Raw genomic sequence first — 144179 nt, 5'->3', positions numbered from 1 at the left:
CAGTGTCAGGTTTAGCATTATAAAGCCAGAGGTAGTAGGGAAGGTAGTACAAAAGGAAAGCTCAATTTTGGCTCCTGTGTGTCTCCAGATTAAAAACATGTTTGAGGCCCACGCACACCACTCAGAGATGTGGTTTATACATATGATTACTAGGTCCTCTGCACTATGTATGATCACTCTCAGAGGCTCTGCTTATGTGATGCCCAACACTGATCCCTGAGAGCAGGTAGATAGTTAAGAGTGAAGATAAGAAGAGAAAGTATCCATGTTCAGAGAGGGGAAGCAGAATATGATGAAAAAAATAATGAAAGCTTAGAAAGGAAAACAGGAGACTAAAAAAACCTGAAGGACAGAATGAAACCATATGTGGAAAAAGAAGGAAACAAACAAAAAGAGAATGAAATGAGGATGAAGAAAGAAAATAAACAAATATTACACTTTTTTTAAGAATATGACTGAGGGAAAATGAAGACTAAAAAGCTAAAGAAAAAGACTTGGTAAGATAAATCATAGAGAGAGCTTGGAGCTTTCTCTTACAGAAATCTGAACCAGGTTATCCCTCATGAAAGCACACCAGGTAGAGAAGCATAGAGACAGCAGACTCTGGAGCTGTATGGAAGAAAAAAAGTAAAAAGGTGCAGTTACCTACAACACTTGCAAGTTAGTGGCCATGAGAGGAAGCTCTGGACTGCGACAGAGTGACAAATGGAAGTAGCTAAAAGGAGCCTGCAGGACTGCATAGGATGGATCAAATGGGAACACGCTGAAGGATGCCAGCAGTGGGTCAGCCCTTTCCTCTGAAGACCAGCGAGTACTGGGAAAAGCTCACGGCAGGGTGCTCGAGGTGTTGGAAGGGGCTGGGCTGGGCTCGTCCACAGCACAAAGCAGTTTTGTGGAGCTATAGACTCATCTGGTGACAGAAGAGCAATGACCAACAGGGTGTGAATTTTACTTGGACAAAGAGCAAGAAAAATGAAGCAAATTAATATGAAAGAGGAGAGAGCAATTTGTTGCTGTTGTTGGCGTACATTACATGAAAAAGGCTTCATAGGGGGGTTTTTATATAAATGGCAGTCACAAACAGTGGATGTTTAATGATTTCTGCTGTTTGAGTCACATCAGAACAAGTCCAAAATCTGTAGCTGAGACAGCCTATAAGGTTTTAACTTTAATCAATCTTTCACTGAAGGTGAGATGTGTGCCAATTAGTCATGACATCGCCTTTTAAGGTAATGAAACCATAACAAAAAACAAGAGCCAAGTTTTAAAACAATCCAGTATTCAGATTTTTTAAAAAACAAAATAATGCCTTCCTTCTCAATAAACCCCAAAATTCCTCCAGCCTCTGACGTTGTAAGCCTGGTGGGCTGTCTCATGCTGTCTGGAATATCTTTAGGATAAAGTACAAATAAGCCTAGTGATGAAGGTCTTATCTTCAAAGAAAAAAAGGAAAAAAATAGGTATAGATTCAAAGTCAACTGCATAATACCTTGCAGAAGATGCTATTTTTGTACTTCTATAGCCAAGTTGGATAAAATCTTGTATTTACACGGCATGTTGTATCAGTATATCTTAAAGCATTGTGCAGAGGATGCCAGTATTAGTTCAATTAACTAGAGGAAGTGAATCATTTGTTGAAGCAATTAATTGATATTCCCCAGCAAGCAGTTTACAAGTGAGGAGCAAGACCCATCTCTTCAGAGTCCAGACCCATCTATGCCTTAACCATTGGGGTACTCTGCCCTGTATCGAAATGGACATTGGTACAGAGCAGTCACATCCTTGTTGTGGTGTTTGTTTTTTGTTGTTGGTCTTTTTGACACAGAAAATTTCTGCTACAAATCCTTCAACTATCAAAGCTTCAAATTTCCGAACACACAGGAAAACTCGCTTCATTATACACGGCCATCTTGTTGGAGCAGACCTCCCCTGGATAACAAATATATGCAGGGTATGGAATGAGTATTGTCATTTTACTTGTGTTTGAAAGTGCAAATATCCACATCCCCCTAATAACTGGCTTAACATTCCTACATAAATTTACACCTCTGTTCTCTTGTTAATTCAGGGAATATATGGGGGGAGAAAAACCTCAGAATGAAGATCAGTTCCACATGACCACCCTTTTGTACCTAGCTATGAGTATAGACACTTCAGCTTTCTGATAAATGCCCTTTTGCTGCATTCACCTCCACAGGGAAAGTTATAATTAATTGATTATTCAATTCCTTGCCAATAATGAAGGGGGGGAAAACAGTAATGTTTCTCACCTCAGCAAAAGGTCAAAATAAATATTTCAGTTTAAGTGAGGCATTTGATCTAATAAAACCAAAATGCTTTGCTCAGCAGATCGTTTTCATTTTATTTAGGGACATTTCAAAAATGAAATTGTTTCAGAACTAAAAATCAGAATGTTCCGTTGCCAGAAGTGTATAAATAGAATATTTTGGTTAAAATATATGAACTGTGGGCCTGAACAATTTAAGCACATTAAAACAAGTTTGTGAATCCTTTTAGATAATCCAAGCATATAAATTTTGAAGAATAAAGCTTGGACAATGAAAAAGAAGTCATACTGTCCTTTTTTTTTCTAACCGTGGTACTGTCATTAAGGGAAGTTCATACGCTAAAGCTAACCAAGGCACCTGGAATAGAAACCAGAACTGAAGCAAGCATCTGTGTGTCTTTACACAGTGTTCGAATCACTGCCTCCACTCTGCCTCCTTGTGTTGATTCTTCAGTATTAGTAGGAATTAATATATTAAAGATGTGTCTTTACCAGTCACATGGACAAAGTGAGTCCCCAGCTATAGCAGAATAACATATCGTTTGTATACACTCTGCTACAATTGTAATTAATACTCATTTCCTTCTGTTCTCCTGTTTTCATGTTTTCCACCAGTTCATGTTTCACACTGAAGATGTGAACTGCATTTTGACGGACTGGAGAGGTGGTTCTAATGGTTTGTACACTGAAGCTGTTAACAATGTCCGCATTGTGGGGGCTGAGCTGGTATATCTGGTGAACCTTCTTGAGGTAAAAGTATCCGTGGAACGTGAACGCCAGCACATAGTCTGTATGGTAAAGGCTGTGTTTAGGGTGGCACCTTTAGGTTTGATGCAATAGAGTCAGGAAGTACAAAGGTACTCAATAACGCAGCTGAAAATGTCATAAAAAATCTCTAATCCTGTACAAGTGGAAATACTTTAGTGTCAGATCACAGATAAGCATGTCCCAAAAGGCTTACAGGCCATAGTTTCTGAAAGTTTTGCTCATGATGGACTTTTTACTGGATAAGACATCAGATTGGAGACTGTCTCGCAAAATCGGCAGGGTGAAGAGCCGTAGTAAGAGATGGCCAATACGGCTAAACCATCCCTCTCTGGGCCACACACGCTGCCTCCTGCGAGAACTGGATCGCAGCAGAGAAGCGACTCTCCTGCAGCCACCGATGTCAGGCTCCCCATGCAGAAGCTCAGCTGGGCCCGGCGCACCGGCAGTGCTCCTGGCATGGTCCTCCCCGTCCCGCAGGACCTGCATGGTGGAACACCTCCATAGCAGGACGGCTGCTTGGTTCACACAGAGGGCATGCCACAGACAAAGGCAAACTCCTCTGCCACAGACTGCTGTCCTGACCAGACAGGCAGGTTCAGAGGTGAGGCAGCGAGGTCATTTGCCTCTTGGATGAGCAATCAGTGGAAATGTAGGGGACCCATGTGCAGAAAGTCCCTTTTCCTTCTTTTCTATCATAAGGGCCAATTCCTGACACAGATTACTCCCTTCCAGAGGCGTCATATAAGAATGGATGGGATGAGTTGGGAACTGCTTCTCTTTCGGAACAAATCCCAACACCTGCAGCGACCCAAGACAGTCCCCTCCATTGCCCACTGGTCTGGCCATGGCCTAGCACAGCATGGGGCCATGATGCAGTGACACAGGCTTGTATCCCCCGCTTGACACGCTTGTTTTTTCCTTTCCATACATCTTCACAGAAAGACTATGGCTACTCTCCTGCCAACATCCATTTCATCGGCCATAGTCTTGGAGCACATGCCGCAGGGGAGGCAGGGAGAAGGAAACCTGGCATTGGCAGAATAACAGGTACTGAAGCTATTTCAATGGATGAAGCTTTATATTTTCATGCAACTTAAGAGAACTGAAGAATCACTGCTGCCTCATGAACGCATAAGGCAGACCGCGATACGTTGGTTTGTTGTAACAGTATACAGCCAGCATGACAGCACACAAAGCCATGTCCTATCCCACGCCATGCATTTCACATGTCAATGTTCCCAGCTTTGAGAAAGGCTTGACTGCAGCAGATCAGAAAGGTTTAACTGTCGTGCCTGTGGCTAAATAGAGGTCATTTTTCGTGGGTCACGAGTCCCAGGGAACACTTGGGTATGATTTTTAATAATATAAAAGAACAAGAACAAAATACTGTATTACATGTGGAATAACCCATTTGTAAAAAAGTAGCAACTCATTGTCATATTTGATTTTAAAAGCCCACTCTAACATGACTTTTCAGCAGTTCAAAAGATTGAACATCTGAAACGAATAATTAAAGCCCCTATATCCAGTATGTCAGGATGAGAGAGTAAATAGCTATGGACACCCTGAAGAGGAAGCAAGCTGTTAGTCGCATAGCTACAGAGAGACACGGCGACATGACACACACATCACTTTTTTAAAAGGCTCGCTATTTTCTGCTTTCCTTTCTCCTCCAGTCAGTTTTTTTCTCTGCATAGACTTTGCTTTGACTAAGCTGTGTGGAGAGTGAGCAGTCACATAAGTAACTCGGGGAAACTGGGATCAGGACTGTGTTGCTGTAGCCCTGAAGAGAGCTCACTGACACTGAAGTGAAGGGGTAACATTTTAAAGCAAGCTCTTTTGGAAATAAAAATAGTTTTTTGACAAAATTAAAATTCTCAAACAAATCCACATGCTCAGAGTAACATACCAAAATTTCCTATTTTTCACTAACATTAAAAAAAAAAGCCAAACCCAAACCTCTTCTTATAACATTGTTCCCCAAAAGTAAGCCAAGAACCCCTCAGCATTTTACTGTGCTGCTCTGCCTCCAGCCACGTATTAAGACAGCTTGTTTTACTGGCTGTAGACCACAAAATGCATTTTTATATATGGAGTAAAGTCAGAAATGTAATGACATATACACACTGTATGTGATGACATACATATAGCAGTATTTACTCAGTCAGACGTATCTCATTTATTCAGGTTTGGATCCAGCTGGGCCCCTTTTCCAGTATACTCCCACAATGGTTAGGCTGGATCCTTCAGATGCAAAATTTGTTGATATAATTCATACTCACGCTGGTCATCTTTTCTTTGACTTTGGTAAGTTTTCACACAAAGGCTGACACCAACACAGAGGCTGGCCACAGCATCGTACCCGAGAGTGATCAACCTTGATTCATTATATATTTCAGCTCCAGGGATTCTTCAGACTTGTGGCCACCTGGATTTTTACCCAAATGGTGGGAAGAAGATGCCAGGATGCAAGCAGCTTCGTGTACCCCCTGCAACTCAGAATATCAATGACCTTATGAGAGGTAAATATATTTTAAAGAAGTAATACCTCATTATAAGCTACAGTTAGAAATAAAGGCTGGGCTAAGGTAAAGCCTTTTGAATATTTATGTTATTTATATAGCTCAGATTTGGAGTAGGGAGGGAATGCTCAAAAATGGAAGATTTAAAGCTGCCTGTGAAATAGGCTCTAATTTTCTTATATACTAACCAAGGCAAATTCCAGATGGAAACTTCAGTTAAAGCATACAGACTTGTTCATCGCAACCTGTTACAAGAGCCTACCACTGTTCTGCCAGACTGACCTCAGTGGGAATTCCACAAATGAGGGACTGGTAAAATTTCATTCAAGGATAACACAAAAATGAGTATGTTAAAATCTGAGCTTCCCTTCTCCCTAGAAAGATATCAGTCCCAATATTACTGGGGTTAGACATACTCATCCACGCCATTAACAGCTTTAGTGTCTTCAAAGGGAACAGCACAAGGTTAAAAATATAGCAGATGATAAAATGACTGCTCCATTGATAGTTCATGTTCTTCAAAGAAAGCTGGGCAGTTAATCAGAATTACCCTGGGATCAGTACAATAGATCCCCAAAATCCTGTCTTCTGATCCTAACCTAGGGAAATAAGAACATCTGTTATTCACAGCTAAATGTTTTGAAATCCCTATGACTAGTTAAGTAATTGGATTTCAAAAATGCTGTCTTAGAATCGGTTGGAGAACTTAGTAACAGAGGACTGAAAGCTGGCTGTGCACAAAGTCACTTGGAACCAAAACACTTTCCAATCAGACTGCAGAAGAATGTCTGCATGTTCAGAAAAAAAACCCTAAATATTTTCCACAGACATTTCACAAGGCTGTTTGCAACGTTTTGTGGTCACGGAGAAGCTCAGCTCTATTGAACATGAGCAGATGGAGTTGGTTGTTCATGCAGCTCCTAGAAGTAGAGACAGCCTTAACTCCTGCCTCTTGTTTACACCTTACCTTGGGCATATCTCTTCTGTTTGATAATATTTACATTTATGTAGTGCTTTTATGTATGAAGTGCTTTAGAAATGCTATTTAGCAACTTCTTTCTACAGCTTTTGATGCAGTAGGGAGAGGAGTATTATGTTCCCATTGTATAGATGTTAAGTGAATTTGGCACTACCACAAAGCCAACTGTAAGAGCTGAGATTTGTAAAGTTAAAAGCACAGACCCTTCTGAATTAGATTTGAAGAAGGAACTATAGAGAAAACATACTCAGAAAGCCTTGATGATGCAGATGATTATTGCCAAGAAAAACAGAGAAAAATACTTTCCAGAGGGTTTTTGGTGTGGGGTTGTTGGGTTTTTTTCTTTCCTTATGTAAAGAACAATGTGTATCAACTGGTCAATGCCAACTGGTCTGTCTGTAAGATGCATTACAAGCTGTGCCAGTTCGCAACTACTACTACTTCAGTGCCTCCAAGACTTCACCCTGTCATTGGGTGAGCTGAGGCAGAGTAGAGCCCATTTCTATACAACCTAACTTTGGTTTATTGTGCTTTGATAAAGGAGGGACTTCAGAGCCAGTGGAGACAATGCGTGTTACAAGGGACCTGCAAATATAATCCAAATAGCACTTTCTTCTTTCCTGTACTAACTGCTTATAAATTTCACTGTGATGGGAAAATGTACTTGTTTCAAATAATTCTGACAAAATCAAGGACACACTGCCAAACATCTTGCTTTTCAGAGCATTTCACAGAATCACCACTGTCAAATGACCGCAGATTTTCTAGCGCTTAAAAACATTGAAAGCCACTGAAGTTAAAATAATTACTACAATTACCTTTAATTTTAGAAATGAGTGGAAACTGTGGTTTTACAAAATACCGTGTTGTGATAATGGTAAGCAAATGAAAACTGCTTCGTAGTAACTACTGTATGCTTTACAAATGCTGTAGCTATGAATTATTCCAGTCTTTCAAATATCAAAGGGAAATTCTCCTAAGGCCTCCTCGGTTCTCATGCTAAAGTAAAAGCAGTTAAGTACACAGAGCAGGACAGGAGGCTGCACGAGGTCCACCTTGGTGCACCTCCACCTCTGTTAACTTCAGCATGAGCACAGGGACACATTGATTAGAGCCTAGCTCTTGCCCATCAAAAAAATATACGTAGTATATTTTACTATAAACGCAAATAATTCACACTTCAAACATCTTTTAATTATTACCTTTTTTTAATCTGAGACTTCAAATTTGTACGTATCTGTATGTACAAATGCTTATGAGGAAAGAAGACCCACAAGTGTTGTTTCGGCACGGACTTTATGTTGATGTATAGCTTTAATCTTTTTTTACCTGGGCTTTTCCCCAGCATATAGATCTATTGGATGTGGACATAAAAGAAGTCTCCGGTATTATGCTGAGAGTATTATCACTCCCAATGGATTTGTTGGGTATCAGTGTGAATCATATCGAGCTTTTGTACTGGTAAGTACCAGGGACATATTTATCTGAGGGGTTATAGCCCTGCCCTTCTCCTCTTGATAATTTCTGGGACAACTTCTACACTCTGGATCATGGGATACAGGGGGGCTATGCAGACACACTGACTGTCCTCATCCAGACCGTACCCAAAAAACAGGCAAGATGCAGAAGCAGGAAACTCAAAAAAAACCCAAACCAAACAAAAAAACCCAAACCAAACAAAAAAAAAACCCCAAACAAACAAACAAACCAAGCAAACAAACAAAAAACCCCCCACAACAACCAGCAGAAGAAAATAAGGCAGTAAAAGACCAAAAACAATTACAAAGGGAGATAGGAAGAGGGCAATGAGAGGCAGTGGCTGGGTTCACTTTTCACGCAGGTCAGCAGTAAGGGACACTCACTCTGGTTGAAGGAAATCCATCTAAACCTGGTAGAACCCATCATCAAGAGGACAGCCACTGGATTTCAGAAATGTTCAAAGATCTGTGTAAGCAATAAACATCCACAGTATATAGGGCAGGGGAGACACTTCTACAGCACAGCACTGCTCACACAGCCCTCCAGTGGCAAGAAAAAGAAGGCAGCATAATGACCTTGAAAGTTTGATGTAATTCAGAACTTTAAAACCTGAACCCTGTGCAATTTAGTGATGCGAGGGAAATGGTTTTTTTCAATCTCATAATAAACAAGTGATGATGGTCATTTAGCTTTTATTTCATCTAATGCCCAAATAGCCAAAGATCCACAAATGTCAGTTCCTACAGAACCTCCCAAATATGAAAATTGAACTAAATATAATAATGCTATTTTGTCCAACTGCAATTAAATCACTTTCACTGCAAATATACACACTTGTCTTTTTATTATTATTATTATTATTATTATTTTTATTTTAATGGACCTCAAGGTCTTGATCTGAATGTTTGATCTGTGTAGGCAGATTAATTTCATTAAGGTTCTGCATGGGAATAAAGGCTGAAAAGCAGACAGAACACATTCCAAAGTGAGATCCCAAGCTTCAGTATTCCTAAACTTAAATATCTTTACCGTATGAGTGAGATATCCAGTCAGACCTGCTTGCAAATATGGTTAGCCACCCTATAATAATTAGCATACAGGTTTTCTATGGACCCTATGAAAGATGAATATATTACCTATATTTCACAGATCAGGTATTTACTTATGGTTTCTGCAAGAGCATGAGGAATTAGGCCAGATTTTTAACCTGTTTCTCTCTGATTTTCAACCAGATGAAATAAGCTGACTGACCATCTCAGCTCCTTTTTTCACTGCACTGATAAATACTGATGATATGATCTGAATTCAGAAGCAAGCACCTTTTCAAAAAAAGCTGGGAAAAAGCTGAAAAATCCTAATTTCTTAAACTCTAAGAAGCAGAATGAAAACAGATAACATGTTGTAACACTCATTGTTATTTTCCCCCAGGGAGACTGCTTCCCCTGTCCGAAGGAAGGATGCCCACTGATGGGTCATTATGCTGACAAGTTTTTACATAAAACTGAAAAAGAACAGCAAAAGGTTTATTTAAACACAGGGCCCTCCTCTCCTTACGCTCGTAAGTGCTCATTTTGGGTGGTGAATTCTAAAGTGGCAATGAATTATGTGTGGACAAATATCTTACACTTCTACAGACAGCTGCTGGAATTAATGAGTGGCACTCAGTACAAAATCTAGAGTTTCAGGTGTGTTAGAAATGTGCAGTACCAGCATTACCTGGGAAAGCCTGAGATAATTATAGAAACAGATCAACTGATGCTGATCTCTGAGTTAGAAACTCTGCTAAAATTTTGTTAATTAGATTACTGCTTCAAAAATTCCATAAAGCTGAAGGTGGGAGGAACATTATGCTGAAAATGCAAAACTTCAAATAACAAAAAAATCACATTGTTTTTATTGACAAAATTCTATAAAACTGGATCATTTCAGAATATTTTTGCAAAGCTCATCAACTGAAAATGGCAGGGAGTAATAAGAATTATAGTTTTAATTGTGATTAATGTTGAAGCAGCCACAGAACTGGGAAATAAGAAAGTTCATAAATAAATTGTAATCCATCACAGGTGATGAACCGCAAGGGCAATAAATGAGAGAGGGTCTTTGAGGTCCTTATTCACCAGGAACTAAAATATGAAAGCAAACTTAAGAACAAAAAAATTATATCACGTCTCCATAAAAGCAAAAAGTAAAAAAATCAATTTGAGTATGGAGAATCTAGCCATTTCTCAAATCTGAATGAATACATTAATTTCAATATTTACAAACCATTGAGTTTATAGAAATTATAGCCTGAAACCAAATATGACCTTATGAATTGGGTGAAGAGATTCTCCTTTTAATAGCCCGAATTAAAGCCAGTACAAAAACTTCCCAAACCTGGTTGCTTAAAATCAGTATGTGCTATTGCGTCTGAGGCCCTGCTTCTGCCACGCAAGGTGACAGGATCTCCTGACAGCTGTGGGGCTGCGTACAGGTATGAGAAAAACCCTAAACGCTCTGTGTATCAGGATCACCCCGGGAAAGCTGCCGGGTTTGTTTAATATATCTTTAACAACACAGCAGTCCAGTGGACCTCGCTTCGTCGTTGAGAGCTAACAGGCTACCCGTGAGACCCCACAAACTGCTTACAAGTGTAAGAAATTACAAAATTAAAAGCGAGGCCCAGTGGAAGAGCAAGGGACATTATTGGCAGATTAAATACTCAGCACAGCCAGTAGGTCAGCAAAGATTGCATCTGTGATTTAGACCATTGTCAAGGAAATTAATACTACCAGAATCACAAAGAACTAACATTTCCCTTAATAAAGAGTGACATTTTGTTTGTTTACAAGCACATTTGTGCAATACTTTTCTCTCCCTAAAAGACATCGAAACATATGAAAAGTTTTACCATTAGGAAAGAAATTGCCTTACAACCGTAATCTATTTCATTTTGCTTTCAAAGGCTGGCGGAAAGAGATACGTGTCAGAGTATCTGCGACAGAAACCATGAAAGGAAATATAGATGTAGCCTTGACTGGAACTAATGGGATCAGGAAAAAATATACAATTGACAGGTAAGTTTAACGTGATTGTTGAAAAAATGGCTCTATCGTTGTTATCATATTGAATTTATACACAGCTATTTTTACATGTCTCATCTTGCTCTATGTGATCTGTGATTTACACTGGTAATAAAAATAGCTGATAAGGGGTTGAAGTTCCCCATGCCACAGACTGTCGTCAAAATCTGCTTGCTGGTCTCTCTTTCTCTGTATTTTCTTTTCTTTTCTGCGGATGACGGTTAGCATAGCAAAGTGGGCAAGAGCAAAGAGCTCTGTGGCTACTGCTGGACTCAAACATCATTTGGTGATCTTTGAGGAGACAGAGCGCTGCATGATGTACAGTCATTTAATCATCCCCTCCTCTAGGCAATATGTGAGTAAGAAAGTTGCTTATGAACTGTGCTGGAGTCTGTGTCTTGACTCAGCCTGGCCTTTTCCCGTAAACATGAATTTAAATCTCACAAACTGATCCTTGTCGAGAGCACAGTTTAAATTCTGTAAACCCAACCTCCTCTGTGTTCAAACATAGCCCTGTTACTGGTCTGTACCAGGAGTGCCTTTGGTTGCAAATACACTACTGCAGCGATACACCTACAGGTAATTTCTATGTTAATGCCACACTGTAATGTGCGCTCTGTTATAATGAACACTGATACCACAGAAAGCACAAATGTAAACTATAATTTTCAATTTTCTTCATGGTTGAGAGCAAGCAAAAACACTGAGAGAATTTTTTGACTTGGACTTATTTGAAGATAGATCTCATTTTCCAAAAAAAAAAACCCATCTAGAATAAATCCATGGCAATACTGACAAAGGCCGGGCTTACTAATCTGATGTTTTCATCCTGAAAAGAACAGGAATGTAAGCAACTAACTCATTCGCATCCTTCTGTAGATCCCTCTGAGTAGCTATCTCCTCCTTAGGTACCAACAAGCCTGTACGTAGGGCTGATAGGCTGAAAGCCTGTAGCAGAACCCACAATAACGTCCCTGTGTAAGCAGGAATGGTGTGTTTCCTCTGCTTTCTCAAATAAGGTTAATACAGAGACTTTGTGGCCTTCACAAATCTGCCTGACTGGGATCTGCACCACAGACTTCAGCCAAAGGGGGAAAAAAGTGACATTTAGTCCACAGAACTTCCTCCAAGTATTCAGGATAAATGGTGTTGGGAGAGATAAGGTAGCCTCAGCACCACCACAATAACTTCAGGGAAGGCAAAAAAATTGCAGTACTGATCTGGTGGAAGAAATCAACCAAAATGTCAACAAGACATTCCTTCCTAATCCTTACCAAAAAAAAAGTTAAATGTAAAGTGCATTATATATTTTTAATTTTTTTTATCTTCCCTTAAGTTTAGCCTTGTTATAATGTTTGTCAAGAAGAAGTATTTGATATATTCTATGTACAAAATAATCTAATGTCCAAGGACTTTATCAAAGACTTTGCTGTATGGCGTGAATGACTAGTCAGCAGAGAGAACAGAACTTGGTGGTTCTGGACCTGAGACATGATCTCCTACTGGCTAAGCTGAAAGCCTCAGATCTGCATGAGGCTCTGCATCAAGAGCCCCGTGTGTTCCCCAAGGAACGTACTCTCCACGAACATGTTCTAAGCTAAAGTTTTGCCTAATGTCCCTGAGTGGTAATTCTTGAAAAAAAAATGTAATAAAATTATAATGATAATATTCAACACTTCCACTCTCATAGCGTCCCACACCTCCTTTCGCTTTCTAAACTGTAGCTTTTTTTTTTTTCCTCATTTGTAAAGAACACTGAGCATCACTTCTGTGCTTTTCTTTCTACAGGGGCACTTTCAAACCAGGCAATACATACTTGAACTACGTTGATACAGAAATTTCTGGGAACATTTCAAAAGTTGAGTTTCTCTGGAAAAAGCACCTGGGTCATGTACACAGAGGCTGCATGGGAGCTGAAGAAGTAACAATAATATCTGGGGAAAATGGAAACGTGTGAGTACATAATCTAATGGTCTTCCATTCTGTGGGCCTGGGGGTAAAAACAAGGAAAAAAAAGGGGGGGGGGAACAAAACACCTTTGCTTGGTATCATGTTCCTTAAAGAAAGTGGGTTTAATTATTGCAAATAAGAGCCTAATCCAAACGTCGCGGCAGTACCTGGGTGCTTGGGTGATTACAGTTACTCCCACCAGCTCAGCACTGCAGCCAGACTTCCCCAAAGAACAGAGATATCAAATCTGAAATTCTGGCAGGGGGGGTGTAGCCCTGTACTTTTAAGAAAGGTACAAGTTTTTCTCCTAAATTGCAGCACATCAGAAACAGCTCTGCACAGTACAACAGTATACCTGCCTTGGCAGGGTACTTTAGGCTGATTCTAACCTGATCCCACGTCCAGGAGCCCACTGGCATCTGCAGTACGTTAGGTATGCTTCTGGAGCACACCTCTCGGTTTAGTTTTAACCAAAATGAATCCGGCTGATGGGTTCAGACCCCTCTGTTGTGTAAAGCAAATTGTGGTAATTGGGGAAAACAGAGTGAGGGAGTCACTTCAGAAGCATGGTCCAAATTAAGATGCTAATGGGATCTGAGCATAAAGCCAAAAGTGTCTTAGAATTTACTAATTATATACTAACTAGTAATTCTTTAAAAAAAATCATTTGATAACACACATACTTCATGTTCTCAGTCAACTAGAACCCATGCTTTGACCTAACATAAAATAAAATTTGAGTTTATATTGATTATCTTTGGCCACTGAAAAACATTTCCTTAAACCCTTCCTCCCTCGCCAGGTCTGTGTTCTGCGGCTGTGGAACCGTGCGGCCGAGCACGTGGCAAGCCCTGGCACTTTGCTGAGGCTCGGAGAGGAATGCTGTGGTTGTCCACTGTGGCAACCCTCACCATCTGGAAGAACACACTTCTTCAGTCAGCAGCAAACTATTAACAAGGCTCCTTCAACAGACAGCAAAAATTTGCCCAGCCCTCTGCAAAAGCTGTTTCCAAATTAGTGTTATCGGCTTTTATCCGTACAGGGGAGTTACACTTCTGTGAATTCCAGTTACAATGACAGCTTAACAGGTATTCTACTAGTAGCACACTCACGCAATGTGACTATATTTCAGAGTCAAGGGGAAAATAATAAAATAGAAAAAAAAGTTCCAGCTAATTCTCCTTTGAAATACATTTAATTACCGTAGGAGGAACATCCAAAGTGAAACAACAGCAACAACAACAACAAAAGAACAATGAAGAATGAAAAAAGATAAAAAGAAAGGAGATGGGGAGAAAATAAAAAAGGACCATAGACAGCCAAATTCTTTAATAGTGCTTGCTTACTTGTTCAGGAGAAGGACACTTTCATGTTTTCAGGAGCATCTGATTCTATGTCAGGAGTCTGAGGAATAATTTCAAATATAAAAATAATCTGAGTTTGAATGGCATTGCCTGACGTGTTCTTCCTTTCTGATGATCACATTTAAACAACGTTTTAGAAGCACATCCAAAAGATTGCTTAGGAGCTGGGACTGCGTACTGAGTTGTACAGAATACCTTGAGAATCTCTTCCATGCAAGCTCACAATTTGTCAAGCTGGATGGACAGCTTAATGCACAGCAAAATATTTGATTGTTGCCTTTTTCCTGGGGAAGAACTCATTGATGCACTGTCTCCAGCTCTGCTGAACGCTGGTGAGCTGGGACTCTTTATACCCGAAACAGGCATCTTCTTTATCAAAACGCTGCTGCACTATTGAGGATGTTCATTTTTCTAGCAGCCTTCAAAGTAACTATTTTCTCCTGCCAATGAAGCTGAATTTTCCACCTCTACCTTGCCTTTCTAAAGCCACTGATGTCAGGCCTGAGCCACATTATTTGCATTACTGTATAGCATTGCCCCCCCCCCCCAAATTTGGAAGCATTTTGATTATACTGGTTAACAGACTACTAAGAGTTATAGCGTCAGCCAAAATAAGCTAAGATTGTTTCAATACAAGCTAACCACAAAAATCCTTTCTGTGTTTATTTGCCCACTGTAGTCTAAGAGATACAGCTAATTTTTAAATCTGATCTCAGGTTTATAATTTGGGGGCAGAAATCCTGTGCGTGAATCCCATTGGGCAACTCTGTTCTGTCCCATCCCAACAACTAGCTATTCCAGAATACTTCCAGTGAGGTTTACCAGAAGGTGTTAATGAGATGCATTACACAAGGCTAGATGTGAGTGATGAACAGGTGTGTTTCCAATTATGCAGCAATAATTTTGAGATGTCAGAATCCAGTCACTTCCTATGAAGTTTGCCAGAGGAGCTTGCTTAGGAGGTTTGCAGGAAAGTTGACAAATCAGCTGTCTACCTTCCCGGGCTCTCTGCAGGGAACTTGTCCTCCTCTACCTCTTAGGGAAACTCCTTAGGCAAGACCCCCCCCTTCTTCCGTAAGTAGGGACTCCCCACTCCGCGCTCCCCTGGAGAAGCGCAAAACAACCCCCCAGGTACTTCTGTGCAGTTGGGAAATATCTGCAGCTGGTAATTACATCATCTTTAACATCCTTCATAGATCAGGCATGGCTCTCGGCCCCAGAGTTGCACAAATAAAGGAGACTCAGGGAGGAAAAAAGACAGACCTATTTTCCTTTTTTTACAGTCAGGAACTGAAGCAAAAGAAATGTAAATATTTTCCTCAGGGTCATGAAAAACTGTGCAGCAGGGCCAGGCACTGGATTGGATCATCGGATTTGATGCGATGAGACGGCAGTGTGAGCAGCGCAACGTAGGCTATCGCCTCTCACACGAAGGAAGCAAGGTCCTGTTGGACTCGAGATTTCTAAAAAGCCCATCCCCTCCTGCCTCCATGCTTGGCTGTGCCACTTTTGCAATTCTAAAAATTAATTTGGTGGTTTTGTGAATAATAAATCATATTCTTACTTTCAAAGTAAGAATACAATACAATACAATCTTTCATTTTGTTTAATTTTAAGCTATTGATTTCAACAGCGTTCTGACAAAACAGAACAGCTCATAGGGGCTGATTACTTCTGCTACAAATGCGGTCCAGCTGATTAGGCCACTTAAAAATATGTATTTTCTCACCCAATCAGTTCAGATAAAAATAAAATATTACATTAATTTCTTCCTCTTGTGTTGTCCTGTTTTGCATTTTTGTCATATAATGTTTCTTGAATTAATTTTCATTCTTTGGTATAGTAAACATCAACACTGCACTTCTTTGCTAATACACGTATAGACAGAGCATGAGAGATTTATTTTTATGAGCTAAAGCAGCTCTGTGTTGGTAGCATATAGTCTTCCTCCTGTTTTCTTCTGTATTTAAAAATGAAAATTGTTACTTGTATGAAACCTTTGAATACTATCACTTTGTATTAATGGAGCCAGTCCGAAAAAATGTAAGGGTTTGGTATTTCACAAGACAACCTGCCTTTGTCAAAGACTGGAACAGGTAATTCTTTCATATCTTCACAACAAGGTAAGCCAGCTTTTTAGAAAATTTAGATTGCATCTTTAAACGTCAAGTGAGATGCATCATTTGATATGTTTGGCTGTCAGGTAGAGAGCTAACTTTTTTTTTTAAATCAAATGTGCTTCATTTGTCTAGGGTTTTTAAGGACATACTATGATTTGCATTCAGTCTTTTACATTATTTATATATTCTGCAACACTATGGGTGCTTCAGAATCACAATACAAATTTCATTTTATACTTCTTAAGCATTTGTTCACTACAAAAATTATGCCAAAAGGTGAATTACAAACAAAGCCATTACAAAGCATTCAGCCTCAGCCCCTTTCCTCTCTCATGACACTCTTTTGGCAATGGGTTAAGGTAAAGCAAACACACATCCAAACAAATTTCTCAAATCTTTTCTAGAAGAAGAGAACAGCAATAATAAGTAATCCAAAATACTGTCTGCTCCACTTACATCATCTGTATTTACTTTATATGTAACATCAGAAAAATAATTTTAGGAGTAACAGTATGCTTGTCATAAAGCGATATATGCAGGTACGCTAATGAGAAAACAAGGACCATTTTTATCAGAGTTCTCCATTAATGGGAATAAAATACTCTACTGCATAGCACAGCAGACTGTCTTCTTTCCAAAAAGCACAGTCTATCAAAAAGTCCTTCATAAATATTTCGAGCTCTGAACCAAAGCACAAGAATAATTAAAATTAATTGAGACCTCAATGTTCAGTTTAGGCAGCCACCTCTACCCACTTTTGATCTTATCTATTTTATTTATGTGACTATTCAGGTTTTTTCATGCTATCCTAGAATACATTGATAAAATCCTGAATGAACCACAAATTTGCGGGAAACAAACCTCCTACATCAGTTCATTCAAGAAGTCCTTTTGGTCCTTCAACTTTGTTAGGGATGAAGCTTGACAAGGATCTTGGACAGAAAGCCTCCCCAGTGTCTTCATGAAGCCCTCAAGACTATCTCGTGTCCGATTATATCATTTTATAGCCCGGTCACTTGGCAGCATCTTTCCTTATAGAAACTCCACAGGAATCTCCATAATTTTCTCCAGGAAAAAAATACATCAGGCTTTTTTTTGCTTCTCTAGATAATCTGCAGGATCTCTATTTCACATGTTCCCACATGATTTTATATAAGTTTTTGTTTCTCTCTTCAGATTTCTGTTGCTCCAAGAAAAGCTTATTCTTCTCTACATAGACGCATTTTGATAAGTTTTTGAGACTTCTCCCTTTACATTTAATTTAGGTTAGAGTCTTTATCTTTGGCATGCCAGAAGTGAGTGAATGATTACCATGGCTCAGTGCCTGAGAACACGCATCCTGAAGGTACTTCTGGTAGATCTGAGATCTGTTTTTAATTTTTTTCAGCCCACAGTTGTGTCGTATCAGTTACCAACCCACCTGTAAGATCAAATCGCCTGGAAGCAAGTCTGTTTTCCCAGTTAGTCTTGCCGGGGCATCGCCTCACTGCCTTCTCTTGCATTTCCTCCTGGATATTTTTATAGCGAAATTATTTACCTACAATTCCCTCACTCTCTTCCCTCAATGAAAATTACTGATTTTTCCTACAGCAGGCTCCAATTCTCAAATGTGTGTCTGTTATATAAAAGGTAAAGTAAAATCTTTGGAAATTGATTTTGCTGAGATTTGAATGCAGCCAGGGTATTCTGTGTAACCCCTGGATCTAACAGTTATGTTTGGCAGGCTCCTGGGACAGAAGCAAAAATTAAAATTTTTGTGCATTCCCAACATTTATTTGAGTTATTCTTCCAAAAGCAAAGTTGACTGGGGTTGGCGTTGCCACAGGGAGGGTAAACAATTGCTCATTGACCTATCAGCAAATCTACCTACATGGGTTATCTACAAAACTTGTGGCTCTTATTCTTGTTTTGTAGTAGCAAGGTGTCAGGGACTTCAAATAGTTTCCAAGCTGCTTTCTCTTTCCAATAATTAGGAAGCAGAAGTTGATAGCATGTCCAAATCTATTTTTATGGCATATTTCCAAGATAAAACAGAGCCAAGAATCTGTTCTTTAACTATCAAGGATCTAAAAACTTCCGGAAAGAACATGCATCATCACCAACCTTCGCACAAACAGAGCACGCCTACATCGCTGTGCTGCAGAAAAACATACCTCTCCTCCCAGCTACCGCAAGGTTGGATGGGGCAAGTGTCTTGCAACACTGGAAGCGTAAGCAGTATGTGAAAATACAGGCTGGCATTGGTGTCAGTCCTCTTTACATCCCATATTTTACTTCATTTTATTATACTAGGAAAGCTAGATGTTCAGAGTCCTGGATGGCTAACTTTGTTCTAAGCCACTGGTCTGCCTCCAAGCTGTTCAGAGACATTCTTTTATCATTCTAAACAGTCAAGATTTGCATTTGCCTTTCAATCTGCAAGGCAAACTCTACAGTTATTCCCTTTTATTTCAGCCACTTCTTTCAATAAAGTTTAATTTTCTAGTATGAATAGGAGATCAAGCATTCAGAATAATGGACTTCACCCTCTTCCCTTTAATTCTGCCCATTACTTATAAATAAAGCCTGGCTGTTCCTACTGACTCCTCTCTGTCTTTGGTTACTGTCATCATCTGCTCTAAAATTCTGCCCTAGTGTTATTTCCTTAAAATGATACTATGCTCCCTAAGTCTCCAGGTCACAAAACTAGAAGTTGGCGTTATCTTTGCTTGCTTTGACTGACTTAATTAGCAAACAGCATGTATTATGGAAGGTCATACATATTTATCACTTCCAAAATATTCCTTTTATTTCTGTTATGCAACACTGGAAATGATACACTAAGGCAAATTGGTTTTGCCTCTATTCAATATAAGATTTGTTCACTTTACCAGGATGAACACGTTGGAGTTAGACAATATAAATATCAAGAAAGTATTTTATTCATGACTTTGCCACTCAGAGACTAAAGGTAAGATTCTCCAAGAAGGTGAGTGGTCTTTGTAGGTATTAGCAAATCCATGGGGATGGAATACACAAAGATACTTCTAGATGACCTCCATCCAGGCTAAGAAATTAATTAACCATCTTCAATCTATAATTGAAATGAGAGAGAAAAATGTTGCTTTTACAATTTTATTCACTTACCTTTCTATGAAAGCCTTGGTAATTTATATATCGCTGCACTTGAAACACAGTTGCTGAGATTCCTTTGGAGAACATGATTCTCAGGGCATGTTTTGATTCTCTTTTTCTTACCTATGTGAAGGCCACTACTATCAGAATGAATTTATGTCCTTGACAATTCTCAGGCTGACATTTACAAAAACACCTGGATGTGTTCACTTGCGTATTGTCAGAGGCAACTGCAAAAGCCAGCCTTTTCTTATTGTCCATAAAAACCTACTGTTCCTCTCAGGACATAAAATCAGACCCAGAATATCTGACCATTCCTAAAAGAAGCTGAACCTCAAAAACCCTACAACATGGGCTAGAAATTCTTCTGCTATTCATTCCGCCTTGTCATATTGGCCTACATGAATTTAACCTGCACCACTGTGTATTCCCTCTGAAACACACCGACAGTGAAACTCTGTGTTGAAAATGTGTATGGTCCCCCTGTATCAGCCAGGTTATCAACATACAGAGCAGATCAAAATATGAAATAAAGAAGTTAGTAAACTTATATTCTTGTCAAATGCAGTTTTCAGCTATTGGTGTACATTTGTCCCAAGAGGTATTCTTGCAAGTGTGTGCTTCTGTTTCAATCTGTAACGGGAGGGGGCTCGCTGGCATTGTTTTAACACTTGCACACAAAGAACTAACTCTGTGGAAAGTACAGCAAAATATTTGAGCATATCCAGCAATCCTAGTCCCCTAAAAAAAAAAAAAAAAAAGAAAAAACAAACATTTCAAAGGGATCTGATTTTTCACACAACGATGTTCAGCAATTTCTGAAGATGTTTCATCATTAATAGAAGCACCAGTTTCACTGGCTACTTTCCATCTAACTTACATGCTGACATTTTGACAAATGGGACACATGACATTCCTTATCTCTTTTCCATGACTCCCCAATCTCATCCCTCCCCAGATTTACCTAATGAGCTACATTGTTCTGAGGAGATACAGGTCCCATAACTCCTGCCAAATTTCCGTAATTTCTTATTAGCTAGATCTGTTCTGCCTTATCTGAAATTCCATGTGTGTCTTCAGTGTAAGCAGCAATTAAATATGAGATCCAGTCACTGACTATCCACTGCTTCCTCCAGATTCCTCTGAGACTTTTTCTAATGATTACCATCACATACGGCTCTGGCTTACACCACTTTACCAACAAGAACTAGACACAGATCCAAACTTTCATCTAGGTGCTATGAACTACAAGGAGTGACAGACACACATGACTTGGTTTTTACAATGGCTAGCAGACTCAGTGCATTGTGTACAGCTCAGCATATGGAAAAACATATTTTTGGTGTTATTTCTGAAATTATATCTTCTTCCAGGCAATGTACGTATCTCAAGACCACAAACTGGCTTCTTATATGAACCATAGATTCAACCCAGGTTACTTCCTGCCCTTAGGCACTTGAATCATTCCTTGTATAAGGATGACAGTCGCTCTTATACAGTTGCCTGAACAGGTGATTATGGCAGCACCCATCCTGTAGATAGCCATGTAGTGACTTGAGGTCTTGCCCAGGAACTGAAAGACCTGGGTTGTGACATAGTTGTGACCCACAGCCTCCAGAGCACAGAAGAAAACCTGGGATTTACACCATGGGCAAGTCACAAAGCCATTACAGAGAAAAGGATGAATGACACGATTATCATCATTCTATCCTCCTCCTGACACAACTTTGAATGAAAGTGTCTGGGGTTTCTCTGCTCTAAGCTGATCACAATATTGTCAGTAGATGCCAGTTATATTCAGAGCATGCCAACTGATGAGAGCGCTTGGTACAGAGACACCTAAGCTGTGAATCCCATATGGCCTAAGAGGACATGAGTAGTCAAAATGGTGGTAGGTAGACGGAGCTTGAGTAACTTCACTAGAAAGAGCTAATAAATGCTCAGGCACCTATATTCTCCCTAAGTTGTAACAATTTTTTCTCACTCCCCCCTTTTCAAAAGAAGCTAGCCCGCTCTCTACAAAAAATATAAACAGGCTTGATTATATGAAAATGTACAAGGGTTTGCTTCACAGGGCATGTACTTCAGATAAAAAGCAGATAGCTGGTGACTTCCAGAGGATGACACAGAGCAGCAAAATTAAGCTCCTGTTCTGAACTTCCCCACAGAGGAGGCTCGGCCCATTGCCTGTAGCAGGAGAGTACAATAACCAGCCAACTCAGGTAAGCATTTCATGTTGACTGTTATGAACGTTACATACAATAAATCCTCTGAGGGCTAAAATGGTCTCATCTGGCTTTTCTTCAAACCCATAACAAAACTTTAAGAGGTGAAAATTTTGATGAATTAGATATGACAAAAGACAAGAAAAGGCAACATCTGTTATATCCAGCAATAAGGGTATCACTCTTACAAAGGTTCTCACTCACCCACACAAACCCTATAATTAGACACCGTGTGGGCAGGTCCGCACCCACCGTCGTGGGACTGATTCCAAGTGAAAAGAGCTGGTAGCAACCAGGATTTGACAGGGAGCTGGCTGAACGGAGCTTGCAAAGCAGCAACCCTTTCTGCACTCGGAGTGGTAAGTGGTTGGAAACTTGGTAGGGTTTTTGGGCAAGCGTCCTTACTAACTGCTGGTTGGGGTTGGAGGACCGTAAGGACTCCTGCTTAAAGAGAGACAGGCTGAACGGTATGGTCTGAGTCAACAGGCGACCCTGAGGAGACCCTGGCAGCAGCTACAAGGCTTGAAACTTTTCAATTCCAGGAAATTCCAGTAGGAGATGAGAATTTCTTGGCTGTGATAATGTAATGCAGCTAGGAAAACAGGGTGGATTCGGTGGGGTTAAGGTAATTTAAGACAGACTACATCCCTATGTTTTTAAAGGAAAAACAAAATGATGGTATTTGCACATGGAATCTGGATTACTTTTTTTAAAGGGAAAATGCATGAGAACACAAAAAACAGCTGAAATAAAAAGGAGAATAAATTAGGCTACATAATTAAGCATTATTAGGAGCACTGCAAATTTAAAGGGAGAATGAAAGTGGGGAAGAATTACAGAGCTGTTATGTGGAAGAATGCGGCAAATGAGACTTTCTTGGTAAACTACGCTTTACAGAGAAACTTGAACTAGTCATCAGCAAGGGTTATTCTGCACTTCAGAAATGGCAAAAGGCAAATAGTGTTCGTCTTAGACTTGACTAAATTTAACAGTAGCCTAATCACAAAGATGAACAGTGAAGATCCTCCTGGAAAGAGAGACAATGGCCGGATGGTGGCTACGAGTCAGCTGAAGGCTCCCTAGTTGGCACAGAATTGGCTCAGCCACCTCCCAAAACTGAATCATGTTTGTTGGGGTTTTTTTATGATGCTTGTAGTCAGATCAAATTATCATAATTGTCTCTGTAAATATAAACATATGAATACCAGTGCAGGGTCAAGGTGAGAACCCTATTATTTAGGAAATCGGAGCAGATACTGCACAAAGTCCTGAAATGGGAAGCCAAGGACTTGATATTTAATAAGTTTTCTTCACTATTATCCTGCAATTTATTTAAATTGTTCACTGTTTCTAAACAACTGACCTTAAAAGCCCAAATCTTACTGCATCTTCCAATGATGAAGAAATATATGTAGAACTTTGCACACTTACTAACCTTTTATTGGAACGCTTCCCACATCAAATGCCTCAAGAAAAGAATTTACATCACTGAGTCATTATTGCAGGTTAATGCCCTAGTCCTCTGTCTCACATTCAGTTTAAGATGTCAGCAGATACTCAGAAAACTGTATTACCCAGACCAGACAACAGCTCTGCCTTGGTTATTGTTTCATATTGGGTGGTTTGGAAGGAGGAAATCTACAAATTTACACTTCATACTCCTAGGCTAAAAAGTCCTCTCTTCACTTCTCACTCTGCATTCCCTCTTTTCCATTCTCATCTAAGAACCACCTTCTCCATTTTCTCAATATCCCATTTGAACTGTGCATGCAGCACCCATGAAATCTCTGTACTCTTTAAACAATACCCCCACCTATATAATGAATGCAATATATGTAGTGAAAATACTATTCTCCCATCTGTATACGTGGATACAAAGACTAACAAGTTCTTTGGCACTTCAAAAGTCACTAGTAATACAATAGCAAGACTTCAAAGGCCTTTTCAATTACTGCTTCCTCAGATGTTCCCCTCCATTCTGTATGATATGCAGTGTGATAGTATTTACTTTTCCAAAAAAATAAAATATAATTCAACATTCATGACCTGTATTTTTTATTTTCTAATCCTTAGTCTAGATGTGAGTATTTTTTCAGTAATGAGTTCATGTCCAGCAATACCAGTGTTGAAAGTTGGCATGCAGTGTAATGCCAGGAATTGATTTCTCTAAAGCCCTAATCAGTGATGATCCACCACGATCAGTGAGGATCCATCACGATCAGTGAGTAACTACAGGCTCAAAAACCACAGCTAAAAACATGATCACAGCTTGATCATGATGTGATGTGATGGTGCACAGCAGCAAGAACTGTATTTGCAAATCCAGAAGTTATCTTCTAGTTCTTTGCCATTATAGTCTGAGATGCCGTAATTATTCAATTTTTAATCTACTTAATCCATGCATTTAATTTTAATCTACTTAACTGTTGTAATAGTGCATGTATATAATTTTAATTTCTCAACCAAAATATCAAGTAGCAGAGCAGATCTTATTGAAATCCAAGTATCATGAGACTTATAATGCTGATAAGAGTGCCATGTTAGTTTGTCATGTCATGTAACTGAATTACACAATCTTTTAACATTTTTTCACAATTTTTCTTTCATGACTGAGTATCCTGTGGAAAGTTACATTATTCTGCCTCAGGCTGATATTGGACCAAGACTCCACAGGTCTGAAATTCCTTAGGTCATTCATCCTATCTTTTTTACCTGTTAGCGTATCAGATTTCTTCAAACCACGTGTCTTTGGGATTTTCTTAATAACCAATAACTTAATGAAAAATTGTCAATAGATTTTTTTTTTGTAGCTTTTTTCTTTAAGACTCTCAGCTATGAGTTACTAAAATCCATTTTAAAATATGTAGTTCCAGCAGCTGTTCTACAGGAGATCTATTGTCTGAACAGAATATCATCATGAATACTTTTTTTCTGGTGCGAACATCATCAGCTGGTTTTGGTAAACAGAGAAGAAAAATGTAAACATTTCACTTCAGCTGCATCATTGCCTTTTGCTCCATTTTATCTAGTAATGGACCAAAAACCATTGCAGCTTTTTAATTCTTCCATACATTAAATATTGCTTCTTAATTCTATTGGCCATAAACGTACATGTTGGCATTGCTGTTTTCCTCATGAAATCTGTCTGATTTCTAGCTATTTATTCCCAGTTACCAATATTCCCCTTTTTTGTCCTCTTGTATTCTTCCAGTTTCTTTCACTTTACCAAGGTGGCCTGTAGGATTTTAATAGCTTTTCTATTACTTTTTCCTCAGTGTAAAGCTACCCAATCTTCATTAAAGAAAACAGTGGCCATTTTGTATCCTGTTACTGCTCACCAGGGAAAGCGATAAGAAGGTTGATAAGAGAATGGTGAGTAAAATTCTTAGCAATGAGATAAATAACGTATCTTGGTTTAAATTTAAAAACAAAACAAAAAATCTATATACTGCAGTAAGATTATGAGGTTCAAAATGCTGATAACTAAAATGCCTGAGATTTGGGCTTGCTTCTCTTGAATAGACTGTGTGTGCGTGTTTGTGCGCATGTCCTGAGGAAGGTGTGTGGGTACATGTATGGGACTGAAAAATACACTGTTGACAGTCATTATGCAGACTTTCTCATATCTCACAAACCATCCACTAGTGGCCCATGAATTACAGGTTGGGCAACAGTGTCCAGAAGGTGACTTGGTGTCCTATTGTGAAGGACAACTACCACTCCAGTGTAGGTTTAATACATTATGATGTCAGTCTGTGAATATTTGCTATTTATTATTTTTTTTCCCCAAGCTGCTGAACAGCAATTTGGAGATATTTAGTGCTGGATTTGCTTCAGAAGTGCATGCCCTCTGTCCACTGAGTATAACAATTGAGCTCGGTGTTCAGCAGCCTTCCTGCCAGCAATACTGGCTGGGCTGAGATCACATTCACAAACAAGTCATTCCAGTTCCTCTTGTTCAGCTCTAAGCCTCTTAAATGCCCAGTGAAAGAATTTTCCCCCATTAAGTTGCACGCTGCCTCAACTCTTTTTACAAAGACATCATTTCTTGACCTCTTTGCAATCTTTTGGTGATCAGGTTAACACAGACCAATGTAGAAAACCTACCCACAAAAAAATTATCTCCTGTCCAAACTATCCCCCTCACAGTAACAGAATGAATCAACCTTTTCTCACACACACACACACACACACAGAGGTTTTCTGCATCTTCTATTACTTACATGTTCATTTTCATTTTCTGCCTTCAAAGGAAGAACTTCTGAAAAGAAACTTTTGATCACTCTTATTTGGCAACAACCTCCCACATTTTCTAAAATCATTATTCATAAGCCGCCTTTCTGATTTTGGATCTGCAAAGAAATTATACTGTCTCTCCTGCCGTAGTGTTCCCAAGAGAGACCATCCGTGCCCTGAGTCTGAGAGCTCTCCATTAAATTTAAGCAAATCCCACTGAGCTCTCCAATTCATTTGATGAGCCACATCTTCTGTGATTTTCCTGCATTGCCATCAGATTCTCATCACGATGATGGGTACTTCTTGAGAGATATTCCTGCTGAACAGAGGTGCTCCTTCTGGCTAACAGCTAGGACCTCTCTGTTCTTGACTGCCACCAACTGCTTAGAACAACTCCTGACTCCTTTCCCTTCTAATCTTACTGACTGCCAGACTTCCTCTCCACTTTCCACTCTCCCTGAGCAGCTAGTTTTCTTCTCTATTGACTTCATCAGTGGATTTATTAGAACTGGAAATAGAATTGTATTTCCAAGGAAATTTTGTGATTCCTCTCAGCTCTGCACTTCGCAGCTCCAGCTCACTGCTTAGATATTCAGCCTTGCTTCTCTGCCCTACCACATAAACAATGAGCTATTACCACACAGGGACATTGGAGCTGATTAGAGTGCTCAGAGACACACTCTCTGCACTCTGACCCATCCCATTTGGCTTCATTAGGAAATCACGTCATTACAGCCAAGTAAACTGACTTCCACCAAAAAAATCACTTAGGTCCATCACCTACACCTCTCCTGTCTGACATTTCACACACGCACTTCAAGGACAAATTCTGTGAAATTCCCAGTTGTTTCTTCTTTGTTTCTGAGAGCACTAGGTAGCATCAATGACCTTTGGAGCCTTGTTTTTCTAGCTTTTTCACGTTGCCAAATCTCTAAAAATATCCCTTGGAGACAGTTTCCCACATAGCAAGGTTTATACTAACTGAATTTACCATTTTTTCTTAATTACCTCTAACAATCTATATCAGTGGCCAAGGGTGACAGCTCACATTTTTTACTTTACAAGAAAAGCAATATGTGGAAAATGGGAGGTGGGTGCCATAGCAAACACTAGAAGAAGAAGAAATTGAGAACAGCGAATGAGGCAAATGGGAGGGGAGGAGAATGGTGAAACACATGGAACCTCGCCATGGGAAAGCCAAGCAAGGAAAGCGCAGAGGAAAGGAATCTGAATAAAGTCAGGGATACAAAGGTGCAGAACTGCAAAGAGCCCTGGGTAAAAGCAGCACAAACAGCCTGAAGATGCTGTCAAGCATACAGACTTTCCCGAGTTACAGGTGTCACTGACTGTTCTACCACACCTCCCACCTATGTCCTCACAGCTGGCAAAAATCAGGACCTTGTGATCCAGTTCACTCCCTCAGCAACCTGCACGCAGTATTGGCTGTGCAAGAAATGCAACGAACAGCACAAGTGAGTGGAGGGGAAGGATCACCCCCCTCATCCTGCTGGCAACACTCCTCCCAGGGCAGCCCAGGGTGCCACTGGCTGCCCTTGCTGCAAGGGCACGTTGCTGGCTCAGGGTCGAGTTTGTGTCCGTCAGGACCTCCAGGTCTTTCTTTTTTCTGCAAAGCTGCTTTCCAGCTGATGGGTCCCCAGGGTGCACCAACCAGTGTATGAGGTTATTGCTCTTCAGGGGCAGGGCTCTGTGTTTCTCTTTGTATTACATTCTTTCAAAAAGGACAAATCACTCTAAATAAAATGCTTAACCTGTATATTCAATGTTTTAGGTGATTGGAATGTGGATTATTGCATTTTATCTCCTTGGCACAGTAGCAGGTGAGACACTGTATCTATGAAAACTACCACTAGAAGGTGAATTCAGGTGAAATAATATATAGGAGATGACTGGTATTTTCCTGTACATCGAAGTTATGGTATGATTTGTGTGTCATTGTATGACAATGTCGATTACTGTGCATAGAACTAATGCTAAAAGACTCTGCTCTGTTTAAATTTTATTATTAAGAACACAAGAGACATAACTCTGTGCTGAAAATTCACAAAGAAATTCAGAGTCACATGTCCTACTTCTATCAAGAGAGTGTACAGGCTGTCTTTACATGACACGTATACAAAGAACCGCTCACCAACAGGGTGCTTAGCACAACAGACAGTGCTAAGACATAAAAGTTGAGCATAAGTGAGCAAGAGACACATTTGATGTAGAAAAAGCTACTATATTGAAAGAAATGATCATTTCATTCACAGTACAAGGTTACTGCGTAGATATCTTTCATTCTTACAAGCAGGGATACAATGCTTTGGAGTAGGACGCATGCAGGAGCAATTCTAACAAGCACTTCTTAAAAGATTTTTTTTTTTTTTTTTAAATTGAATGAATCCTTTACGAGCCTAGAAAATGGTGTCAAAACACTCTCTGGGTCTTTACTTGATTTATCCTCAAATTATTTAGTTCCCCTTGTGTTACCTGCTTCAGGAAATATCCATAAAGGAAACAAGAATGAATCTCAGTTTCAAAATGAATCATAAAATGAATTCCTTAGTTTTCTGTTCTTCACACCCTTGTAGTCTGAAATACATCATCGAGCATAAGTAAGTCCGAAAGATAAACAAGTTGTTTCTTCTACTCTAGGTAAAGAAGTTTGCTACTCTAGGCTTGGCTGTTTTACAGATGACCCACCCTGGTCTGGGGTACCAGGGAGACTTCTGACAGGTTTGCCTGACTCTCCAGAACATATGAACATCAGCTTCTCTCTCTACACCAGAGAAACAGGAAATAACTCACAGGTGACATTTATTTTTAACATCAAGAACTGACTAAACCTACAAATATTTGTTAACTTGTTAAAAAGTCTACATAACTATTCATAGGCAAACAAATCAGAATAAGAAGATAGTTTGAAGGTACGTCAATGAAGGAACATTGAAGTTATTTGGGTAAAGCATAAAAAAAAAAAAAAAAAAAAAAAAGTTGTGAAGGAACTGTAAGACACGGCAGCTTTCCTGGCATTTTTCTGCACAAGGATATGGGTTCTGGCAGACTACTTAGGTGTCTGAGGAGGAAAGCTGAGGAATCTTTCAAATAAATTTCTGAGTATTCAGATAGGAGAGCAAATACTGCTGTCTAACAGGGAAGCTGAGCTAGGAAGATATTGTGACTTTTAAAAAAGTTGGAAGACTGATTTTATGCAATTTCCAAACCCACTTTCCACCTTTAAATTTGAGTGATTTTATGTTCTTACCTGCTTCTCTGCATTCTGAAAATAAGACAGAACTACTCCAGTTGGTTATGCCCTGAACTACTGAGCAGAGCAATGTGGAGGAACCCGTAAGATCAGGGGCTGAGACCACATCACTTCAGCAAATGCTTTTGAAGCTGCTAAATCCCTTTCAGGCTCCCAAACATAGTGTCCCTGAGCTGTACAGGAATGTTTAGGATTCCTCTGGCATGAACTATATGATGCCATCACTGCCACATCACTTGCAGACATCATTGCTTACAGCAACCCCGGTTGCTATGCTGAGAATCTAACTCAGGGTCTCTAAGAATGAGAACTTATACCTGTAATAAACTTTTACAATCTGAAGAGCAGGAATATGTGAGCACACAAGACATGTTCACAGCAGCAGGTTACTCAGCTGACTATTTTTAAATGTTTGAAAGTATGAATAGATAAAACATTTTTTTTTTTTTCCCCACACACAGGTGATCTCAGCGATAAACTCCTCAACCATCCAAAACTCCCATTTTTCCTCAAGTAGGAAAACCTCCTTCATCATTCATGGATTTGGCAGCACTGGGAAAAAAGGCTGGGTGGTAGAAATGTGCTTGGTATGAGAGAGTATCCTCTGATTTCCATCAACAGTTGTAACTACAATCTGTCAGTATCCTTTAGGTCCTAATGGTCACTTTCCATATTGCAATGCATTAGTTAGTAGCAGATACCAACCAAAAAGAAAGTTTCACAAAAGCCAAAACATTCTCACTGTGGAAGATGCAGAATAGTCAAGGCATCTTGGTCATCTCTGACATTATGCTTCCCTAGAGAATTTCCATCCCCAAACCCTACAGATCAGATCAAAGCAACAAACTGATCACAGATGTCCCCAGCCTCTGTACCAGTCTCGGGACATCGCATTAGACACACCAATTCACTCCTTCTCCCATTAGGAGCAATCGAACTGTCCTTCAGCTAAATGGCCTTCCTGAATTGTAAAGCTCAAGTTTCAATCTACAAACACTCTTCTAGTTCACCACCATTCAGTCCTTTAATTTTAAAAAGAAAAAAAAAAAGGGGGGGGGGGGTAAAAAAGCAAACACACACACCCCCCTCCCCTTTTTTAAAATTATTATTATAGAGTGCAGTGAAAAAAAAGATTTCCAATATGAAATGTGGAAGCTACCACAAAACAGAGCTTGTGCACTCTGGCCAGCAGAGCATACTGTGTCACTGACAGCCTTGGCTCTGATGGACAAGCAAAATCTACTCTAGTTTCTGCTTCTTCCACACCAGCAGGGAAAAGGAGAAGCTAGAAGGAGATGACCACTGAATACTAAATCACAGATGTGCATTATTATTTTTGTTCATAAATCTATGAAAACTTTTAATCTAGAATATTAAATTTCCAATTTTTTTTTCAGTTGAAAAGAATCAACAATCTATCTGTCTCTCCATGCTACAAACTGTGTTTATGGTGCCTACAGGAGAGGAGGGAATCCAGGATTCAATGCACTATCACTTCCAGTTTCTGCTTTCCTTGCCATCCACTTTCAGCTGTTTACCATAGTTTAATTTTTGTTTCCACTCCTTGCTCTTTCTCAACCCTTAACTAATCCTTAGCCACAGAAAGCTATAGCTGCAGACTTTGGTATATGATTCTTCCAGCAGAAAAATCACTGATCTCTGCAAGAGGGTGACCAGTACCAAAGTGACCAATGCATTAGCTTTCTTTGCTGAAACAGAAACTTTCTACTCTGCTCCAAACCTCTCCAGTCTGGCATGTCTTTCTCAGCTTTAAAGATACTTGGTAAATAAGTCTACTTCCTATATTATGCCATTAAACTACCAACATCCCAAAGTCACAGATTGCATATAGCAGCTACTGTGCAGTTGTGTGACTTTTCCAAATTATTTCAAATACATATACAAATGGCTTATAAAGTAAAATATTTTTATTACCGTTTTTTCATAATTGGTACTTTTTGGATTAATGGCTTTTTATATTCTGTTTTGTAAGAAAAGATGTGTTTCAGTGTGATATAGTTGAAGAGTCCTGTTTAGTAAAGAACGAGAAATGCCATTATTACATTACCTTTTACTGTCTATTCTAAGTTGAATCTCTGTTTATTATTTTGTTTCCTTAAATACTTTGTTTTGTGTTTCCCACATCAGTTGTTACTGGAAGTGGAAAATATCAACTGCATTGCTGTCGATTGGCAAGATGGTGCAAAAGGCACCTACGTCAGTGCAGTGAACAACATCCGCGTGATTGGGGCTGAGGTTGCTTATTTCATAACAACTTTACAGGTAAAAGACACAGCTTTACCATCTACAATTCTTAAGTGGACGTAGTGGGGTTATGCTGCTGCTGCAACTTTGAACCTTGTCCAGCATGGTCAGCCAGTGCTTCAGGAAGAGCTGTACAATGCACGCAGCTGAGACCAGCTAATTATATTAATTATCAACTCTGTAAGGACTTCTCACAGCCACAAAAGACACAAATTAAGCTAACGTGGTTGAAAAAGCAATGCCAATTAATTAAAGACCAGTAGATGGCAACGTTTCCATATGATGATGTAGGTAGCAGGCATTCGATGGAAATGAGGCAAGGCCTACAAGTTCAGTGCTTACAAGAGTTTTGCCAGCATTATATTCATGTGCTAGAAGAAAATTAGTATCTCGGCTTAGCACCACTGAAGCAAGCTGGTTTCACTCAATAATACCATATTTGCTGTCTACAGGCACAATAAACCATCCAGTTACCTTTTAGTCGTGAACTTCATGTTCCTGAAGGCAATTGTTCATATTTACACGCACAGTGCAGAACTAACTGCTCAGTTGCAAAGTTTAAGAGCATCAGCATTTCCCACTGCCTTCAGAAAGACCCATGAGTAGTTAGTACTGCTGAAAATCAGACCCCTGCCTGACTACAGACTTTGATCCTGGTCAGTAGGTGTTCATCTTAAAGTGCTGCAAGAGGTACTTCAGAGCCCACAAGGCAAAATGCCAACTTTGCCAGCACCTGAGTATCAAAGAACACTTCCCCAGAATCTGCTGGGGTACAATCTACTGTTTCTACCTAGGAAACTCATACCTAGCCTCACGAATTTGCTTCTGTGTCCATCTTCTTTGTGTACAAATCCCAGGTCACTTGAAGATCGGTTCAGTTTCTCATTGGATATCTCCATTACTGCACCATTTGCAGTCCAGGCCCCTCTTTCCTCTGTTACAGAAACGCATAAATGATCCTTAGACTTTCTTTTCTTTTCCCCAATTTACAAACTTCTGGAGTTTGACTTTAGGAAAATGGAAGTACTGCAGTAAAATGTCTTCAGAGGAATCTGCTGTCTAAAAATAAAAGTAGACAGGCCAATACTAAAGATCTGCTTTTATTTCGGTACACGCATTACAAAACAAAACCAAACTTAGTGTAAAAAACTCAAGCAATTAGCAACTACAAAACCAAGCAAATCCTTGGATGAAAGGTGTCCCCTGTGTGCAGCCTACACGCTGATTAATCTCCATTTGCACCTTCAACACGTGTAATATCTCAGCAGCGCAGGGCTTGTACAGATGACGCTTGGCAAAGAGGAGGAGGAATGTTGCCCCACCTAAGCTTGTCAGTGGAAATATTATTGAGTGATATGATCACGTATTCTAAGCAGACACATGGAGAACAGACATGTGATAAAAGAGGGCTCCATAATAGAGTAAATAAAGAAAAAATATGATCATTTTGATGGAAGATGAAATTAGGAGCTGATCCAAATGAGAAAGAAGGTTTTTATTTTGTCACCAAGGGTAATTGAATATGGTAACCATATACCAACCCTACAACAATGAATCCATCATCACTAGGCATTTAAAATTCTAGATTGGATAATTTTCTATCAAGTCAGTGTAATTTAAATAATTAACTCAAGGAACTCACACCCTGTTTACTATGCAGGAAGTCAGCCTAGATGTTCCCAAAAGACCATAATATAAGACAGCCTCTTTGCTTGCTATTTAAAGCCTGTGTTCTTGTCTCCCATCACCACCACCTTAACGATCAGAAAATCTTCAGACACTCCCCTTGCGAAATCCATTTAATTGGCCACAGTCTGGGAGCACACGCTGCAGGAGAGGCGGGAAGAAGGATCCGAGACATCGGACGGATAACAGGTAGGATGCTCACTGAGATGCCGAGCTAACAGAGCATGTTTCTAAAGGAAAGAAACCTGCAACGCACTGGTCTGTAGACTGGAATTAAATTATCGGCAGTGCTGGAGACACCCAGCGTAAGAGCTGGCAAAATTTATTCTTCTCAGAAACAAGGGTAGTTATTAGCTCTTCATTCTCTACTTAGGGTTAAAAACTCTTTAGTGGAAGACCAAACATAGTATGTTTGTAACATTACTGTCATTCACTGGGTTACGTCAAGCCATACACAATGGCAAAGCAAGAATCCTTAGTTTTTCCTATTCATAAAGGTTTACAGGCCAGGAAAAGGCTCACAGATAATAAAATACCTCCTTCATAGTAATACGAGGCCATTACATAGTCTATTGGAAAGTATTTTACTTCTGTTGGAGTAAGTTTGCAGAAAGATTCACAAGACCATATTATTGCACAATTTTTTCAGTTTAGCTTAGAATTCACATCATTATTATTCAACACACCTTGTGCAATACTGAATATCTGATGTTGTAATTTGGCAAAAGATATATTAACATATGCAACACCTCTCTCTCTCTCCCTCCCTCAACCAATAAATGGGGGGGGGTTAGGCTTAGACCCTGCTGGGCCCTATTTTGAAGGTACTCCTCCTGAGGTGAGATTGGATCCAACAGATGCAAACTTTGTTGATGTTATTCACAGTAATGCTGCTCACTTTCCTGCCATAGGTAAGTGTTCATGTGCAAGTAAACGCTTGCAGGGATGTGCATGTCACTAAGACACTGACATCACCTATTTATCTCAGGGTTTGGAATATATAACACCACCGGTCACCTGGACTTTTACCCAAATGGAGGAACCGTGATGCCTGGATGCACTTCTTTAACTCCAGAGATGAAACAAAGTGATTTTGAAGTTATCATTGCAGGTAAACACACATTCCCAGCATGCATAGTACTTTATTTTTGTTCAGTCCTGAAACGTGAACTGTGAAAGTAACTGTCCATTTGGGAGAAAACAGCAAAACAAAATTGATTTTTGTCTATTTACTCCTAAATTAGAAACGGAAATAAGAAACGATAAAGGCTGGATCAGAACAGTGCTCCCCAGGCATAAAGCTACACTAAAACAGAGGTCTAAGTTTTGCTTCTGTAAGTTTAAATTGGACCTGCAGAGCACAAAAAGGCAGGGAACAATCAGTCTGCAAGTCCAACAACCCCAGCAGGAGGTTCTCCAGGCTGAGATCAGCCAGCATCATGACCAAACCTGCAGCACGACACCACCACCTTTGGTTTCTTGCAGATGCTGCAAAGAGCATCCAACACCCATAATGCATGGATGAGGCAAGAGCACTCAGGGTTTCCAGGGACCGTACATGCATTGCCTCTCTACCTGAGACCTCCCTCTCCTCACAGGCTTTGGAGAGGCTGGTGGATTCTCCTTGCTCTATTAAGCCTTTTAAAACTGTAATTAATGTCATCTTGCTATGACGTCTCACATATACGTATATATACGTGGCTGTCTTCCTAAAATGGACAATTACACCATAGCAGACCAATGCATCTCACTTCAAATCTTGGGGTAACTGGCACACAGTTCACCAGATAAAACACAGGCAAACCAGTAACTTCTACTGCAACTAGAAATCTGTAAATTCAGATGAAAAGTTATTACAAGACCACGCTGTTGTTCTGTTCCATGCCTCAGCTGTTTCCACGGTGAGGCAAGTGCAACTCTTGTGCAGGAGAGCAGGACCTTATTTCACAGATGCTCATAAACTTTGTTCCAACAGACGCTACAATCATTGGGGGGTGCCATCACTCACGCAGCCATGAGTTTTATTTTGAAAGTATCCTCTATCCCACTGGATACCTGGGATATCCCTGTGAAATGTACGAATCCTTTCAGTCAGTAAGTATATCAGCCCAGGAATGGGTGAGCTGTAAAGAAAAAAGTCCAGGTCCCTGTACTCATGATAAGTCCCACTATGTGCACAGAGCACTTGGATGCTGGTGGATGTGCTCTTATGGTGTGGTGAGGCACCATAGCTTCATCAACTATTCCACTCTGGAAAATGAATCCTGAAGCACACAGATGATATCACCAAATAGGGAAGAAAAAAAAAATTAAACCCTGTACAATTCTCACTCTAAACCTTTATGCAAAGGGTGGGTAGGCTAGATGTAGCTACCCTACTAATTCCTGACTGGAAGAAGAGAGATTTGGAGCCTCCAAAATCATTAACTTCTCTGATCTACACTTGCCACTGATTAGAGCACCTAAATAAATACACTTATGAATGATGTTCCTTTTTTTTCCTCCATGTTGTGTTGCAAAGTGACTGCAGGCAAGTTCCCTTCCACTGGTTTATATTTTGTCCTAGACTCTAGCAGAAAAATATTTGAACTAGGGAATTTTAGACATCATTCACACAGGTATTAAACCTGCTCATTCTACACCTGCTTGGTGTGCACAGGTGCAGAAGCCGTTACCTGAAACAAGTTTATCAGGTTTTGGTGGTAAGATGTGACTACAGCACTGCCACAGCTTTGCAAGATCAGAACAGCATCTTGAGTCTTAATTTTGTCAGACCTAGGATGAAAAAAAAAAAAAAAAAAAAAACTCCTCATTGACTGATGCTCTTATTTTCCCCTAGGGAGATTGCTTCCCATGTTCCCAGGAGGGATGTCCAATGATGGGGCACTATGCTGACAGATTCCCAGCTAAATTGAAGAGGGTAAACCAAAAGTATTTTTTAAATACAGCAGCAGACCCACCTTTTGCTAGTAAGTGGAGGAGGTTTGTTAGAGTTGATCATACATTTGAAAAGTGATTGCCTTGACATGATTTATAACCATGCACTTCTGTTGCCTCTATAAACAAGTGCTAACAGCTCTGACAAAAAAATGCTACATTAGTTATTGAAATTCAAGCTCACAGAGTCTTTCATTTGATAACACAAATGAATTCTAGTTAGGAAAAAAAAAACCAAAACTTTCCAGTAAACTAGCATTTTTAGATCTCTCGTATCAATGACAATCTAGTTTTATTTTGCTTTTCGTTATGCAGCTTGGAGACAAAAAGTATTTATCAAACTGTCTGGTGTAAAGAAAATGAGGGGGGACATAAACCTCATTTTCCATGACACAGAAGGGAACACAAAAGAATACGAAATTGCCAGGTAAGATAAATTAATACTTCCCTATAGAATTTAATGCTGCTAACCTTGATCTATACAATTTCCCCATGTTTAAGCAGTGCAAACACTTATTCTGTGTTGCATACATTCTACTTAACATCAGATATGAAAAAAATTATTCCACAGATAAGACTTATGAGGGCAGAAGGATGGTTGCAAAAAAGGAAATGGAATTCATTTCCTTTTCATGAATTATGTGACTTTACAATAAATTAGAAATAGAGTTTGACAGAAGTACTGTGTTTCTCTGGATTGCTCTTAAAAAAAAAAGTTTACACCTCTGGAATGCACATAATTCAGAGCGCTCAGCTGTTACATACGTGCATTAGCACCACCACTCCCACACTAGCATGGCGTCACACATGTCAGCATACTCACCGCACATGCTGATGAGACTCTCTGCTCTGCCAGTGACTTGCTATATGACCTCATGCAAGGCAATCCTGTACCTGAACTTATAAAATTTGCAAAGTGGATACCTCCTTCCTCCCTAGGATATAATAAAAGCCATCACCACTGTATAAATGGCACATTTATATGGTCTGGCCAGTGGGCTTCATTCACAGCTCATATCATCTCCCACTGACTAGCAAAATAGCAGCTCCCACTGTCTTCTGTGCCTGCTCTGAAACAAGCGCTTCCACGCATCCTCCCACCAGCCTCTCTGCACGTGCAGACCAAAGCCCCACAGAAGTTCCCAGCTCATCTATAAAATCCTCCCCAAATACCTCGCCCGGAGCTCTCCCTGCAGCGACACCTGCAACTCTCGGCACGCTTGGGTGCTGGAGGCAGCCCCAGCCTTACCCTCATTCTGTCTCCTGCCACAGGCACGTTTAAAGTTTTCAGTGTTGTTTTTCACCCTCTCCCTGTTCAGGGCAGAACAGCTCACAATCTTGGCCCAGCATCGTCTGCTGTTGCAAAGAACAGCAAAAGTGCAAATTTCTGTTGTAACAAAGGGGGAAACCCAAATCTTGTGGGGAACGTGATTTAGTTCAGTAATTTCTAAACTGCTCAGCTTAGCATTGCTGTCTTCATTCTATTTGCAGTGGAGTCCTCTCTCAAGACCAAGTTTATACAAAATATCTTGATGTTGAAATAAACCCAAAAAATACCAAAAAAATTGAATTTCTCTGGAATAAAACCATATTTACTCTGCTCTGGGCAAGACTGGGAGCAGAAACAGTCAATATAATTCATGGAGAAGATGGACATAGGTAAGTATATCTCTTTTACATGTCTAAAGGAATGGAAAAGGAGTGCAAAAACTCTGGGAGACAGGATTGAAAAATGGTCTTAAATTGGACACATGGTTTGCAATCAACGATATGAATTTCAGTAATGACAAGGACAAGATATTGCCCTTTGGCCAGAAAAATCAAATGTTCGAGTACAAACCAGGGAATAAGTGTCTGGAAAGGAATACAGCAGTGAATAATTTGAAATAATAATATTGGTTAGATATTAGGGAAAAAAAAATCTTCCTTATAGTTTGGTATCGGCATGGATTATTTACTACTACTACTTCTACTGTGAGCTCCTAAAAAAAAGCTGCAAAGCTTTGATTGGGGCAATCTAGTTAAGCTCCTAGCCTAAATAATGGAGCTTAACAAGATGCCTTTCTGACTTTTTCTCTAGAGCTCTATATTTGTGAATCTAGAGATTAATTTTCTTCATGCATTAAAACTCATATTTTACAGTTGGTCCCCAAAAGAAGAAAATTCACCTTGTAACTGTTAATGTGCAGTGCTAATATTCTGTACAGCAGGTTTTTAGGAAGGTTTAAGTGTGATTATGGATCAAACTAACAACCTTCAAGGTGACAGCTGACAATGTTTAATTTTATTTTTGGGGAAAAAAAGATAAATAAATCTTGATTCAAGTTTGGGTTTTTTTTCGCCAGGTCAACTTTTTGTGGCCGTGGAACTGTGACATATGGAGTTCCCCAGTTACTTACACCTTGCTAGAGGTCACCGATTACAACTGTTCTGTACATGGCAGCTGAGCAAACCATCAGTCCTGTGCATGGGAATGTTGGTACACAAGGCTATTAAAGGAAAAAAACAAACTGCCTGTTGCTTCCTTTATTTTTTTTCAGTTCTTTGCAAACACACTTCATGTTTTTCATGTTTGAACCAAGTTTATTGTGCTTGTAACTATGGAGGCAACTGGAAATCATATATGCTAAAATCCATTTATAACGCTGCACGGTCTTACTCTACCAACGCCTCAAGGTAAGAACTGTTTCCCACCAGATTGATAATCTAATATATCTTGATATATAATCAAACACTCCCGAGGCAGCACATCACCTCAGCACACCCCTGTGGCTGGGAACGATCCCAAACGCCTCCTTTCCGAAGCTATTGCTCAAGGCTTTCCAACCCCACACAAGAGCACTGCCCCCAGAAGACACTCTGGGATGAGGCAGGAACAGAACAAGACCAAGATATTTCTTCATCAGGTCAGAACAGCCCTTTATACACTGCACCTTCATCGAAGCAACAGATGAAGACAAACCTCAAGCGTTCCCCACTTTGGAAGAAACTAAACAGCTGAATCACAGCGTCTGGCTACTTGTTTAATTTCAAACATGTACCTTTGCTGTGGTCGCTGACATTGCTGGAGAGAAACTCTGACTTTGAATAACTCTAGGCTTTGCAAAACCTGAGATTGACTATTTCAATTTAAAATGAACACTACTACTCTGCAAAGCATGGCACGAGTTAGCTATCTGGAGCTTTAAGAGACCAAGGCAGCAGATATTTTTCTACGTATAATAAGCAAACTCTAAGCTGATGAATAGGAAGAGTTAATCATTTATTCACACCCATTTCCCCATGTTTGATAAATTATGTACAAGCACTTGGGCAGATAAACTTCTAAGAAATAGTAGAATACAGTATTAAGAACACATTTATAGTGAATATAAATATCTGATTTTTTTTTTTTTTTAAAAGAACAGTATTGTATCCTTGACTAAATGCTAACCAGCCTGTATGAAACTAAAAGCATAATTAAAGACAAATCTGAGGTTCAGCCAAGAGATACCTGCAGTCCCATGTACTGCAGGTCCCCTGGGGACTTGACAGGTGGCAAGGGAAGCGTGAGCAATGCCGGGAAGCACTGCGCCGTGTCCCAGGAGAGAGCCATGGCATCCTGCAGTGCCAGAATTCCAGTCCTCTCCTCTGCCTGCTTTCTATTCCAGACTACAGCTTCTTCAGGACTGCAGAAATATAGCTGGGCCTTTATTTATCATTTTCTTTCTCAAAAGTCATCTGTCTTCCAACGGCCCCTGACTGTGAGGCCAGAAGGACCAGAACAGCTCCTCCAGGCACAGAGACCAGCCTGCATCGTACTGAGGGACATCCATCCCAGCTATACCCCTCCTTCCCAAAGCAGAAGCAAGCAGCTGAAAGCCCTCTGGCCATGGTCTAAAGAATTGTCTAGTTATTCAGTTCACTCAGTGTTATTACTGTGTTGAATAGCTATGATAAAATCCTAACTCAAATCTTTTCCACCAGCTCTTAAATGGGAAAGACTGTTCCCCCCTCATTTTGAACAAGCATTAAAACTTATCAGTGTACTAGGGCATGTTCCAGTTCTCCTGTATCGCTGATAGGAACATATTTACAAACTAAAATGTTAGTTCAATTAAGGACAGGAGCACAGAACTCTAAACTAGCATCAAAAGTGATATCTTAGAAAAATTGAAAACCACTACTACTTAAAGAAATAAACCCCACTAAGATGGATGACAGCAGTATAATACCTGTACACACAGGTGGTACCCATTTGATCATTCCCAGAGGTGGAGATTAGGGAAGGTCAGCTCTGCAAAGATAAGCTGCCACAGCCAACAAGCATAGCAAAGCTGTTAAAGCTTTCCAGCTGAAGAGTTAGCTGAGGTCTCACATTTCCCTTCAGTTCACTTACACCTTCTCCTAGAAACAAACAGGACCAAGAGGTTCCTAGTCCTGTTTATTTGCACAGGCTGTTTTTCACATTTTATTTGATGTCCCTAGCAGAACAACCTACTGAGCTCTGCAACATCACTACACAAAGCAGCCATGTCACAACATCTGGGGGAATTTTGTACATTATTTATAAATATGTCCAGTATGTTTGCTCTCAGTTCATCACTCAGAGAAGGGCCTTCTCAAAACTTGGGTTACATGGGTAGCATAGAAAGGATCCAAAGGGGTAGATGACTGTCCTTCTACATCTACTTATTTCAACAAGGAAACGAAAGGGACACCAGGAGAAGGTCAGACTCCTTCACTATGAAAAAAAACCATACTAGGCCCATGAAGAGGTTTTCTAAAGGGATAAGACTTCACCAAAGTGAGCTGATGTTAGGAAATGGGCACAAAAGACCCAGAAGCACAGGAGCATTCCACATCCAAAGTCACTTGATGCAGGGCAAGGGAGGGTACTTAAAGATGATAGTACTTCCCTACTATCTCCCCCAGTAGACCCTCTACATCCCAACTACACAACACAAAACCCAAAAATCTTCCCAGCCAAGACAAGCACCTAAATGCACTGCTACACAGATCCACAGAACTGTCTTTAATGTGCCACTCCAGATGTGTTTCTGCCTGGGAATTACCCTACCTTTGGAGCTCAATTCCTATTCTGGGCTCCAGCACACCAATTCAAGTAATCTATGTCCATGGATTTCGGACTTTTCAGAGAATCAACTATTAAAGTTGTTTTCCATATTAGCTATAAACTATAATCTGAAATAAATGTTCCTATCTTTCTGGGAACATTTCCAAGGGTAAAGCAGACTATAAAAAGTACATGCAAAGCTTGCACATTAGTGCATGGAGCTTCAAGGCTGCATTGTAAGTAGTTCAGTTTTGGGTTTGGTTTTTTTTTACCTTGTCAGGTATATGGCTTTCCAAGACACAGCAGTATAAAGGGGAACGGCAGCTCATATAGGCATCCTTATGCTACTTCTAAAGTAGCTACTATACATCTGATTAGAAGCGTAGCCTCAACAGGACAAAAGTCACTCTGGATTTAAGCTGTGCTTTAGCACATTTAAGAGCCCCGCAACCTCTAGTGGAGCAAGCAAACATAAAGCTGACTCATAGGTCTCACATATGCAGGTCATAGGTATACATTGCAGAGAAGACAGACACGGCATCCCTTTCACCTTGACAAAATTCAGCACCAGAAAGCTAAGTGTGCTTGCTCATCAAGCGAGTTAGCAAATCCTAGCTGCTTCTTTTTCTACTGTTCTAGATGCTTGGAATTTGGATACTTGCACTATTTCTGCTCAGCACAGCAGAAGGTAAGCACATTGGGTTAGTATTTATATAGCCTTTCTATGCTGCTATGCTTTGTGAAATATATTCTACACTATGGTGCCTTCAAACTTACTGATTGAGGTTACATGGTTTACTTTCTTATACAAGAATGGTGAGATGAGTGTGTCTGCATGTTGTCTTGTCGTCTTCTCCAGTCTGGAAATACCACCCTAGGAACATGCAAGAAATGCTGGCATTTTCTATTTCAGAGCAAAGCTATTGCTTTATCAAACCTAGGAAAAGTTGTAGTCTTCTTTAGTGATGGAAATGGAGAAAAAGCCAGGGACAGAGGACAGGGGGCAGAGGCAATCTAATGAGGGTACAGCTTTATATTCAGCAGAAGCCACTGGCTTGTATAAGACTTCTCATGTACAGTGTAGTCAGCTGTTCAGCACTGTCTCAAGTTATTACTTGTGTTTTCTCAATATCTTCGCTTGGTATTAGGAGAAACTCATCAGTTTGCCTTGGGCAAACCAGAGCTGGGGAAAGATATCCAAGGTATGGTACAGGATACGCATGGAGAAATTCCACTGAATGCTTTGTTGATGAGCAATAGAGTGGCTTCTTTCCTTGGGGCAAACTGTAGCCTTTGAAGATCTGAGAGAGGGCAACTGTTGGTCTTTGCTTTCTGTAAACTGTAGGTTTTTCAAGAAACCAAGGGACCTCCAGAGAAGAGATGCTAAGAGTTATGACTAGCCTGCTCCACTTCTTTACTCATTCACATATTATTGATCTGATTTGTGTGCTACAGGCAAAGAAGTTTGCTATGAAAGGCTTGGATGTTTCTCAGATGATATACCATGGTCTGGGACTACGGAAAGACCCATCCATAAGTTACCCTGGGATCCAAAAAAGATAGACATTCACTTCAACCTGTACACAAGAGAAAATCCTACTAGCTTTCAAGTAAGAACTATTGCAGCTTAAACATTAGTAAATCACACGTAAAAAAGAGTAAATAAAAAAAAAAAAAACAAACCACACATACACAACCAAAAAGCAGACTCCAGCTGCCTTCCTGAAAAGTGTTAGAAATGGCCAAACCTCCACTTTATTCAAGAGACAACCTTTTCCAGCTCCTTGGCATGGTCTCTTGCAGAGAGAACATGGGGCAGAACTCTTCCCCTCCGGCCCCCACAAAGCAGCACTGCCCCGTGGTTTCTGTACGGCCACTGAGAAGTACTGGGAAACTGCATTTTTAAAATCATTGGGAAATTTTTTTCCACAGATAAGATGAAAATACATTAAAAGTAAAGTCTTGGCTGCTCTAAGATATGTGTCAAAGCTTGCTTTGAATGGAGATATAGACATTAAGCCATACTCATGTGAACACTTGCAGAGGAATTTAACATTGCATAACATTTAAACACCTGTACAGATGAGCATAGTTCAGGTCTTTCTAATTTTGATAAACTATTTACAGAAAGCAGATTTAAATGTTTATTAATTTACTGTCTCCAACAGGAGATCTCTGCAATTGATGCCTCAACAATTGACTATTCAAATTTTAACACAAGTAGGATAACCAGATTTATCGTACATGGATTTATAGATAATGGAGAAGAAAACTGGCTGTCAGACATGTGCAAGGTAGGTACCAAAGGGAAATCCTGTCCCTGTGAAGTTCCTTAGTTTGCATTTATAAACACATTCCTACAAGTTGTCTGTTTTCTCTATTTCTAACCAATTTCTATCATAGTACTTGTAGTGATAAGAAGGGAAAAAAAGGCCACATTTTCAAATTGTTAGCAACTTAAATATGTAGCTCTGCACCTTGAGGAAAAGCATGAGGTTAAATGCATTCAAATTCTTCTCTTTAGCGAAGCAAGTGACAACAGGATTTGGCTCAATAAGTGTCCTTTTTCTTGGGAAAAACAACACAAACCCTGCAGCAAGAAACTGCTTAGGAACTAGAGCAATTCCAGAAATAACTGCAGACTCATCAGCATTGCATCATATTTCTCCAGACAAGAGACAGGTTTCTAGATGTGGAAAGTCCATCACAAAGGTATGGGCTGCCACGTGAGTGTGGGAGGCTGCGGACACGGGCTGACCATTAACAGAAGCAATAACTCTGTAGAAATGTACATCCTGAAGGGACCTCAGGGCGAGCATTTGAGCAAAGGACTCAATCTAGGACTTGCTATTAACAGTGAACGAAGCGAAGCACTCTGCTTTATTGATTTTTGTGCTAATTCCCCAAGGCATTTCCTAATCCTATCCCCATACAAAGTTGCAATTTCAGCTTGTGGTCTTATCAAATCCTATAAACATGCTTTCTATTGCAGCTGCAGCTAATGAAAGCTACTAGTCATACAGCACAGAGCAAAATACCAGCTGATGGCATGCGACATTTTTAGGATAAGGTTTTTCAACTAGTCATACAACTAGAATTTTATTGAAATTCTATAGTCCTATTTTACGTATGAGAAACAATGTGAAAGTCCACTAAATCAAGGTATTTCACATCTATTGCATCACTGTTACCTGCTTCTCTTTGATACTTGGTCAAAGAAAATAAGTTTATTTGACAGTTTCTCATTGGAAAAAAAAAAAAAAAATCTATCTTGATTATCACTTCATGAACATTGAAGAATGATTGGTGGATTTGTTAGTTAACAATTTGTTCAAAATATCAGGAGCAGATTGATGTTTTAATAATTCAGAGTCTCCCATTTTCCACTGTTAAAATAGAGATTTTTTTCTAGAACCTCACAATCAACAAGATAGCTCACATTTTGCTTCAGCTAGTCCCTTAAATCCTTTTGATCAATTTTCACCAGGATGTAGAGGCACAAGATAAATCTTTAAATTCTTTCTCTATTACGGTGGCCTATATTTTATCACAATGCTTCAATTTATTTTAAAAAAAAATGGTCTCAGTAAATCTTTCCAGTAAAGAGTGGAGCAAATGGGACTGTGAATACATCAGCTCTCCTATGTTTATCTATTATTTACTTTCCTTCCCATTAAGAAATAATTCTATCTGCACATTTATTTTTACATTTCTAACATAGCCACAGACAATTCTATTGTCTTTTTTGTCCTTTGTCAGTTGTAACTTGTTTTGGATGCTTTATAATGTCTGAACATAAAGCAAAAAAGAATATACCAAAGCTGCTAAAGCAAAATACACTTAGCCAAACAATCCATCTCAGAAGAGAAAAGCAAAGCTTCATATTCTGTGGCAGACAATAAAGTATCTGCCTATATTTACATATTCCCAAATAAAGCCATAAATCTGACATGAATATTCAGTGACACCAGCAATTTATGCATCCTCTTATAAAAACACAGACGCTCTCTTTCTTACAAATCTCTGTCAGAAAAACACTCTTGATTATCATCATCAAAAGTATAATTCTAATTGAATTTGAATTTTAAAAGTACTTTTAAATCACTTAAGTGAATCAGTACATGAGTAGACCTCTTACTTAGCGTTACACACAAAGTCTGATTGAAATTAAACATATCACTATATTGTTTTCCCTTCTGCAAAAAAAATACTGCTATGGGTATTTGGAATGACAGTGTGGCCATGACTGCAGCATACCACCCTAGGCCAGTATTGTGTCCTTATTTCAGCATTGTATGAGCACACAGATATGCTAAGATTTTGGTTCTTAAAATGTTCTAAAATACCTGCAACATTTATGAGTTGAGCTGTAAAAAGGAACATTAACCAATTACAGATTGTATTTACTGTGGGGCTCTTTAGTTTTTACTTTTGTTTTACAAAACAGAGGATGCTTACTGTGGAAGATGTGAATTGCATCTGTGTAGATTGGAAAAAAGGCGCGAGATGTCAGTACACCCAGGCATCAAACAACGTCCGTGTTGTGGGTGCTGAAATAGCTTATTTCGTAAATGTTCTTAAGGTAAGAACTTTCTGGTTATAAAGCTATAGCTATAATGCTGATTTGAAAGAAAGAAGATTCAGGAACTTTCATGAATGTGAATGTAGCCCACAGAAAACATTTTCTTCTATGCAGTGATCATTTTAGAAGTTGTGCTGAAAACGGACTTTTTTTTTTTTTTTTTTAAGTTAGAAAACCATGTCGCAACAACAGGGTTAGCCAGCTTAGAGATATAAAGTTCTACAAGACATGCCCATAGTATAGCCAAACAGTTATTCCATAGATGTTAACAGCTGTGAAGTGGTGTGTAGTTTTAAATATACAGAGATAACAGACACAGCAAACTGCCTTTTCACAGAGACAAAGCCTACCAAAAGGCTCCTAAGAAGACCAGAAAACCAGCTGGCAGCCAGCAGCTGGAGGACAACTGCTCTCCAGTGAGCAGCAGCTCCTGGGACAAACAGGACCCACACAGCTGCCCCAGGGGACAGCCCTTGCGCACAGTGCCTACCTCTAGAGAAGGTGCCACGTCTCTTAGCCAGCTTCCCATGGGAAGCAATGCTTCGTCTGAAGCCTTCTTATAATCTAAGTGCTTTCAACACACATTTCCCATAAAAGAGGTATAAGTTACTTAAATAGATAGTACGCTGGATCAAGGAGCGCTCTGACCCATGTCTCACGCTCTACATCTGCATTGCAGCTACTGAATTACTGTCCCAAAAGGCCAAAGGCATCTCTCCTCTCACGTCCTGCTCCAGCTGCACGTGTTGCCTGAGCGGTGTAACTAAGAGCTCCTGCCTGGCTGAATCTTTCAAGCCAGAGAAGTATCCTGTGAATCTTAATGAGTCCAGGACATAAAATGATTACAGAGCCTCTCAGGATTCTGTTGACAGAGCTGTCTAGAGCTTTAACAGCTTCTAAATGAGGGCAGCACCTGAATAAGGAGTTTTGAAATATCTATGTATCAGACATAAGTACCTAAACTGGCAAACAGATGCTGAAATCCTATAGGAGCTCCTGAGTCTGTAGTCAAATTGAAAGTAAATTTATAGTCCCTTTTTACTCTTCCCTGTTGCTGATGAAAACAGATGTAGTAATTTTTTATATTGCTGTTTTCTCAGGAAAAACATGGATACTCTCCAGCCGACGTTCACATAATTGGCCACAGCCTTGGAGCACACGTGGCAGGCGAGGCTGGCAGGAGGCAGCCGGGGATTGGAAGAATAACTGGTAAGAGACTTCAGTCACAGCTCATACTAAAGACACCACTGCTTAACAAAATGTTGCTGTTCGTTTTCTTTTACGATTGTATCTGACTGTGGGCTGTAGTTTAGTCCAGGGTAATTTGGACATTACAGACCGCAGCCTCTTCTCACAGCACACCGAGGAGCGGTGCCCTGGTAAGCGTGGGAAAACAGTCAGTGCGGTGATTATTTTGGGTGCTTGTGTTTACACAGCAAGGGAAAGGCTCCACACAGCCAGAAGGCCCCCTGCAATACCTCAGTTGACTTGCTGATACACATTAAAGGCTGTGGCAATCCATACAGAGCTTGCTTTCTCATGCTTCATCCTAGCAGTGTTACTGCCCAGACCAGCGTTGGTTTGGAGCAGGACAGGAGTGATGCTGTAACATAACGATATTCCATTGTCTCTGCTAAAAACAAACTCACAATAACTAATGTATCACCAGAATCAGCTTTAGCTGCCGTGATTGTTTTTCATAATGATTTGTCCAACACTAATGTAGTAAAACAGACCGGGAGAGTAACCTCTACCTTCCTTGTCATAGCAGCTTTTCTCCTGCCATTTTCATCTTCATTAACCTGGCCTGTTATATAGCAGCACACCTGATGCAAAACATCACCCACCGCTTGCAGGTCCCTCCAAAGCATGCTAGAAGCAGCAGAACAGTGAGCAGTTAGTTATTTTGTACTGTAGTTTTGCTAACAAATGTCATTTTCCAGAAAAGGGTGGATTAAACCTGACATTTCAGAAGCAGTAGGCTAACCTTCCTGATATATCATCCATTGTCACCTTGCTTTGCTATGATAAACTTTTCACCTAGTAGAGTACATTAACAGTAATTAAATTCTGCTTTGGTTTTGTTGGGGTTTTTTTATTATTATTTCCAGCAAACTTTCTCAAGTTTTATTTTTTCCCTTAACTGTTGATACATTACATCTCCGTTATTTCCTTGGCAGCAAAAATCAAGTCACATACTATTGCATCACCTCTCCAGATTCAAGGAGACTAAAAAAACTGCACTTAAAGAGACAGTCAGATTTCAACTGAATCCTTCACTTCTCCTGAGGGAGATCACAGGTTTTATGTTTATACAGCTCTTGTATTAGTTGTAGCTGCAGGAGCTCACTCCTACTTTCCAGATAATGTCAGAGCTGACTGATCAGAAAGAGCCCCCCCATTTTCACTATATTCCTAAGTAACAGCCAGTCCCTTTTAAGCGCTCTCACATTTCTGAGTTTAGACATTTTTAAGGAATACGATGTCGTTTTCTTCACTTTTGGTCAGCTGTACTGATTCAGTTTTTGCCTGGCCAGCACTGAATTGCTCTGTCGTCTTTCCCTGTTGAGAGTTACACACCCTATGCTCTGGGAAAGTGAGGAAGCCTCTCTATTGCTGAGCCAGGTTATCCTGTTCAATTTTTTCAGAGCAGGCATTTTTTGGTTCTGGTTTGTTTTATAGCTATCCTCATGTCACCCTGAATATGCAGGCTGTAGACATCCTCCACTGGTCCAATAAATAGTGTCTGTGTCTCACAAGATATAACAGATCAAGGCTCTGTGACTGCTGGCCAGAAGCATTTTCATTTTCCCTCTGATCCAATGGCAAGTTCTCAGTTTTCAGTGTCCTTTGGCTTGTAATCTGCTCTCTACCCACACCAGCTGAGAGCAAATGACTCCTGAAGGAACCATTTTGCAACACTTAAATGATGAAAATGTGTACAGCCGAGAGGCAAAGCGAAGCTCCATGAAAGCGCAGGCTGTCTCAGCCCTCTGCCCACAGCAGGGGCATCAGTAACACAGCCGCCACATAACCATTTGCCATATCCCCGCACTGTTCTTCAAGGGATTGCCCTCATCTTTCTCAAATTGTTTAACTGGCTCTTTAAAAAAAGCAAATGGCAATCAAATAGGCATATTTATTGCAATGTCAATTCATTTCTAAAAAAGTCATTCCAGAGACCTCACAAAGCAGATATGCCATTTTGAGTATTTTAAAACCTCCAATACTCTCCCAGAGAACAAAACTGAAAAGAGGTCGTATCAGCTAAACTTGGGATCAAACCACTCCTTTCTGAAAATACAGGTAACTCACCCTGCAGTTTACATTCTTGAGCAATTTTTTAACATGTTCAGCACCTCCAGAGTTTAAAGGTACAGGCTTGATCTCCTTATTCATCACGCGGGCAGTGCCAATGGCACTGTGCGTTAAGCAGAGTGACCTTTCATACACAGAGACAGTTTTGGATATTATTAACACAGCCCTTTTCAATTTTTACTTTTCCTCAGGGATTTCAGGCTTGGTGAACCTTAGACTAATAGTCTACAAAATTCAGTCTAAAAGCAAAACCAAATCTGCTGCCCAGGGACAACAAGAGATGCAAGCATAAAGTAGCAAAAAATGGGTAATTTGCAAGACTTTACAAGATCCTGAAATTACTTGCAGCAATTTGGGAAACAAATGAATTATGTTTTCTGCTAGGATCAAAAGCAAAGATCATCACTTCAAAGCTAGATGTTTTTCCAAAATCTGACTGGAGCCAGAAGTAGGCAGGCTGGTTTCAATGCCTCCAAGCACATGGGATGCTACCAGCATCAATTCCTGTTTGAGTACTCTCAAACAAGGTACTCTAGAAACCATGCGCATAGATCATTACACGGGATACAGGCATAGCAACCTCAATTTGAGCAACATCAATAAAGAGAAGTTCCATTAAAAAAAATAAAAGTTACATCCAAGTGTTGGGATTCAATATTGATGTAAATCAGTAAAATTTCATGGGCTTCGCATAGGTAATCCTTCCTCCTTCCTGCAAGGAAAGCTATTTGGTAAGAGAGAGCACAGATCATTATTTTATTAATGCTTATACTACTTATATCTAAGGAACCATAGGTGACTATATATACGTGATATTCATTATATACAATCATAATGTTATGTAAAATGATACTTCTATATCTCTTTATCTATACATAAAGAGCTAATCTTTTTCTTTCAGGACTAGACCCTGCTCAACCTTATTTTCAAGGCACTCCAGTTGAAGTCAGACTGGATAAATCTGATGCAGAGTTTGTTGATGTTATCCACACAGATTCAGCTCCCACAATCCCTTATTTAGGTGAGTATTCAGCCTTACTGCATAAATACTAAATTACTTATGCCCTGTGCCACTTAAATATCAAAATCATTCAGCAAGACTCAGTTGTGCTGGGTGATGCATAGACACAGAACAAATACACCGCACTAGTCACTAACAGCTCATATCCTAAAATACCAAGCACAGACAAACTTCAAGCCAGCAGTTGTAGATATGAAGCAATATTCATTTAAAAATGTGCTTACCCCTACTTTAAATATTTCAGGTTTTGGCATGAGCACAGCTATAGGACATCTTGACTTTTATCCAAATGGAGGAGAGCAAATGCCAGGGTGTGGGAAGAACCCTGTTTCACAGATTGTAGATATCGATGGCATCTGGGAAGGTAAGTGTGTTGATTACATTATAAATTCAGGGGAAGGTCACCCCTCACAACCTAACTGCTTAACTTTTCTTAATTCAGGTGTTCTGCATTAGCTTTTGGTGTGTCCACCACAATGGCAGCTGCAGAGTGTAGTGAAACTGTCAATATGCTCAAAATACACCATTTTCCAGAGCTTATTTGAAAACAAACAAGACAAAGTGTTTACCTCTGGAAGAATATGCCTCCTCTAAAGTATCTAATATCAGAAACAAAAGTTACTGAAACTGTGCCAAAACTTTTGAAGGGTCTGCAACAACACACTTCGTTTCTGCTCAGTTGCCCAGCAGCAGTGCTGGGTGGAGTAGGGCAACGATGCTCACAGCTACTTCTGTTAGGGGATCTTCAGCTGCAATTCTGCTGAGATAGAGCAATTAATTTATTTTTTTTAAGTACCTATTACAATCTGGGTTGCATTAAAGCAATGTAATTGCATCTATTTTTAGTCAGCTAAAAAAAGATTGGCACATAGCTGACTAAAAATACACTGTTCTTTGTTGTTTTACATGGTTCTAATAAAAGCTCTAAGTATTAGAAAATTTCTATGTATCTTAATAAAGTTAAATTGCACATAACATTAAAAAAACAAACCAAGATTTTGCTGCAGAGATTTTTCAGTATATCATCCAAGCTCTTTTTTATATTGCTGCAAACACCTTAAACTCTGGGAATCCATGAACTTATTTGTGATACTCCTTTTACTCCAGGTCTTATTCAATGCAGCTGGAGGCATTCCTTTTTCTTCTTTTTTTTTTTTCCCCCCAGAGTAAACTTGTTATCAATAATGGAGAATTAAAGCACAAAGAAATAACTGTGTTGTATGTGATCTTCTTTTTAACTTAAAGCCAGGAAAATAAAGGCAACAAAAGGAAAATAATATATTCATTATTTTAATTTTAAGAGGCTCCCTTCCTTAAGCACCCCTGAAATAATAATAATAATAATTTTGTTTTGAAGTCCTCAGCTGGAGCAAATCAGCATTGCCCTAGGAAGTTCACTGTTGAATACTTTTGATTCGGTTTTCTTTTGTTATGGTAATGAAACTGTTGCCTACAAAAGACCTGCTTCATGTAGTTCTCATTTCTATTGTGAAGCTCGGTCAGATTACTCGAATAAGTGTTTGTGAGGGGAGAGGAGGGCAGGGGCTGAGCTGAGCTGCACAGCCGGTCTCCACAAAGCATTTCAAGTTTGCGTTTTATACCTGTTGAGGCAGTGATGTTCCTTAGAGCATCAATTCATTGCAAAAAGCAAGCTTCAAACCTTATGTTTGATACTCCAAGAACGGTGATGAGGCTTTTGAGGGGGAACGATACGTCTCAATGACATGGCAAGGGCTGTGCCAGTATCTTTCCTTGAATGGTAACAGAAAGCAAAGAACTAACCTGGGAGCATCTTTTCACAGGAACTCGGGACTTTGTGGCTTGCAATCATTTGCGGAGTTACAAGTATTACTCTGACAGCATTATCTACCCTGATGGATTTCTAGGCTATGCCTGTGCTTCATATGATGTTTTTGAAACAGTAAGTATTTCTCAGAGCCTCAGGATGGACCACGCCAAAAATAGTAGCTCTTATCTATACATCTGAAACTCAATTCATTTCTGCTAGCTTGCACCCAACGAGTGCACGTGTAAGAGAAGTGTCAGACATGCTAAAGTATTATAGCTTAGGCAGCTGATGTGAGTCAAAGTAGGAAAAGGCAACCACAAAACAGGGACGTCCCTGGTTCTGTGCTGATATGACAGCCCTGAGGTACAAGTGGAGCTGCTGTGGCTTCCCCAGGCCTGCTCTGCTGTATCACACTGGGGAAGAGGTGAGGAGGAAAGCCTGTCCCCGTAATCATCAAATGTATTTATCCGACAGCAATGAGTGGAATCCCGTACTGTAGCAGGTGAGCTTTCAAACATAGCTTAATTTTTTTTTTTTTTCAAAATAGCAAAAGTAAAATAATATGTCATGGCCTGATGGGGTCAATCCATGGTCAAAGTACTTTGGTGGCTTAAGATGGCCTCAGGGACAGAGCACAATGGTTTATGGACTAGGTGAGGAAGCCCTTCACTCTCCCAGACTGGGAGACAGGGAACTACAGCCTGCGAGTAGCAGGGAGGTAATGGGCTCTTCATATCCTACAGGCAGTATGGACAGAGGTATCAACATCTGTAGGGCTCAGATTGACCTTTATACCTTCTGGGCAAGTGACAGAGATCACACTTCTCAGATCACTTTGGGAAAAGGTGACTACCTGCTTCTGTCACCATAGTAAAAACCTGCTTTCAGGACAGAAATGAGCTTTGTTTTCAAGACAAAGCCTTTCTTTACCCAACTTGAAGGCATAAGGAGACATCATTCTTTCTCATCAGCTGCTGGGAAGGACACATCCTCCTCCCTGCTCCAGCTCAAGGCTACTCAGGAATGTCACTGATGTGGCTGAATTGAGCTAAATGGCATGAGAAAATACATTGAGCCCAGAAAAATCAGAGCCTTTGAGAAAGTTGGCTAGCTTATGTGATTCTTCTCAAGTCACAGAAATGATTACTTGAACTTTGTTGTTGCTGTGATACAGCACCAGTTAGGTGGATGCATTAAAAATAAGTTCTATGACTAATTTTTCTTTTCTTGGCTAGCTGGATAATTTTATTAATGATATATTTGTTTTCACTAGGAAAACTGTTTCCCATGCCCACAAGAGGGATGCCCAAATATGGGTCACTTTGCAGATAAATTTAAAGGGAAAATTAAAAATAATTTCGTGAAACTTTACCTGAATACTGGAGAGGCCAAGGATTTTGCTCGTGAGTTTCAATTGCTTCCATTGCTACCTACTCCTTGTAAACAAACCTTTTTATTTTCCTGTTTTACAATTAATTTTAACAGATCTCATAGCAGTGCAATGGCTCTTCAGCCCTTCATGCCTTTTCCTCTTTTGCTCCAACACTACTGTCCAGTTTTGGGCCCTCAAGTACAAGAAAGATGTTGACAAACTATAGAGTCTAGTGGAGGTCACTGAGATGTTTAGTGGGCTTCACTACAAGGTGCAAGGAGAAAGGAGTTGCAGCAAGGTAATTTCTTATTAAATAGTATGAAAATTAGTATGAAAATTACTGGCACAATGACAGCGGTTAAATGCAGGAAGAGGGGCCCAGAGAAGCTGGGAAATATCCATGTCTGGAGATGTTCAAAACTCCATTTGATAAACAAATAAACAGCTGGTCCTGTTTTGAGAAGTGGATGGACCAGATGACCTCCTTTACAACCCTGGTTATTCTAAATGTCAGCTCTCACAACATGCTTCTTCCTTTGCCGTTGTAAACCAGAATCAGAAGAGCTGCTTTTCCAAACTGTGTGCTAAATGAAAGTTCCCACCCCCAAAAAATATTTTCCTTGAGCTTCAACATTTTTTTATACTCCTTTTACACTGCTTATATTCTGATATATATCAGTATTTATTTCTGACACCACCTTCTTTCCAACTTCACTGTATATGAAAAAGTTTGTGGTCAAAATGCTGAGCTCTATATTGTGTTTAACATGTTATGGATTAGATTTTTTTTTTTCCTCGCAGAAAGTAACAAATGTCTACCCATTTCTTAGGTTGATCTCATTAAGGCATAATGACAGATCAGACTCACTGATGTTTTGTATTTGTTTTGCATGGTTATAACCCAAGGAAGAGCAGGGAGCACCAAGGTTCAGGTGTGAGAGAGAGCATTCATTGTGTTAACCCCTTTCAGCCCAGCCAGCCTGCGATGTAACCTTGAGCTGAAAGTCAAAGGCAGTGATAACCTTCTTTTGCTTTCAAACACACTGTACAGACCAAAAAAACAACACTTGATATTTTGGAGACAGTTTCTCCCTGGGTACAATCCAACTTACTGTATTTCTTCTGTGTAGTTTGGAGGTACAAAGTGACTGTGACCCTCTCTGGAAACAGTAAAGTTAAAGGATATGTAAATCTTGCCCTGTATGGAAGCGGTGGGAACACAAGGCAGCATCAGATCTTCGAGTAAGTTCAAAATTCAATAGAAAAGAAACTTCAATTCTAGAATGTTTAATTAATATTTTCAATTAGTGTTTGGGTTTAAATTGGTCCTGTTTTACAGATCACATTCTACCTGCAGATGCAGCTCCCTGATGTAAATGCAGTGACAACTCACACTGGATTTGAAGGCAGACATCTAGAATGTAGGATTTTAAAATGTTAGGATTTTGTGTCACTTATTTGCTGTACCACCAAGGTCTAGCTGGACCTGCACTAGCAGAATTCTGATCTCTTTTTCTGTCATAGGCTTGTAAAATGTTGGTGCTAAAGCTACCTCATGATTTACTACTACTTTTTGTGGCTCACAACTTTGTTTGCTTACACTGAAGCTGCTTGCTTGCCTCGTGGTTTTGTTTATTTGCATTTTTTGTCTTTGTTTCAACTAAAATATCTGAAATGATGAAAAATATGGAGAAGGCATTTTGATGTGGGTTTTATTTTTTGGTTTTGGTTTACTGAAAGCAAAGTCACTTCCACTTTCCCAAGTAGGACTTCACATCTTCACACTTGGCAGCAGGTGTTTGCTATGAGTTGATCCCCCTTTGCAGGCATCTGTGCATTCACCTGGGATCAGCCTGCCAGTACCGAGTACGCTCCAGCACTCTCTAGCTGCTATTTGCAGAGCCTGTGTCAATTTAATTGCTGAAAGTGAACTTTTTATTCTCCAGCAAATCTTGCTCTCACCTACCAGGCACCACTGTGGATCCGACAAAGAAGGAAAAACGCAAAGGGATTTTTGTCCTGCCTCTCATTACTTTCATTGCCATAAGCCTTTTAATATGGAGGAGAATAAACATCCTCCTCTGCAGGCAGAAGAATGAGAGAGTGCAAAGCTAGGGGAAGGAATAAAAATCCTGTCTTTCTGAGGTTTCTTCTGGGTGGTTCTGTTGGGTTCTCTGCTTTTTTTCTTTTCCTCTCCTGTATCTCTCAGGTCACGTCTACAATAACAGTTCTGCAGTGATAAAGGCATCACACATTCAAATGTCTCCTGACTTCATACAGGAGGGTTAAATTTAAGTAGCCCTTCACCTTCAGAGCATGGGGATGAGAGGGGACAAAGGAGATGATCAGAGAAGCATTGGTTCATATTCAGTGAAATGTAATAGCTGAAGCCATTACCAGTCTCAAACTGCTGCCATTTACACTTTGCTATATTGATGCGACATGAAATAAGTAGCCAGACTATAAGCTGTGGTGACCCAAGAGCAGATGCACATTTGACTCAGCCATGGCACTGCAAGTGTGGGAATCTCTGCTAGTGAGCCAAGCTGAGCAGCTGGTGGATAATCCTTTTGGCCATCCCAAACAAATCCAACATCTGTATCATATAAATTAATTAACATTAAATGAAGAATTAATTTATGTGCAAAAAAACCTGCCTACATAAGCAACTGGGAGCAAGCTCTACCTTCTCCACAGGGATTGTCCTGTAACTGGGTCTTCTTGTGAGGTGTGAGTGCAGCACATCAGGTCTACCTGCCTTTCCTTCTGACAAACACTGATTTGGGATGATTTACATTGAAAAATTGGCAATAATGTTGTTACCATTTTCTACACACTTGCTACTATAGCAAATCAGTTGACAGGACTGGTAATTAATATTAAATTCCAGCAAGCCTCATATCCATAAAATGTTATTTTTCACAGGGGGACCCTTCAACCAGACAACACTTACACAAGCTTCATTGATGCAGAAGTTAACATTGGAACAGTTACAAAGGTTAAATTTCTTTGGAACAACAATTGGTTAAATCCAACTTTTCCTAAACTAGGAGCTGCAACTATTACAGTACAATCTGGAGAAAATGGAAAAGAGTAAGTATATCCATTGTGAAAATTTTGAAAGCTACTTGGGAAGACAGCAGACAGAATTATATATGGGGTTAAAGCATTTTCACAAGAAAAGCTATTTAAAGCATTCAAAGACTCTCAAAGAAAACTTTTATTTCCTTCCTTTCAAGACACTGTTCATCCATAGTTCAATTAACTACTTCAACCCTTGCCTTAAATAGCTTCAAAGAAAAACTTAAAATATTTACAGGCTTCAGAAGAGAAAAATACAATAAGCCTACCCTTCCAATGAGCAAGGCTAATACTTAGAAGCTGCGCTTAAAAGGCTAAATCTAAAGTCAAAGGAAATAGGCTAAAACTGATTTCTGTAGACTTCATGGAATATGGCTTGAATGCTTGCCTTACAGAAGTATGATTTACTGATCCAATTCTACTCATAAGTTGATCAGTTATGTTATTTCATCCACCTCATGATTGGGTATCTAGAAGAGGAGGTATAGTATGTGTTTTAGACCCATATACAAATTCATAGTTAAAATACCATCACTTAAAAGAGAACATGGGAGATGGAACCCGTTTTGAGCAAACCGCAATGATCACAGCCCAGCAGCGTTACCTTTCAGCAGAGCTCCTAAGTCCAGGTGTAGTGCCTATGCACAAAGCACATTGCTGATGAAGCGTCATTTCTGTAAATAGCGAGTCACTCTTCTATTGACTCATGCATTTTGCTCCAGTAGTTGTGATCATCTACATAGTGATGGTAGCACAAAATCTGGGGGGGAAAAAAAAAAAAAAGAAACTGTAAAAGGAAAGGCAGGCAGGCAGTCAACCAGAATGAATGCAATCCATCAATACTTTCCCCAGCAGTAATATTTCAAACTTAGGAGCTCAAAGTATGTAATGTTCAGCTGTGTCAAATGACAAATCAGATTGACTTATTTTAAAGTAAATCCACTTGTATAATCTCAACAAATCTTGACAACTCAAGGCATTTGTATATTTTTGTTTTCTTCAGATTCCGTTTCTGTGGTTCTGGGACGGTGAGGGAGGATGTTCTGCAAACTCTTACTGCTTGCTAACAGCACATACGGATGCCCAAAATTTTGCTACCAATAAAAGCTAGTCATGCGTAAAACACTGGAGTCTGCTGTCACTGCAGTTATAATACTGGTGATGTTGGGGATTTTTTGCTGGTTTGGGGCAGGGGAGGTGTGTGTCTGTGGATACCTGTCTGTAGACAGAATTTTGAGAGTAGCTTTAGCAGTGAGTGAGCCAAAGCCTGTTGAAAAGTTGCCCAATTACAGCCTGTTTCAAAATAATTTTAGACCTAAGGCTAAGCCAGGAAATAGTGTGAAATGAAGATGAAACAGAGGTGGGAAGGTAAGTGGATACAAAATGGGGCTGGAAGTTTAATTTTAATTACCCGTGAGAGACAGAACAGTGAATGTGGTGGAGAACTGATAATGTGTTTTGGTGTGTTAATGCTGAACTAAGCTTGGACCACGTGATCTGGACAGAATTAATCTGAGAAAGCTGCACAGCATATTTCAAATGCTAGTTAAGTTTCACCAACATGCATATAATCACAACAATCACCAAAGTGTCCTGACTTCCTATATGCTGGCCCTCAGCCTTGAACAAAATTGCCAGATGTTGTAGTTAAGTCACAAAACAGGGGATGTAACCAGGGAGTTACTTCTTTCTCTGCTCTTTGATAACTGCATCGAAGTGTAGATAGTTCACAAATTCGTTTCTGTCCATACGTAATGCTGTCTCTGCTACCTCAGCCTGCTGCCGGAGAAGCAGCCTGGTTCTCCTCTGCTGCCAGAGGAACCTCATCCTCACTGAAAAAACCCAGAGAACTGCTGAGGCCTGGAGATCTACCACTCCTTGGGACCTCTTCTCTTCAGCACTTTCTCTTGAGGTTCCCCAGACTGAGGCACTCTGTTCTATCTGCATCTCTGCACGACCTTTCTTCCTCCCAGGATGGCTCGTCCTGAAGAACATCAATCCCCTAGCAAGGTTTTGGATTCCCCTTGCAGTGGTGGAGGTTGAAACCAATTTATTCTGTGTTGGAGCACTTCTAATACAGAAGAAAAAGCAGTTTAATTAATTCAGTGCATTCTGCCAGCTCTTGCAGGGTGATGGGAGGGAGCGGGGGCTGGAAAGAGTAGAAAAAGAACCATCAGCACTGAAAATCGGCAACTTATGGGCATGCGCAGAGCTGGAATAAGTTCCTTATATGAAAACCAAACTTCCTTGGTTTATCCCAACTGAAGAGAATATCCCCCAGCAATTTCAGTTTTAGTCAGAGGTGCGCAGGCTTGCTTTTAAGTTTAAAAACCTTCTAAATTGCACTTGTGCTTCTTGCCCAGATTAAAAGGCACTGCCCAACTGTGCTGCTCCAGGAGCACAGTATGTATCAAATTTTGATCTGGAGAATCACTGTTGTCTCAGTCCCTGAAACCTTGCCCTAGGAAGGATAACAGGGAATAAAGGGGACAGGCCTTGCTATGCTGTCACAGATGTGCGGGGTGTTAAAATGCTAAGCCAATGTCTTATCCAGCTTCTCTCAAGAGGGAGAACCAAATGTTTTTCACCCTGATGATACCACTCGTATCCTCCCCTCATTGAATTGCTTCCCTCTCTGTGCAGCTCCTCATGGCAGCACAAGTGCACAGCAGTTTGCGTGTGTTCTTCCCAGCCTACGGTGTCCATGAGGGGTATAGGCTAACGCTTATTTTGGCTCCAGTTTTTCCCATCCGTGGTCAACCTTATAGTAGTAGAATAAGAGGGTAAGGCCTCATAATTTCAAGGATGTGAATTGTTTGTCCTGCATCAGGCTGCGGTAAGCCCAGTTTTGGGTTGCTCTTGCAAAGGGTTTCTTGGCTCTCCGCAGCTGCATGGAGGATCCAGCCGCAGGACTCTACATGCTTTCGCACTTCGTTCGTGCCATCCAGTCCAAGGAGGAACACACATCCCCTCTCCAGGGAGAGAAATAGTTACGGGTTTACCCAGAGCACGCATAACCATAGACATGGGAGTTGGCACCTGACGTTGGGTTTCCACGTACCCCACGTCCGTTTGACATCGCCTGCTTCCTTCTGCCTTGACTATTTGTCTCTTCTAGAATTTGGCTTCCTGATCTCACTACCTCCTGCTGAGGAAACTTCAACAGGGCTATTAACTTCCTAACACTGCAGAAGAGTTTCTCCTTTGTCTTTTGTTCCTTTACCTTAGTATAAGCAGATTCTTGCCTACACAATTGTTTTGACAGTCATGATATTCTCTGCATTATCCTTTGCCATAGCCACTTCAGCAGCCCATGTAATTTTAACAAACACCTAACAAAATCAAGACTTTAAAGTTGACAATAGCATAATAAAAAAATCTCCTTTTAATAATGAACTGGAGCTGCCGTCATCTTGTTTTAGCAGAGTAAAATCTCTCCCCCCCTCCCGAACACTTTACAAAGCTATTACATAAAATGCAATGTTAAATGAACAACAAATTACTTTCCCTTTAGCTAGCTTTTAATGCTAATGGTGCTATTTATTCCTGACCTTTTGAAATATTAGATTTTTTAAATGACAACATAAAAAGAATTCTTGTTTGAAAACGCAAGCGACTTTAAACCACATGTTATTACTTGTAAGTATAGCATGCACATGCATCATTCATTTCAGTGTCCCATTTATGGCTAATTGGTATATATTTCAGTTGACATATATTGTTCTCCTGCAAACGTGTCAAATTCCTTAACGATGGCAGTGACAAAAGCATAGTGCTTGAGATATATAAATTACGCTCTTTACCATATAATCATTCTTATCTATTGGGAATGCTATTTGTGACAAATCATGTTCAAAAATACACACTAAATTGATTATTTTTTTAAACTTTAATATCACACCATTCATGGCAAGTCGTTGATTGAATCTTTAAATGTAGAAATGTTTTGATTTTTATCTGCATCATTTTGTAGCTTTAGAAAAGCTCACTTTATTTATTAAAGGAAGAGTAGCACGGCGCAGATCTTAAAATGTATCTTTTGTTACCCGCATAAGAAAACAAATGGGCTGTAATTGTGGATATGGAATGAGTAATTTGGTGAACGACGCTTTGTGCTGTAGTTTAGGTTTTATAATTCCGGCCAGAAATTACTATTATTTTGTTGGTGGGCAGCATTGCAATCAGGATTTTAAATATGGGAGCAACTTGGGGCACATATTTTCATTACATTTTAGATTGCCATGTGCAATGTATTTCTCTCCTATATTACAAATCATCTGAGAACAATCAGAAAAAATTGAAGATTTCATGTGACTCTAATTATTACTGAGATATAGCAGTGCTCATTGTTGTCTTTAGACAATGCTGTCTATAGTCATTACTTTGCTCCATAAATCAGTAGGATAATGAGGTTCTATCTTTCAAGAAATATTTGAGCGTATCTTAATTTGGCATTGATGAATTCTCTTTCCTGAACCTCTTGAGGTTTTTTTAATCATCTAGTTTGTCATATTAGAGCTTTCATCACTTAGCCACAGCTGACAGTGTTTATGTACACATATTCATTTCCATACCTTTCTGGAATGTGTCCTCAGAGGTTGCAAATAGGAATTTTATAATGCTATGCCTGAAGGCTATTTTGTTGTTAATTTGAGTGTAAATCACAAGGTATTTTGCCACACCCTCATACTTCCGAAATATATCGTCTGTATGGTTGCATTTAATTGTGGAAAAACAAGGCTAAACTTGTTGACATTTTTTTACTTTTAAAAATTGGAAACAGTTTATTTGACAAAAGAGGTATTTACTTGAAGAAAATACTGTCTTCTGAGGAAAAAAAATATATTAAGTTCAGATACCCATTTTTTTCTCTGCAAACCCTCTCAAATTTGAAGGCAATGAAAGGTTAAATGTATCAGCATTTTTAATCGATCAAAACAGAAGGCTTCAGTAGGGGACAGAGGAAGAAAGGAGGTCACCATGATCCTCCCACAGCCCTAAATGAAAAAACACTGATAGTGGCCTACACGCCACTTACGTCTCAACTGTGCCTGTATACAAACAGAAACAAGAAGCAAAGTACTCTTTAAATTATTCTAAATGTTGTATTCAGCTACACAATAACAATTGAGTGGCTACTACACTTCCTAGCATATTGAAAACATATATTATGTGAGACCCAAAGACAAAAGTTGCATTCAAGTCCTTCTTTGTGCTATGGCCCATGTTAATTATTGTTGTGGTACATATCCTATGAAAAATTTTACCTTTAATTGCATTAAGTGGATAATTGCTTCACATCAAACCAATTAGGGAGGTGAAGGGGGGGGGGAAGCGGATCTAAACCTGCAAAGCAATGCACTTTTTTTGCATAATAACTTGCATTATTATAATTTCACATGTAATTTTAGATAAACATAAATCTCATTTGATCTCATTAAAAATAAAAATAACGAACAATACTGGTGCCTCAGTTTGGGGTGTGCAGTTTCAGAGTTTGGATTCCCCTGGGAGTGCTGATTATCCTCTCTGGAAGGTGAGGTCTCCCATGAGAGCAATACTATTTCTCACTCAGAAGAGGTTCTTCATGGAGCAGGAATATAGTCATCACCTTAATTACGTGGGATGCAAAACACACCATGAACATATGTATGTCTTGCCTGAGACAATGGAAGAGCAGAAGCCATCCTCCCCCTTCTCTGAACACCCAGCACTGTATTTGCTGACCGCAGCCTGAGTCGGGCTACAGAAACTTCCAAAGGAGCTACTTAAAAAATAAACCAAAACTCTTGTTTTAGACTGCCAACCCTTTCCTTACAGTCCTTAATTCCTTACTCAAACACCAACCATCTCTCATTTGACGAGAGAATAAAAATCAACAAGAGAGGACCGTGAAGAAGGTTCTCTGCTACCTCCAGCTCTCACCAAAGGCTGCTGTCTGTCCCTCGGGAAGGTCTGTGGCCTGACCTCACATCTCTCTCCAAACCTTTCTCATTTCCCTTTACTTGCAGTTTGGAAACTGGTGCCATCTGACCCCTGCAGAGGCAGAGTAAATTCAGCAGGGAGTCAGACAGGAGGATGTGTTTGCTCCCTCTGCACCCTGACTCTGCAATCATCCATCTCCAAATTCACATCTCTCACAGAATGCGGAGAGAGTTTGGGAAAGGAGGTTTCTCCACCTCATTAAAAAGAGATCGTAGATCCTTAAGCCTTTGGTTTAATTCAAAAAGGAGTCAAAATGTCTTTGCCAGGTCATGAAAATCAGCCTCTCAGTTCCTCCCACTGAACCTGAATTACAAACCCTCTCCCAGCAGCAGCGACAGAAAGGACAATGAAGGGCAGTTGGTAGCAGCGATGTGCCATTCCTTCCTTGGTCTGAAGGGACGGCGACACGGCAATAGAAAAGAGCATATTTTTGTTGCAAGGGATGATTGTAGGAGATGATTAACAATTTCTTTTTAACTGAGGAAAATGTTAAAAGTGAAGAGAAAAGTGACTGCACTAAAGAATAATTCTCCTTTTGACCCACAGAGAAAGAGGTGCCTAATGAAAATATATGATCACGGACAGTGTGAAGATAACTGTCTGATCAGATAATGGAATTGTTTTCAGTGATAAGAATGAATCCATTACTAATGCAAATAACGATAATAATTATAATTTGCAATACAGTAAAAATCACCTAGTCTACCTCCTCCTCTGACAGGAGACTGTATAATAAATTATAGGCTGAGAAAAAAAATTTTCAAAGGGATAAAGGTTAAAAGATTAAAAAAAATTCTGAAACTTAAATGCTTAACAGGGAAGTCAAGACCTGAAAGCAGAAATTGGTGCTATTAAATAAAGCAATTGTGAAGAATGAGATATTATGGAATTGATTAACAAACCAGAAACCAAACGTTTCCTCGTATCACTACCTCTTGTCATAGATTTCAATAATTTTGAAAGAACAAAAAATTAAGAGTTGGCGTATAACAAGAAAATTAATTATTTAAATGTAGGTGAATATGCTAATAGTACTCTGGGAAGATGAATATAACTTAACACACAAAAAGCCCTCAGAAGGGTTCAATACGTTTGGGGAGTTTCACCAGTTGTTTCTGCTTTGCTTTGGTATCCGAAACAGGTCCACCGCTTCTGTGACTCCCAACCAGGCCATTTGCAGACCACGCATATCTATAGGGCAGATCTTTTGGGGTTCTCTGGGCACACTGAGAGCCTCGTATCAATCCCATAATCTTATTTGTTCATGTGAGGGCTTTTGGGTATGGAGACAATGTGAAAAATGCTTCATTTCGCCTTTGTGGAGGAGTAGAATAGGGTAGATGAAACAAATCATGTATTACAGAGTTTGCACTACAGTGAGCTGTTTTAGTGTTTACAGCAATTCTGCTTTCTCTATCGGCTAAGCAGAGAGGAAATAGCACTACATAGGGCTTACCATATATTGTTGGCATCGTATCAGTCACATAGGTTTAGGTGATGGAGCACTGGGAATCTACCATGAGATCATGTGATTCTTCCACATCATCAATTCTGAGTAAAATAGCAATTAAGTAAGTGTCCAAGTCTAAAGCCCTGTCTTCCAACACTCTTCATTTAGATCCTCGTATTCCAAAGCACGGTATGTCCCCTAACAGCCAGGTAAGAAGAGCTGTGGATCTTAATGACAGGGAGTGTGTAAGGGAGACTTAAAGACCAGAGGTGCTAACATCTAGTCAAAAGTAGGGGTGACTACCAGATGAAATTAGTTTTTAACCTCAGAGTGGAGTCCAGTTTTCTGCAGTTGGAGTATTTTATTGCATTTTAAATTCATAGTTAAAAGCTCAATGTATCCTTCCTGAACTTCCCCAGCAAGTTGTTCAGGAAGTTAGAGACTTCTCACTCTCTTTGAAGTTTTTCATTGCAGCATTATTCAAGTAAAAGCTCAGCACATTTCAGGTCAGTAAAGCACAAAAGTTGTTTACCAGAACTTCCACAGTATAAGGGTTCAAGGAAAATGCTTTTACAATGCAAATTATAAAAGCAAAATGAGTTCAAAACTCGCAGTATGTTTCATAACCATGATTTGTGGTTACCTCATGAGTGCAATTTATCAAAAACACACCCAGCTAATATAATATTAACTACTGTAACAAGCTCCTAAGGTTTAAACACGCACCCCTCAGATTGCACACAAGGCCTTTAATCAACGTTTGCAAAAATCAAAAGCACAACATGCCTCCACTACTTACATCACATTTCATTGCTCATAGATGTTTCACCAGGGCTTTCTGTTTTGTAGTGGGATGTGCACGACACGAGTCCTCCATGTGTGCGCACAATGAACAACTTTTTGGATTTCTTTTCCAAATGTCTTCCCAGCAACAAGATGTTTATCTGCAAGAAACCAGCATCCACTGTCTAATCCTCAAAGGTACCAACAGAGCCGTAAAAAAAGATCACAGGTCTACAAAACGCGATTGAAAGACCTGGGGTTGAATTAGAGAATTAGACTCAGGGCAAGCATGAAACTAGTGTTCAGATATGTCAAAAGCTGTCAGAGCAGGAACGGGATGAAATGTTCCTGTGTTCTGTAGGGGTAGGACAGTCACAGAGAGTCAGAGTTGACATTACGTAAAACTTTAGAAAGGTGAGGACAGCAGAACACAAATAAACTGCCTGGGTAGGTAGCACCACTGCAGCATGAGAAGGTTTAAAACCAGATTAAACAGAATTTGTGACTAGCTTAGGCAGAACTAATACTGTTTTGCAGCAGGAAGGTGAGATACAGTTGATGTCTGAGGTCCTTTCCAGGTACAAGCAATTCCTGCAATGCTCTGACAAAGCTGCAACTGCAGTCAGCAAAAATACTGGATGGGTCTGCACAGAGATAGAGAAGAGAAAAGGAGAAAAATCTAAAGCCATAATTAATACTATCTACTACCTGACTCTGAAGGAGAGAAATGATAAATGCTTCTGTGATCAGTTTATTTTGGCAACATCCCCACAGTCCTGTAGCATCTTTGATAAGCGTGTGGTACTTTTTGATCTTCAATCTCATGTGTCTCACCCCTAAGGCAAAACAAAATAACTACAAAATTAATTTAAATGTGTTTTGGAACACCCTCAGTCATGTTACCTGATTCTTCAAATGCCTTACACAATTATCAGACTTAAATGCTAGCCTTGTTTCCCTGAGCTGACAAAATATCTATTCTCCTGCCCGCCTACGTACTACTCGCTAAGGACTTTTCCATGGCCAAGGCTGCTAGCTGTGCGCTCCCAGCACCCTGCAGATACTACTGCATCTGGGACCTCTGCCTGTACAAGGAACATAGGGAGAAAATTATCCAAAGGAAGATGGTGTAATGTTGTTCATGGAAAAACACACTTAAATACAGGAATCCCAGCAGATGTCATGCAGGACCAACATTTCTTCTGCTGGATTCAGCTCTGTTCACAGTTAACTTCCTTCACTCATTTTGAGGAGTCAATAGTCATCTACATGGGGGGGGGGGGGGGGGGGGGGGGGCAGAACAGGCTGAGAAAAGAGATCCGTTGTGATTGTCACTAGATGAAAAGTAAAAGCTCTGTGAACAATACATTACACTGCAGTGCTTTAACCGCAACCTTGCTACGTGTTAGCAAATACGCAGTGATGGCACATGGATGGTATGCAGCGTGCTCGTGTGTGGGAAGCTTCAGGTCAGCACTGAGGTTGTTCTTTGTACTACAAAGGAAGAGGATATGTTCAGTCTGGTGTCTGCTCTTATCAGCTGATGGCAGACGGAAGTTCTTACTAGAGGTGCAGAGCTTATTCCTCAGAGGGAAGGAAATACTCCTTCTTATCCTTAGGAGAGTCACCTTTCTAACTCTTTAGATTACTAGGGTTTAGCAAACTCTGGCACTCACAGCTGTCAGTCTCACTACTCCTTTCTACTTGGAAACCTCCCCTGATCTGCAGGTACTGCTGGAGCACACCACTGCCTCTGTCCTCCCGCATCCAAATCCTGCTTACACACCTCTTCAGCCGATTCCTTTGGTTTCCTTACACTTAATCTGGTATTGTCCTTGTTTTACTTGTTGGCTCTGCTGCAGCACACAATATTCCCAGAGTAAGCTTACATTGAATTTTTCATTCCTCCATGTTTATGTAAGCTCACCTGTGGACACTGATAGAAGGATCATAGCGGTTGCAATCTACTAAGTTCTTCAAGTGATTTTTTGCCATCACATGGCAGCAAATATTATGTCCTAGTTCAATGACTTCTGCTCTGGGCACAAAGCCCGTGCTCCTAGGATGTAGCATCTAGTAAACTTCTCCCTGTTATTACAGTCCCTGAAAAATGAGAAAATAGATACTACTTCAAAATTATAGCCAGCACCTAGACGACTATATGTTAAACAAAGAAGATAGATACAGAATTTCTTGGTTAGCAGAAAAATGTTTGCAGTTAACGGACTAACTCAATATACTGCACTTAGTCCCTTTGTATCAGTGAGGTATGTGCTCAGCTGCTTTTGATATACCCTTTAGTGATGCTGAGATAATCCTACTTTTTTTAATCCAGCTAGCTCCTCAAAAATCTATTTACTTTTGAATGTGTATTTCTCCAGCAACAAAGGATTTGAGGGCTTGGCTAACAGCCAGACTCAAAGCTCCCCTGAAGTCGGTATGAACCTTTCTATTGCATTTAATGAGATCTGAAACAGCCCCTAAACAGTGGAAAGGCTCCCTTGCCTTAAGAGTTCCTGTCATTTCCACTGCACTGTCAAAATTCACACATAGGAAATTGCCTCCCGGCTGCCAAACAACAGTTTCACCAGGACACAGGTGACATCTCGTTTCAGAGTGCCAGTTTGTAAGCTGTGTGCTCTTAAAATAGCTGTTGCGTTCAAACACTGGTGCTGGCTGCTAGGAAGGGGTGCATGAGGCAAACCAGGAAGAAAAGGAATAGTGACAAAATTAAGAGCTGTAACTAAGGAATGTTTTATAGCAGTGAAAGGTTATCAAGGTAGAATAGGTTTCATTCAAATCTCAGCTATAGACTCACTTTTTAAAGCTGCCTTGTATGTTAGAAAGACAACTAGTGCTGTCGCAGAGCTGCTGTAGTTAGCTTTTCCTAGATGTGAGGAATATGCTTCCTGCATTGCCTGCATACATCAGTCCAGCAGTGTAGCAAAATTTGTGCCAGATTTCTGAACAGGCAGCTAATGAAGTCAATGAAGCCATTTGCATGTTTAAACTAGGCATATCCATGAGCACATCCACATGTTAAGTCACAGGTGTGAAAACAGAACTGTCGTGAACTCATAACCACCACCACCTTCACCTCCCCAGAGGCACATCAGCACTCCTGATGCATATGGCCCAGGAGAGTTTGTTCTGCAAGAAATTGTTCTTTGCATCTGTGGAACTGCACAGGTTGCAGTGCAAACTTCTTCCTTTGTTTGAATACACACTTTCAGATCTCTAATTTGAAGCACAAAAGCACAAAATTCTGCCTCCCCCACCCCATACCCTGTTGTCACACTACAACAGTCCCACCACAAAAATGTTTCTGTGCATCAGAACACAGCAAGGGATGAATGAGAACTAGTAACACAGAATTTATTCCTAAAAAAAGTAAGTACAAGTTTTCCAACATCAGTATCTAATGAGATCAGCAAATAACAGGCCTGAATTCCAGGTACACAAAGCATCTGCAGTTCTCACCGATCTATCCAAGCTGCGTCTCTTGAAAATCAGGCAGCTCGTGCACTGAGTAAGGGGACTCTGAACCCACTGACAAATGTCTGGGTGGTATTTAATGCAGTGGATTGGAAACTGGAAGGAGAAAATCTCTCTGGGGAAGTTGGACACTGCTCTCATGGAGGTTGTTTTATGAGTTGTTTTATTCCTTGGCTATTAGCAGGAAAACACCGTCTGGAAATTTCAGTAAAGATTTATCCGATCTTGGTAGAACCAACGAAGGATTTAGACAAACTCCTTCCTATCAAGATGGGGCTGTAAATTTAAACATAAACACACTCATAGGAGAAAACCTTAAGATTCAGAAAAGTCCAGTGAAAAGGCCAAATTCTGCCAGTGACTGCACAAACATGAAACTCCCCTGGGAACCAGAGCAATGCGTTAGAACACTGAAAGCAAAATTTGGTTCTTAATGTGTCCCTGAAGACTGTAATTATATTTCCCATTGTACTAGTAACATTAATTGAATGTTTAGCTGAAATCAAGTTCATTACAAGTTAAATACAGTACCTAGCCTATTAGGATGGTGTTTATAATTATAGTCATAAAGCACTTGTAAAACATATTCATTGCAGCAAATAGGTGAAAGTCGGTGTGTAGTGGCTGCTATGCATCTCAGTTCATTCTCTGCATCTTTGTGCCAGAGCAGCATTGTAGGCTAAGGTCACATACACTGCTGAATCGTCTCCATAGCTAGTGCCAACACTGCCGAATTTGAGAGGGATGTGGCCTGCAACAGTTAGCAGAAAAATATAATATTGCAAAAACTATTATAGAAGGCTTTTTCAGTGCAGCTGAACCTTACTAAACACTCCTAGATCTAGAAACACAGAGTAAAGACATACACTCTCATGCAAATATACCTGGTTATTGGCCAGCTTACTGGCCTGATAATACAATTTTAGCAGTAAACCAGCCTTTGGTAAGGCCTAAGACATGAGTCCTCTCTGATATATCAATTTTTATATTTGATTTCCCAGCTCTCTCAAAGCATCATTACAGAAAATACCTAATATGCTTTTGGTATTGCCCAAAGTCTTTCTGTCCTAACTCCGACAGACGTCCTACTCAGAGCTCACCCAACTTTGGTGGAAACTGAGTAAGCCCCAGCAGTGGACTCCTACCTCGGGCACATATGGAGTGCCCCTAGAAAGCACACGAGTGAACTACAAACGCAGCAGCCTCTTGTGGAAAGGTTGCGTGTGCTGCACACGGGCCTGCAAGCCCTTGGCAAAGACTCCAGGTGTCCACACATCTAAAAAGTTAAAGAAATCTGATAAGCAGCACGTACAGTTGATGTCACTTTTGCTCAGTGACGCACATGAAGGAGTATCCAAACGCAAGTATAACCACTTGGCCTTTCTCACTTTCAAAATAAATTAGGTTTCTTTTTATAGTCATTTTCGTAAAAACAGTAACTCCCAAAAAGAAAACAATTCGTTTTACTGTATTTTATTTGACATGGTTGAAGACACAAGAACACTCAAGATACAATCCAGACAAGTTGTGAACAGCTCCAAACATCAGTGAAATCTGAATTTATCTTGCACAGAGGTGAACAAGACCACAATGGTTGGTTTTATAATATAGTTTAAGACTATTTCAAGCAGGTGAGTACTGTGACGTTATGACCAACAACTTTTATACTATTCATCCGCTTAAGCCACTTCATATCATAAATATGCAGCTTATCTTGGCGATTAAATCTCTGCAATATATAATTAGCCTTCTCATAATAATGCATTAAAACTCCTGTATATAAATATTGGTATATTCATACCAATGTAAACTGTCCTAACCATCACTGCACATTTATCATATTCTAGCACAATTAATCATTCTATCACAATTAGCTGCTAACTTTCAGCCTAGAGTTAAGTAACTTGGACCCAAACTTGCAAGTTGCTGCTTAGAGCAAAACTTCCGCCAAGGCTTTCTACTTTCCCTAAGGATAGCAGGCTTTGCCTTTTCAACATTAAGTTGCACAATGTCATCTGAAACCCCTACCAAAAAAATGCTCTGCAGGAGATTCCCTGCAAAACTATCAGAACTACAATTCTAAAAATTACTCACTTCCTAATAAATTTCATATTAATTTTATAGCCTAGCATCCTTTATCAAAATGGGCATCCACATGCCATTTACAATGTAAAGTTGTTTAACTGGGTTATAGGCTACAGACCACAGCATAATATTCTACTTACAATTCTAATTCCTTAGAGAGACAAGCTAATTTTCCATTCTTAGACTTAAAGAAGGCAATGAGGAGAGCTGGGAGTTTGTTCAGTAGTTCAGTGCTCTGCAAGGATAAGCTTGATAGTGCTCTCATCAGACTGAAGTGCAAAAATATGCAAACTTCATATTTTACAGTTACAGTAGGAGTCATTTCAGCAACAAACCTCTGCTTGGATCCAGATGGAATCTTACAAAGGGTGAAGAAGAAAGGGCAAAGAATCACTACTGTGCAGGGAACTATGCTTCAGAAGAGCCACAGAAACTACCCTTAGCATTCCCTGCAGATGGGCTGAAAACAGCACAAAATCATGGACCACCTGATCTTGCAGTTTGCCTCCTCCTCAGGGGGCAGAGGGGGAGGTTGCAGCCATTTATTAGACAAAATTCTGTGTTAATTTAAGGCCACCAGAAACCAATATGTGCAGAACTGGACTGGTTCCATTTAACACAGGATGCAAAGACACCAAAGCCTACTTTTCTTTAAGAATTTTGTCTTTAAAAGGTAGTGGTAGACAGAGACTTGGTCTTAGTGCAGCTACAATAAATCAGTGTTGCCTGTCTCGGGGAAGGTAGTTTTGTGTTTGTTTTTTTTAAAAAACTAGAGAAATTCCTTAATAAAACCCCAAAATCTAGTGAAGAAGCTGTATATCCAGATCATACAATCTAATTTTAACTTGGTTTTACAGGAGGATTCATCCATTATTATGATGAACTGTTGGAGACGGAATGGTCGCCATCTGAAACAAAGAAATGAAAATCCCAGCAACATACTAGTGCATCTGTGTAATACACTTAACTGGTATGATTTGCGTTGCAGGAAGAATGTTGTATTCTCTGACACACCAACATTTCTTTCCTATTATTATAAGATCAGCCTTTTACATTTCATATCTTACCATCTTTAAAAGCCTATAATTACAGAAGCTGATTGAGAAACTATGTTATTTAAAATTAACAGCTGAATGAAATCAACACAGGCAAAGAGCATTTTTATACAAGAAAATAGCACTGTAGAAAGAAAGAGTCTGTACAATATTTAAATATTGTATATACATAAAATTATATTGTTCATAACTCATCTTAAAGTTTCTCTTGTTTGTAAACCATGGAAAGCAACACACCAAAAATCCCAGTATTTAGCTTTTAAAGCATTTAGCAGGCAGCAGGAAACTGAATGCTAGCAAGCATACTTTGTAATTATAGAAAGTAACCAGCCGGATACTGTGCCTAGCATTCTCCATAGTCCTTTTTTTTTTTTTTCTTTTTTAAAGCTGAATGCAGAACAGATTTCACATTCAACTAGAGAATTCTGCAGGAGACAAAAATGCAATGGCAAAATGCAGTAGACCAGTTCTGCAGCTCTGTACTGTGGCAAAACTCCAGGCTAAACACAGAAAGCTTAAGTGCAGGATTAGAACATAAATTAGTGAAATAATTAGTAAGAAAGCTTTCATTTCCCAAAAGTGTCAGTAATGGATTTAACTCATGCTTAACTTATTAGAAATGAAGGTTTAGTTTAACAATTAAGATTGCAAAGTTTCAAAAGTGTAATGAATTCCAGCAGGTAACCAAGTAGCTCTGTATAAATGCTCTGAAAGCATCAGTATTTTAGGATGATTCTACGGGTTAGTATCAGTTTGCCAACTTGGAGTTGGATTTGGATTTGAATCTGAAGCTGTCAGTTCATGGCAGATATAGACTATAGGTTTCAGAAGTTATCCACCTGTAGCATTTTGCAAAATAAAAACTATTCCAGTAGCAGAAGAAATTTTCCAGGTGAACATGCTTAAGAAAACATTTCCAGAAAGTTATTATTTGGAAAACAAGATGCTACCATGACCATCATTGTATTTCACCTGCGTTAGAGCTGTGTGCTCATAGCCACATAAGGAATGCTTTATTTAATGCTATTTCTGGTTTCATTCTCTTGGCTTCTGCCTTCCACTTTACTGGCCATCCAACTCAACCCAGAAATATATTTTACTTAATTAAAATGTTTGCTACTCAAAATATATTACAGTACTTTTGATCTGGACATTTTCTCTCTTTTCAGTTATTTAAATCTTCCTGGACAGCCATCATCTAATTTTACTTCCAAGTCTTAACACAAGGATTAACAAGGAAATAAATATAATCATTTGGAGAAGTGCCTGATAAACCAGATGGATCAGTGAGACCTCGACAGGCTGGAGAAATGTGCAGACAGGAACCTCATAAAGTTCAACAAAGTGAAGTGCAAAGCCCCGCACCTGGGGAGGAACAGCCGCATGCACCACTACATGCTGCGGGCCAGCTGGCTGGGAAGCAGCTTGGCAGAAGACCTCAGGGTCTGGGCAGACACAAAGTTAAGCATGAGCCATCAATGTGCCCTTGCAACAGAGAATGCCAATAGCCTCCTGGGGTACGTTAGGAAAAGCACTGCCAGCAGGTCAAGGAAAGTGATTATTTCCCTTTATTGACCCCTGGTGAGACCACATCTGGAGTGCAGGTCCGGTTCTGAGAGAAAGGGATGTAGTGGACTGAGTACAGCAAAGGGTCATGAAAATAACTATGGGATTGGGGTATCTGTCATGTGAGGTGATGCTGAGAGAGCCAAGACTCGAGAAGGCTCAGGGGATGCTAGGAATGTGTATAAATGCCTGACAGAAGACAATAAAAAAGATGGAGCCAGACTTTTCAAAGGTATTCAGTGAAGGAACAAGAGGCAATGGTCACAAATTGAAACTCAAGAAATTCCTTTTAAACGTAAGAAAAAGATTTTTTTTTGCACTGAGGGTTGTCAAATACTGGAACAGGCTGAAATTTAGGCACCTCCATCTTTGGAGATACTCAAAACTGGACAGAGCATCCATCCTGCTCTAGCTGACACTGCTGACAGCTGAGAAGCTGGACCAGATAGTCACTGGATGTCTCCTCCAACCTCAACTATTCTTTGATTCTATGATTTCAGATGGACACTAATAAGTTTAGAAGACCCAAGCTTGGTTCTTAACAATTTTCCAAAGTATAATGAGGGTAACACTAGCTATTTAATTCAACAGCTAGTTCTGAGGGCTTTGACAATAAAGCACTTGTTTTCAAACTGGAGCAATCAATTTTGGGCTCCTTTTATATATTTTTATATATATATATATATATAAAATTTCCTAAATCTAATTTTAAGGATTTCTGAGGATTTTCTTTTCAGTGGGATCACAGAATTTAAGAAACTCAGTTCCCATTTAAGTCATTGATTTTCAGCACTTAAAATTTTGATAGCACAGGGCAAAATCAAAAGAACGTTATAGACTACTATAGACTATTAATTTGTTCCCATTGCCAAAGGATAGTGCTGTTTAAACAGATACCCCACACAGATACACCCCACTACAACAGCCACGGGGGTTAGTGAGTTTTTCTTGGAAGAAGAAGAGGAAGAAGGCGGCGGCAAAGAGATTACGATTTTATATCTTTTTAACTAACCATCAGGACCCAACAATAATCAGTATTTACTTAGTAAAGGTAGATCTTTAAGCATGCTTGAGTAACTTGGGAACTTTTACTACCTCTAGAACTTTTGCTCCCAACACTTTTTAAGGGTCTTTCAAAATCCAGTCTTTGGTCATCAAAGGGCACAAATATGACATACCCCACCCTACTAGCTGTTCTCATATAGCCTGCTGAAATTCAAGTTGATTACATGATATATGAAAGTCAAAAAATGGAATAGTGGAAGATCAGTCTCACAAACAGGCTGTGGTGGGGAAAATGGGCTGTTAATAGTTTAAGAAATCAATACCAACTTTGACACTTTTAGAGGTGGCAACATCAATAGCCATAGCTTTGATTTCAGTGTCCCCAAACTGCATTAGTGTTTTGATTTCCCGCCGGCTTGGCACTGAAGCATCAGTTCCTGTGAGATCCAAGCGAAGGGTGCCACATTTTTTCACTCCAGATTCGGTGATGAAGCTGACATTATCTTGTTCTGAGCTATAGATATTGATCACTATTACTAACTGAGAAGGTTTGGCAGGTGTGTAACTGCGTGTCACAGTTTCTCCAAGGGCTACAGATTGGTCAGCTGAGATAAATTTGTCAAAGACATCAGTGCACCAGCGTGTGCCATCTTTGATGAGAAGCTTCTCTGGTGGATGCTTCCCTTCCACAAACCGATTGAGCACACCCACACCGTAGGTGAGAGGTGAACGCCGCACTTTGATGACAGCAGGGTCTAGACCAAAGAGAACAGCTCCTTTGAGGATAGTGAGCCCCACATCCTGAGGAATGATGACTCGACATCTCGAACCAAAAGCGCTCTGGACAGCTTGTTGGAGTAAGGGGGATTCAGCGAAGCCACCCACCAGGAACAGAAACTTGACATTGGTCACCTCTGGCTTATCAAACACATCACCTAAACAGAAACAGAGCCCATTCAATAGGGGAAAAAAATCCACTGTGACAAGGCAATGCAGGTGAAACTCCTAATGTCTGACCGCACTAAATGTCCCGTGTACATGCACAAAGTCTGAAACTGCCACATCTATGCCCATGCTGCCATTCTCATCATGCAGTCTCTTCTGCACTCTATTTCACTGTGAATGGAAAGTTACCTGAAAGCAAGCAATCTGAGTGGCACTTAAAATAGAATTTTTATTTAGCTTCTACCGGTAAAGGGAGACATGGATTTCTTGCAAAGAATCCTGCCAGTCACATTATGGGTGGTAGGGAAACAGGTATCATCTTGCCATTTCAAATGTCAGTGAGATATTCCCAAACCTAACCTATTCACATACTCCACTGCATTCCAGATAAGTCACCCCATTTTAAATTCACTTATTATTTCTGACCCTAACATCTTAACCACAATATGTACCATCTGCAAAATAATACCTCCTTACATTTTTACAGATGTTCCTTCTTAGCATAAGCTCACATCCCCTACTTTCAAGAAAATCATACAGTTCAGTTGTCAGCTCACCCTTAGTTCAAATAACTGAGGCAGCATGACCGAGGTATCTGTCACAGCTATTGTAATTCTAGATTTCTACCTCCCTGCTCACATATAAGCTGTTCTGTACTAGTTAAGTTGTGACCTCTCAAAATTTATCTAATAATTCCTCACATATAGTGAGTAAAGCTGGATATTCCACTCCAAATACAATTCCATTAGTGCTTTGTAATGTGTAGAACAGAAATACTTCACTCAATACATATATTACACTCTACTTGATACAAATCCAATCTTCCACCAGGAAGACTTTAAAGAATAAATTTCCTGATAAGCCTATGTCACTTCCCATTACTGGATAAAGAAATTCAGTGCTGCTTAAGCCATGCCTGGAAGTACTTTTACCAGGATGCATCATTTATTATTTGTGTTTTGGAGATGTCAGTGATTTGGACAGTCATAAAAAAATGTGACTTTCTAAGTCCTTCCACTGAGGAGAAATGAACTAGAGCTCTTAATAACAGGAATAATGAGAAACTAGTTACATCTCTGGTATTATTTAGTTGTTGCCTGAAACAGGAAAAAGAAAAGCAGGATCTGGGTGAGTCAGTGCATTTCAGCCTTCTGAACGCTTGCAGCCCTGGAAGTACAGCGTAATTGAAGCTTGGGCAGTACCAGGACTGAATCACACTCAGTAACTAGTACGAAAACCAGGTAGGAATACGTGTTAAGGTGATGTCCTTTACTTTTATTATTTTCCTAACTACTTTGCAGAGAACTACAAGTTTCAGAACTAAATTCCTTGCTCACTAGGTGCATACTGGGGGGGGGGTGGTTAGACTTTAATTCCAGTTACTGGTTTGAAACAGGTAAGCAAAGCTTCAGTTTCAGCTCAGTCGGAAAGCGGAATTACACACATATACGTACTAAGGTGCTGAACAATCTGGTCAATTGTAGGTTTGAAAAGAGCATTCATTGCATCCGGGCTCATCCTCAGCATTCCCTGGGAGGACCACTTCACAAAGTCCACACTGGAAAAGAACAGGAAGGACATTAAAACATAACAGCTGAGCTGTAAGAAACAGCAAGCACTCACAAGACACACTAAATAAATAAATGAATGAGTTTAGGGAATCTGCACGTATTTTGCTTGGAAGGAAGTGCCTCACCTCACCCTAGCCCCACACCAACTGCAACAATGTAAAATTTGAAGGGAGAATTGCTATTGTTGCTTGTCTAATGGTTGTTTTCTTTGCCTGATTGCCTTCTGTAGCATTACCAATGCTCAGCTGCTTCCTACAACAGCTGGCAGTCAATCCAGTGCTCGCTCATCTGAAACAGCACTGATTCATCCCCAGAAGGGCAACATTTAGATTACAGCAGTAGCAGGCCAAAGCCACTGGAAACACACAAGGAAAACAAGCAAGTATGCTCAGGAGGCAGAAGGGAGCACAGCATTTTTAACGAGGCATAACAGTTGTTAAGTGAATACAGGCATTATGTTATTCCATCACTGATAGACGTGCATACAGCTCAGTAATCTCACGCACATTATATGTCCCCTTTATACTCTTTCTATCCCATTATCCAATTAATTTCATTTCAGTTGAATGCAACATTTAGCATTCCCCCTAAGATTCACCATTAAGACTCTTAGTTAGAGGGAGATGGTCTTGTGAGGGGGAATATTTCCAGAAAGTTTTAATGATTTCAGAACTTCAGTCTCATATAGGAAGTGACTCCAAGCTGGATTCCCAGTCATTTAGGCTTAAAGTACAGTTACCAATAACTTTAGGTAGAGATGCAAGAGTTTCAGCCTGCATGCTACATTCAACATTCACTAGATTAAAAAACACAGAAAGAAGCCAAAGTACAGGTACTAAATATCACATCATCTGCTCTCAGGTCCCAGGCATTCTGCCGCGGAATCACAGGCCCTCTTGTTCATTCTCTTTGATGCCATTAATCTCCAGGTATCCTGTAGTATATAACTTCAAAAGATGCAAAATGCCCACTTCTTCTCTCTCCTCACTTCCCCTTGTGTAGCAGCCCATCATCTTGTCATTTAGGGTGCTTTCTTGATATTAACAATCAGGAATTAAAAACTCTGCAGGAAATTATGTCTCTGCATCTACGGAGCAAATTATCTAACTGTAACATACTAGGAGAAAAGAAAGCCTGCCATCACTTCAAAAGAAGAATGCTTTCCTCTTGCAGAGCTCAATCCTTGTATTGTTCCTAACTTTTCTCAAGTCATGAATATTCTTACACATCTCACTCAAGATCTTTGATTTGTTCCAGGGCCCAGGCCTCTAAAAATTAAGGTTTTAGGGAACTAACTTTTAGACATCAAATTCTGTATTTGATCTGACCTTCCTAATTAACACATAAGAGACTCAAAATATACAGTCAAAGTCAGGAAAGTGATGCAGTGGTGGCTTAACAAAAATCATAGAAAGCAATACCAGGAGAGTGCAAGTCTTATATAGAAAAGCTTTTGCAAGAGATTGATCAGAACTTTTCATTCTGGAAACTGCACTTCAGGCAATTCCACTTTCTCATCCTTATCTTACATTTTTGCATTATTATCTTTCAGTCTATGTGTAATTAGGATATTTTAATTATTTGTCTTTGCTATCAGTAGTTAATTCTGCATCCATTTCGGGTCAGTCGTGTACTCACTTGCTTTTCCTCAAGGCATGTTCTACACTGTGACCTCGAAACTTCTTGTAGTAGTCAATGAAGGAGAAAGGCAGAGTGATGTTCAGTGGATTGGTCCTGTCTGGAGCTGCTGCCCGTTTACGGGACTCAAATGCTATCATCAGATCTACCCAGGCAGCAGGACGCTTGATTTTAAATTGCTCAATAAAATCTTCTCCAAATATTTTACACAGGAGCTTTTCAAATTCATAGTCCACACCTAGAGAACCATATGGTCCACCTGTATTACAAACAAAACACAGCTTTAACATTCTATGCTGCTTACCAGATTTCAGGTTGACCAAATACACATCAGATTGACACTACTAGGACTGCCATAGGAGAAGGTCTACAGAAAGAGATATCTTTTCTAAATATAACAGTTGGTCTAATACAGAACATAATCTTACCTTTGCTTCACTTTTACTCCTATAGCATCATAGCCACTGTAACATTACCACTATAAAACAGAAACATTTTTATTAGAAGCAAAGGAAACTGCCTCTTTATCCACACACGAGAAGGTGTGAGTTGGACTCATATTCAGGAGCAGACAGACTCAATGTAGTGTCCCATTTGCTCTTACTAGGTTGTTTCCTTACAGCCACCAAGACTGAGAACGTTCAGTGACAAACCATACAGATGAAGACTAACTCAGTATGGAGACACAGGAACAAATAATAGGCTGTCTCATGTGGCTAACAGCTTAGTCATGGGATGAAGCCAAAGGGGATCTGGAGTTCAGGATAGAAATACCAGTCAAAGAATTGCACTTTATATCTTTGCTGCAGACCAATCATTGTGCATTTTTCCCACGGGAGTGTAGACCCTCCTTGTTACACTGTCTGTGAAATTACTGGAATATATAAGCTTCCCCTTAAATCTAGGGAAACTTCTGTTCTGCCAACAGTCACTTCACAAGAATCTTGTTGTGATGCTCAGCTATTTGTATCTCCACAGTAATCTCTGAAGAGCTGGACAGAGCAGCAATACACAGGTGACCTCTCAAAGGACAGGAAGATGACAAGTCTACTAGCAGAAGTCAGACCAGGACCATGGCAGGAGGTCATGGCCTGAATGGGAGTGAATAACACAGGAGATGGCAGTTCCTTACCCCTCCAGCATGAGGTTTACCATCCCAATGCGTCAGAAGCATTAAGTGATTTACTCGTCTGCTGACCAGCGGCTAGGTTATACTAATTTTGAATGCTGGTCTTATTTCAGGAAGAACTGTAAGTGAAATGTAATGAATAATAAAGGCATACATTTCCTTCATTGACAAGTAAAAATATTACATAAATAAAGCAAGCAGTGGAAGTGACATTACCTGTTGCTTTGTATAGCTCCTTAAGATGTCCTTCAGGGAGCCTGATCTGATGGACAGTCATATCCACTGTACCTCCTCCACTATCAACAACGATGTAACGGTCACCTAGTTTTCCAAAGGAATAGGCAAATGATATTTACGTTAACATTATTACAATGGCATATTGCAATGAAAACTTCTCAGGGGCATTATCACCACGAGAGGTAATAACTTACAGAAAGTCATGAATGTCTATGCTGAAGACTTGATCTTTGTTAGTAATTATAATGCAATGATCGACAATAAATTTGAAAATCGGATGTCAAAAGCTATTGGTTTAGCACAGATGAAAAGTAGATTAGTAGTATTGCTCATGCTGCTAGCGTACATTCTGGTAGGTTACCTGATTAATACTATGGCATATTTACAAGGCCTATTCTGAGGACAATATTCTGGTTGCGTTTTAACACCTGGATTCCTTTCTACCATCTCCTTAATAAACTGTATTTTGCTAGAGCATACAGAATAGCAGTTCAGCCTTAGTAACTAAGAGCAGCACATAAACTTGTATTTTTTCCTTTTCCTATCTATAATCCCTGTGAGAACAAAGCAGTGCACAGCACATTTGTGCAAAACACAATGTTTGCCTGCAATATAAAACCAGTGAGAGCAAAGTTTATTCAAGAAAGGACACTACCTTCCTCCAGTTCGGACCAGATCTCTCCTATGACATTTTCCACCAAAAAGGTACGACTCTGTCGATTACGACGGACGTGTTCCTTAGCTAATCATTGACAGAGAAAAAATTACTGAGTATCAGAAAGCATGAAGAAGTTGATATCATAAGGTGCAGAAAACAAAAGCACAAGCAGGCTGACAGATCTGTGGGTATCACTTCTTAACAAAACAAATGAACAAAAATTATTGCATTAGACTCGGGAACATTATAATGTTGTTCCTAGAAACAAGGAAAAATGTTTTTCAGCCACACTGATCTTCCTGATACTAACTGGATTAAAACAAATAACCTAAAATGAAAGCTATAGACAGACCTGATTTTTTTTTTTTAACACATTCTAGTTTTTAAACCGCTGCCTGGCACCAGGTGGGCCCACAGCCAGCTGTGCCGGGCACAGGCTCTACCGGCAGGCGGCAGCCCCGGCCTGCTGCCAGACCCAGCCGCGCTGCCCGGGGGAGCGATCCTCACGTCTCCAAAAGCACTGCTGATTTTGGGGGCTCTGGCAAAGATGGCCCCAAAGCCTTCCAGGATGTTGGTCTGTCTCAAAAGAAGCAGCCAAAAGCTCTGGTTCTCAGATTTATAACTTCTTAAAGCCACAGTGATCACCAAGTCTGACCCTCATTATATTTTAAATATACACCAGTTAAAAACTAAGCATAATCTAGCAATACTACCATAAGAATAAGTTAACTTACAAGACTTAATTGCTACTTAGGCATTTAAAAGATGCAGAACAGTCTGTGAAGAGAAGCAGAGTAGTGAGAACCTTTGCTAATATGCTTCGTAATCAAGCCCTACAACTGATCAAAAAATCATTCCCTGTGTAATCTTCACTCAACTTCAAAGGCACTTCTAGGAAACAGTACAGAAGAAGAGAGACACCTTGTCCCGCATGAAAATACCATTCTGAAAACATCAGCAAGCAAATCGCTGTATGCCTTCTGCTTCTGATGTCTATAGTGCCTATCATCAGAAAAAGGCCAGCGGCTCCACTCACACCTGTACCATCCCCATAAAGACCCCATCAGGCGGACAAGCCGCGTCAGCCTCACTGCACTGACTTAGCAGCACACAGTGAGAGCTTAAATGATGAAGCATTCAATGACAGAGCAAGCACTAGGTGCAAGCAAGGGCCTGACACAGAGCCCACAGAAGTCAATGGGAGTCCTTTCATTCACTCCTGTGGGCTAGAGGTGAACACCAGAGCCAGTCTTTAACTACAACCGAAGTAAGGTTATCCTGGCTACTATGAACAGTAAAAGTTTGTTTTGACTTCACAGCAATAATATGGTCCTTGGGAGTGCTTCTCTCTGTTTATATTTAAAGGGTTTTTCTCCTTAATCTGTTCTCAGCTTGTCTTGGGTGCCTGCCATGCCTTTATGAAATTTTAATTCTAACCCCAAATTAATTCACTCCAAACTTTGTTTTCATTAATTTTGACGTGAAACCTTTCTCATCCCCAATAGCTTTTACCATACAAAGTCAAGAAGGAGAATGGTACCCCCTCATCCAAGTGTAAGCCCGTTAGCAGAAATGCATGATCTGCCAGATTCTGCACAGCTGCTTCAAAACCTTAACCAGAGAAACTCTTTTCTTTGATTATTTTCCCAGAGGCAAATCCCTGTGTAGCCTGAACATGAGTTCGTGTAAAATCACATGAAACTGGAATAGTTCAGGACATGAACGAGGGGGACAAAAGGCAAAGGGCCCCTGAAGGGACTGTGTCCTGTGCTCTGCGTGGGCCTCCGTAACACTGAACACATCTGACAATTGCTGGCTAGGAAAGGCATGAATTTGAGAGAATGACATAGTGACTCCACCTAACTAAAAAAAATACCCTCCGGTAAGTACAGGAATAGCTTTACTAGCTTAATCTTCCATTTACCTCTGCTGTTTTGAGCTAGTAAATGTGATAAAATACAACTTATTCTGAGAAATTCCTTCTGGGGTAGATTGACACACTACCACTGGTATCAGTGCAACTATTACAATTCACACAGATTGGAAATCTGACCTGACGTGCAGCAATCACAACTTACTCCTCCTTCGTTTTCCTATTCTTTTTTTTTTTCCTATTTTCCTCCAATCTTAGGCAGGACACCAAGCTCAAAAATCTTTGGTGATGAAGAATGTTTTGGCCAGTGACTTACACTGGAGTCTGATCTCTGTCCCTCATTGTAAGTCAACTTCAAACAATGATATTAGCAACAGATCCCAGGTCAAAAAATCAGAAGTGCCTTATCTAGTTGCTCTTCTATAAGTTAATTAATTGTTGTATTCCAATACTTTGTATTCTCTCGAGTATTGAAAGTAATTAATGATATTTCATAAAGATGACATCAAAAAAGTATTTGCCAAAACTCTGGAACACCTCAGACTAAAAGTCTCATTGAAAATCCAGTTACTTAACATTGCTTTAATAATGCAGCTAATCAAACACATAATTGTTTCCAACAAATTAAACTTTAAAAAAATGATCCAACATGAAGCATTGATTTTAATTAAGGCAGAAAAATACCGTTGTGAAAATACTATGCCTCTCCTAAAAGACTCCCAACAACAAGGTAAGGCAATGAAGCTACCTGCGTGCTAAAATTCAAGTGTGGGCAAACATGTCTGCTGGATCAATGCCTAAACTAGTCTAATTACAATAAACAGCAACACAGTTTAGAAAAGGAAACTCATGCTAGCCTGAAACATTTCAAGAGAGCAAAGACAACAACAAATGGTAAGAAAACAGCCCTCATGGACAAAGCAAACTTAGGCATAAGAATCTAAAGAAGTGAGTTAATAGAAGTAGTACCCTGCGTAAATCCAGTTCCAATAGTGTCACTTGGGCTATAACCATTGACAGGTGCCCGACTGCTCAGGTCTATCATCTGGTGCAGGCGGAGCTTTCGGCAGTAGATAGAGGCAGCCTCGGGTTCCAGGGCAATGATCAACTGCTCGGGATTTTCAGGAGATGCCAGTCCTGCCTGTGAGAGACAATGGATCAGAGAAGTGGGGTGGGAAATACCCTTTTCAGCAAGTGAACAGGCCTTTCCCCAGCTCCCGGTTTCAGTTAGGTCAGCCCTCCGAGTTCAACACACAAAGAAGCTGCTGCTGTTTGCTAAAGTCTTGATCTGGGAATCATCCTGCCCACAATATATAGCCCAACTTCACAGGCTGTAACAGGGAAGTATGCATGCACTTAGCATGCTAAGTGTCTAACCGAGTAGCTGTGTACATGACAGGTGGGGAAAGGAAGAAAGTCGTTTTGAAACCTGTGATGAATGGCCAAAAACCTGAACTCCTAATTAACCTGTGAATCTGCGTGCTAAGAGGGCCCCAATCTGCTCTAAAAAATGAAGGAATACCTTTAGCCTTTCCTCCCCACAACGATATTTTAAGTATGTCTTTCTTTATATCCCAGATACATACAGTTCTTGATCAAATGGACCCTCCCTGCACTGTATAGCTTACTAGGGATATATGACACACTTTGCCAGTAATACATCTTTTGACTTAAAACCCAACATTTTCTATTTCAAAATCCATTGCTTTTAAGCACATTCACTTTTGTAACATCTTCAAAATGCTCAGTTTATTCAAGGACTCAAAATACAATAGGGCAGGTTCCCTAAAATGTAATGGGAACAAGCCTAAAAATAATCCCATGTTGTAACATCAACATTTGCCATTCTTTCTATTTTCTCTCTGGATTTTCAGCCTCCAGACACACAGATTTTCAAGAAGCCACAAGTTCTCATGTAACCACATCACTCTCAGAGCTGGGCTTAAAGAAAAACATCAAAGAGCAGTTGACAAAATTGTGTTTTCATTTCTTTTCTCCTGTACTTCTCCCTACCGTATGATTTTCTGTTAAAATAGATAAAAAATCTTTCAAATCTTTCTGCTCAACTTTTGGTTTATCTGCTGTCGTGTTTCAGTTAAAGGCTGATTACTAAAGCAACCTAGCAAACAAAGAAATGTATGAACATTTTTCTGCTTCCACAGGCAGCCTTCCAGCAAACCTTCCCTTCAACTCATACAGACGCGTCGAGGTGGCTCCAGAGCATCCCCAAAAGAAGGCAGACTCACATGGAAAGACTGCGGACCTGGACTGGAATTTGGCTTCCTTCATACAGCTACGCTATGGGCTGTGGGAACTGCTGACTAGTTTACACCTGCAGCTAGAAACTCAAAGTCAAAAAGTACTTCTTCAAAAAGGAATACTGGGGTAAGACTTAGAGACATAAAAATCGTTCTTCACATTTACTGACTCATTTTACCCTCTCCATTTTAATAAATAAGAGAACAGATTTTTATAGAAAGCATCTTCCTCATGGTTGATAACAAAAAAGGAAAAACAACAAAAAATAGAAAGTAATGGTTAAGCTAATCATGGTTGCTCATTATTTTAAAAGAACTATGCATGATTTGGATTATGGTCACTTTACATCCTTTCTTGCTGTTGGGCAAAACTTTCTGCTTCAGTTATGTCCACTGGACTCAACAGCATGATCTGAAATCAGTGGAACTCTCTGGGAAGGAGAACACTGTGCAAATACCACAGAATATCAAACCTTGCCAGCTATGTTGCAACCAAACTTTCAAAATTTGGAAAATGCAGATTTACAGCAGCCATAGTAACCCTAAAAGATATAAAAAGACTATCAATCACGCACAGGTCCAGGCCAGACTCTCCTGCCATCACACCACTCGCATGCAAGCATGCTGGCAGGCAGAGGCTTAGATAAAGCTCTGGAGTGGTACTGGGGATGACGACGAAGTTCTTGCGTTGTGCCTTAGTATAAACCCGATCTTTCCTCCAACCAATCTGGATGTACTAGGCACAGCAGGGCAGGTTTCATGCCAGCTCACTTCAACATCTACACAGAAAGCTTTAATTTGTTGCATCGGAAAGGGCAACATTCAAGATATGAATCAATGCATGGTCCCTGACAGATACTTATCTAATCTGCTAAAGAATTCCACAAATATATTGTTTCCCCACACAAACTATCTTAGCCCTTTACTGTCTTTGCCTTTAGAAAGTTTTGCTAAAAACCTAATCTGAATCTTTCTTGCTGCAATTTTAAGGCCAGCGCTCCTTGCTCTATCCAATAAGGGCATGGAGAACAAATAGCTCCCCACTACCCTGCAACAGTTTTCACGTATATTAAATCCATTATCATGTCTTGTGAGAGCTTTGAATCTGAGCAGCAAGTGATTTTCTTAGTATCCAGCAACATGGATGAACTTAGCATGCTCAGTCTGCTCCATGTACTGGGCATATGTTAGTAGCGCAGACAAAGCAATTCTTAAGTCTCATGTCTAACCTACACACTAAAAAAGAAAATTGTATTTTAGGGAAAAAATACTTTGTTGCTAAGGATATTAAAATCCAAGGGCTACATCATAAAGCATTTGCAGAGGTGACAAGAACTGAGTTGCACGCACAGGGAATGCACTAGTATTTCCTAACTTGGGGGGGGGGGGGGGGGGGGCGGGAATTGTATTAATTGCAGAGTCATCCATTCTAGGGGGGATTTTGGTACAAATTTCCAAGGCTGGTTCTGCTAAAAGAAAACAGTAAACCATTAACAATAACATTTGCTTCCTCCCCTCCTCCAGCAGAAATCTGTACCATGAACTTTTCACATTGCAGCCTGCACATCAGCAGAGGAAGGCAGTGACCTGCAGTGGATGGACTCAGATCCACGTTCTCGGTCCCTCCAAGTATAGCAGATGCTATTCTTGCTACTTTTTCTCTCTAGATATTATTTTAACATACCCAAAATATCTCCTGAGGAAAACATTCAACAGAAATGACAGTTTTTAACAGTTCAAAGTAGAGCTGATCCTAACAGAATTTCATGAAGAAAATGTGAGGGGGTTTTGTAAAAAGCTTTCCTTATAGTTTGAATGGTCAGTTACAATGAAGAAAGTGTTATTTCACATCATAAAAAGACCATACAAAGAATCTTGTGCAGTGAAATGTACTTGGCATCCAACATATATATATTATTATACGTAGTATGCATATATATACATATATTTTCATATATACATATGTACATATATATGGATCAATACTGACTCTATTTCATATGTATGTAGTATTTCTACTTAGATCATCAGAGATAGTACATTAATGTACATATATATCTACACACAGCATAGATGTAATGAGGAAAAGGGGAGACGAGAAAGAAACATGAACACATACATACTGCTAGAGAGGAACGGAGCAATGAGGTTGCATTAATACAAGCTCTGAGAAGATGAAGAGTTAGGAGGCACTACCTCTGTCCCATCATTACAACTGAGGAGAAAGGTACAGCTGGGAGAAAAATACCAAGCATGCAGAGAAACAGGAGTGAAAACAGCAGGTGCTCAACGCGAAGAAACAGTGATGCAGTCATTAAAAATATTAACTGTTGAAGTTTGGGAATTTGCTGTATTTTACATTTGTTCCTTTCGATCTGCCTCACTCTATGCCCTCGCCCACTGCTGCCCAAGTACAACTGTAACTAAGAACAGAGATTCATAAGTTAACAGGCTTGAATGGGACAGATCTAAACAACGTCTCGGTGTTCAACATCATATAGATCATTCTGGCAGTGGGACAGATTCATCACGTTGCTTTGTCTAGGGCAGCTTATAGCAGACTTTATAACAGAGCCATGTCTTGATTCTTGTCTGCTAAGGAGATTTTCTTTCTCCTGTTATACTCACTAGCAGTATAAACCCAGTCATCACTTATGAAACACGAAGGAAGCAGACAGCGGTTTTCCCAAAAACGCAAACGTGGAAAACCCATCATGGAATTACAAAAATCCTTTGAGCACCAGAAAGTTCTTTAAAATGAATTTATTTGCAGGACATCGCTGCATTTATATACCTGGACACTGTGAAAAGAACTACATTAAAAGAAAGACTGCCCCAAACTCCCTTTGCTCACCTGCCTGAGCACTAGGATTTCATGCTTTGACAAGGGAACTCCCAGACTTTCACTCACTCCAGTAAAACATGTCTGTGAGCTGGTGCCAATGCATTGCTGCTCATTTGCCAAGATGCATCATCAACAGCAAACCTCAGAGCGCTTCAAAGCCTCACGTACTGAGCACAAATAACTTTACCATCCAGATGCAGGTGATTTCTCAACCTGGCGCGCTCACTTTGCTTTTATAGCCAGAGATGTGTCACCAGACAAGAGCCACAGCTGACCACAAATACATTCTTAATCCTCTGAACAGCGTCAACATTAGCAAAAACTGAGGTCTGGACTGTAGCTCAGTAGAGCAGTCTAAGCACTTCCAGAGAACCAAATGATACTCACTCATTCCACACACAGAATCATCATCACCACACATTAAAAGATCCTATTTTTAAAACCCAGCCTCACACGCCACGAAGCACAACAAAAAAACCCAATGTCCATTTATTTATTTTTTAAATTATTGTAATGTATATGGCCTTAAAGCTAGTACTGCAGTAGAATATTCTGTGTAGTTTGAGCCTTTTTAAAAGCCAGAAGGTAGACCTAGATAAAAAGCTCCCATTTCTGAAAGCTGCCATAATTAGAAGCATCAGCATTTAGCTGGAATACTCCTGTATTTCATAACACAGCCAGGCAGCACGCTGTTGCTCTATCAAGCTTTATTACACCATAGTGACCTCAGAATAGCACATTCAGAAATACACCATCATTGACAAGTTACATGTTTCCTATTGCTATCCTTTCAAGCTATTGAAAGCAAAAGTTAAATCTCCTTTTTTTGCTTTTTCAGAGAGATACAGCTGGCATCTTAGCATCTTTTTACAGGTAAACAAAAAAAAAAAAAAAGCCCGAGTACTGACGCATAACACAAGGATCATGCCTTAAATGGAGTACACCCATTTCTTCGAGCTATAAAACTGATTAAAAGTACTGATACCAAGGTCTTAAATAGGGGGGGACAAAACCAAAATTCACGTACAGAAAATAGTACTGCATCTGTTGAATTTAAGACACTGATTTATTACTAGAATCGTATGTTAAATGGAGTCAGCCCCATGATTTTATATTGAGCTTTATTTCCTTGAGCTTCATCTGCCTGGAAATCCTCTCTTTCTCTCTTTCATGTACACACATTTCCTCTTCACTCAAAAAACTTTAAAGTCAGACTTGTTTTCTGAATACTCAAACTTCTGAAATCTCACGGTGCCTGCCATGAGGGCTGGGAGACTCTCAGCTCACATCACAGCTTTTCCCGTTGTCAGGGAACACCTAACCATGCTTTCCTGCACACAGCAGCCTATTTCCAATCATTTCTGAAGCTCTTGCCCTTCCATCAGCACTGGGTGATAACACAGGCAGGCACACGCACTTTCACAAGATCACTGCATTAGACCATTAAAAAGGGCCAAAACTGCAGAATGAAACCGCACTAGGGGCACAACAGCAATAATCAAAACACTGCCCTGTCTTGCGCAAACTTCCCAAGAACTTTTCTTGGTCCAAAAAGAAAGTATTTGTGTTAAGTTTGTATGTACAATAATTAGACTTTTCTGTCCCCGAGGTTGTGTGTGGGCCAGCCCCTAGGCGGTGCTACCCTGCCAAGCTAAGAGGGAGAGCTTGGGGAAATGAAAACATTAAATAAAAAATAAAAGATGAGGTGCATTTTACCCCACACTTATACAGTATTAGATTCAGATGGTTCTTGCACCTCAGTGTTATGTTAACATAGGCAGAAAAGCCTCAATCTGTTAAGATGCAGCTGTACTATTATAAAATCAGCATCTTCCTTATGGCAAAAATACGGTGAAAATATGTATTAATCTTAACATAGCCTCTGAAAAAGGTCCAAAAAAGCAAAAGAGAAATGGTTAAGAGTTGGTACATATTGGAAATAATGGAGGTACAAAGGAGCCCTACACAGATTTAGGATCAATCAGATCTGTGCAGGCAGTCTGGTCTTGAGCCCTATTTCACTGGAATCTAGAGTCAGGGCCAGAACCAGCTGCAGCTGGGTCTCGTGCAGTGCTAATGCTCACATTAACTTGCAGAACGGTGGTCTCCACCACTGCAAGAGGAATACAGAGGCCACTCCAACCCCTTGATTTCTCTTTGGTCCAGGGAGTACTTCAGGCCAATTCTCTGAACTAAAGAAAATAATCTGATCAAGACCCATTTTTTACCTGTTTAGTAACATTTGCTACATCTCTTTCAGGGTCCAATGGAACAAGTAAATTATTCCAACATAGACCCACAATTTGAAAAAGTGCATTTTCTCTGGATAAGAACTGTGCTTATACTTGGGAGAAGTGAATTTTACTTTCTGTTGCACTGCTAACCAGTGAGATGATCCTAGCAGACTCTGTGCTCCTTACTAGCTCAGATTACCTATCTGTAAAATATGTATACTACTGCCTTTGTCCTTTATGCATTGAAAGCCATGAAAGGAAAACATTTTGTAAACTAAGTAATATACTATATTACTTTCGTGGCAGTTAAATTTGATCTTTCAGAAAGAGAAACAAACTAAGAATGAGATCTGATTGGATGAATTCTAATTTACTGCTTTGACAAATTCTGTAGTCATGTAAGACCTGATTCAATATTGGGTCAGTGAGGTAGGCACTGCATTCGCAATTAGTAAGACATTTCCAGGTACAAAAATGTAGCGTAAATAGACTAAACAGATAAACATGCGCAAGAGAAGAACCACCCTCATTAGACAGTTGGAAAAACAAGGCACAGAGATGAAAAGCCTTGACTAACGTTGCACAGGAACCCAGGATAAGGTGGGAATTCACTCCACAACCCCAGAACTCCAGTTCAGTGTCCCAGCCAAATGCGACTCTTCGCCAAACAGCAAGCTTCAATTTCTGTACGTGACACGTAGCACGTGCAGAAGATGCAGGGACAGCTCCACCACAGCCTTGGGTCCCCATTCTGCTTTCACTGTTTACCACCTCCACCAGCTGCATTAATTTAATCCTTCCTGAGCAGCACTGCAGACCAGATGAGTGTAATGATCCACTCTTCTGGGTGGTAGGAAGAACCTTTTCCACCTGTTTTACCACTAAAGCCATATCTGTAATACCACCAGAGATAAAAATTTTAAAGTTGGATTCCATTAAATAGCTCCGTAAAGATAATGTGGTTCATTAGGAAATGAAGCTCTGCAGGACAACATCATTCAGCCAAAAAAACAGAAGCTGTGAATTAACATCAACATTATTCTATTTTCCAACATACTTATTATAATTAGCAACAATAGGAAAGCCATGATTGCAAGTTAAGCACCACACAGCCCACATGAAGAAAGTATTGTGTGACTGAATCAAGGCAACACAAAACAGCAGTTGGAAATTAAGTGCCTTGTGAAATTTACACTGTTTAAACTAATCAGTTCATTGTGTTAACAGATTCATGCTAACACCATCCACTTAGTGCCTTGGTAAGTGAGCTCTTCTCTAATCCTCCTCTTTTTTCACTAGCTAGCACTTTCTCCAGTTCTATGGCATCAAACTGGGATGTCACAAATAAACGACTGAGATCTAATTACAGAGGCAGAGCATGCCAGGAAAGAAGATGAGCAACATGGGAAAAGACTCTCAGCATTATCACAAAGAGGCGCATAAGGGGGAGCTGGGTTGGCAGGGAGTGGGGCTAGTGGATAACACAAAGCTGCATGAAAAGCATGGCAAATGCAGTTTTGCTACATCTTCTGCCTTGAGACTTCAGAAGCCTTCACAAAAAAATGTTTGAAAATCACTATGCCATCACATGCACCAATGCTTTGCCGTTAGTCTTCAGAGTGATGAAGAGTAGTGTAGTACAATAAGTATCATGAATAAAAACCTCAGAGTGAGGTCAGACAGCCTGTTTAGCTCAGTCCACTTATCTGTTCAAAGACAGACTCTTAAAATTGCTCAACAACCACAAAACAAACAGGGTTTTCAAAGACACCCAGATTCCTCTTAGTGACCACAGCAAAGAGGCTGTGTTTGCCAAAGGCAGGAGGAAGCTGGGCATTCCCCTCCATTCAAAAGTTCATCCTCAGGATTTAAAAGCCTAGATGAAAACTCAGAATTAATGTCTTTTTCTTTTTTTTAAGTCCAGTCAACACAATGTTTGGGTGGTGGCTGATCCTGTAAAGATCTAGCATCTACATTGTCAGAGGCACTTTTTGCTCTCTCTTAAACAATATTTGCTATAAACACAGGCATATACATAAATGCATACATTTTCACACTATTGTTGCCTGTTGACCTAAAATTAGGTTTGTAGCACAGGCTGTCCTCCTTTGTCCTATTCTGATCAGGTGCCATTGATATTTTGCATTTCACAAGCAAGAACACAGTGGATAATTATCCCAGCTGTAGAATTCCTCCAGTGTCAGCTTCCTCATCTGCACAATTAAGGGACAGGACAAAGATACTCATCTCTCTGAGAAAACTGCTTGAGACAGCATAAATGAAATCTCAGGCTATGGTAAAATAGTAGTAACATCATTTTGCAGACAAGGGAAATAGAAATTATGAAAGATGAAAAGTGGAAAAGCCATTGGTTTAATGGAGGGGGCACAAAACTGGAAGTAATAGTTTTCATCTATTCACTTTGCACTAGCGTAAGTGATTAAGTAACAGCAAAGACATAGAAGGATGAACCCCAACGTAAAAATCAGCCTTTGAATTGTGTTTAGGATTTTGGGATTATCCTGAGACCTCTCCTTGAGACCCTAGTATCTTCCCTTGTGCCATGATGAAGTAGATACTGTCACTATACATTTATACAATTTTTCTTTGCTTTTGAAACACCAGAACATAGGCTTTGCAGTGCTTTTTGAATTCCCAGGGTTTGCCCACACCAGAAGTTCAAACAAAGTAACTAACTCAAAGAAAATTCACAGCCTTCCTACAATCTTCGTGTAGGCTGAATTTAGTGCTGCTTACGCTGCAAAGGTAGAACTCACAAGGTATGAACTCCTTTGAAGGGAGTTTTTAGGTGAAATCCTCTAACCTGCAGAAAATCTGGACAGATGGTAATAAGGTACCTCACACTTGCACCCATATCATTGGTTTGGTGAACTTCACCTGACAAGATATAAATTAATTCCAATTAATAGCAAAACTATTCCCCATTTAAGAGTTTGTACATGAATGTGTATGTTGAAGGGGCTAGAGCATTTTATTTACAATTAGACTTAGTTTTATGGTGGAAGAAATTCTTGGGTACCAACTTCAAAAAGCTGGAATGAAAATATGTAATCATTGTGTAAACTATTATTATTATTGTTAATGCCAAAGAAACCACTAGAATCACTTATAGCCCTATACTACAGCACTTACTTCCTTGTTATTTCTCAGTATAAGTATTCACGACTGCCAATTTCCACGAGTAATGGCTACAGAATGAGCTCGGTAAAGGTTATCAGCTGAACACACTTGCACCCCTCAGTTCAAGACAGACATGGAGAAAGTGGAGAGGGTTCAAGAACTGCTAGAGAACATGTTCTCTAAAGAGAGACTGAGGGAGCTGGGTTTGTTTAGTCTGGTAAAGAGGTGGCCAAGGAGCAACCTAACAGGTGCCTGCAGTTACCTGATGGGCAGTGACAAAGTTAGCAGAACATATCTCCTGGCAAAACTGAAAAAAGTTATGACAAGGGGCAACAGCCACGTATTGCAGTGTGTAGAGTTTCAACTGGATATTACAAAAAAACCTTTTTACTGGGAAGGTGATGCAGCACTGCAACAGGTGCCCTGAGAGGCATCTCTGCCCTTGGAGATTTTTAAAACTTGGCTAAATAAAACCACTGCTGACCTGGTGCTGGCAATAACCCTGCTTCAAATGGAAGGTCAGACTAGATGCTCTCCAACAAATGCTTCCAATAATGCTTCCACAATTCTAAAATGGCGCAGGTATTATACACTGAAAAGACCAGAACTGCTGGTAGGAATCTTTCCCAAATGCCAAAGACCTACACACTTTCTCTTTCCTTGTCTTTGTGAACGCTGGGTCAAACCCTTGCCTGTACCAGCAAGAGGGAGCCCATGATGTCTGACAATACGACACCAGCAGTACCAGACTCACCATAACAAGCCTGCAGTTATTCAGGGCCTCACCGGTTTCCATATGGAGCTTAGACATCTTTGCAATTAGAACTTTGATTTAAGTGTCTTGGGATCAAAAGGAAATATTTGTCATAGTATGCTTTTTCTTAATCTGAAAGCTACACTTTTAAAATCTGAAAATATAAAAAGCACAACAGTCCTAAGTAGACCTTTAGCCTTAAACATCAGCTATCAGTCACTTTTAAAAGTGATTCAATATAGGCAAAGAAATTAGTTTAATGCATCAAGGATGCCCAAGTTGAGTTTACAACACTAATACAATCTGCACCAAAAAAAAGAATCTGCTTCAGTTCAGTGTCTTGTCAGAGAGGAAAATTCAATTCCTAATTAATTCATTTTTCTGTATTTGGTTGTAGAGAAGAAATAGTCTTGTGCTTAAAAGCATGAAAATACCAATAGCAGACCTAGACTTGAAGCTCCATTCTTTGGCGTTCAGCTCTGCTACAAGCTGCCCACACAACACTTGGCAAGTCACTTAGACCAAACTTGGTGAAACAATCCACTAAAGCAAATGCATCAATTTCTGAGTATCCAACTCAATACAAGGTTTACAATGGAGCTACTGTTGGAATTAGGGGTGCTTGGACTCCAAATAATCAAGCCGGCTATCCGTCATGCATGTATATACATCACACTACTTAGCAAGATGTTTTGGACCAAAGCAGAATCCATTTGATATTTCATTTCTGTTTACTAACCTACCAATAAAGCTACTCCCATGAAAAGAAATAAAGCACAGCCTGTAACACTGCTCCCTCCTACAGGCTGTTTAGAAACTATGGCATTATCCCATTCTGAAAAGCAAGATGATAAACGTGGCATCTGGATCTGTAATGAAGTGTGACTTTTACTTTCAGCACACTCTGAATAACCAATTTTGTGGAGTTGCGTTGGCTGCAGTCAGAACTGCTGCATTTGCATGGTCACTGATTAGATGAACCAATTTGTTGTAGATGGCTAAGCTGTCTTATTGAGATAAATGCCTTTGCTAAGCACGGTCAGACTGCCTCAATTTATTTTTCCTGGGGTTGCTGTTACCCAGCTAAAAGTACAGATTGCTTTACCTATGCATTTCTATACTTTATATTTTATACATTAGTTTTATAATCTATTCTTTGTATTTTCAACTTGAATTTGGAATTCTTTGGGACTGTAAGCACTGTTTGATTCTATTACTAAAACCCACACTCATCAGGTTTTCTGGATTTTGTATTATAATTTCCCTTTTTAAAATATATAAAGCAATAAAATTTACTAAACATAGGATATAATACAAACCTATAAACTCCTAAAATGCAGGTGAGATACAGAAATCAGAGACAAAAGTGTAGGAAAGAAGGTGTATTGCACCTGTGGAAGGGTCTGGTAAGAGAGTCAGGAGTAACTACCACTTACCACTGCCGATTTTACCCAATCAGACTTTGACTCCCCTCTTCATGCACAAACTTCAGCAAGCCCATGATCTTGGGCTCAGATCTGCACCAGCCAGTCACAGGAGTGGTGCTGCCTCAGAGTTCACACCTGTATCCTACAGACTGTGCAGAGATGGGCAAGGGCTGTCACATCTCCCAGCAGCACAAGACAGCAACCAAACCCCCCCCCACTGCTCTCTGAATGCTTTCTGATGCAGTCACAGAGCCTGTATCCCTGTCATAGCCTCCTGCTTTCTCTATTCTCCCTTGTACTGCAACCTGCATCATCAGGAGGTGCATCCATATAACACTTTCGGGGAAACAAAAAGTATTTCAGCTGCCTTTTGCCAACTACTGGGAGGAGTGACATGAAAATTCAGTTGCCATTTTGCACTGTAGGGCAGTCTGTCCTGAATCTCTCCAAATGGAAAAGATTCCGCCGTCCTTAATAAGACGGAAAATGAGGGCTTACGTACCCTCAGTAGGGGTGTCTGTTCTCCACTGTCTTTAGAAGATGCCCACTGGAACTGAATTTCTAGAAGTGGCTGCTTCAGACAGAAACAGAGATAGGGAGAGGCTATGTCTGTTGACAGGTTGATGGTAAATAGGACCACAGCGGCACTGAGTCCGTATTTCCACTAGGTGATGTTGCTGCAGTTCACTCCCAAGTGACTGTTGCCACAGATCACATTTGTGCAGTAAATGAAAGCTTAGCTCCAAGTGGCATTACTAAGAATTTTTTGCTTGCGTTACATTATATCCCCCAAGGTGCAGGAGGACATTAGTTGCAAGGTTTATGACTAGCGTGCATTAGAAAAATGAAGCCATTAAATTCTCATAAGCTTTTCAATTTTTCATGTTATATTATTCTAGAAATGCTTTTTGTACCTTGGGCATGGCACCAATTACCACAACAGCAAAGCCTGACTCTTCCTATTTGAGTACCCTCCTAGTGTCTCAGGCTCTCCCCTTCCCTTTGTTTCAAAATATCCTTATTGTAGGTCCTTATGGCCCAGGTTGGTTATTGAAGGGACACAAGTGGCTCTGACTGAGAGCAGTTTGGCTGACAAAACTATATGCTTGCTATTTTCTGTTAGTTGCACCTTATTATGTACCTTGGGCTTTCTGATTTTGCCTTAATATTTTTCACTATAGTACCACTTTCAGCTTGTATTTCTTTTCTCTGTCTTTGTAATTGAATACTGGCACCCTAAGATGTCTTTTAGACCAATTTATTATCCTCCTTCATTGTCCTTTCCATGAACTTATTACAAACAATCCTACCCACTAGTTTTAGATCTTGTCCACACTGATTTATATTTATCTGTGGACTTCTATCACTCCCCCTACTCCTCCTGATTGTAGTTTAAAGACTTTCAGACTGTCATTTTCTTCTTTTGGCTGGAAAGCCCCATCTAGCACAGTCTTTCTACCAGGCAGAAGGAAGATTCTAATTTTTGGTTATTTGTGTTGGTTCAAGTAGCCTTTCAGGCAATCTCTAAGATTCTGAGAAACATGTTCCACAGCTTTATAAGACAGGCACAGATCCATATACCTACTCTCACCTAGAATGCTACGAAAACCTCCTATTTTACTTGCTTAGTAAAATAAAAAGAAAACCTCCAAATATTCCAACTTGTGCCACAGAAGTGGACAAACAGAAATGTACAGAACTGGGTTAGCAGATGGTTTTGTCAGCTGCCTTTGCTTTCATGTGAACCTGGCTGGGTAATTAAAATGTGTAAACTGAGATCAATTAGTACACATTTCCCACTGTGCTCAGTTCCCACTCTGTAATCTTCACTCCTCAATTAGTCATCCTTTCCTAATTAAACATAGCTACAAGATGCAGAATCCTCCCTAACATATCAGTTGTTAAACGTTTTAATCCTTATGATTAAAAAGATCTTAATATCACAAAAGTGAAAGCGTAGACTCAAGAGAACCCCAGAAGCTACAAGTAATCAAGATGGTTGATGCATTAACACACTTCTGCCTCATCTGCCTCCTCAACAAGTACTGTTTCAAAGAAATCACCAGGTTCCCAGTGCTGCTTACGCCTGAACATCATTGCCTTTTTATGTAATTTATAGCAGAAGTCTGTTACACTGTGTCTAAACAAATAGATTTCAGTTGTGTGTGGTTTAGGTACCAAAGAAAATACTTGCAAAGGAATAAATGGAGCTCAGCCTCATAGATATCAATCTGGTTAAGTCTCTCCAGTCATCTTTTTAAAAATCAAACATAGTTCACATCACGTTTTTATTAGCAAGGAATTCTATGTGCCGCCACGTTACACTCTTTCAACAAATTTGTTTACTTTTCTCCGAAGGTTTCTACAGAGCAGTCTAGTACTGATCAATGTAATGTAATGTAACCCTGGAACACAATGTGTTAAATAATTCTCATCATGCACATTCCATGACAAAACTGATGTGAAAACATTAATAAATATTCAGCATAAGAGCTGGTTAAAGAAAGCCTCTGGAATTCCAGGCTCACATGCTTAATCCTATAACCTAGACTTCCTCTCTGTTTATTTATATGAGCTTACCATGCAAATGATTTTGCTATTTGTAATTGAAAGATAAATCTACTTCAGAGCTCTAGAACTCCGTTTCAAAATCAACAGTTCATATTAAAAGAAAAGAACCCTCAATATTTCTAAGTAGACCAGCTGAAAGTTGTTCATAAGCCTATGGAATATTTTGGGCCAGCTTACAAAAATGCACTATCTTTCCCTTTCCTTTGCTCTGCTCTGAGCGTATTTGGTACGCCATGTTTTACTTTCTTATTTTATAGCTTCTGCATTCACATACTCCTGTCAAACTTCAAACTCTTCCTTAAAACCTTACTCCTATTGGCACGCTAAAAGAATTCAGGCCTGCAGATTCTGCTCTGTACTTGCTGTGCCCAAAGAATGTGTATTGAAAGATGAGCTGGAAGAATGCCTTTACTAAAAAGAAACGCTCTGCCAAGAATATTGGATCCTGGGTTCCTCTAATAAACACTCTACCGTGCCTGAATTTCATTTGGATAAGGAATTAAAAGTGCTGCTCATAGTAACATATTAAGACAGCAAAGTGCTCTTAAGACTGAACCAACTATTCACGCCCACCTAGATTCAATGGATTTCTACACAAATGGTCTTGAATACTTTTAGAGTTTCACCTTTCCATTAGTGAACACACAATTCTTTTTTTTTTTTTTTTTTTTTAATCATCAGTAATACAAGACTAACAAAACACTGAATTTTCTTGTGTCAGTACAAACACAGATGACACTGAGATGGGATCCCGGTTTTGTGTCCATGTTCACACACCATTCTGATGAGGCTGGAAGTGCCAGGCCATGTTCACGAGCAGGATGTGGCTTGCCTCCACACCTAAGCCATTTTTCCATGCTGGGGTCTAAACCTCAGGCCCAGTGCAGGAAGTTGCATTTGGCTGCTTCTGCAAGGACGAGAATAAGGGCAGGTCCCACCCACGCGAGCGGGACGGAGTCCTCCCACATGCTGTCCAACCAAACCACGTTGCCGAAGTCTCCAAAATAAGAAAACATATCAGCAATTGGAATTTATTACTCACGATGCGAGTTCTTCATGAGAATGGGATTCCTTCTAATATTGGTAAATACAGCACTTCTGACAGAACTACACCAAAGCAAAGAATTTGAAACAGAACAACTAGGACACAGAAACAAGAAAAGTTAACACTATTTATGATACTTTATATTTCACTGGAGGGGACAATGGGAAACCCGAGTGATGCATCCTAACAGTCATTATTCAGGATGTAACAAACACAGATGCGATGCACACTAATCCCAGAAGACACACTTCGGGAAGGGAAACTTAAGCCAAAGTGGGTCCTACAGTCTGCTCTCTCTCCAAATGTGACCAGACCTCAACAGGTGTCACACAGCTTTAGAACTATCTCTGGACACATAGGAATTAAGCACAAGGGACAGGAGAAGTGTCTGTGAATTGTTATTCAGGAAGAAAGCAATTTTGATTCAGTAAAGTGAAGCTGTAAAGACATGCAGCTCTCTGCAGCCTAGCAGACTCAGTCCCTCAGAAAAACGTGGACAGCAAGACAATGAGAATCAAGAAATACCTGCTTCAAAGAGGTAACAACTAAAGTATAAAAAGATTTAAGGATACAAAAAGCACAACAGATTAATACAGATGGGGCAGGTAGAGTAACAGCAAGAAGCAACAAGGAGCAGTTTTCACATATCAGTATGTTAATCACAGTCAAGTTTTTGTAGGCATGAAAAAACCAGCATTTTAGAGGCATTCAGAGAAAGAAAATGAGTTAGCGTTACAGATGTTCACGTCCAGGACATGCAGCTTATGTCTGAGATGACGCAGATGAAGGAGTCAAATGTAGGTTGATTCCCTGTCAAATGCGAGGCTACAAAACCCTTTAGCAGCAATATTCTGAAGAGATACAAACCAGGCCTTGCCAAAGCCAAGGAAATGATGTTGCAGTAACCAAGATGCAAAATCTGTGACAGCTTTGATGAAAGCTCAGCAGTATGCACAGACAGGAAAAGCTGTCATGTAGACAGAATTAGCAGGATTTTGATAGGCTGGATGGAAGGAGAGAGGAAGAACTGTGAGCTGAAGGGAACACCCAAATTACTCATTCAGATGAGAAAGCACAGCAGCTGGAAGGGAGCATTGCGGGAGCCTTTGGGCAGATTAAGAGTTCCAGGTTAGCAATGTTTTGTTCAAGGCAAGGCAGAGATGAGGGGATGTCAGAGATGCACTGAGATTGTAAGCTGCACAAAAGCTGATGGATGTGGAGTGCAGAAGCAGATTTACCACACTTCTTTCTTGACTTAATTAATTCCATGCAATATTTAGCTTTGCCTAGACAACTACTTAACCATTCCAGAAAGGCTGGGCTTTACATTGTGAACTGATGACTGAAGCCATTAGTACTTTTGCTCTCCTAGAGCTACCTCACTTGCCACAGAATACTCCAGCAGATTTCCACAGCTCATTAACATTTCCCACTAGTCAACTCTCAGCTTAGACTAGTGGTTGTACTTCAGTGTGTTTCCAATAACAAAGTTTCTGCCACTGCCTTTTCACACTTTTCTCTACTCAATGCCCTGATTACGTTTACGACAACAAGCTCTCATTTTCATGATGCTTGGATGTTCCAACAGCTAGCAACACAGGCTGCAACTTCTGATCCCTCTGTACATAATGGTTTGAGGAACATGTTGGATCCAGCAATAGGAATCTGAAAGACTGAACGGCAGTGCAGAACTCTGTTTTCTGCACTTCTTTCTCCATCCCCATTACTTTAAAAAAAATCAACCATGTATGTCAAGTAAACATCAATTATTTCCCTAAACTCTTATGTTTTCCTGCAACTGATCACATATCCCGAGTTAAAAGCCTTGTCAGTCCTGGCTATTTATCAAGCTTGCCAATAAAAGTACACAATCACAGACACAACCACAGACACAGACACTAATTAACAACATTCCATTGTGCCACAAATGAGAAATGCCAAGAGGTCTACCTTACCCTGCCCTGCTCCTTACACAGCTCCCGGTTCACGAGCACACATGCACACAGACAGCAGGCAGACAACAATATACAAAGATAATGCATGGGTCTCTGGCGTTTCAGATTTACCTACAACCGTGTCCTTCCATCAGAACTTTAAGAGTGTTTTGCTTCTGGCACTAGCATTAGCAATCCCACAATAACGACTGTTAAGAAAAATGTTGCTCAACATTAGAGATAGTTAGAAACAGAGTTAGAAAAATCTGGGTGCTTCCCAGGAGCACTCTGCAAATTACTCATGACTACTAGATATTTTACAAACCATGTATCGCGTAGCTGCTGCCAATGGGTTACGCAAGTTTCTGACAAAAAATAAATAAAACAAAATGGAAAATGAATATCCTGATGAAAAGAAGAATGTGTACATCTTGTGTATCAAAGACGCAAACTGAATTTGAAATAAAGGACATGCATATGGCAAGTGCACGTATTGGGGGGGGTGGGGAGAAAGGGTTAAATGCAGATAAACCTCTTACTGGTGAAAATAACTTTTGAATTTAATTTTATATCCAGACTATCCGGTTCACAGTCCTTTCATTCCTACTGTGGGAAAATAGGAACTGGAAAAAAAGTCCCACTGAGGAGGCTCTTTGCTTTCCCTCCTCTTCCTTTTTTTTTTTTATTTTAAAAATCTGCGATGACCTAAAGAAAATAACAAAACAAAACTGTGTCCAGTATTTTAAAATCAACTTTCCCTTGGGTCTCAAAACTGCATCTGTTCCATGTGCACTGAATTCAGCAGGAATACAGTGTACAAGATGACTAAAACATCAGAGTCCACAGGGAAGGACAGCAATATATAAAAGTAAATAGAAAGAAAAAGGCATTTAAGAGGTGAATATGTATGACTTAAGGCTACTGCTTGGTAGAGGTAACTTCTCTTTCAATGTTTCTAGTCTCTTTTCTAGACCATTTTTATACAGTTTATACTAGAGCTAATTGTCCCAAATACATTTATCATTTAGTCTGTCAACTAGGGCTTTACAGGAGCATTTCTACATCCAGCCTGTAATCTTACCTTGTAGGCAGCTTGTCTCATAAACTGTTTTGCAGGTTGCTTCCAGATAGCAGGCACTGTAATGACCCATCTTACTTCAGTGTTTTCAAAGTCTGAGCCTCCTTGGTCACTGAGCTCCTAAATAAAAAGAAAACAGAGATGAATGCAAACTGATGGGTGTCAACTTTTATATAATAAAACATTTTTCTCAGCGGGCTCCAGTAACAGTAACTTTCTCTTCTCAATTTTTTTTCCTGTAACATCTATGCTACAAATCAGAATTATTGCCAACCCGTCAAGAATACTCTACTGTGCCAAAAGCTGCGATTAGGGTCGATGCCTTCTCAAGGAGGCCTGTAGAAAAGTTCACTGCTTGACATGAAGTAGAAAAGTTAGTTTTTCCAAAAGCAGCTCATGCACTGCTAAATACTACAGAACATTTATGTGCATTCTTAGTCACAGTGTGGGATTTGTTGTTAGTTTGAAGAATTCACACTTGCATCTTGTATTAATACACAGAAAAACATTTGAGGTATCACTGATGAACATTATGTTTTACAATCTGGATTTTTCAATGACTTCTTTATACACTACTTACCTTTAAATCAAATTTTTACAACCTGGTTAACAAGGGGAAGTTACAGTTAAACCCTTTAAAAAAATGACTGATTGCTCCTTAAAAATTTTGCTTTAAGCAAACATTCAAGACTAGTTTAGTTCTTTTATTGTCCTTTTTTTTTTTTTCCCCTTAAAAAGAGGAAAGTCTGTATTGCATTTGCAAATTAGGTGATATACTGACATGTTTTGGGAAAGGTTCCAAGTAAAATGTCATTACCATATGTCCTATCTAAATTTCCATCCAAACAGGGTAAGGTTCAGAAAGGTGAACAACGGGCCTTTAGAATGTAAAAAAATGTTTTTGCATGTGCCGTGCCAAGGTGTTGTGTTTGTTTAGCTACGCTGCAGTTCAAAAATCCATGCTAGAAAAGTAGTACCTTTATACTGCACAGGGCACCAGGAACGGACAGGTTATAGTCCAAAGTAACAGTTCATCTACATCACTTGTCTAATTAGCTTCAGCACGCACTCACAAATCACAGGGATTTATTTATTAACATCAAGAAAGGATGTAGCCCTGAACAGGCAGCACAGCAAATATATGGGATCATATCCAACAGTGTCGATATTCACTAAGAATTTCCCCAGACTATGCACAGGTTCAAGTTTGTGACTCCACAATCAACCCCAAAATCTAGTTAAATAAGTCTTTCACAAGATGAGGAATTTGAGTTGTAATAGTAGGATTGTTTCTCTGTAGCCATAAAGAATAGACTTAGATCTCACAGAGAATAAATTAAACCCATTACAAAAAGTAGGTTAGTTTTCAACAACAAGGCTATGTTAAACAACGCTTGCTTGCATTAATGTTCTGATTTGACCCAGTAACTACTATGGTTACATTGACATTATAGCAGCACTTTTGAAGCCAATGTGTACTTAATTCACATGTGACTGTTTACATGAGATTTTAAATCTCAAAAACTGTTTACTGGAGACATGTATTTCACAGGAGAATATAAAAAAAACAATCTTGTGACACAAGAAACGAGTACTGCCACATTTTGGATGGGAAATGGGAAATACAATGCATTTTTCCTACCAACACCAGCCATAGTAGGGAAAATAAAAATGGGCAAAAAAAAAAGGGGAAGAAAAAAAAAGGCAACATAAATGGAGGCAGTCCATGAGACCACAGTATGAATTTACAAATTAAACCCCTAGCAGGTGTCTGTCTTTCTTTTTGGTTCTCCCTAATGCTTGTTAGATTTTCTTCATTAACAGGCATTCAGGATCTGGGCAACCAAATAACATCTCACAGCACAACAACATGAAATTCACCCCTGCAAAGGGTCAGCACAGGGCCAAAATGCCATAGCCTAACTGCAGTTCTTTGGCACACGCACTACAGTTTAACTGTGTAAAACAGAATAAAGGAGTGTTGCGCAAAGTTACCTGAGTTGGTTTGGGTAATGGAGGCTATATCTCTGTGCTGGTGCAGAATTCCACGTGCGGTAATATACTGAACCTCTCAGTGCAATCAAGCAGCCTGTACAGATCATTGCACTGGCATAATTACACTATTTCCACCAGGCTGGGCAGCTTGTACACCTCAGCAGGTCATCTTTGTACAGACTTATAGTGAGACTCAAGTCACCAAATTATAGATGAGCTTTTAATAATCTATCACAAAATTAATCCAGCTCATCTGACTTCCCTTTGCTTAATCAACGAAGTCAGGTTGGGGCAGGAGACATCAGTAGGTGCCCATCCTGTTGTGTTTCACAGTGCCAACTCTTTAACATGAGAGAGAACCTCGCATGAACACAGAACAATCCATTGTCCCAGCAGCAGAAGTGCAGGGGACGAGGACAGGACTCAGTCTCAAATTTAATTCCTGAGCTTAAGCTCCTGTACTTTTGAATTTTCTTTTCAAATCAATATTTTTTCATGAAAAAAAAACAGTAGAAGATATTTAAGCTGGTAAGAAGATATTCAGAACTCAGCATCACAGTGATACACTTACTATTATTGAATAAAGCTTCCCCTGTGCTACGGGAAATCACTTCAGGCTATTGTGAGCTCTCCCAAGTCCACAGCCTGCCTAGAGTTTCTACAGCTGCCTTGCCTTGTTTACATCAAATACTACTGAGGACAAAGCCTGGCAAGGTTAGAAGTGTTAAGCTCACATTTATAACAATTATAAATACAGAAAATCTAGATAAGGAAGCATTACCCTACCTTTAATGCCTGTTCCTTAAAGAACTGCAGAGCATAAGCAAATATCTCAAGTGCTTTGACTTTTTTGCCATTTGCAGCTGTCAAGTCTGTCTCCATGGTAAGATTCTACATGAAAGAAAATAACTGGAAGTTAATAAAAGGAAAAGGTAAACATGAAATTAATTCCCACTGCTCGAGGAAAGGGAATTCTTCTTTATCCACCTGGCTAGGAAAAAGTGACAAAATTGTTCTGAAGAGGATCTAACTCATCACTTGAATTTCCTGGAGCATGACATTTGCTGCTTATTTTAGACTTTGTTTTTAAAGACATATCGTGTCTACAAATAATTGCAGGCAGAGAGAGAATATGGACTAAATATTAAATAATTACAACAAATGTATTTAATTAATTGCAACAAAGCTGCACATGCAAGATATTTAATCCAAATTAATAGTTAAAAGCACAGATTTTTGGCTTCCTACCAACACATGAAACCAGAAAACACCTCAATACAGAAAGTACTGGCCAAGTCCCAAAACTCTAGAATGGCTTAGTTTAAAGACAAACATATAAACAGCAGGAATAATGTCAAATTAACAGCATGATTTGCACTTGCAGTTTTGACAATGAACTCTGGGTAAATTTGCTCCCCTGCACTAAAGTTCAGTCTGGCTCTTACATTCTACTTCTGCTTTCTGAGTAAATTTATACAACAAACCAACCTCATGGAGACTCCCTAAATGGCTATGAATTTCACTCAGGAAAATTAGGACACGAAGATCTAAGCAAAGTGGGTATTGAACCTCAAAGATCTAGAAAGAAGGCTGGAAAATACACTTGCCAAATGGAGTGAGAAGCCAAATGAATCAAAATGTTAACTGAAAAGTTTAATTTACTTTATTTACTCTCTAAACGTAGGAACAGAGATGCTTCACATCTAGTTCACAAGCTTTAGGCAAAACTTAGCACTGTCCACAGAAAGATGATGCGAGTAGTAAACGCACAATTATTCAAGAGAGTTGGTTATTACTTACACCAGTGGTATGCAGCTTCATCTTAAACTTTTCAAAATACAACCAGTGCTTTGATTCAGTGGGATCCAAGTCATGATAGAAATCTCTTGCTGCATACCCAAAGCTATGAAACTTTCTTTCTGGTGTCAGCAGGATAGTAGTTGGTGTCTTCTGATTGGATACGCCTGGATCTCCACCTTCCCATCGCCTATCCAACAAGAGAAACAGCTTCAGTAAGTGATACTAATGCTTAGAGCAGCAGAAAAAGTAGTATCTTGTGAGAAAAACAACGTGGTGGCAGATAGCACACGCTGCTTTCCCCTCCAAAGATACTAATTTCAATCCTTATAATACTAAAACCAAGTGTTTTTATGCACATCCAAGAAAAGAGGACTGTAATTTTAATTTTGGACAATTCAATACATTTTGCAGTTAGTTGTATAATTTTTAAGGACATAATCATACTCTGTCTTTGAAAAGAATACCAGTTCCTTAAACTAAGCCACACACAATTAACAAGGAATTAACAATTACAGTTTCAAACTAAACATACATATGTAACAAACATTGTAAGAAAAAAATCAAGTAATTATCCAAGGACTCTGCAAATTAAAACCCAAATTCTCAAAATGGCCTACCCAATTGTCACTCAGACTTCACACATGCTTACTTGTATGGGGGATTTTTCCCCATTTTGAAATATGGACCTGTTTAAGTCAGCTGAACACCACTGCAGAGAAGTGGATTAAATCCGTGTTTCCGTCATAGAATGCTCTCTGAAGCAACACCAGCCAGTTCAACCGACACCTCTTCTTGTGCCTAATTTCCTGGACATCTGAAACTCTGAAGACATGTCTGCAGATGTTGAATGCTCTGCATTGCATTCGACTCACCTGTAGTTGATGGATTTTGTGTTTTAAATGACCCAAATGCTGTAAAAATTTTAGCCTGTCAAAACTTAAGCAGACTCCTTCAACCCCCAAGTATCTTATAGGCACCAAAATATTTCCCTCACCACCATCCATTAAAACAGTGAATAAAACTATCCTATCTTATCAAGACTGTGAAAGTTATCTTCAGGAAGGCCCAAGAAATACAAAGGTATTAAGATGAAGGCTTCTTTCACAGAATGGATAAGGAACTAAGCAAGAACACTGAATATGGGAACAGCCATTGAATGCAGCAGGAATTGGGGGGCATGGAGGGGGCCGACAATGTCAGATAGTAGAACGTTGTACCACAGAGACAGCTCTGAACATTCTTGTCTTCTCCTCACTTCTCCATCACAAAAAAAGGCAGAATGTAAGAACTCTCATTACTGTTCCACCTCATATACATCTACTTTCAGTATGGGAAACAAACACTTACCAGACAACATTTTCTCAAAAATGCATCAGTGGAAAATCTGCTTTATGCTCTCAGACATAATCATAACGCAGCTCAAACAGGAGACAAGTTAAGATCACACAGGCAACTGCATTCATTATTAAACCACATGTTTATCGTTTTTTTCTAAAGATAGCAAAAGGCACTTCCATAATATACTACTGCCAAAGGCGTTGTTCTGAAGCACAAAAGGATTGACTTGTTCTGTGGTATTTGTTTATGTGACATAGGAAGCTTATGTAGAAAAAAATCTTTTCCATTTCACTCTCAGAAACAGTTGAGCCCATTGAAAATTAATCGGCCTCCAGACCAAGGCAGACAACTGACATGGAGAATTTCAATCTAAGGAGTTAGTACTTGGCAAAGTAACAAAGAACAGGATCTTCTGAAGTGCCAGGAACCCTTCAGACCATTCAACTAAACCAAACAGAGCAAAATCTGCCCCTTTTTCCACCAGCAGCATTGATTGCAGGGAATCACCACATGTCTATGAATTTATTTCAGTATAGAGGGCAATTCTACCACTCTGAAAACAGAAACAGTATGATGAGAAGTGAAATGATTTCCACATTCATCCACTCGGAAAAAACTTCCATAAATCTCCCTAGTCCCGCTGCTCAGCCCCAAAGCTATTAGCTGGCAAGGGCTCTGCTCCAGGTCATTTCTTCTAACCTGCTGCTAAAAACGTACTTGGTCAACTCCAAAATCTTTGAGTAGGTGTTACAGCAAACATATGGTTCCAATGTGAAGAAGCTGGGAGCCCACAGCCCATGAACAGAAAGCACTGCCTATTTCACCAGAACATTAAATCCCACACACCTGCTGGAAGCAGAGAGGAGACAGACTGGTATCGTTTTTGCTTGGAAGCATTAATGATTCATTCTGAGTCACCAGTGGGAAATTCCATAAATAGGATGTGGCTAATAGCAATACTTCTTTATTTTTATTTACAGCTAGGCACATTTTCTTTTTCCGGAATAAGCACACTTAAGGTGCAGTTTAAATGAAGACAAATTGATGCTCATTGGTATGGGCTGAAATTTTCAAAACCACCTAGGGAATTGGATGTTCACTTCCTGATGAATTTCTGATGGAAACTAGACACAGTAATTGCTCAGGAAGTTCTAAAGTTCTCAGCCTGTATTACTGCTCAGTCACAGACAGAGCAATAAAGAAACAGAAGAGGACATACGACTTTACCATTTGCAATCAGAGCTTTAAAAATACTCCAGTGTGACATCTTTTCTAGAGAGAAGCAGCTGAAAAGGGATGTGCATGGTAACTCCTGACTGGGACACTCTTAGGTGGAGCCCAAGCCTCACTCCAGAGGCTTCTAGTAGTAAGGCTAGGATTTCAACACTTTAGTTTGCAGCTTTCTTTCATGGTCCCAATATTACAAATGATGATAATAATGCCATTAGGGGAAAAAAATGCCTACTAAGAGCATGACCTAATGCAAGGCAGCAGCACTCTAAATGCATGTGGGGGATATCTTCTCAAAGCAGGGTCAGAGCTAAAAATCTATTCAAGCAGAACCCAAGGTAGATTTCTGCCTAGATCCAGACATATGAGACCAGGTCCTAGGCTGAAATAAAGTGGAGTAGCTCAACAGAGCCGTATAGACCCATTTATAGCCACAGAGGATCTGACTGTATATTAAAAGTGAAAATAGAGACAAGAGGAAAGTTAGTGTGGAAAGGATCACAAGGTTATACTAAGGTTAGAGAAATGCCCTTCCTTACACATGAATCTGGCTAACAGAGCAAAGAGAGTGATCCGTGCAGAGTGATGAGAATTTGATCCAGAGCTGCAGCATAACAGTCAAGGAAGCCAAGCAGTGGGGTCATCAAAACGTAGCTGAACGCTGCTAGGAGTGTGTACGCAGAAGAAAGGCAAGCATGTGCCTGCCAAGAATTACAATCAAACAGAGAAGAGAAGGAAAAGGAAAAATCTGAAGGTTGAAGTTACACTGAAAAAAGACCACCTTCTTCCTCCTTCCAAGATGGGCTGCAATTTGTTTCATGATCACATGCGTTTTTCCATTTATTTTTTCTCCATTTGTGAAACACATTCAGTTTTTTGCTATTTAACCAGCAGCCAAAACACAACTTCACATAGGTGCATGTTAATCAATAGGACTTTTTCAAAACTATGTAAGACCTCGTGTATTCCCTTCAAAGACGACGTTATTAACTCATTCTGCAGCACCGAACTCTGTCATTACAGCTCTGGCAGTGCCCTGCCCGCTGAAGTGCTTGCTGAACTCATGGCCAGGCTGTTCATATGCATTTACTCACAGTCTCAAGGTACGCAGAAAATAGCACTCATCGTAACATATACTTTTACTCTGCAACAAGAGCCTGACGGTAACCACAACTATCTTTACAGAAGCTGTGGGGAATTAGTAAGAGTTGACAGGTGTGAAGTATTACCTAAAACTGATAAATAACATACCTAATGTTATTATACCTAATGCAATCAAGGTAAAATCATTCATCAATCATATAGAAACACACACCCAACTCCAAACACATGCTTTAATCCACTGAAGTGAGTGAGGTTACTCATACATTTAAAGCTAAGTATATGCTTAAAGAACTTGTTAGGTCAATGCCTATAAATTCCTTTCTTTAAGTACTGGGCATCACAGCAAATAAACACAGGCAATCAAAAACATGACTGTCTACCAATTACATGAGTACAATCACGACTTTGCTGACACTACACTCAAACTTGGTACTAAAGCCCTGCGTGTTCACTCTTTTCAGAAGTAGGACCTTCTAAATAAACCCATCTTACCCTTCATTGAGACATTTACAGAAAAGCAGCTTTGTTAAAAGGCAGACAGAAATCTAAATGTCTGGAAAGGATCAACACTAAGGAGGGAAAGTGGAAAAAATGTTAGGAAGCAAAGAGGACCATGCATCATTGGCATGCTTTATTTTAATGTAAACATTCTCCAGTTCAGGCGGGAAGTTACATTTACTCTGCTGAATTATTTGTAAATTATCCTACATGTAAGCCTCATTATATACAGAGTTCGAACCTCTTAACACCTTCTGAACTACTGAAGCCTTATTTTGATACATATACCATTCTTTTAAATGAATTTCATGATTTCATGAGTATTCATATATAAACATATAAAAAATAATATATACATTATTTCATAAGTCAGTTTCAGCTATATCTTCCCAAAAATCCTTCCCTGCCAGCTATATTTATTTAAAACAAAACAAAACAAATCATTCTTGGTATTAAAATATTTTCCATTGTTTGAAATGCCTGTTGGAAATCTGAATACATTCCCCTCCCAAAACATGTTCTTCCCTTCTGATTGGAAATGTATGAATTAATTTACTTCATTTCTTTTTACATCAGTATCTCTCATATCATCTACACAGGTCTGAAATCACACTCACGCTACCATTATTACATAAGGAACAAAACATGGTAAAAAAATAAGTAGTAAAACGTCTATTAAGATTTGGAACATCATCTCAGCTGGCCACACCGCATCTAGATTTCAATGTCCCAGTGATCTACAGTGTGAAGCCTGGTACTCTGGAAGGAGAATCTAGTCTGCAATTTACCGCAGTATAGTGTGAACCCCATGGCAAAACCAGGTTCCAAGGTAAAATTTTGAGCCCAGAGCACTTAAAGAACATCCCTAAAACCAGTAGGGATTTCACATAGTAAAATCTCCACAGAGGTTATAGAAACAACACAATATTTAGGATTTAGGCTTGCTCAGGTACAGCTTCAGAGATGTCTTCTCTCACTTCAGCCAACTTCTTTAAGAATTTTGATTAATTATTTACTGTCAAAAGAGAATAGGAATTGATATACATGGATTCTGACTCCATAACCCAGTAACCTGAGACAGCAAAATGTAGCCTGTCCTTTGACATCTAGCATGATGCAGCTTCCTGTGCTGTTTGCAGAACAATAGGTGAATGGGATGCAGAAAAGGCCTTGAAGCGTTACCTGTCTGTACTGAAAATGGTACGTATCTTTGCAACCGGATGGCCTACTGCCATTCCAAAATTTATCTCCCTTCAGACATTATTTCACGTCACCCAGTCGTGTCAGATCCCTGAAATACTTCACAGCCATATACAGACCAACTGTGCAGGCTGACTGCACAATCAATACTGTCTGCTGAGACGGAGCGCGCTGCATTCAGCTACCATCTTTGCTTAGAAAAATTACAGTATATCACACTGGACTACAGCAAATTAGTTTTTTTGCCCTTTTGTTCTCAGTATTACAGTGCTAAAACAGTAGATTACCTACTGTTATTTACAGCAGCTTTGTTTAGAAGAACTTCTCTGGCTAAGATTTTCATACATACCTTGCTTATGTCTGCAATTATCTATATCTGGGTCTTGTTACCAGAGTCATTTTAAAGATACTTTAATAAGAATTATGTAAGCTTTTAGTTATTAAAAAAATCTTTTAAAAATCAAAAACATCATAAAAATGGTTTGTAGGGAAATCCTTTGACGTACCTGTCATAATAGTTTTTGCATTTCTGATTGCATAGTACTGAATCTATCAAGAAATTAAAAAAAAGTGCTACAAAACAGCATCTAAAATTTGTCCCTTACATACATATAATACGTAACAGATTTCACATCAAAATTTAATTTTCACATTCATGCCTTTTGATTGCTTTATTTCTCAGTATCATTGGTTCGTTACCAGGGATTTGATTTGAATTTAATGCTAAAAAGGTTAAATCAGCCAAATGAACTACCAGTTTCTGGGTGCAAGTAACTAAGTGTGGTACACACAACTGTATGCAAGTATGATTCCAGGAGATGGGCAGCTCCTGGGAAATGCCATGACTCTTAATAAATGTGTAGTTTCTCTCAAACTGAGATAAGGGCATCTTGACTTAATAACTATCACTGCTCCATGAACAATTCTAAGTACTTGCTGATCCCTCCTTTTACTCATGTCATCTTGCAAACTCAGCAAAATAACAGAGAGTGCATGTGTTCACATTGATTATTAAAGCAAATTAGAATACAGTAAGATGCAACAAAAAACTGTAACCATGAGAAAGTTCTACACTGTGGTAACACTAGACAAATCTAGACACTTCAGGCTCCTGTAGAAAATATCTACAGCCACTGCAGACAATCCATGTTATCACGATCAAAAACTAAATGCTGCATTGCAGCCCTTACCTCATTACATGAATACATTCTGGTTCCTTGGTGAAGCTGTAGGCGTAGCCACTGGATGTTGTGCCAAAATCAATAGCCACAACAACAAGAAATAACTGTTCTACAGCATCATCTGCATCAGAGTCCTTCTGTTAAATAGCAGAAGCAAAACAGACACTGAGTCACTGATTAGAATGACTGCAACCTGTCTTACTCTTCAATATTTCTGCTCTCCGAGACATGCATATCTCTTCAGTGGAAATAAGGGCTTTAAAGCGGCATTTGTGACCCAAGTTGATACCAGAAAGCTCCACATTCCAATGGAAGTGGAAATTCAATATATAATTCAATGTATTTGCTGGAGCCTTTTGTACGTAACCTTCTGAATCATGAGTTTTTTTTCATACTCCTTTCTTGGAATAGCTATTATAATGTATCATTAAAACTTATGGCTAAACACTAGGTTATTGGTTTTGGGGCTGTTTGGTTTTTTTTTTCCTTAAATTGATCAACTGACGAATATGTTTATTTCCGTCAATGTGGTATATTTGGGACTTAATTTGGTGGTCTTAGGAGTTACCTATGTCACAAACTTGAACATGAAGTACTACTATCATTCCAAACTAGTAGAGACAGAACAACCCAAAATACAGCAATAAGCTTTATATCCCATGATATTTATTTATTTATGAAGAATTTACCTAACACTTACTTTGTAAGCACTACATTCATTCTTTCCTCCTGCCTGTGCTAGAACGTGGAAAGCTGTTCAGCTGCTCATAGTGAATTTGAATCCCTCTCCCTGCCTTTTACCTGCAATCCCTGAAAAGCACAGTCAAGGGCAACGTGGGAACTTTAACTAGAAGAGGTTGTAAGGGTTATGGTCCAAATCATAATGATGCGGTATAAAGCATGTCATGAACAAACAAGGAATTGTACCACTCCCCAGTATGCTGTTGCCTAACATAATCCTATATAAAGGAGGAATAAGTAATGAACAGTAAGGAACTACTATTCACATGCTGATGGCAGCTAAAGCACGAATAGCTTAGCAAGACAGGAAGAGAACAAGCTGGAACCACTGGTGTAAGGGCTATGTGCTACAGGAGCTAGATAGTGAAGGAGGGTAATACCCTCACCAGCACACACATCATTTTGGCAAAATCACCATGGAACAGACCTGTTGACCTATTACTACGCAGGTCATCTCTGAATCCCCCACCACTGCTGTCCAGCCTGTACTCCCGATAACATTTTGAAGCAATTGTTATCATGTTTTACAGAGGAACTGCCAAATGCCCTCGCTCTATGAGCAGTGTTCCACCATCTTGCTCGTGTATCTCTGGTATCTCCATGGCTGTTACTTCCAGCAACCTTCTATCGTACCCCTACATTTTCAACTTCAATCTTTTCAACTAGTGCAATATGTTATTTATATGTCTTCCTCGAAGAGTTTAAGGAACAAATCTAACTGAAAGAGGACATAAATTCATCAGTATGACAGAAGTAAAAGGGGAAGTTCTAGAGTATATGGAGAAAGAAGGGAATAAAAGCAAAAAAATTATGACAGAACTCTAGAAACCCTGAAGAGGGATGTTGTACAACTCTGAACTTGATTCAGAAAGTTGAGGAAGAAATCCACAAGGGTAGCAATGTGTTCTGAACATGATCCCTCGCAATATCAAGAAATGTATATACTGTATTAGAGATAACGCAGATGATCTTAAAAACAGATGGGACTTAGTTTTAATGGGAGTTTGTCGATAAAATAAACGTGATACATAATAGATTAAAACACACTACCATTATGGGACATTAGCTTGCTTCTAAAAGCTTACAGAGGTGGCTATTTTCCTAAGAAACTAAAACAGTTCTATTTTGACCCTCTCTCTCTCTATGCTGGAGGAGATTCTTTTCTCTGGGAATTCGGATTTTACTGTTGAATATCATATATCTATATATATCTCCTTTTTTTCTGAATAGAATGAGACTTTTCAGGAGCTGCCTAAACAAATCAGTGATAAAGACAGAGACAGAATTTGGCAACCCTGAGGACCAAGAAGCCCCTGTGTTTGATATAAAAATATACAGGAGCAAATTGATTAGCTCAGCAAGTAGACCAAAAAGAAGCAAAGCCGGGACCCCAATGAAATGAATGAGAGCTCTGTCACCAACTCCATTGTTACTAAAATTTCACTTAAGACTACAGGTAGCCTAAAAGGGATCACTATGGAATGAAATGACAACTTTCTAAAAAATTACATCAAATCAAACAGGCAGGAGAAAGTAATGTCAACGTACAGTTTGTTAAGAGTACATTTCTTACCACAATATGTGATGGAGACAGAGGAGTTATTCCAGGATCTCCCAAACTTTTGGCTGGTGATGAGTAAGCAGATGTAGAAACCGCATCTGAAAGGAAACAAAAATTCTTCAGTGTCAGTAAGCAGAATGAGTGGGATAAGATAGTTGCTTTGCATACTTCTACACTATTTTCCTGTTGTAACAAATCCGCTAAAAAAGAAAACAAATTCCACAGCCACCACATAAAATATATTTGTTGCCCTTACAACATGCTAAGACACAACAACTGCAGTTTTGGTTTTAAAATGTTTGTCCGACCTTCATCATTAACTTCCATTCTTTTGCCTATTACATTACCATGTATAATTTTAAAAGTCTTCCTAAATATATTCAGAAGTCATAGTTGACATAAGCAGCTTGAACACTATACACTAACATTAATGGCCTAAGATTTAAATGTGTGAATGTAGAAACTAAACATAAATTGTGAGATCAAAAAAGACAGACTCATTTTAAGAGAAAAAGAGGATTTTATATCAATTCGACAATGCTGTAAGTTGCAATTAGTCCATCATGAACCTTTATTCTGAAACTTTCCCAACATTGTCTCTGTTTTTATTCTTCAATACACTCTGCACTGAAACATCTTGCAGCTGTTAGTATTACTGCAGGACGGAATCCAGCTGGGAAAAATGAAAGTATTATTAACAAATCATCAAAGAAATATTTCTACCCTGCATACAATACTGAAATTTCATTTAAAGGAATATACCAAATGAGTGACAAATACTGTAATGTAGTGTTTGTATTTTTCCTTCTTATATTTACCCCATTGATGATAGAAAAGGAAACGGCTTAGTAAAATAATTAAGAAGTGATGACTCAGATGGATTTATATATAATATATTCTCTTATGAAGACTGCAATAATTTAGCAAAATGCAATGTAGAAAAGGTGCCACACACCCTGTCCATGCTCATGCCCATCTGCTCCCAAATTTGAGCCTTGAGTTTATTGAAGTCTCTGTAGAATATACGCTAATTAGATGTAAAGCAGAATTATTAAATAAGTCTCTGAAGATTAATACCCATAATAAATATTAAACAATAGATTTCAACATCTTTTTATTACCTACTTGGATGTATCACACAATAAAATGCATATTTATGTATAGCATGTAATTTCTAGACATGACTGACAAGTCAGAGCATTACTCTATGATGACACAGGAGCTGCCCTCCAAAAAAAACCAAACCTTAGAGCTACCTATTGAAGAATCCTGCTGTTCCTGGTAATCAAATATGTGGTTTTTCCCAGGGAGGATGCAAAAACTCTGCAGTAGGCAACTATGGGATAATCACAGAAAAATCATAGAAAAAAATCTTCCTCCAAATCTTAATATTGGTCTTGTAACAATGTTTATTTCAGTTTAAGTTATAATATGCATGTTGAGCCTGATCTTCAGAAGCATTTGCAGAAGCAAAATATTCACATTTCCTATACAACTTCTTCAAGAATATATTATGTTACTCCTCTTGTGGTAAAGTACAAAAAGCCACAGGCCAAGTACGGCAGACACAGAATCTGCTCAGTTTGTTAAGATATATTTGGTTCAGATGCTGTTATCAGCTTCTTTTGTGCAATTTCTTCCTCTTTTTAAAACAGATTAATTTTTGTACCATCAACATGGCATTCTTTGTAGAACTCAAGAACAATATTTAGCACAGGAAAAAAAGGGAATTAGTAACAAAACAGGTTCCTTGCATCCTGTCCTTGTTCCTGACTGGACCTGAACCAACACCTCCTGAGCAGACCAGGGCATCGCAATACTGACTCATCATCTTCGGAAACTGGTACATTTTCCCCACTTAGGATGCTGGCTTTGGAGCACAAAAATATAGACATCAAATCACTAGCTACGTGTTATCAGTGTTTCTCTTTGCTACTAATTCTTTTTGTTACCTGTTTCAGCACTCATGTTTCAGCAATCTATTTTCCAGCCTGTCTTCAGTTATCAGCCTGGGTGAACCTTGAGAAGTTATTTATAGCTCTATACACAACTCAGAAAATCCTGTGTGGCAGGATACACATTTTTGGTCTCTCAGATAGCAGTGGTTAAATAACCAGTGCAATATTCACATTCATCCAACAAAACAGTGCTAACTTGGATGGTGGTTTATCAAGAATTTGTTCAACCCAATTAACTTGACAATCCAGAGGTGTAAAATGTATACAAGCACATTCACTGTATCCACAAATATAAAAATATTTGCTAGTAAATAAAAAACGTTAAGCAGAGATCAGAGGTATGTCTTAGCTACCCATAGAACATGCCAGTTAAAACAGAAAATGGACTTAGAATCACAGCATTTAGGTTGGAAAAGACCTTTAAGATCACCGAGTCCAACCGTTTACCTGGCACTGCCAAGTCCACCACTAAACCATGTCCCTAAGCACCACATCTACACATCTTGTAAATACCTCCAGGTATGGCGATTCCATCATTTCCCTGGGCAGCCTGTTCCAATGCCTGACAACCCTTTTGGTGGAAAAATTTTTCCTAATATCCAATCTAAACCTCCGCTGGCGCAACTTGAGGCCGTTTCCTCTTGTCCTATCGCTTGTTACTTGGGAGAAGAGACCCACCCCCCACCTAGCTACAACCTCCTTTCAGGTAGTTGTAGAGCCTGTTTCATCAGATTTGTGCTCCAGACCCTTCACCAGCTTCGTTGCCCTTCTCCAGACAAGCTCCAGCACCCCGATGTCCTTCTTGTAGTGAGGGGCCCAAAACTGAACACAGTACTCGAGGTGCAGCCTCACCAGTGCCAAGTACAGAGGGATGATCACTGCCATGGTCCTGCTGGCCACACTATTTCTGATACAAGCCAGGATGATGTTGGCCGCCTTGGCCACCTGGGCACACTGCCGGCTCGCATTCAGCTGGCTGTCAAGCAACATCCCCAGGTCCTTTTCCACTGGGCAGCTTTCCAGCCACTCTTCCCCAAGCCTGTAGCATTGCATGCAGTTGTTGTGACTTAGATATTTTCATCAAAAATCTTTAAAACAAACTGTCCATTTCAGTTTCAGAACGCTCTTGAAAACTTATGCATAAAGGCTGGATTTGTGGAAGGGCTAACTTCTTCTAACCATCAACTGCTCAACCCTGCTTGAACGTTAAGCTCTTGGTGATTTAGCAGTATTTTTTAACCAGAGGAAAAAAATCCTTCCAAACCCATGATCATTTTGCACTGTATTCACTGCTGCTCCTGCAAAAACCCAGCTAAACAAAATAATGAGTCCTGTGTGCCACCAGCCTAGAGTTCTGTTGGATCAAGAAAGGAGTATCATGGAAGGCAATGCTAAAACCTCTAAAGTAGCAAACTAAAATTTTCACCAAAATGTCCTGTTAGAGAGATTTCGCTGTCATCTTGGCACAAGCAGCAGTTGCATTACACTGCAACTCATTTCATGAGACTACTAACTAATCATGTGCAATAACTGGGGCAGCCATAATTGCTATATTGTAACTCAGCTGTTAAAAGAGGCCCTGACACTGCCAGAGAGTTTGCAGAGCTAATAAGTGAATAAGCACGGTTCAGAATACTGGGAAGTTAAAAAGTCATTTATCAGAGTGGTTGGCATTTACAGAAAATGGCTTGCAAGCCAGTCACCCTGGATTTAATACCAAGATTTCTTCTAACAAGTATTGAAATAGTTGTTAAAAGCAAATTAAATTAGGAAATTTGTAACATTATACTATCTACCCTATCTAAACTGAATGGTTAAAATATACTTGTGCATATGGGAGCTTTTGTAATTGTGTGTCACAGTTCTTATAACTCTGTCCTTACGAGCAGTAAATGCATGGATATTCCAGAAAGAGCTGGATATATAAAAATCTCTTATTTCTAAAGGACTGTGATTGGCTGATCTGAAAGGAAAAAAAGCACCTGTTCCAAGCCAGGGAATGGGAAAAGAGTTGCAAGGAACCTGATTTGCAATCATGCAACAAAAAAGAATATCTAGCCTTCATGAGTAAATTCCTCTTCTTAACAATTTAAAAAGATGTCCAGGATAGCACCATGGTATTTAGAACAGTTCTTAGAAGCAGGATGACTTGTTAAGGCTTCTGTAATGAAAAAACACAATCAAGTAGTGTCCCACGTAGTTCAAGTTCCATCGTTACCTCCCATGTTTACCAAGGGTGTCTATCTGTGTCAAACTATGCACTATGAAAAAAACCATGCAGCTAAACAACATGCGTTAAATAAACATTTCATTCTTCACAATTTGCATGCCAAAATAAATGGAGGAATTTGATTTAGAATCCTAATTATATTAAGTTTTCAAATACTTATACCAATATTTAAAATAGTCTTCCAAGTATGATGCCAATTTGTTGAATAGAAACTTTTTATTTATTTATGAAACAATAATAAGAACATTAACCTGAAATATGACTGTCTACATCAGGGGGTTGGGTAATTTAAGTAAATGTGTATAGAATTACAATTTCTGACTTCAGTCCTAATCTAAGCAATTGCCAAAGAACACCTTGTGCATTTTCAAGGAGACCAGAAGAGGAAGGTAAAATAGAGAAGACTCCCTTTTTCAGCATTTTTTTTTTTAACATTGAAAGGGTTCTATCTGATTTGCAAATCCCTACGCAATTACAGAACTGGTAAAATTATGAGATCAGCAGATAGTGTATTAATAATGAATTATGTCCATTATCAAATTAGCTGCAATTTCTGGTTTAGCAGATTTAATTTAAATTACTCCTTCTCATCTAAACACATGCAAGAGTTTATTTTCTCTGGTCTCCTGCAATAGCCAATCAGTTTAGCTTTTTTTCGTTTTCAGTAAATGGTCAGTCACATTCTAAATTTACAACTTACCTGACAACAAAATGCTACGAAGGATTAACCTTTAAGTGTCACAGAATACAGAGTAAAAGCAAAGTCCACAGCATTTAGAAAAAAATAGCTGATGTAGTGTGAACATTTCACTAATAGCATGTTCAGCTGAATCTGATTTTCTAAGAGATCTAGAGAGGAGGACCAAGCTCATTATTTAATTAGAAAGATCAGTTAATGGCAGCTCATCTCCTCTGGAAGGCTATCAGTCTGTTCTGAATATTTGGGAACCCCTGCCATGCATTCCTATTCAGGATCAGATAAATGAGTTTTAGTGAACCACTGAAAGTATCAGACATGGACCACTATGGTCCCAGATCATCTGTTTTAACACAGCAGACTTAAAACTGCTTTAAGAAAGATCACTGCTAAACCTCACAGTCACAAGTCACTAAGGTGGTACTACAACAAATTCTTTTTCACCAGCTACATAAAGTTTTCTCTTTTCTATTAAGGTTAAATATTTAATAAAAGCTGAATTTATGTAATTCAGCTACACCAGGCATCAGCAAAATTTTCTGCTTCATATATTAGGGAAATTGTTCATTTCAACAGCAGAGTGACATGCCATAGCAGTGGACTCTCTGCTAACAGAAGGCTCCCTGCAACTGAAGTAACATGGACAACAGATAAGCTAAAGTTTTTGTAAGTGTGTATTGTCTCTAAGTAAGAATTTAAAAAGACAAGTAAAAGCAGGAATTCAGGAAGCAGGATATGCTGCTCAACAGCATAAAGCACAGAAATGCAGTCAGGTCAGGGAAGGGGGGAAATATGTCTCATATCACCAGTTTATTATATGGAAAAGAAACAACTTAAAAAAAAAAAAAAAGGAAGAAATAAGACATCAAGCCCTAAGTCTGCCCTCAGAAACCCCAATGTGGACCTTTTCAGACACATTCTGCAGTATTTTAGAGTCATGCCTACAAAACGGAAGGCTTGGCCGGGAGAGAAGTGTACTGTCCGAACCTTTGCAGACCTCGCTTCCAAGTAATGATGAACGGACTCATCACGGTCTGTATCTCCTACAGCTGTTTTGCAAACCAGAAAATAGGCAGCATCACTATGAAATCACCTCTCTGTAAGAAAATGCCTGAACACTAGTGTGTATGTTATATGCCACTCAACGTATCTTAGGTTCTTTTCTATTTCTATCCTGCCACGGTGGCCACAAACCCAACACTTGCTAATTAAACTCTTCTCATGATTTTCTGAATAAACAATAGGATCAATACCATTCCCTATCTCAAATCGTACTTCTAGCATTTTAAGAAGTGCTTTCACAATAAGTCTTTTCTTTTTTTTTTTTTTTTCCCAATTCATAATATACAATAAATGAATTCCAGGCAGATCTGAGCCTCTGGCTGAGCTTGAGGACCCACTGGGAAGACCTAGATACCACACCTTTGCCAGGCTCTCCCAAACTCCCAACTGAGTATGCCGACGGTACAACACCCTGCCTCAAAAGGAAAGCTGCAATAACTCTTCTTGATTTGTATAATGCATATCCACTGTTCTACATGCCAAATCTGTTCAGCCTCTCAGTTATTTGTAGGTTGATGAACCAGATACACAGGGTAAGTCAGGATGCATTAGACCTACTAAAAATGCCACTATTGCAGCTGATCTTTATGGGTCCAATAAATCCAAGTTAACTGAATTTACCATGCACATACTGATCATTTGCACAGATCAAACATTTGCACATATCTGATAGCCATTTTTCTGGCATTTCCAGCCATCCAGCAGCTGATAAGAGTGATTGCTACGTGTAGCTATGATCTCAGGTTGCTGGTCATACCCAAATCTTAGTCAAATTCTTCATTTTCCATTCAGGCAGTATCTCTGGACTTAAAAAAAAATAAAAATAATAAAAAAAGATGTACTGAGTGAAATACGGGTATAGGGTAGCCATCAGGTAATAAAAGAATGGAATTACAAATATTGTTTTTCATTCAAAACATTGTATATCATTTTGAGCATCAATAATAATTTTGTTGCAAGAAAAGCTTGCTAATGGTGTTTGCACAGCAGGAAAGGAAGGGTTTATCATATTGGTATTAGCTGGCCACTGCTGCACTGATGAAGAAAACCTTATTCAGCTTTTCCTATTGCTGAGATTTTGCTTTGCATTAAGCACAAAACATCACAGCTTCCAAATATAACATGACAACCTAGAGCATTTTACTGCAAATACAAAGATGGCCTTTGAAAATAATTATAGAACAAAAAAAGAGAGACAGAGAGAAGCAAATACAAAAAACCCACTTAAAATATTCTTATGCGCAATGAAAAGATCCCGTATTTCATATCAGAAAGAAGAACCTTCTGTTCCTACTGAAACCAAAGACACCACTGCTATTACCATCAATGGAATCAGAGTTCTTTGTTTTAAAATGCCAGTAGGCATCCAGCTGGTTTGCTGAAGACTGCAATACATTTCCCTTCTACGAATATGGCCATAGCTAATCTCTCATACAAATCCAAGTTTCCTGATACCCTTTCATAACAATTGGTCACCCAAAGAGCTGGTATTCATTGCATTGATACCAATTAAAACACAGTGATTTCCTAAGTCAAAAATCTCCCAACGCTTTAGGTAAAATTCTAAAAATAAGGCATGTTCCTCATTACAGTTTTGACCTTTCTCACTTATGCTTTTACATTGCCTCCCATCATGATTACAGTTTGATTGGAGGAATTACTTTACTTGCTATCAAGCTTTCTAACTTAATTTAAGTTTTTAACATTATTGTTAAGAGTATCAAAAACCAACCCTAGGTTCATCCCATCACTCACTCTGTGGATAATATTAGTTTTCCTGCACCTCACCAGCAAAGGGAAAGCAAAAGCACTACCTGTTTTCTGTGAACTTTAAATTAAGATTAAAGAAACACACAAGAACTTGCAATAACCTTCTGAAAATGCCACATGGGTTACATTCACTTCTCCTCTTTTTGACAAGATGTAGGCTAAACTATTTTACCTAGATTTGGTCTGACCTCGCTAATGCTCGGTAAGCTGGACTAAACCAGACCTATTATGCTCCCGTGCATACTTCACAACTGGGTCTGTAAAGCCTCAGCCAGATCCTTACCAATAGCTAAGTCTAACTTAAAGTTGCCTTAAATTCAAACCCATTCACCATCTGCACTGTAAGGTCTTAAATCCAGCTCCACCTTGAATGACCCAAGAGCTTTCCCTGTTCCCACTTGCTCAGAATCTGCTCACACCGCAAGCCTGGGGTTTTGGGGACTCACCAGTGGCACCTTGTAGTGATCGCTCTCTGCCTAGATTCCAGCTCTTGCACACCCATGCACTACTGCCAGGAGAGACAAAACTGATTGTGGTTTACATCTTGAAGAGGGCAGGCTGCATGTTGTAGTAAAGGTATGTTAACAGCAGATTTTGCAGCTGCATGTTGTAGTAAAGGTATGTCTCAGGATGCAATTGTATCCTGCAAACAACACAATCCTAGATTTACCTTTCTAGATCACGATATTCAAAGGAATATTCTTCAGAGACTGGATAAGAATTACTGTTCAGCTTTTCTGGACTGTGCGTCCAGCACACAGGACTAAGAACATTTTTATTTATTTTATTTAGTTATCAAGTATATCATAGATTTATGAAGTATCTTGTAATGCATCAAGCTGGATGAATGCAGTGGCTCCTTTTTCTTAAAACATGAATTAGGAAAAATACTTGAAAATGTTTGTTGTCTTCATTTTGACAATCTTCAGGAATGCCAAACATGATTCACATATTTGTAGAGTCTTGACAAGAGAAAACAAACCTCTTGCGGTCCATGCACCCCCCCAAAAAAAAGATCCAAAGAAAGAGGGAGACAGGGTAAAAAGAATAGCCAAACTAGAATAATCATTACTTCTCATAGTAGTCAGCATGAGTGATGCTATATATAAATCCCTTGATATCCTTCAAGGCTATTAAACCTGACTTTGTTCAAAGATGGGAAAATAAGAGAAGATTAGTTGTTGCAAAACTGCAAAAATTGGTATCACATTTGACAATTCATTAGCAAAGTCATCTGTGAATCCATAGTCTATGGCTACTGATTTAGCTTCTGAATGACGCTTTATAGCTAAATCAAAAGCAGGTTTGTATTTCTTTATTCTCTTTATTTTACAATCTTGAAAACAGATCAGGTATCAGGCTTAAAGGAAAATACCTTATGAGGAGAGAAGCCATGGATAGAAGAAAGTACTTGTTTAGGATTTGTAAAGCAGATGACAAAACCCATGCAATCACCAACCAAAATCCATTTCCAGAGGTTTTTATATTAGCAACCATCAGGCTTACATTCAAACACCAGGACTACACATACACATCACATGGAGAACACTGACCAGCCAGATAATCAGCTGCTAAGTTACATGGTCATGGCAACAAGCAGATGGTATGGCCAGCAAAGGAGTTCCTATGCCTAAAATCATAACAAGAGCATAGCTGAGTAAGCATGAGAGCTGCTACAAAAGGGTGATTTTTGAATGCAGCAGTTCCATAATGACAATACTGAAAGCTTTTGTGAACGGCATGCCCTGCCGTTCTGATTACGGCATGTGCTCTACTAAGGTATCCATGGAAACTTGAGGAAGAGATGTTAAATTTGTTGGATCTGTTTGGCACCAGGGAACGGGGCTAGGTTCCAGTCAGCCTAGTATAACCACAGGTATTTTGACATTTAGGCATGGAGAAAGCATCAAGAATCTTCAAATGATGATGAAATCCACAAGACCAAATCGTCACAGGAATGCATTTCCTAAGCAATGACTAGGAGGTGGCAAGGATATACTAAAGAAGCTGTGATTTTAATATTGTTATTATCTCTTAACAGAGGAAAATAGCCCAATCGCTGTAACGAGGAGACAGACAGTCAAATACCCATTCTTCGGACCTCACAGGGAACAGGAACAAAGAAAGCGTGAATACAGACACACGGAGCCTCGCGAGGAAAGTCTGCGTGGCACAGGTGGACATGGAGCACTCGGCACTGTAAAACCCTTCAAGATAAACTGCTTCAACCCCAGAGAGCGGTCCTGAGAAGTGCTAAGAACATAAGATGTATCCAAAACCAGACAAATCGAAGCAGTGCTCCCAGACTATTCCCTATGGGAGAAGGAAGTAGCATAAGGAGAACAATTTACATTTGCCTCCTTCCCCAAGGAAACCAGTGCAGGTTGGGTGGCCTCCTGCAATAGAGTTTTTCTTCAGAGAGAGTAAGTGAATAAACTCCCTCAGATGACATGAAATTACTGCTCTGAAAATCCATTCACATACACACTTCTTTCTGGACTGCAAGTGGCAAGAATTACTAGAAACATTTCTCAATATTCCTTGGAAACTGCATCTGCAGAGCCCAGTCTGAGAGTGTGACTCAGGCACTGAGGAATTACTGGCCGAAGAAACAGCAGCTGTAAGAAAAACCCTCTCCAGGTCTCCTGTTCTTGTAAATTAAGATGCCTTTAGAACTGATCTGTGTGCCCAGAGCCCTGCAAATCAATCACGATACAGCTACTCATTTGGGCCAGCGAGCACCAAATGACTCTCACGCAGGACAAGATCACAGCAGTATGCCGATGATGGGGCACATCAATGCAGTTGGTAAAGCTGCTCTCTGATGTCCTTGACACACCCTGATGCAGTCCTGAGGAAGGATATTTAGCCAAGTCCTTAGTAAAGAACAAAGGCTTTCTAGCCTGAATGCTGGCCTCCATATTCTGAGTATTTTAGTTTATTTATTAGCTTACTTTATTAGAATTGACTGCATTTTCCTTTTCATTTATGTGAAAACCTTTCTCAAATCTCTCCAAGACAGGCTTTGAAGGAATTTCCTGCTTTAATACGTATTACTTACACAGATCGCCACTGCCATCCTAATTTTAAAACACTGCAAAGGCACTGCTTTAGTGGTAGTTATGGCAAAATTTAAAACTCGCATTTGTTTATTTTAAATGCACAACACTGTGTTTCTTAACAGCACGGCACGTGGGCCATAGCTGACATATTTTGAGTAATGAGAGTTATGGAATGTTCTTTTTAAGACCAAAAACGTGCCTGATCGCTGAGAGGAGGCAGTTTCAGTTTAATGACCCAGGAGCCAGAACATTTGTCACAGTGAAGAAGACAGAGTCTGCAGGTATGTCACAGGCATTTCAGATCATTCAAGTTCAGACTTAGCAGCAGCGTTCCCTCAGCGCAACACCAACATCTGTGGCCTTACATCACCAAACAGCTGCACACTCTTCAGTAAAACATCTGTGAAGCGAGTGTACCATTTCCAATCACGACTGATGGACTTCAGAGCTCATTCCTGAAACAAATTCCGAGTCCTGGTACCTCTCACCATTGGAAAAATACAGCTGAACAAGCCTGCACGACAGTGATACAACCTGGGGTTTTACCCATTTCTGTTTTCAGCTAGCAAGACTGTTTAATAGAAAAGTGATAAGTACCATACAGAAGCTGAATAAATAAGCAACTGAAGTAATTTATGGATAGACAAAATACTCTAAAGATTTCACTAAGCTGCATATGGAAAATGTCAACATCTACTTTACAAAAAAAAAAAATAAAAAAGGAATAGATCCAAACTCCCCCAAAAGGTCATGTCACTGCATACCTAATTAAGGTCATGACTGTTCCTGTTCTCCTACTTGGAAGTAGGATCATTTGAGTGCATTGGTTTTAATTCCTTTCACATTTTCCCTCACCGTTTACTGAGAGCCAGCACAGCTTTTTTTAAATACCCAAAAAAGCCAATTTGCTCCTTCACAATACCTACAGACTAAAACAGCCACAGGGAGAAGTTTCTAAAATGATAAATGGTGTGCTCTTTGAAGTCAAACACTTGTGAAATCCCATCTGACAGATCATCAAAAGGCAGAACCAATTCAAGTACAGAAAATGGAGGTGATGGGATCCTTTGGATGTTAATTGTTTAAAGTAAGAAGTATATTTTTAAGATTTTTTTTTAAGAAAGGGAATGTTGTTTGGTGCAATTATAGATAGAATAAGCTACATCATTGTAGAGGACAGCAAAAAGGCAACTAATCACCCAGAACAGGTTACAGGAATATGGAACTGGAAATTTTAAAATATTTGACCACATCTGTAGCTTTGAAAGGAAAAAAAAAATCCACTTAATTGCAACAGCAGATATGACGTTCAGAAGGGGCCTTAAAAATTTCAACTGCATTTCCATGAAAGTGGGAGAAGTTGGCCGTGGCAGGTCACATCAACTCAGTGGAAAAAAAAAAAAACAAAACCAAAAACATTTGGCAGAAAAGAGCACAAGATGAGACACCAGTCAACTCACATATAACCCCAACCACCAGTGACATGGTCAGAAAGCGAAATAGATCCTAAATCTTGACATGCAGGGATCAAGTCTTTTGTAGTTAAGGCAGTGTTCTGGTCTTCCTGCACAGAACTGCCTCCTGAATGCTGCTCTAACTTGATCCAACATCCGAGACCACAGCAACCTGTTCCAGCTCCTGGTGACAGTTGTGTTTGAGACATATCCTGGTCACACCCTCTAGACTAGGGCAAAGCCCCCCTACACCATATGTGTGCATCAGCTAAATCCACCTCTGGACAGAGCCAACCTCCTGGGGCCTCACTACAGCTGACTGCAGCTTTGGGAAACTTTGCAGGTACAGAGCAGGGCTGCTCTGTTGAACACCAGCTGCTGTCCCAGTGGGAATGAACTAAATATTCAGCCTGAAAGCTTATAGGGTGACAGTACCATAAATGAAAACTTGTTGGCTGAATCAGCATCACCCAATTATGAGCCAATGGCTTTAAAAACGCTAAAAGTCAATATAATTAGAAGCTTTACATGCAACAGCTCCTGGCTATGAACAATTTCATCCAGGCTCACACTAACCAAACTGCAGATACCGCAATGCTGTGCTAACTGAAGCTATAAAAATGATTGGCAGGCACTGCATACAACACAGCTATTTTACATGCAGACATTTCTTTTACGCATTGTACTATGCTGCAATAAGGGGCTGCAGCTTCAGTACTGTCAATACAACACCACTCACTAAATCACATTTTATCCCTGAAGCCTTTTTTTCCTCTGATAGCTTCAGCATTCCAGTGTGTGGAAAGAACATAAAGATTTCTGGCACAACAAATCATTGCTTTACTACGTGGTCTTCTGTCTTCTAATAAAATCCCTCCTGCGTAGATTCTCCCTATGTCACAAATTACTTAATTTTAGCGTTACATCGCACTAACCTTGCAACTTTGCAGAAAACAAAACACAACACCCTGTCACCTAAAAGACAAATGACTCTGTCAGTCTGTTCCTCCGTTTGCATGCTAGAAAATTGTTACAGGTTACCTCAAACCAGACAGACATTAGAGACTTTATTTAGGAGGCACTGAGAGAACATTTAGATGAGGGGGTGGGAAGGGAATCCAGCAGAGCAGGTCATCTTGAACATTCAACTAGTTTCTAAGTATTGTTATATGGGGTTTTTAAAATGGATACTTTATGACTCTTTTATGCTACCTGCACTGCAATTCAGCTATTTTATTCAAAATATTCCCCAAATCTCATTATGATCCATAGAAACTCAACCTCTTAAGTTTCCCCATACATTACTGCCAGCACCTTAGGCTCGACATTACAGTTTCCTCAAATCTTTGCAGCATACATTGAGGAAGAAGGGATGGAGAGATCAAATGAAATCAGGCTGAGTCTGCATTTCCCTTAGGGTTATTCATCCATATCATTTGTATCCTAGGAACCCTCTTCCCTCCCCCAGTTCCCTTCCCACACAAGGAGAGACCACCCCTGCCCTGCAAAGACTATTATTTTCATCAGGCATGGTGTAATCACAAATGGACCAAAACCACAGAATCCTTGTTTCAAGCAAAACAAGATTCAGATCATCTCAGCTCGTATGTCAAGTTTGCAAACTCAGAGACCCGCAGACCCGTTAACATAGTAAAAAGGACCCACTCGGGTTTTATCCCACCCCTACACCTCGTTGGGAGCTCTCTGGTCCCCGAGGCAGTGCCAGGATGCTAAGGCTAGCCTCCCATCCCAGACAGCACTGTCTCTCCCACCGAGCTACCAGGTCCTTCTTTTTCAGTGCCACAGGCTACTCGCTAAAAAGGGTGCCTTCCTTTATTTCACCATCAGCCCCTGATTTCCAGCCCAAGCCCTCCCCCTTCTCTCCCGGGATGTTGCTGGGGAGACCCCGACCCGCGGGGAGGACGAGCCACAAAGGGCCCCCCCCCCCCCCCCGCCGGGAGAGATGCTGCACCGCCCCGCCGGGCCGCGCCCGCCGCACAGCACCGGCGCCCGGGCACGACGCCCGCCCCGGCGATGCCGCTGCATTGTTTTTTCACCTGGATCCCCTCCCGGTCTGCTGCAGCGGCTCCCCCCGGGGACGGCACGTGATGAGCCGCGGCAGCTCCGCAGCGGGCGGGGGGTTCCGCGGGGCTGAGCTCCGCAGCGAGCCACCCCCACCCCCCCCGCTGCCGCAGCCGTCGCCTGCCCGCAGGGACATCCCCCCCACGCCGCGCCCGCACCCCGCCGGGGAAGCGAGGGGGGGCTGGCGGCCCGGCCCCACGCCGCGCCGCGGCCGCCCTGCCTGCGCGGACGCAGCCGGGGCGGCGGGGCCGGCACCGCCGCCGGGACATTGTCTGCCGCCTCCCCGCCTTCCCGTCCTCCGGACGGGGCTCCGGCTCCAGATCATTTCCCCCGATAAGCCGGGGCCGCTCCGCCGGGCCGGGCCGGAGGAGCTCCCGGGCTCTGCCGCGCCCGCCGCCGGTAGCGCTCCTGCATTGCGGCGGGGGCCTGGCGGGAGCGGGACCGCGCTCGGCCGCGGAGCACCGCCGCTCCCCCCTTACCTGCGGCACTGCTCTCCGTCTCCGACATGGCCCGGCCGCCCGCCGCCGCCCCGCGGCTCTCTGCACGCCGCGCCGCACTCACTACACACGCCGAGGCATGGGCCGGCGGCAGAGCTGCGCTGCGCTGCACACCCCGGGGGAGGCTCCGCTCCTTCCTCTCGTCCCCACCCCGTTGCGCCTTCCTGCAGACGGTGCAGAGAGCCCAAGGGAAGCCTCTCCGCTTGACCCGGCGCTGACAGGCTTCCCGCGCAGGCTGCGGGGCTGCGCAGCCCCTCCCCGCCCGCTTCCCGCAGCCGCACAAGGAACCCAAGGCTGCGGCTGCTGCTCGGAAGCGGCGGGGCGCTCGGCGGGGCGGGGGGGGTGTGAGCTCCGAAGGGCAGCCCAGCCCAGCCCAGCCCCAGATGCGAATTTCACGGCTACTGAAGCAGAAAAACCCTCACGGTGACAGCTATAAAAAGAGCACCCCTTCCGCGGCCGAAAGTGACACCCTGCCTCATCCGCGTGCGCTAGGAAAAGGGTTCAGCAGTCCTGCTAGAGACAGAGCCGTGGCGCTTGCCACGGTTATGCTGGTCGGTTGCCTTCAGGTTGTCAGGGGTGTAGGCACAGATAATCTGCACAGTCAGAGATCATTAACAGGTCCCCCAAAATCATGAATTACTGGTAACTTACAGCATGGGATTCTTTTTATTTGCCTTTGGAGTGAACTCTCCCATGTGGTTCTGCAGTGCTATCAGGGCCACAATTTCTTTTTTCCTGTGATTTTTAGCTAATTAACTTGTCTCCAGGACCTGGGAGAGAGACACTCCTATTGTCCCTTCATCCATGATTAAGTTTTCCAAACTAAGTAAGAAGCCATTACAAATTTGAGAATAAAAACAAGGCTAGTATCCTCCCATGAACAATCCTGGAGCCACAGAAAATGTTTTCCTGTTTTCCTCCCATGCTTCATGGTCTAATTCTCCTTTACTTTCCAGCCTCAGTGGCCATTCATATTTTGAAAGGACTGCCAGCAGTTCACGTGGAATAAATAAGGGCATTAAGTCCAAGCTCAACCTCAGTTCCTTGCTAACTCCTAGGCTCAGGAGGTCACTCCGGCATTCATCACAATATAAAATCCCACCAAAGTTTCTCCTGAGTTCTCCCACCAAAGCTGTGGCTCACACAAGGCAGGATCCCTGCGAAACCCCTGACAACTAGGGAATTTTGAAGCAAAACCGTGGACACTGCAGGTGCTTACTCAGCACCTCCCTCTATTTGTTCCCTGATTTCTTCCTCTCACAGCATTAGCTCTGTTCCCTGTAGGTTTTATTGCCTCTGAGGACAGAAGGTGTGGCACAAAAGTTGAATTAAAGCAGTAAACTGCTTCACATCCACACACCTGACTCATCTGAAAGGCCTGCACCAATCCTGTATGCACTAAAAAAGACGACCTCTTCTTGAAATCCACTCTCTTGTCCTTGGGAAAACCTGAACTCCTCAGTCCACCTCCCACAAGCAGCAGTGTATAAAGGATTTTCTAAACTGTTGAGGACAGAGGGAAGGAGCACGCAGGAACAGCAGCTCACTCCACCCTTCATGTCAGCTGTAAGCTTATATCCTTGTGGAGACTCCGTGACACAAGAATCAGTCCCGCAATCTGCCAAAACCCAAGGAGAGCGTGCACTGGGACAGCGTGCACTGGGATTGCTGCTTCCTCTTCTTCCCTCCGCTCCACGCCAGGCAACAAAGGGGAACATCTGGCCAATAGTCAGCTTTAATTACGTATTTAGAGTCAGGCTGAATATTTATGCTGTCATTAAACAGCCTCGGAAATAAGAAACCAAACAACTCTAATACTTGGTTTCCTGACAAGAGACTTAAATAGCAGAAACTTTTGCTTCAGATTAAATGCACTTCAATAGCAATTAATCGTAGGCTTAAAAAAATGTATTGAGATAATTAACAAAGGCAGAGGAAAACAAAAAGAAACAATCAAGAAAAACATAAATACACATCCAAATCATATACTTTCAGGAAAAAAAGACTGTATGCAGGCTAATTTTCCAGGCTCCCTCAAGCAACAAGACAACACACACAAAAATAACATTTGCTGGGTACAGACATCTTTCCGAATGTCAAGGCAGTGACTACATTATTCAATATCAAGCCAGGTTGCCTAAGTTACACACTTGGCTGTAGGTGTTCTGAATAATGCAGAAGGAGAATATTTGAATGCATGTGACTGCTAGTTTCAGAAATAAGACCCTTTCCCAGAGAGCTTAGTACCTCCTTTTAAAATCTAATGAGAGGAACCAAGTTAAAAAATGCATTTGAAGTAAAATTAGATTCTCACTCTGAAATATAAAACGAAGGACTAAGGCACCTTAAATTTTGTTTTCTTTTTATATTGATCAAAATTAACTATAGAGATAAAAATAAATTATAGGGAAATAAAATAATGCATTATTTTTCTTCATCCTCTCTCTCTCTTGGAAACAAATAAAAAAGTACATTTAATATAAAAGAAAAAAAAATTTTAGAAAAGGTCACTTTAACAAATGAGCCTGCTGTGGGGCTGAAGAGACTTTATTTTTACTTATTCCCTAGGAAGTTTGTCATTTTTATGGTCATTTTGATAGGTTGTTTGGAATCTGTGGTTTTAATGGTCGAGATCTTATAAGCATAACAGGAAATGAGTCTAAATATAATGATTAAAATGTAAAAATACTGCAGACAATAGATAGATTTTGAAAAGGATGGCAGAAGTAAAGCCATCTACATTCTCTGAATCCCTGTTCTTACAAACACCTAGGTGAGCTAAGTAGCTTGTCCTTTACACAAGATTCAATCTTAGTATGGGTCCAGAAAGATTTTTTTCCTTCTCAGTGAACTAACATCAGCTGGCTTAGTACATAGCAGGGGAGTAGTAGCAGAAAGGAAGAACGTTTTTTTGACTCTGAAACATCAAAGTGTTGTTCCATCAGCCAACCAAGGCACCCATCAGTGTTAAATTCAAGCACCAAACCCAGTACTTGTTATGGTATTACTCTGACTGCGGAGAAGCTTGATTTCTGCAGTAGTTTGGGGCAGACGTGTGCTTTAAGTTCCCTATCAAGTGTCTACTTGGGACTGAACATCTCTCAAGCACAATCAAGAACAGTGATTTAATATACTGTATTTTGCATCTGCACTTCTTATCCTAGGTTATACTCAGAAAGCTGCAGCCTCAAACCATTCGATTCATCACTCAAAGGGTTCAGATACACTGGCATAAACTGACAGTGCAAGAATAATAGCTAACTCAGCTCTGATTTTAGCAGAGCTACCACATACATGTTATCCATTAGCATCAAACAAAATTTCATGAGAAAATTTGAGATAGCCACAGTGCCCTTTCAGGGCCATATTCGTATGTTGTGAGAGCTACACAAAACTGCGGCCAGTCAGAGAAAAGAGCTACGTGCTTCTCACACACGATTATGAGGGTCTAAGTGAGGCACTGATGGGGTAGCACTGAGAATCAGTGAGCTGTAAACAGTAGGCATGGAGATTTGGAAGAAATACAGGCATTTGAATATTGCTTTCAACGCACCTGACAGCAAGATGTACAGACGTTATTACAGACACAGTGATCGGCGTGCCACTGAAGTCCACCACCCAGCCCAATACTGGTACCAGGGAGAGTTGTTTCTTTAAAAACCACACCGCATTTAAAACAACAGAAAGCAGGTAAGCAAGCCTTGTATCTTGGCAGCTCAGGAATCCTCTATCAAGCACTATGTCCATCTGCTCAATTAAAATTCCCAGGTTAATGATTTCATACTTCAAAGTTTCCTCTTATGTACTTTCTGGAGCATCACTAAACATACAATACCCGAGTTTTGTTTGTCACCTGCATAATTGCTATTGCAGTCTCCTCCTTCATTCCAGCTGTATAGTTTTTCAGCTTACAGCGCTTTAATCTCTCCAGTTCTGCTTATTGGTTCATGTACTAAAAGCTTAGAAATTATTTTTATTACAGAATCAACTGGCAATCTGTTTCCCTAGGTACAGTTGCTATCTTCCCCTTTCCTAAAAACAGCCTTTTATGCTAATACTCAAGAAATCTCCATAAAGACAAGAAGAATGAAAAACTATTAATAGCTGTCACACCTGTTCAATAAAGCAGCTTATTGAGTACATAAGAATATAAAGGGTTTCTTCAAAAGGAACAGATTATATAGTTTTCACCTGTCTTTTATACATTTCTCATTCCCGGTATCCCAGCATCTGCTGGAAGTACATCACTTGGGGAACAGAGCCTGCATAGAATTCTCCAGCATTTCAGGGCAGGATGTTGTTTCAGCAAATCTGCTAGGCTGTGAACACTGAAAGTCTGGTTCTGCTGCTCACAAATCTCTGGCAACACACTTAAGAGAGTACTTTCAAATGCAGAGATGGCAGCCCAGTGCTCACCACTGCTAACCCCATTTGGTTTTTTCCCTTCTTTTACAAACTGTACTATGTAGATATGTTGAACACTGAACAGTGTCCCCAACAGACCCACCACAGTAATGTTCTAATGAGTCTTCTCATGGATCCCAATGGACTATGCTACATGCTGTGCACACAAAGCCAAAAGATGGGTTCAGTCCCAAAAAGTTTCCATTCATACTGTATATCCTGAACTCCTTTTTTCCTTAAATTCACTACCTTTCCTCTACCCTGGATGTATTAAAACCAAACCAAAACCAAACAAAAAAACCCAAACCCAAAAAACAAAAACAAAAAAAAAACCCCAGAAGAAACATGTTTATTATATAACTTAATGTGATCATACCATCATCCAAGCATTACTCTCCAAATATGCATCCATCTACACAAAGTAAAAAATGCTATTCTGTCAAGGCATTTTTAAAATGTCAACCAGATTGTGCATCCATAGTGGCTTGCTTTACCACACGCTTCTTATCACTCCAAAAGAAACAAAGCTGCATATGCATCTAACAATAAACTTAGTTTTGCTGCATGGTTCCTGTGAACATATACACTGCTGAAGTAAGTGATGAGCACGTTGGCTCCCACTGAACTCAATAAAAATGGCAGATGGCTCAGTCACCTCTAAAACCAAGGAACTGCTGTTGGGCAGGACAAAATTCTGCCTACCTTATTTCTTATGGCCTCTGTTCCAGAGAATACATCATAACACACCCCCCCAGGTGGCATGTTTAGCTATTATTGTTCATACTCTTGCTTTGCAACCTGCTTCACTGAATTAAATTGCATTTACAAAATTGCAATGTTATTTGCAGTGCAAGTGATAATTCTGTCCCTTAAATTGTCCTTTACCAGCCTGAGTATACTGAATTTGACAATGTAAAGGGGAAAGGACTCAGAAAATTATCAAAGTCAACAAGTGACATGGGAGTACATTCTCTCATTGTGCCCCTGTGATACATAAAAATGTCGTAACAGAAATACATAGAACATATGACCCTACCTAACTACTTTGTGAAGCTTCCTGTGGTCCAATTAAATACTAAAAAGAAAAGGCAGCATGCTGAAGGATATGCAACACTTGATTGACGTGATACTTAAAACAAATTCCATTCAAGGGGAAAACCTGAAACTAGAATTATATGCAGTTTCCACAGATTGATTACTCATAGTAAACAGACATTTAGGTTTCATGTAGGTTCGTGTCAGCTTAAGGTTTGTTTTTTCCTAAGATGTTTGAGAAACTGTGTGGAGAATATACAAATATAATAAAAACGTCAACCCAGAGCCTGCAGATTAGTACAGAATGAAGAGTGGGCACTATAATGCACATTAGATTGCATCCATCTCACCCTGCATGTAGGAGGCAGAAGAGGTCACACTGAGACAGACGCATGTATGGAGAAACAAAAGAAGCTTAAAGGCCAACTGGAGAAATGCAGGCTAGCAAAGCCAGAGAGTAGACAAAAGAAATAACATGATCAGTTTTACAAGAAACTACTTGCAGTACACAGAGGAATCTATAACTCCACCTAAGGCTGAACAAACTGGTTGCTTACTGGAGTAAATCTTAATGAATTCCACTTCCCTCTGACATTTAACAGTGCAGGAGGACTGTGACGTTTTAGATTTTGAAGGGAAATGAAAAATAACCAGAAGCCCTCTGACACTCTTAAGAAGTGCCTGGTGAATACTGAAAATGTTTTTAACATTCTAAACTTATTTTGATAGGTTTTACAACCTTTAACATTTCATATATATGAACATTATATGAAATGAGTTGATTTTTACTTCTAACAATATTATCCAAAAAAGAAAAGGCTAAACTGTTGTAAAAGATGTTTTACAAAGATATGCCTTAGAAATGCTCTTGAAACATGATCTGCAAATATAAGTGATGTTGGATTTCTCTTCAGAGCATAACTTTAAAAAAAAATATATATATTTGATAGAAAATTATATTTAGAACATCAAATGGTACCATTTATTCAATCACGGGTACATAAAGCATAGTAAATCACACAGATGAAAAAAAAAATAGAAATACTCCTAGACATAGGGGAAGTGGATATTTTAGCATGAATCCTCTGGTTGAAATATGTTCTTAACAAAACATTTAAGAAAATGTCAATAACTAACACATTTGTAAACATTAAAAGGCTAAATCATCAGTCAATCGCTATGAGTCATTTATTTACTTTTGGATAAAATGTCTGAAATGAATGGTGTCTTGAGTATCACCAACATTTTCTCAAAATCTTGATGTGCCATTCCTCTCTGTACGTTCTTTGTTAACTACCACATACTTCTATATTTGGAATCTTTAATGAGGGCACACACATATAAATGAAAGTACATAATATCCCAAATGAACAGAATGAGGATTTCTGCTCAATATCTAATTTATCTCACTATAGGTTACATAAAACCTCTGATGGTTTTTTTTTCTCCATAAGCACTAAAGGGACACCAATTCCGTAAGATTGTACCATTCTATCACTTGCTGTAAAATCTTTCTGAAGGAGGACATCAATACCAGTTTTTGAAGATTTCTAAACGTGGAGGCTAAAGTAAAGACCATGAATCAATAAGTCATATTATTCCTGTAAAGGTGAGGAATTACCATAAGCAGTAGGAAGTAATTAAAAAGTCAAATTGTATAATAAGTAACAATCCAACAGTCATCTAACAAAGATACGACTCTTTTTAAGAAACGTAGTTCATCTTGTACAAGATTAGCATCACTGAAATACGTAACATATTTAGTTTCTATAAATGAATACTAAATTAATTACAACAGCTACATAAAAAAATAGAAGCAAAAATAAGCTATTTCCTGTATTTACACAAATGTAAACAAGAATACAGTTTGTCCCCAACTGCAGAATCAATAATAGATAAAGAAAAAAAGATAAAAAGAAGATGGCAGAGCTCTACTGACTTAAAATGTAATTTAAGTCAGAAACCATGATTCAAATCTTGCTTTGATGAAGCATAAAGCTGAGAGTTGGAGAAGTCTGTTACTTGTCCATTCTCATTTAAATACAATAAACTGCACCAAAATCTTTAAACTGGCACATACAATGCAACAAACATCCTTCCTCTTATTAAATCTGTTGGATTTGCCTGTGGTATTTTCAATAATGATTTACTATGTTAGTCTTCTGTGCCAGGAGAAAAGAATGTTGTTGACATTCCTTTAAGTGTTTAGCCTAAATTATTACTAAACTGCTCCAGTCTGGTAATTCAATAAACTAAGAATTTGTTCAGGAGAAAAACTAATACTCTTTTAAATGTTGCCACTTCCTTAACTACCATAAAGATGATGCTTTAATCCCTGGAAGAAACATAATGAAATCATATTAATTTGCTTTTTCATGAACAAAAGAATCACATAACATTGACCCTATTAGTTGCAGTAAAAGATCTGGGGTTTATCTCCTGATAAAGATTACCATTTAGAAAAAGACACAGCTGATTATTTTAGTATACTATGTATGCATGTGTATCTTATAAAACCAGGATTTTCACTGACCACAAAAATATTCCGTGCCTTTTTGTACTTAAGACATGATGGCAAACTCTGGCTGCAGCTTCTTTCAGCTGGATTCAAAGTCCATTCAAATCAACTGAAAATCTCCCATTGCTTTCAATAATTTTTAAAACAGGCCCTGAAACACTGAGGTAAGGTGATTGCTGCCTTGGTATCTGGGGACTGTATAATAGAGTTTGGGGGTTTGGGTTTTTTCCAAAAAGAGGAGGACAGAAGGTGCTGAAAAGGAGACTAGATTGCTTTCAGGATCAACACCAGCAGATCTCAGCAAGGACATCTGGAAACTCAAACAGAGCAAATGCCCTGAGATTAACGTGTCCACACCTCAGATGATCTTTGTTCATCCAAGGTCTCCTGGCTTTGAAATGTAGGGCAGTGAAAGTAAATGTAGGTGCTACTTTTAAATCAGTTCTGCAGAAAATGTGTGTCATACGGGCAGGGTGCAAGCACAATAAAAAAAGCCATCACCACAGGAAACTGCATTTGGTTTGTTTAGAATGGCAGCATAACATTTCATACAAAAAGAAGTGGTTGACACTGTTTATAAACAGTGAAATATGTGTAAAAATACTTTTCAAATCCATTTGACATCTCTCTTCCAAAGGACTGTATTTTGGGCTGAGTCCGTATTTTCAATCCTTTGCCTTAAGCTTGCATATGACTGCTCTGTTATTTAGAAAGTAGTGACCTTCTTTTACTAATATAAAGAATGGGCAATTTTAAATTTCAATGTACAAAACTACAGCCATTAAACTATAATTTAATGCAGTGCTCAATGCAGGAGCAGTCCTCCTCCTGGAAAAGCCTTCTTCCAAAGAAATGGAAAAGAAACAGTCAGAGACGACAAGCCTATATCAAATCAAATGGTCCACTAACATAATTCTGATACTAGCATAAAGTAGGTCTTCAGACTGCATGACTTAAATAAAAATGGGTAGTAAACAAAAAATAAATACGAAGGTACTGCTCAAGAAACAGAAGGAGCACATGGTGAGGAATGTACAGTGACTGCTGAGAGACGAATAAGCACGAGGAGATAAGAATAGTATTTTCTAAAACAAGGTCATTGCAGAAAAGGTTTCAGATTCCAGTCTATGTTTATAGCCTTTGGTGTCAAGCTGTCCAAGAACAGATCCAGAAAGATTGACTTTGTAAAAGTAAATTTTCTCTGTCATCCTTTTTCTCACCCGAGGTGCTATCTGTCAAGGCCTATAAACTTCACTGTAGACAGATTATGTTAATAAGACATGAAATACTGTATATAGCTACAGGGAAAACAGGGTGCTTGTATCAAATACATCTTCCTGTTCACTGATGCAAGATCTGAGGGGCACTTTCTACAGAAAAATGGGTTTGGAATGACATTCATTTAAAACTGTGCTCCCAGTCATAAAAGGACCATGCAGACAATGGACATCTAAGGATTCCAAACGTTGCCATGAATAACCATTTATAGTCAGCCTTCTTTCTTTGACATTTTCAATGCTGGATCAATACAAAGGCAGCACACTTAACTCTCATCATCTCAATTTTGCACTTGAGGTAACTCAAACGAGAGGTTTTAAAGTCAGTTTTTCACAGGCATCCATAACTCATTTTCCATAGCACTGCATGGACACTGTGAGGGCTCAGTATCTCTCAAGACTTAAGGTGGGGCAAACAATAGTTTAAAAGCGCTAATTCTGAATGCTTAATTTTAGACTTTAAAAGAGTCTAACTTACTGCTGCTTTCTCTGAGATGCAGCTGATCTACATCAGGAAGAGCAAATGTCCAGCATTTAGAGCACTCAGAGATAGCCAGATGCCTATCTTGATTTTCAAATTCACAGAGGAACCTAATCCACAGTGAAAATCACAGGAGATAATTGTCTAATTGCTTTTCAAAGCCAGCTGGAAAGCTATCTCCATCTCTAGGTCCTTTGACAACCTCACTGGCATAAGTATTTTCCCCTGTAATAGGTGTTTTTGTGTATGCATGTGTTTGCAAGACTTTATACTCTGTTTGCAATTACAAGGATTTTTGCTGGAAAGAACATTAAGTATGCCTTGAGGTAGTTCTCTTAAAATTGTGTCTTCCTAGACGTATTTCAAATTTCAAGGACTTTGAATGACTTTGAATGACTGGATACACAATTATCACAGACAAAGAAGGGAAGCAGTTGTATGTGTATGTGAAATCTTGTGTGGTATGTATCAACAAGTTTTACATGGATACATACCATTATTTCCTCTCGATGTGGTACAGTTTATAGACAAAAATACAATTTTAAATGAGCAATTACAACCCTAATTCCTTTCAATTCACTGCTAAATCTCCTTGTTGTAGGATCTTCCATTTGTATTGCTTGTATATTTGGCTGGCCCTTCTCAACTGGTACAGCTGAGCAGGGGCACCAGGTAAGAGTTGTGGACTGGTCTCTTACTAGGCCCTTGTTCACCAGGTGGGGACCACTGCTTTCTCAAAGTCCTACTGTAGCACATTTCTAAGCCTGTAGGTACCTGAGCTACTGCCAACTGGCAGATGCTGATATTCTTTCACAGTTAATAAGCTACCTGGAACTTCAGCTCCAGCTGATGCCTCAGGATCTGAAGCAGGATTTTTAAACTATGACTTTCTGTCTTTTCACTGCTACCGCATCCTGATCCTTTCAGATGCTTTGAGCATCTGAAGCAAACCAGTCTAGTGGAAGATATCCCTGCCCGTGGCAGAGGGGTTGGAACTAGATGATCTTTAAGGTTCCTTTGAGGATGCCTATCTGCCTAGTATCTTTGTTTTCAGGGAAACTCCTAGCCAGGCTATCTTCACTGCTTGGTTCTACAGTGTAACATAATCTGACATATACATCACAGTACTGCACAGATGCCACATTTAAGTTATATGCCTAAATTAAATAGATTTACAAGGCAAAGCTGAAGCCAAATGTGGATTTATGGTTTAAAGTAACCAAGGGGGACCTCAGGCATATACTCTTGCAGTACAAGACAAAAAAGGGTGACCACAACTTCATACTTGTTTGCCTGACAGCCATCCCCACAAACCAGCAGGCATGCCACCCCTACAAACCTACAAAACCATGCTAAAAAGGCCAAAACTAAATTCTTTGCAGCATTTCCCCAGTACAGGTTCCTCGCTCCTTCCTACTGAAATCAATCATTTCTGCAGGAAAATCTATGAGAACAAAAAATAGTACGCTCTAATCAAAAGCTCAAAAGGTGCGAAAGATGCAAGTTGAATGCATGTCCATTGGATCAAGGTTCCCTAACTCCTTGTATCCAGCTCCCTCAAGGTTTAAAGTAGGGAAGAGAGGAAGGGTGAGGCTATAAGCCTGTACTCTTGCAGTTAAATTGACTTCTGCAGTCAGAAGTCATCCAGACAGATGATTTCAAAATCATGCTGGATCCAAACTGTTCAGGAGTTTGAACACTTGAATCATTCTCTTTAAATAAAGCAGCAACCACTTTCTACAGCAGCCAAAGTTTCCAGTGACTGCAGTGTATTACTCAAGATACCATGTACTCCACTAATCTACTCAAGAGGTGTCAGAGGCACAGAAAACTGTGTAAGGCCAGCATCTGAAAGGAAAGGTTGCAGACTCTTGGGCAAACACAGATGATAAAAGCATTCCTGGCGGTTGTTGCTATCTAAGCATTCTGGAACAGCCAAGGACATCTTCAGAATGGCACAATATCATCTTCAGAAACTCTACTCTCATTATCTATTTTGTTTGTGCAGTGCTTGTTTTGTCCCTCAACAACCTTGCATGACCCTCTTTAAAGCCAATGGAAGTTAAACACACCCAGAGAAGAAGAAAATGGAAATCAACTCCTTACAAAACTATACACAGAGAGAATGTAAGTCTGTGATTGTGTCCCCACATTTTACAAGAGCCACAAAAGATGCCACACTGCTCAGACCAAACCCTGTTTGTTCCAAAGCCTGAATTTTACAATAAATTTGTATCCTTAGCTTACCTTCTCTTCTTAGGCATAAATGAAGTTGCCTGAAGGCTCCATTCAGTGCTCTCTACAAAACGTGTAAGCACTCAATCACTGACAAAACATTCATACCCGTTCAGTGTTATTCGCACTGCACCTGCTTTTTGAGCATCCCCATGCATGGCATACAATGTACAAAAAAAATGTTCTGACAGGAGCTCCAGAAACACACAGCCAGTGGTTACCTCATAGCTGATGACACTGTCCCAGCTGATTAATTTGTGCCCTTTGATGTGACCTTTTTCTTCAGCCAAGTTAATATGCAGGCTTCACTTTGCAGAGGAAATCAATCAAGTTCTGCTTACAATTCCAATAGTGTAAATCTGAAGCAAGTCCATTGTTCTATTCCCAATGTTACAGAAACACAAAGACAGTATTTTAGACCGACAGCACTGTGAAATGTGATGCATATCTAATATCAGACACTAGTAATACAGAAAATTAGCAACAATGTCCCAACATTGCACAAGGAAAACAAATGCAAGGTAGCTTCAGGAGGAATAATTTGAATATCCTGTAAACACTGCTAATTTCTAAAGTAATCCCAACAAAAAAAGCTTGCTGTCATTGGTGAATACACCATTCAGCAGCTATCAAGAAATAAGCAAAAGTTTAAGTACAAAGGAACAGAATTTAACAATTATATCTCAGGTACAAAGCTATGTTAAGTATGATGCTTTCACCTGGAATACTACATTCAGTTCATACGGTCATGTAAGGTGTGTAAGAACTGAGTAGGGTTCAAAGTACATTATAATGAGTGGTTTAGAGACATTTTTCCATATAACAGGAAATTGTTAAGATTGGGATTGGACACAGAGGACAGACAACTGAAGGACAAAGTTCTGCTGACAACACACAACTCTGCCTGATTAGACTCACCAGGTAGTGTTCAAGGGCAGAAGAGAGAACCTTAATTTCAACATCTACCAAACATCTTTAATCAAAAAGAATCCTGAATAGTTATGAACAACCCATGTAAGCCAAGAAACTAGAATACATGCTGCAATACTATCAAATGGTGAGATAGAACATTCCCAAAAATATGACTAGTAAACTGCTAAAATATTCATCTGCCCTACCATGCTAGCCTACACACCTGAATCACACTTTGCAGCCACTAACAGGTTAGCACAAGAAGAGGCTCAGGTGTGTAAACAAAATCAAGGATGATACTAGTAACTTCTCTGTTTCTTGAGGATTTTCTAGATATTTCTAGAAGTACTTTTGTGCAGGCAAGAGATATCTTTATTTAGGCCCACACAAATAACAGCAAATTCCCACACTGCAATTAACAGGTCCATTGCAGCAGCTGAACAACTCTTACAGAAAGCTTTGAGAAAAAAAAGCAGCCAGGCATGTGAACCAAAAATGTCTGGGATTCAGGGCTAGCAATCTCACAGACAGGCATGTGCCTTGGCATCTTCATTTCTGGATTTTATTGACTAGCTTACAGTTTTCATTTTAAATTATTTAGCTTTACTAGCATTTTTCTGCTTTTTTTAAATTTTTAACATTAGGATGTAGAACACCTACGTGTTCCATTTGTGTGAGGAGACTGGAATTAGGATTAGCAGTACAAAGACATCAAAGATGACAGACATAGAAGACATGCCATAGAAGGCATAATATGGTTGAAACTTAAGTTGAAGTGCTACCACAAAATATAGAATTGCTACCTTGTGGCATACTTTCATTACAATCAATATTTAATCTTGTATATTCTTTCTTGTGCTAAATCGCAAACGTTTCCTTTTCTTGTGATAAGAAACCAAATTTGATGTCCTAATTACTTACTCCAGTAGTTTCTAGGACCTCAGGGAGTAAAAAAAAGGACACATCCACATCATGTCACAAAAACTACTCACCTTCCCACTCGAAACACCAGTGTCAGCTCAGAAATGCACCAGAAAAGTGTCCACTTCTTTTGCCACCTGCAAACTCCTGCCAGTCAGAGACAATGAGCAAAGAGTTCTCAATGGTAGGGAGTTAATAGTCTCCAGCTCCACATCAGTGGGAAAAATCTGACCTTTCCTAAACTGACCCAGAAGATCCCCTGTGTCTAGTATATAAATATGTGCATAAACAAACATCAATTAAAACCTACATCAACAGCTCCTTGTTGCCTTTTTGTACAGAAAAGATTTTCAGAAGCATAGGGACAGATGAACCCCAGTTTCTCACCTGCTTTTGGAAAAATCCCTGTTGAAATATCATCGCTGGAATCCACAGTTAAATATACCCTGTCCTTACTTTTATCACATGTATGTTTTGCATTACTTATTAAGTATCCCAGAGATTTAGTTTGTTGAAAACGCTTAATGTCATTTTTATTCTATGAAACACATTAGCACTAGTGTTTTCTCTGGACGGCTCCTCTAATGGTTTCTTAGCTGCTCTTCTGTTTTGGTTTGGTTTTCAGGGTTTTTTTTTAAGTTTACAGCTTATTCAGAATCATGCTGCTCTTTTAATCTCTTGCTGGACCTGCTGTTCTCTTCATGTTCCTATGTTATGTCTTGAGCAACATTAAGATGACTTGGAAATAAGAAACAGGATTAAATCCTTGTTATTAATCTTTATGACTGTAACAAAGCCTAATGGGAAATTGGAGGGAATTCAGAGAAGAGTGAAAATTATTAAGGTGCTTGAGTAGTACATATTTAATTACTTTCAGAAGGCAATGGCTAACTAACATGGGTGTAACCAGTGTTCCCTAAGCTTTGACAGGAATCTGAGACATACGGGGTCAGACTCAATGGGAGATAATTTTTTACTATGAAAAAAAGTGTAACAGGATGAAAGGATGAAAATGAATGTTTATACTAGATACCAGAAAGTACTTTAAAATTGTAAATCGTAAATTCTGAACATATCAGATGGGAAAATTTAGACAGGGCAAAACAGTAGAAAATACTCTATAAAGGTTGTATGATACTGGCGGAGGGAAGGAACCTACTTCATGAATTATTGCTTTTGTGTATTTTTTTAGAATTTCATCAGATTATTCTTTTGTTTTGGTGTCAGTGTAAGCCAATTCTTATGAATCTGTGAGTCATTCTTATGAAAAGGAAAAAGTGATCAAGTCAGAAGCTGTTTAGATATAGTCCTAAATCTATTTATCTACAAGGTTCTAAATGAAGGTCTGTTTTCTGGAACCCAATAGGATCATACTTTGATTTTTACAGAAGTTTCCTAATCATGTCCCATGTCCCCAGGCTAGTTTGGACTGAGAAAATAGGCAACAGAGTCCAAAGGGTTCTACAGCTGGAACATTAATCTTTTTTCAAAATTTGGTTGTGGTATGCAGACAGGTAACAGAGCTCTTTGGAGAAGGTGACCTTATGGGCATCAGACATGCTGGAAACATGAAAAAAAAGTCCTTTGGGAGTGATATGAGGGAAGGCAGGAATTTAGTATTCTTATTAGTAGATAGAAGAAGGGGTCCCAGCCTCATTGCTACCGAATGCAATCGCATTACAATTTTTTGGTG

The 144179-nt window shown here is 39.8% G+C and overlaps 4 protein-coding genes across 6 annotated transcripts in view; 3 read left to right on the top strand and 1 right to left on the bottom strand.

The window, feature by feature from the left end:
- Nucleotides 1–14108, top strand: part of LOC104644100 (pancreatic lipase-related protein 2) — a 17285-nt gene extending 3177 nt beyond the window's left edge. Inside the window, 11 exon segments of the mRNA XM_075757709.1 lie at nucleotides 1826–1951; nucleotides 2903–3037; nucleotides 3994–4102; nucleotides 5243–5362; nucleotides 5455–5577; nucleotides 7902–8017; nucleotides 9464–9593; nucleotides 10980–11091; nucleotides 12886–13048; nucleotides 13850–14052; nucleotides 14054–14108. Coding sequence (XP_075613824.1) covers nucleotides 1826–1951; nucleotides 2903–3037; nucleotides 3994–4102; nucleotides 5243–5362; nucleotides 5455–5577; nucleotides 7902–8017; nucleotides 9464–9593; nucleotides 10980–11091; nucleotides 12886–13048; nucleotides 13850–14052; nucleotides 14054–14108 — 1392 coding nt within the window.
- Nucleotides 14109–27294: 13186 nt separating this feature from the next.
- On the top strand, nucleotides 27295–38671 carry LOC104644098 (pancreatic lipase-related protein 2). Its single transcript, XM_010313614.2, has 13 exons — nucleotides 27295–27381; nucleotides 27896–27944; nucleotides 28762–28916; nucleotides 29836–29961; nucleotides 31523–31657; nucleotides 33406–33514; nucleotides 34120–34236; nucleotides 34314–34436; nucleotides 35301–35419; nucleotides 36165–36294; nucleotides 36578–36689; nucleotides 37754–37921; nucleotides 38608–38671. Exons 1-13 carry the CDS (start codon nucleotides 27295–27297, stop codon nucleotides 38669–38671), a joined length of 1494 nt encoding a protein of 497 aa, XP_010311916.2.
- Nucleotides 38672–41447: 2776 nt separating this feature from the next.
- Nucleotides 41448–57604, top strand: LOC104644097 (inactive pancreatic lipase-related protein 1). Its single transcript, XM_010313613.2, has 13 exons — nucleotides 41448–41554; nucleotides 41958–42006; nucleotides 42774–42928; nucleotides 43487–43612; nucleotides 45766–45900; nucleotides 47001–47109; nucleotides 50120–50239; nucleotides 50484–50603; nucleotides 52042–52160; nucleotides 53302–53431; nucleotides 54531–54642; nucleotides 56326–56493; nucleotides 57485–57604. The coding sequence occupies exons 1-13, from the start codon at nucleotides 41534–41536 to the stop codon at nucleotides 57546–57548; spliced, it is 1428 nt and encodes a 475-aa protein (XP_010311915.2). The 5' UTR covers nucleotides 41448–41533; the 3' UTR covers nucleotides 57549–57604.
- Nucleotides 57605–73968: 16364 nt separating this feature from the next.
- HSPA12A (heat shock protein family A (Hsp70) member 12A) lies at nucleotides 73969–140928 on the bottom strand. 3 transcript variants are annotated; one of them, XM_075757818.1, is made up of 12 exons: nucleotides 140875–140928; nucleotides 113904–113989; nucleotides 111599–111726; nucleotides 105039–105225; nucleotides 104025–104129; nucleotides 101247–101363; nucleotides 82926–83097; nucleotides 80081–80167; nucleotides 79405–79509; nucleotides 78060–78318; nucleotides 76305–76408; nucleotides 73969–74840 (listed from the first exon to the last, which is right to left on the bottom strand). In XM_075757818.1, exons 3-12 carry the CDS (start codon nucleotides 111601–111603, stop codon nucleotides 74206–74208), a joined length of 1776 nt encoding a protein of 591 aa, XP_075613933.1. In that variant the 5' UTR covers nucleotides 111604–111726; nucleotides 113904–113989; nucleotides 140875–140928; the 3' UTR covers nucleotides 73969–74205. The 3 variants fall into 3 exon arrangements, with proteins under 3 accessions (XP_075613933.1, XP_075613934.1, XP_075613932.1); XM_075757819.1 differs by lacking the exon at nucleotides 140875–140928 and adding an exon at nucleotides 128686–129019; XM_075757817.1 differs by lacking the exons at nucleotides 80081–80167; nucleotides 140875–140928 and adding an exon at nucleotides 128686–128956.
- Nucleotides 140929–144179: the final 3251 nt, after the last annotated feature.

The sequence above is a fragment of the Balearica regulorum genome, chromosome 7 (assembly GCF_011004875.1).
Source record: "Balearica regulorum gibbericeps isolate bBalReg1 chromosome 7, bBalReg1.pri, whole genome shotgun sequence".
NCBI classification, from domain to species: Eukaryota; Metazoa; Chordata; class Aves; order Gruiformes; family Gruidae; genus Balearica; species Balearica regulorum.
Note: the sequence above shows the minus strand (reverse complement) of the source record. Positions and strands in the feature narration are given on the sequence as shown.

What these genes read in the sequence shown, in the direction of transcription:
- HSPA12A (XM_075757819.1), bottom strand. Translation starts at nt 128,713, where the DNA reads ATGTCGGAGACGGAGAGCAGTGCCGCAG. An exon ending in TGAAGCTGCATACCACTGGT is followed by an intron (nt 104,130 to 105,038) that starts GTAAGTAATAAC and finishes TCTTTCATGTAG; the next exon opens with AATCTTACCATGGAGACAGA. An exon ending in TGAGACAAGCTGCCTACAAG is followed by an intron (nt 83,098 to 101,246) that starts GTAAGATTACAG and finishes TGTCTCTCACAG; the next exon opens with GCAGGACTGGCATCTCCTGA.
- LOC104644098 (XM_010313614.2), top strand. Translation starts at nt 27,295, where the DNA reads ATGGGAAAGCCAAGCAAGGAAAGCGCAGAGGAAAGGAATCTGAATAAA. An exon ending in AAACAGGAAATAACTCACAG is followed by an intron (nt 28,917 to 29,835) that starts GTGACATTTATT and finishes CCCCACACACAG; the next exon opens with GTGATCTCAGCGATAAACTC. An exon ending in AAAGAATACGAAATTGCCAG is followed by an intron (nt 36,690 to 37,753) that starts GTAAGATAAATT and finishes TTCTATTTGCAG; the next exon opens with TGGAGTCCTCTCTCAAGACC.
- LOC104644097 (XM_010313613.2), top strand. Translation starts at nt 41,534, where the DNA reads ATGGAGCTTCAAGGCTGCATT. An exon ending in GGCTGTCAGACATGTGCAAG is followed by an intron (nt 43,613 to 45,765) that starts GTAGGTACCAAA and finishes TTTACAAAACAG; the next exon opens with AGGATGCTTACTGTGGAAGA. An exon ending in ATTTCGTAAATGTTCTTAAG is followed by an intron (nt 45,901 to 47,000) that starts GTAAGAACTTTC and finishes CTGTTTTCTCAG; the next exon opens with GAAAAACATGGATACTCTCC.